Source organism: Hemibagrus wyckioides, linkage group LG20 (genome assembly GCF_019097595.1).
Source record: "Hemibagrus wyckioides isolate EC202008001 linkage group LG20, SWU_Hwy_1.0, whole genome shotgun sequence".
Lineage (NCBI taxonomy): Eukaryota > Metazoa > Chordata > Actinopteri > Siluriformes > Bagridae > Hemibagrus > Hemibagrus wyckioides.
This window is the reverse complement of record NC_080729.1, coordinates 15,981,581-16,102,022: the sequence shown is the minus strand read 5'-3', so window position 1 is coordinate 16,102,022 and position 120,442 is coordinate 15,981,581. Positions and strand designations below refer to the sequence as shown.

The window sequence follows — 120,442 nt, the reverse complement described above, 5'->3', positions numbered from 1 at the left end:
AAGTTAAGTGCAAAGTCACATCATGCCATCCTTTTGTGTCTATTGTGCAACCTGGCGATGCACAGGTAAGTGTTTGCACAATTACACCCAGAATACATAGTTCATGGATAACCAGAATAAAAAAAAAATGCATTTGAAAATATTCCCTGTCCCACATACATACAGCCGAGGACTTCACCTCTCCACATCCGGGATGTTTTATTGACACGGTGTTGTTGACAAGGATGCAGTTTTCTCTATAGACATGCAGACACTTCATGTCAAGACATGTGACTTCAGAACTTCAGAGACACGTTAAAGGTTGCCTATTTATTATTTACTTCGTTATTGATTGTTCACTGTAGCAACATTATTTATTACATTTTCATACACCTGCTATTTCACTACAATGTAATCCTAACACTTTTTTAATTATTTTATAACTCTGGAACTAGATTGCATTGGATTTCCGCAGGATTTGGCAACCCTGTACCCCGGCCCAGGCTGTTTTTTATGAGGTTAGTTTTTACTGCCGCCTTCAGGAGTAAAAGGAAACATCCGGACTGCATCACTTTCTGCAAACACTGCAGCAGCTGCTCTTTGTTCACTACAGTGCAGAGGGAAAGGCTCTCTGATCATGTTGTCTTTCTTTCTTTTTTAATGTAAATGTTTGTATACTGGGTAAAATCTAAGGACTCCCCATTAAACACAATGACTTTATCAGGACCTGATATCGTAGCATACGTTTCCGTGTATTGTCATGTATGTTGCATAGTGTTTATAACTGAATAAATATAATAGTGATGTATGCTTTTATATCATATAGCCATGTATGCAGGCTATTTTATGAATGAATGCATGAATGAATGAATGAATGAATGAACAGATAGTTAGATGAACGGATGGACGGATTACAGTATATGATATGAAGAGTGTAATAAAATAGTGCATTAAGTTTTGGGGGGGGGTGGGGGGGGTTTGCTATTAAATCTATTAAGTTCTCACAGTGAGATTTTCCACTTGAGTCTCCCATTGTGATTCAGCTCATGCGGGTTTCTGGGAGCCCCAGGCTGTGGGCGGGTGAGTGAGAGCGAACGCGAGAAACTCCGCTGCCTCCCCCCCCCCCGGTGCCCGTCGTCTCGCGCCGTGACGTCACATCGGCATGAGCTGTCCCCGCCGTGCTGGTGCTGAAAACAAGATGGCTGTGCGCGTGCGAGCGGAGGACTAACGACCGGAGCTTTCACGAGACGTCCCGAACAGAACAGAAACCCGCAAGGCTGAGAGGAGAAACTAAAGCGTGAAGCTTTGGAGTTGGAAATCCTTTGCTCTTCTTTTTTTTAATATATAAAAGGCGTCAGGGGAGGAGTGAGTGTGTGTGCATGTGCGTGTGTGTGTGCTGAACGCGGGGCGTGTGTAAACCGGACATCACCGAATCACGGCACGTCCAGGCTGTCCCGTTCTCGACCGGTAATCTGGTAGAGGACAGCGGAGGACAGCAAAAAAAAGCACACCGGCACTCTGAGAAGCGATGTCACTTCTGTGTGTTGGGGGTGAGTTAGAAAACATATCCAGCACAAATGTCTGCATGTGTGTGTGTGCGTGTGTGTATGGGTGTGAGTGTCATAAATTTCCCAGTGTCCTGCTAAAGTTTGTTAGTCCACTCTTTAAAACTGACTTATTCGAGTTTTCTGAGAACTCAAAATATCACTATTTTTTCTTTTACAGCAAGCAGCCTAGTTTTGTATGCCTATAAATTGCGCTCATAAATAATTAAGAGTGCGCTCTGAGCTAATTACAACTTGGTGCATGATCTGAATGCTTTGAAAAACTACTTTTTAGTTGTTGTTGTTGTTCTTGTTTTTTATCTGAATTACTTATATTTTATTGCTGTATGTTTTTTTCCTGTATTTTTTTTTTGTCCCAATCATTCAGAGGCTAATTCACTGACCGCACCAGATTACGCAATTAGCCTAATGACTCACACCTGTGAATCAGCTTCTTTTGCTCAAAAGGAGCGCGTGATAGTTTGCTGCAGCGTCTGTTTTTTTATTTTATTTTATTTTATTTTTTATCTTTTGGTCGTTTCATCAATTTTACTGTGGCTCTCAGAAAACTGAGTCAAAAAAGGTAGAAAAGAAAGAAAAAAGGCAGAAAAGGCTGCAGCACTAATGCAGGTGAAACCCGTCTCTCTCTCTCTCTCTCTCTCTCTCTCTCTCTCTCTCTCTCTCTCTCTCTCTCTCTCCTCCTCGGCCGCGAGGGAATCCCGTGGGCGGCTGGTCCGTGCGCGCTCGCGCCTCCAAACCGCCATTCACGAAAACCGTTCACGCGCTTCTTCTCTGCTCCATTCACGAAATCACACTGCTGCGATAAAGCACAGCGGTGTTCAAACGGAAGCGCATGGATATGGATCAAATTACATTGTTTCATTAAGTCCTAGTGCGTGTGTGTGTGTGTGTGTGTAGTGGGGATATGTGTGTATGAAGGTTTTCAGTCATTCAGGTCATTGTTAAGTGCACAATTTTGCCAGAAAGTCGGGAACTCCCTTGCATGCTGTGTCTGAAATCTGTAAAATCACCCCCTAAATAGTGCATTATGTAGTGAATAGGACTCTACTGCAGTAGATTGGTGTTTAAATGCAGCCTACAGGCTATGGAAAGCCCCATGATGTACTTTGCTGTGGAGCTAGTAAGTGAATAGAGCATCATTTCAGACACAGACTTTGAGTGGCTAGGAGTTAGGCTTGTCTCTATACCACTATTATGATTTCGGTTCTTATATGAAGTATAGCATCACAATACCTGTTGCCAGAACAATACCATATAAATAGCTTTTGTGCTTTACAAGGAGCATATATGTATAAAGTCCCTGTATAAGTCTATGGATCTCTATGCCTATACCAGGGGGATCCAACCTTATCCTTAAAGATCCCGTATGGATGCAGGTTTTCATTCTCATCCAGCAGGAGCCACATCTGATTCAATCAGGGCTTTAAATAGACACAGGATAAGATTGGACACCCCTGGAAGATACAATGTCAAATTAGCCTGTGCAGTCTGAATCGTTGGTGCGGAGCGTATCCTGGTTCCTGGAGTCCCTGGTTCAATTCTGAGCTCAGGTTACCGTCTGTATGGACATTTAAAGTGTTTCTCCAGCATCTCTCTGGGTTTTCTTCCCCCTCCTGAAAACATGACAGTAGGTGGATTGTCTTAGGCTAAGCTTAAGTGTGAATGAGTTGTTGAGATGTACTTATGGCGTCCCATCCAGGGTCCAGTTCCTTAGGTCTAGTGTTTTCAGAACCAACACAGTTAACCCTGTCCTGGATAAAGCACTTAGTAAAGTTGAAGATCATCTATAGGCATTATGCAGTACTAGTAGTTGTATACAGAAGAGAGATGAAACACTCTCTGACAACCTTATACCTTTCCAACTACTAGGGAAGTGGTAGCTCAGTGGTTAAGGCACTGGATGGTTGAAAGGTTGAGAGTTTGAATTCCAGGACCACCAAGCTGCCACTGCTGGGCCCTTGAGCAAAGCCCTTAACTCTCAGTTGCTCAGTTGTATAAATGAGTTAAAAGTAAGTCGCTGCCAAAGGTTGTCTGCCAAATGCTATAAATGTAAAAACCCCTTCACTGGCTTCCTGTAACTGCCTGCATTAAATTTACTCTGATACTTACAAATTTGGATCAGACATAATCCTTTTGGGTTCCTTAAGTTTAGCTGCATGTATAGCTTGGCTTCGTCTGCCACCCTCTTCAGTCCTGTCCTTCTGTTCCTTCTGTTCTGTTAACTCTGTCTCTTTAATACACACTAAAATGGACACTTACTAAAGAAAACCTAAACTTGTTCCATTATTAGTTGTCCACCAAATACAATAAAGCATTTTAAACCTTACTTAAAGAGAAAATCCACCAGGAATGACTCGCATATTCAATTTAATAATTAAAATCTGATCTTTGTTGTCATCCAAGATTTATTACAGCGATGGAATTGAATTGCATTGAGATCATTTTTAGTTTAATTCCTTTTCACTTCTGGTAACAGTGTCCTACATTCCCCACAATGCTGATAGTGGTGCCAGGGGGACCATCTATACCTACGCAAAGCGTAGTCTTTTAGCTCTCCTTTAGCTCTCTCTCACCTCAATCATGCTCATCATCTTGTACATCGCTAATTAGCCGAGCTGAGCATTTTGGAACGTTGAGTCCAGCAATCAATGTCTTCACAGCAGATGGTACAGTGAATTTTGTGTGTGTGTGTGTGTGTGTCAGGTGATAGGCTTGTTCTGCATCCTTACTGGGAAATCCTGACAGATCTGATCTGAGAAATCTGTTTCTGAGAAATCTACCAAACTAAGCAGAGAGAGAAGAGGACTTGCATGAGTAAGATCTGTGAATAGGTTCACGGCTTAAGTTTCTCTGCTTAGGGTGAATAATGAATAAATGAATAATGTGGAAGGCGGCAATTTGATTGATGCCATATCCTCCTCCTCCTCTTTTTGGTCCCATTTTTGACTCAGTCTGAGTCTCCAGTCTCTCTCTCTCTCTCTCTCTCTCTCTCTGCATTAAACATGCCCTGCATTTGTCTGGATGGATATTATCTAATAACGCTGTTATTTTGAGGAAGCAGGATATGAACTCATGGTATCAATGGAAAGAAAAATGTGTGTGTGTGTGTTTCAGTATTCTCTCCCACCCACCCTCATCTCTCGCTCTGGCCCACAGGGGGCTTTAATTATATAGTCACATTACATAAACTACAGATCTTACATGGGCTTTATGGTGATGTAATCCATTTGCATTGTCCTTTGTCTTGCAAATGCTCCAATATCCTAATCTTAAATTCCACATTTTTAGGAGTGTAGGTGGATTTATATAATACAGCGTGAGCTTTATAGGCAAGATATTTATCCTGCAGTCCACAGTGCCTTCGGGTTCAGTATCGATACCAACCCAGCAGCTTGATATTTAATAGCAGCCTGATCAGATCAAATCACATCCAGTGGTTTTCAGCATTTAGTAAAACAGCTCTAAAACAGCTGGTGTACAGTTGCTGACAGAAAAGGCTTTTAATGAGTGGATAAGACATCCTCAATTCCCTGAATCGAATCTATCTGATCATCTCACGGGCACTAGCATATGTTAAAGCAGCGTCATTGTTATAGTTTCGAGTGCTGATTTCCCTTTAAGTAATAAATAATACAAGACAATATTCACTTATTTGTATAATCAATACACCTATTATCAGTGCATTACATATAATCTGGATTAAGATTACATTTATATTAACAAATAAATATTTTATTTATAGAGCACTGAGTGTGCCCATAAACTGCATAGCAGCTGTCACTTTAACTGCGCAGTGTTCACTGTTATTTACATTTACATATGTCTTTTGTTTTTTATTTATTAAACAGCCATTGTTTTCTTTTTGTTTTTGTTTGTCCATCTGTTCTTCTGCCTGTTTGTTTGCTTTCTACATTTGTTTTATTTGTTTTCTTTTGTTGTTTTTGAAGCTGGCAATAATAATAAATAATAAATAATAATAGTCATAATAATAATAATAAAAAGCATATAGCTAGCTAAACATATACCATAGCTAGTCAACTTAGGTTATGTGAACAACACAAGATGTTTTTTATTGTTGTATATAAATTAATGTCTAGAATTTCACTAATGTATTTTTTTAAAAAAGCTTCATGTTGTCTCATTTTAAACAAATAAACGTATTTATTTATTTATTTATTTATTTATTTATTTATTTATTTATTTATTTATTTATTTATTTATTTATTTATATGTTTGTTTGATGTAATCTTTTAAATTTTTGTTTGATTTTTGCTGGTTCTAACATCCTTCTTCACAAGAAATATAAAGAACGGCCTGGTATGTTAACATAAATGTATTCATGGCGCAATATTACGGAAAAAGACTGACCGTTTTGGATCATGTGCCGTTTTTAATAAGGAATGAGCAAGAACATTGTTTAAGAAATCTTATCATGAGATCTGTAATCAGTGCATCGTGTCCTAATGAAGCACTGGTCAGACTCAGAAGGCGTATTTAGGCCGGCTTTGAGTGCTTGTCATCTCTGTGTTCGAGGTTAGTTCGTCATCCCCCTCCAGCCTCTTCTTTATAAACGCAATCTCAGGGTTCATTGATTACGACGTATTGTCTGTACGCGGCACTTCCTGACCCGAATTATTTATATTGGCAGTGATTTATGAGTCTGTGTTATTATAAAGAGCCACTTTCCCACTTTCTGCAGTCCCAATTTCTTTGTCATTGATTTCTGACACGTATTGATATATTACAGCTGCCTGTTTTTCAGCACTCTGGAAGAAACCTAAAGATCTCAGGTGCAACTGCACTGCAGCGTTCCTGCTCATCTGCGCATTTCTTATCGGGGCTTAGATTTCGGCAGATGAGAGGAGAGAGAGAAAGTTTTAAGTGGCTTGAAAATAGTTTTGGTCACTTAGCTCAGATCCAGATTGGCTGTTTCCACCTGGACGATGGCATTCAGTTCTTTGTGGGCTGTGAAGTTTTGAAGGAAACAGAATGGTCTATTTTTAAACCACTTTTGGGGACACGTTTAAGCAAACTTTCAAGCTGCTGCAGCTGCAGAAAAGAGGACATTAGTGGCACAGTCATATTTTGTTTTCCTGGAGCGCACTGTGATGCACTCGAAACTAATTAGCTGGAGTAGGCGGAATTAATAGGGCTCCAGCACATGAGGTCCCAAGGAATTTGTCACTGGCTTTGAAAAAACAATAGTGAATAGACTAAATTAGGTGTCACACTGTTCCAGCTGGTCGGGGTTTAGTATTTTCTCACTTTAAAGCTTCAATAAGGGTTTTACAGAACATTTACAGCGCCATGTTACCTTTTCTAAAGCTACAGAAAAACTGTGACATACAAAACATGCATTCAGTTTAAAAATGCAACTGATACTGACGCATCAAGACGCATTCGCATTCACACTGAAAATATGATGTGGCCATACGTGTCATGCATCACAAACGAATGTGGTCCGAGTGATCGGATCAGATGGACCGTGTTTCCACCTGTACTTTGAGCTGTCCTTTTACACGCATGGTGTGAATGGGGCCTGTGGTGTGTGACGTGACGTGTGCAGTGAACCCTACAGATAGTGTTATGTAATTAACAAGCTAACACTGTACATCTGTCTCATGATTGGCCAACAAACAGACCTGGCACAACATTATGACCACCTGCCTAATGTCGTGTTGGTCCCCCTTGACCTGTCATGCACTGTGTATTCTGACACCTTTCTATCAGAACCAGCATTAACGTCTTCAGCAATTTGAGCCACAGGTCTTTTGGATCGGACCACAGGGGTCAGCCTTTACTCCCCATGTCCATCAATGAGCCTTGGCTGTCCATGACCCCGTTGCCGGTTCACCACTTTTGATAGATACTGACCACTGCAGACCGGGAGCACTGCAGACCATCAACTCTGAGGACAAAATGTTGACTTGCTGCCTAATATATCCCACCCACTAACAGGTGCCATGATGAGGAGATCATCAGTGTTATTCACTTCACCTGTCAGCGGTCATAATGTTATGCCTGATCTGTGATTAAATAACCCAACAAATCAACACTAAAATCACAAAACACAGACATTTCACTATAAACATGAGAATTCATAAAACGTTATGTCATTGCACCTTGCTCATTCTGTCTCACACACACATAGATTTGAGGTAGAGAGATTGACGTTAGCAGAGAAAATAACTGCGCCGAGGGAGCCATTAGGAGATATAACTGCGTTAAACACCAACACGTACACAGCTAATCAGGTAGACTGGTGTTCCTCGGTGATGCCCGAGCTCCCTGGAGACAAGCACGCGTGACCTTAATTAGAACAGGTGCAACCTAAATGGCTCCAAATTAGCTCGGCGAAAGGCCAGGGCTTTGCTCTGTGTGGCGCTGGGTATGAACCCGATCAATTGGCTTAGTGCTAATAATACAGCTAATAGAGGAGGGTAGAGAAGAAGAAGAAGAAGAAGAAGAAGAAGAAGAAGAAGAAGAGATGAGAAAATTAGACTAAGCGAAATGAGGGATGGGATTTGTGCATACGTTTGTACACAAAGCTCATTTCAGATGGAGTTGGACTGTGGCACAGGGTTTTAACTTGATGAAAAAAGTAATGTTTCTATTGTCAGGCTACTCAGGAATGTTGCATTAAAAAAGAATGATGATGTTGCAGCACATGCTTTACACTGTGGCTAATGAAGCTAGCAAACACTTCAAGTCTATACCATGTGAATTAGCAGCTGCCTCAAATCACGTCCAGTTCCTGAAAGAAGATTCCACTCACGAAATGTGTTTATTGATGCTGGGGCTAATTAGTTGGTTGGTTCATTGGTTGGTGTCGTATTTTCTTTATTCCTTTGAGAAGGTAGTGGTTGTCTGGGGAATAGTTTTCCGAAGGTAGGTGATCTCGTACATAAGTGATAACGAGCAACAATCCCATCATATTAATGAGAAACAAATTTCAGCTTCAAGGATCCTGAATGCAGTGAAGCTATGAGACACAGTTTTTCATGTTGCAGCAATGGCAACGGTTCGACTCGACTAGTGACCGTTTTACGAGATGGTATTGACAGCGTTATTGGCTTGAAAGTCACAGTTTTAGGACGCTGATCTATTTCACTAGGTGATGAGACTGGGCAGACTAAATGACTGAAGTGCAGCTGCATAGATCTGTTTGGCTAAGGAAGAAGCAAAAGGCTAAATCCCACTGCCACCTCTACTACAAACTCTATTTATTTACATTTCCGGCAGAGCAATTTACATTTTATCTGAGCATGAAGGGCCTTGCTCAAGGGCCCAGCAGTGGCAGCTTGGTGGACACAGGACTCCGACTCACAAACTTCCAGTCAGTAATCCAACACCGTAGCCACCATCACTGTGAATAACTAAATAATAAGGCATGACGTTTACAGGCTATAATGTGCCTTCAGAATACAGAGACTCTAAACCTAAAACACAGCCTCACGTCTTACGGTTTGAAATCTCGCCCCAGGGGCCGTGTAGAAATGGAGTGTTTAACTTGTCCTTCGGATCTTTTTATCTCTGAATGCCCGTCGGTGTGATCAGTTGTAGTGACAGTAGCTGACAGGAGAAAAGCTCTGGGAATTCCTGACACTCTGCAGGTGTTTTAACTGAACGTCACTCTGTGTGTGTGTGTGTGTGTGTGTGAGGGGATGGAGAGAGAAACCATGTCCTGGATGTGCTTAAATCACCCTTTCTCTCTCTCTCTCTCTCTCTTTCTCTCTCTCTCTCTCTCTCTCGCTCTCTCTCTCTCTGCAGTACTTTGTAAGCTCTGTGTTATTATGTCAGTATGTATGCCTTATTAATGCCTGCTGCTGCTTGTGCCACGTCACACAGAGCTCGTTAATATTTATATCAAACACGTCTTTTTCTCATCTAATCCTTCTGTCCTAACGCCTCTCATCTCTATCCTCTCATCTCATCTTATTGCTTAATCATTTTCTCTCTGAGCCTCCCCTTCATCCTCTCCTCGCATCTCTTCTTCCCTGGAAGCAAAGATGTCGAAAAGCTCTGACTCAGCTGAAATCTACACACACACACACACACACACACACACACACACACCACACACACACCACACACACACACATACACACACAGGCTGTACATATTACATTTCCTTTTCAACGCTCCACTAACGAACACTTTCATTCATCTGTTTGTTTCAGTGTTTTTGTGACACTCACTGCAGTATCATCATCGTCACGCATCACGTTCTCTCGGACACGTTTCTGCCGCTTGGCTGCCAGCAAGCGTTTTCTTTTTTTTTTTCTCTCTTGTCTTTTCTTCCCTCCTTTTAAAAAAGGGACAGAGCTGAACTGTGCTGTAAGCAGTAAGCTGCAGGATTAATTTCACACGGTCTGAAGAAAGCCCAGGAGAGCAGCTGCAGAATTGGCACCGCGCAGAAAACAGGAAACAGATTGAAACGCCATCGAGGCATAGATCAGTGAAAGAGAAGAGAACGAAGGATGAATATACACTCATTGGTCACTTGTACATGTTGTGCAATTATTCATGTAATTATCCAATCAGGTGATCGTATGCATGAAATCATGCAGGGGCAGCTGGAAATGAGGAACCAGAATATGAGTTCAGTGGGTTGACTAGGAAGCTGCTGAGCTCCTGGGATTTTTCAGCTACAACAGAAACATCTTGCAAAAAGCTAAAAACATCTGAGTATGCTCAATCATCAATGAGAGAGGTCAGAGGAAAATAGCCAGGCTGGTTCAGGAAGGCAGGAAGGCAACGGTTACTCGGATATAGTAACTCTTTACGACCATGTTGAGCAGAAAAGCATCTCAGAACTCACCTCAGTGCCACAGTGCCTCAGCAACCATCTCAAATTCCCTGCTCTTTATTCAGTTAATCATATTATGCAGTAACTACACTATAATGCCAAAAGTTTTGGGACACCCCTCTAAATCATTGAATTCAGGTGGTGTTTTTCAGGGGGTTGGGCTCGGCCCCTTAGTTCCAGTGAAAGGAACTCTTAATGCTTCAGCTTCATACCAAGACATTTTGGACAATTTCATACTCCCAACTTTGTGGGAACAGTTTGGGGATGACCGCTTCCTGTTCCAACAAAGCGAGGTCCATAAAGACATGGATGAGTGTGTTTGGTGTGGAGGAACTTGACTGACCTGCCCAGAGTCCTGACCTCAGCCTGATAGAACACCTTTAGGGTGAATTAGAGTGGAGACTTCTCGTCCAACATCAGTGCCTGACCTCACAAATGTGCTTCTAGAGGAATGGTCAAAAATTCCCACTGCGAAACCTTGAGGAAAGCCTTCCCAGAAGAGTTGAAGCTGTTATAGCTGTAAAATATGGGGCAACTCCATATTACATTCATGTGCATGTAAAGGCAGACATCCCGAAACCTTTGGCAGTATAGTGTATGAATTCCCGCAGCGCTAAAGTGACACTAATAGCAAAGGTGTGTAGTTATGAGAATGTGAGAGTTTGTTATTCCAGCATGACGCTAATAACACTCAACCTCTCACTCTCACAAAGTGCTGACACGAGAGACTCCATCCTAAAGTGCGGAATAAAGATCAGCTCGATTAAGTGAATTATAGGTTACTATGGTAACGATAACGCGTTAGAGTGAGCGCATTAATGTGAACATTGGAGTTGGCACTGTTGTCAGTGTTGCTGTTATAGATAATGAGTCAACGTTGACCTTCTGACCAATCAGGATGAAGAATTCAGCAGCGCTGTGGTGTAATAAGGAATAAGAAAATCCCTCCTCTCTGATCTGACTGGCGGAGTTGCTTATCTACTAATCGAGCATCTGATACTTGATCTATCGCTTGGACTTGAATGTGGAATGATGTTTTTATGGTACGGTGGATCTTGGGATCTGGTTTAATCTGGTGATTCCAGGTTGCGTTTGTGTTAACTGAAACGAGTTGTTAGAAATTTGGCATGTAGTGAGTAGAAGGAATGATTGATTGTCTTTGGTTTTCTGTTCTGCAGTGAAGAAAGCCAAGCTCGATGGACCACAAGGTGAGTAGAATTGTGTGTTTGTTTGAGTGTGTGTGTGTGTGTGTTTGTGCATACATGTGGGTCTGTTTGTTTGTTTGTTTGTTTGTTTGTGCATGTGTGTGTTTGTTTGAAAGTGTGTAAGTATGTGTATGTGCATTTGTTTGAGTGTGTTTATGTATGTGTGCGTGCATGTGTGTTTGAATGTGTGTGTGTGTGCGCGCATGTGTGTGTTTGAGTGTATGTGTGTACATGTGTGTGCATGTGTTTGAGTGTGTTTATGTGTGTGTTTGTGTTGTGTTTGAGTGTGTTTATGTATGTGTGCGTGCATGTGTGTTTGAATGTGTGTGTGTTTGAGTATATGTGTGTACATGTGTGTGTGCATGTGTTTGAGTGTGTTTATGTGCGTGTGTGCGTGCATGTGTGTTTGAATTTGTGTGTGTGCATGTGTGTGTCTGAGTATGTGTGTACATGTGTGTTTGCATGTGTTTGAGTGTGTGTGCGTGCATGTGTGTGTTTGAGTATATGTGTGTACATGTGTGTGTGCATGTGTTTGAGTGTGTGTGCGTGTGTGTGTGTGTGTTTGAGTGTGTGTGCATGTGTGTGTATGAGTATATGTGTGTACATGTGTGTGTGCATGTGTTTGAGTGTGTGTGCATGTGTGTGTGAGTGCGTGCATGTGTGTGTGTGTGCATGTGTGTTTGAGTATATGTGTGTGCATGTGTGTTTGAGTATATGTGTGTGCATGTGTGTTTGAGTATATGTGTGTACATGTGTGTGTGCATGTGTTTGAGTGTGTGTGCGTGCATGTGTGTGCATGTGTGTGTTTGAGTATATGTGTGTGCATGTGTGTTTGAGTATATGTGTGTGCATGTGTGTTTGAGTATATGTGTGTACATGTGTGTGTGCATGTGTTTGAGTGTGTGTGCATGTGTGTGTGAGTGCGTGCATGTGTGTGTGTGTGCATGTGTGTTTGAGTATATGTGTGTGCATGTGTGTTTGAGTATATGTGTGTGCATGTGTGTTTGAGTATATGTGTGTACATGTGTGTGTGCATGTGTTTGAGTGTGTGTGCGTGCATGTGTGTGCATGTGTGTGTTTGAGTATATGTGTGTACATGTGTGTGTGCATGTGTGTGTTTGAGTATATGTGTGTACATGTGTGTGTACATGTGTGTGTGTGTGCATGTGTGTTTGAGTATATGTGTGTGCATGTGTGTTTGAGTATATGTGTGTACATGTGTGTGTGCATGTGTTTGAGTGTGTGTGCGTGCATGTGTGTGCATGTGTGTGTTTGAGTATATGTGTGTACATGTGTGTGTGCATGTGTGTGTTTGAGTATATGTGTGTACATGTGTGTGTACATGTGTGTGTGTGTGCATGTGTGTTTGAGTATATGTGTGTACATGTGTGTGTGCATGTGTTTGAGTGTGTTTATTTGTGTGTGTGCGTGCATGTGTGTTTGAATTTGTGTGTGCGCATGTGTGTGTCTGAGTATGTGTGTACATGTGTGTTTGCATGTGTTTGAGTGTGTGTGCGTGCATGTGTGTGTTTGAGTATATGTGTGTACATGTGTGTGTGCATGTGTTTGAGTGTGTGTGCGTGTGTGTGTGTGTTTGAGTGTGTGTGCATGTGTGTGTATGAGTATATGTGTGTACATGTGTGTGTGCATGTGTTTGAGTGTGTGTGCAAGTGTGTGTGCATGTGTGTGTGAGTGCGTGCATGTGTGTGTGTGTGCATGTGTGTTTGAGTATATGTGTGTGCATGTGTGTTTGAGTATATGTGTGTGCATGTGTGTTTGAGTATGTGTGTGCATGTGTGTTTGAGTATATGTGTGTACATGTGTGTGTGCATGTGTTTGAGTGTGTGTGCGTGCATGTGTGTGCATGTGTTTGAGTATATGTGTGTACATGTGTGTGTGCATGTGTGTGTTTGAGTATATGTGTGTACATGTGTGTGTACATGTGTGTGTGTGTGCATGTGTGTTTGAGTATATGTGTGTGCATGTGTGTTTGAGTATATGTGTGTACATGTGTGTGTGCGTGTGTTTGAGTGTGTGTGCGTGCATGTGTGTGCATGTGTGTGTTTGAGTATATGTGTGTACATGTGTGTGTGCATGTGTTTGAGTGTGTGCGCATGTGTGCGAGTGCGTGTGTGTGTTTGAGTGCGTGCATGTGTGTGTGTTTGAGTGCCTGCATACATGTGTGTGTGTGTGTGTTTGTTTGTGTTTGAGTGTGTGCATGTGTTTATTTATTGTTGCAAATGACCTCTTTGTGCTCTTCCCCTGTAGAGAAGTTTAACACATATGTGAGTCTGAAGGTTCAGAATGTTAAGAGCACGACAATCGCAGTGCGGGGCAACCAGCCGAGCTGGGAGCAGGACTTCATGTTGTGAGTCTCTCTCTCTCTCTCTCTCTTTAAAGACTGAGTTTAGTGACTGTGACATGGAAGTCATGCACCTGCTAGTGTTTATAGCTTAACTTTACTTCTGGTGATTGTATTTAGGCTTCAAATTTCATAAACATGATGAACTGAACGTGTAAAAATCAGAAAGATACACAGAAAAAATTCTTAGACTTTATTGTCTGCAATAATCCAAAAGCCAGAAGAAAACTCCTGTTGGCTTTTTGTCGAGGGATTCAGGATGATTCAGGGTCGATTTTGCAGTGAAGGAGCTCCAGTCATTTATTTGACTCACGCAGTCTTACACAGTTGTAGACATCTTTAGACATACAGACTCCATTTTCATACCAAGACACCAAGGTTCCAGAGTCACCTAAATATAAACTTTTTCCACTTAAACTCGAGGTGTCGAAAAATAAAATGGCCAAATCTTCAGTTTCTTGTCTTTTTCTACCCAGCTACATCTGACAGATTCATCCAGGTTTCATGCTTGGTTTGTAAAAATCTGGTGTTAATGAAACACCTGCAGAGTAAAAGACAACAGAATTGATCCACAGAAAAAAGAAGCTTTTATTTCTTTTCTTCTACATCCACAGCGTGACTCAACTCAGGCTTGTTCATGCTCACACTCATGCTGCCCTCGTTCACTCACTCTCACACTCGTTCACCTCCCCCTACCTCACTGCCCCCACCGTTTACTCACTCGCTCAATCAAGCATCGCTCTCCGCCTCGGTCTTTTGCACTCGTTTTAATTCACACTCCTTTTTTTTTTTTTCTTCCTGTCAGCCCAGTCTTTCCTGCATCCCTCATTCCACACTTTCATTTCCCCTCTTGCTTTTCTTTTCGCTCGTTCATTCTGTCAGTGATCCAGCCGAGTAGAATGTGGTAGGAGGTGTGTCGTGTGTGTGTGTGTGTGTGGGACTTCAGAGCACTGGGACTGGAGTGCTGTCATGATGAAGTGCTATGTGTTATGTAACAAGACTCTGTGGAGATTCACTGCTGTGTTGTGGGATCTGGGACATGTCCATAATGTTTATCATAATCTCTGACCCCACCAACACACACACACACACACACACATAGCCACATGGCCATAATTAGCACTAATTCGCATTAAAATCTTAGGAGTGATTAATCAATGGTTTGAGGCAATGCAAGCTCATTTATATCAAAAACATATTCTGATTACAATAAAATAAAAACAATTCAATAATGTGTTATAGGAAGGTCGGGGTTCAAGCCCCAGCACTGCCAAGCTGACATTGTTGGGCAATTGAGCAAGGCCCTTAACCCTCTCTGCTCCAGGGGTGCTGCATTATAACTGCCCCTGCGCTCTGACCCCAACTTCCTCAGCTGGGATATGCGAAGAAAAGAATTCCACTGTGCTGTAATGTATGTGTGGCGATAATAAAGGCTTCTTCTTATTCTATTAAATGTTCAGGTTTCCACATTCTTCCATTTTTTAAAGTTAAGAATCTTGACTCCAGGACCCTGGTGTTGTATATAAAGGCACAGAGCTACATAAGACAACACAGAACTAGGGCTGAAGAGAAAAAAGAAAAATGAACCTATTGACTTAAAGTGCATGTGTGCAACTTTGTGTGAACGGTGCAAGACAGACAATACAATCAACTGCAAGACAGATACGTGAAGATAACGCTAAGTAGTCTTTATTTCTCACGTCATTAGTGCACAGGGAAATCCTTTATTCACATATCCTAGCCTTGGATGGTTAGGGTCAGAGCACAGGGTCAGCCATGATGTAGCACCCCTGGAGCTGGTGAAGGGAGCTGGCCTTGCTCAAGGGCCCAACAGTGGCAGTTTATCATTGCTGAGGCTTGAACACCGATGTGCCAATCAACAACCCAGAGCGTTAACCACTTTACAGCCAACCTTTACTCCATCCGCTGCATCCGTAGAGTGTGTGTAGTTACAACGTGCAAGAACATATCATACAGTGGCAAATGTCTACTATGCGAACAGCCTTAACGTCCATTGTGTCTTAAACACGTCAGCTTTTCTTGTAAGGTTTTATCCAGGTTTGCATCATTGAAGCAACATGTAGTAAGCATTCAATGAAACAAGGCATCAGGCATAACATTATGACACACATGGATGGCCGGGTGCGTGTGCGTCACTTACCTGGAGAACACATGGCACCAGGATGCACGATGGGAAGAAGGCAAGCCGGCGGAGGCAGTGTCATGCTTTGGGCAATGTTCTGCTGGGAAACCTTGGGTCCTGCCATCCATGTGGATGTTACTTGGACATGTACCGCCTACCTAAGCATTGTTGCAGACCATGTCCACCCTTTCATAGAAACGGTATTCTCTGATGGCTGTGGCCTCTTTCAGCAGGATAATGCGCTGTGCCATGAAGCAAAAATGGTTCAGGAATGGTTTGTTGAGCACAACAACGAGTTTGAGGTGTTGACTTGGTCTCCAAATTCCCCAGATCTCAATCCTATCAAGCGTCTGTGGAATGTGCTGGACAAACAAGTCCGATCCATGGAGGCCCCATCTCAAAACTAACAGGACGTAAAGGATGTGCTGCTAACATCTTGGTCCCAGATACCACAGCACACCTTCTAGTGGAGTCCATGCCTTGATGGCTCAGGGCTGTTTTGGCAGCAATATTAGGCAGGTGGCCGTAATGTTATGCTTGATCGGTGTACTTTCTACAATTTACATGAACGTTTATTCATCGCCCAAACAGCTGCCCTTAAACTTCCATGTGCGTTTTTTTCTGACTCTCTCACCCTCTCACTCTTACTCGTTTTTCCTGCTGAAAGTGCCCCACCCCTTGACAGCTGCTGCCATAATGAATGTTATTCATTTCACCTGTCAGTGGTTGTAATCTTATGGCCCGATGAGTGTAAATGTTTTTGTTTTTCTTTCTCTCGCTACAGGGAAATGTGTTGAAATGTGTTTGTGGTAATCTGACATAGATAATAATTTGATTATAGATTAGGTTGAAAAGCACTGACGTATTCCTTTAATGACTTCTTTCATCCCCAGTATGTCTCCGTTTCTATTGATCCTCTAGTCTTTCAGGTTATACTATGGATCTGTACCACTCTGTGGGTATATAGTATAGTGGAGTGGAGTTTTACATGCAGCTTTCATCTGCCTCTGCATCTCTCTTTCACTTCCATCCTTTTCTCTCTCTCCCTTTTTTTCTTACTCCCCATCTTTCTCTCCTCTCTCTCTCTCTCGCTCTCTCTCTGTCTTTCTCACTCACTTGCTCGTGCTCCCTCCCCCCTCTCTCTTACTCTCACTCACTTGCTCTCTCTCCTCTCTTTCTCTTTCTCTTGCTCACATGCCCCCCACTCATTCTCTCTTACTTGCTCTCTCACTCTTTCTCGTTCTCTCTCTCTGTCTGTCTAACTCTCTCATTTGCTCTGTCTTCTCTCTCTCTTTCACTTGCTTTCTACCCTATCTCTCTCTTCTTTTTCTCTTTCTCTTTCTCTCACTCGCTTCTTTTTTTAGCCTCTCTCTCTCTCTCTCTCTCTCTCTCTCTCTCACGCCCCCCCGTCTCTCTCACACAAATTTTCTCTTTCTCCTTTCTTTCTCTTTCTCTCGCTCACTTGTTTTTTTAGCCTCTCTCTCTCTCTCTCTCTCTCTCTCTCTCTCTCACGCCCCCCCGTCTCTCTCACACACACTTTCTCTTTCTCCTTTCTTTCTCTTTCTCTCGCTCACTTGTTTTTTTAGCCTCTCCCTCTCTCTACCCCCTCTCACTCTTTCTCTTTCACTCTCTCTCTCACTTTCTCACTTGCTCTCTCTCTCTCTCTCACTCTCCCTCTCTTTTCCTCCATCTCCCTCTCTTACTTTAATAACGCATCCTGCTGTGTTGTAATTGAGCCGCATCGTGTTCCTCACAGCCCTCGCTCCCAGCTTTGTTTTCTACCATTTGCTATAATGCAAGTTAATGTAATTACTTAAAAGAGATGTACTTACAAAATAAACACAGCATGCTGCTGGCAATATCATCGACCCAGTTCCAATGCTAATCCCTTGTTAAATATAATATGAGGACAATATCTTCATTCCAGAGCTGTCACACACACTCTCTCTCTCTCTCTCTCTCTCTCTCTCTCTCTCTTTCATTTAGCAATGCTTTATTAATATGAATAAATGTTGTAATGTATAATTCCCCTCCAGTGCTTTGGCAGTAATGTACACAATTAAACATAATGTGAAGGAAGAGAATTAATGTGAATAACATGCATGTGGCAAAATTTGATCAAAAAATAATAATGACAGAAATATGAGTAAAAGTAAAACCTCTCTCTCTCTCTCTCTCTCTCTCTCACTATCTCTGTCTTTCTCACTCTCTCTGTCTATCTGTCTGTCTGTCTCTCACTCTCTCTGTCTTTCTCACTCCCTCTCTGTTTCTCTCTCTCATTGTCTCTGTCTGTCTCTCTCTCACACTTTCTGTCTGTCTGTCTGTCTCTCTGGTTTTACAGTGAGATAAACCGGTTGGATCTGGGTTTGACGGTGGAGGTGTGGAATAAAGGTCTGATCTGGGACACCATGGTGGGCACCGTCTGGATCCCGCTGGAGAGCATCCGCCAATCAAATGAAGTAAGAGGCACCACCAACTGCATTCTATAACCGTCTCACACTGTTATGTTCATAACACATTCATAAGCACTGCATATATCCTTTATGAAGCAATGGCGAAGGACGTTGGAAATTGGCGAGGTGCTCGGATGTTGCGTTGCAAGTCTTATTCTTGATAAAATGTTTCACACACACTCAGAGCGCTGAATTCAAATTCTGATTTAATTCAAGTAGAAAAGTTTATTTGCTTTTTCAAATCAAAGCATAAAAATTCAAATCCGTAGCAATGAAAGTCCCAGTGTAATGTTGAGCTGAGCTCAGCAGATAGTGTACCCATCTCTCTCTCTCTCTCCCTCACTCTCTCTGACTATCTCTCCCTCTCTCCCTCTCTCTCTCCCTCTCTACGACTATCTCTCCCTCTTTCTCTCCCTCTCTCTCTCACTCTCTCCCTTGCTTTCTCTATCTCTCCATCTCTCTCTCTGTCTCTCTGACTGTCTCTACCTTTCTTCCTCTCTCTCTCTCTCTCTCTCTCTCTCTCTCTCTCACTCTCCATTTCTCTCTCCCTCTCTCCGACTATCTCCCCCTCTCTCTATCTCCTCTCCCTCTCCGTTTCTCTCTCCCTCTCTTCCTCTCTCTGACTATCTCTCCCTCTCTCACTCCCTTGCTTTCTCTATCTCTCCCTTTCTCCCCCCTCCCCCCTCTCTCCCTCTTTTTCTTTCTCCCCCCTCCCTCTCTCCCTCGCTCTCTCTATCTCTCACTCTCCATTTCTCTCTCTCTCTCTCTCTCTCTCTCTCTCTCCCTTTCTCCCTCTCTTTCTTTCTCCCCCACCTCCCTCTCTCTCTATCTTTCACTCTCCGTTTCTCTCTCTCTCTCTCTCTCTCCCTCTCTCCTTTGCCTTCTTTATTTCTCCCTTTCTCCCTCTCCCCCCTCTGTCTATCCCTCTCTCCCTCTCTCCCCCCCCTCACCCTCTCCCCCACTCTTCCCCTGTCTGTCCTTCTTTCTCACCCTCTCTCTCTCTCTCTCTCTCTCTGTCTCTCTCTCTCTCTCTCTCTCTCTCTCACACACACACTCACTCAAACGCACACACACCAGCTGCTGAGAGACAGTTACATAAGCACACACTATCCTCCTCTAAAGCGAAGCAAACCTTTCTCCCATTTGCAGCTTTTATGTTCTGCTTTATAAATGAGTTGTTGTTTTTTTTTTCACTTTGCTTTTATAACTCTGTATGAATAATACATCCCCGTCCTCGACTGTGAACCGTTGTTTCGCCAGGCCTGTTTCCAGACTTCAGTAAACATGTTCATGTGTCTCTCTGATCTGTAACTGAGGCGACACGGGTGAAGTAACACTGCCGATGTAGGATGTGATTACAGCAGCGATGACAGCCGAGGAGGACGATATTTGGACGTTGGCCAATTTTTCATTTGGTTCTACTCCAGATTCCAGCTGGAGTGATAATAATAGTTTGGATATTGGCTAGCGTGGATGCATTTATTTACTTATATTTCATATGAATCGTCATATTAATCATATTAATCATGCCGCTGTTCTGGGGAGGATGTCAGGAAAAAAAGAAGACTCTTAGAAATATAGAGCTGCAAAGTAACATTTACTAAAGGAGTAAGTGTAGTAGGTTTTACACGCTTTCCACGTTTCTGCCCCCAATTCTTCTTCAAAATATGATGTGTTGCTAAATACTTAATAAACATTGCTGTAATATAAAAGCTTTAAAAATGAGGTACTGTGTGGTGTGAGTGTGTAGCTGATATTATCTCAAAGTTGATTATTTTCCTGTAACCGTTTTTTTTTTTTATTCCTCTTATACCACAAAAGGTACCATTGTGCTGCATATTTACTGACGTCGGTACATTTAATCATTAGCTCTATGCTCTACATCTGCTTGTAAAAAAAAATCCCTGACCGCCGGCATTAACATGCAAACTGATTAATATTCAGGATACCATCAGGCTCAAATATGCCAATTACTTGTGAAAGGATTAGAGATACTTGTCTGTTTTATGCTATGTTTTATTCTGCAATATTAACAGTTATATTCATAATAAAAACATTTTGTCTTTGTGTGAATTTGCCACATAAATATACTGTAAACACTGACCATAACATTATGACCACCTGCCTAATATTGTGTTGGTCTCCCTTTTGCTGCCAAAACAGTTCTGACCCGTCATGCACTGTGAATTCTGACACCTTTCTATCAGATCACACGGGCCAGCCTTCACTCCCCACGTGCATCAATGAGCCTTGGCCGCCCATGACCCTGTCTCCGGTTCACCACTGTTCCTTCCTTGGACCACTTTTGATAGATACTGACCACTGCAGACCGGGAACACCCCACAAGAGCTGCAGTTTTGGAGATGCTCTGATCCAGTCTTATAGCCATCACAATTTGGCCCTTCGTCAAACTCACTCAAATCCTTACACTTGCCCATTTTTCCTGCTTCTAACACATCAACTTTGAGGACAAAATGTTCACTTGCTGCCTAATATATCCCACCCACTAACAGGTGCCATGATGAGGAGATCATCAGTGTTATTCGCCTCACCTCTCAGTGGTCATAATGTTATGCCTGATCAGTGTATTTCCTGAGATTTCCCTCAGTTTGGTCCCTACATTTTTATCTAATTCTTTTTAATGCAATTGAGGGTTAAGGGCCTTGCTCAGGGGCCCAACTTGGTGGATGTGGGAGTCAGACTCACAACCTTCTGCTCAGTAGTCCAGCACCTTAACCACTAAGCTACCACATAATCATGATTTCAATACCTAACCAGTTAATTGTGAATATAACAGTTTAATCTCATTTCATGCATCCCTGCAGGATTGTGCTCCTCTGCGTCTGTTCTCAGACCAGAGAAACATTACACATCATTGTACATGTGTTTCTCACAGGAGGGTCCAGGAGAGTGGCTGACTCTGGACTCCCAGGTCATCATGGCCGATAACGAGATCTGCGGCACCAAAGACCCGACGTTCCACCGGGTTCTTCTCGACACACGCTTCGAACTGCCACTGGGTAGGACCGTTAATCATCAGTCCTACTGAAATCGTAATAACGTCACTGATTCATCCCTGAAACGGCCCCTTTATATGTTCTTAGAAATTCTGAGTAGTAGTATTATGGATCACTGATACAATCTGTAAATGCTACCGGCAGCGCCGCTAAAGTGTTTTGGAAAACCTTAGAAAGAGACATTTTTATTCATTATTAAAGCAGTAAGTTTCTGCTGAAACATTTCTCTCTCTCTCTCTCTCTCTCACACACACACACACACACACACACACAGCATCACATCTATGTTTACTTGAAGCTCTTGTTTTTTGTTCTTGGCTCAAACCCTGTGTTGGCATAAGGTCACAGCAGGTTCTTCAGAAGCAAACAAAGTAACGCAGTGTGTATGTGGGAGTTGAAGTGTGTATGTTTGCATGTGCTTCAGTTCTTATGGGAGAGCACTTGAAGACGTGCACAGGAAATCCCATTCTCGCCCACTCCCGAAGGAATTCTGACTAATCCCACGTACTTATATAAATAAATTCATTTTAAATCCATGTTAAACTGTCCAGGATAAAACGCTAACTGCGTCATTCAGCAATGTGTGATGTGTCATGTGTCCTGCACCTTAATATCTGACTCCCCGTCCACACAAGAAAGTAAAAACCGCCCACTCCCATGACCTGCTGCTTCCTGATGTCTGTTTTTTTTGATAGTTTTGATTTTTTGATCTTATTTTTAAGCTGAAAATGTGTCTATTCTGTTACTGAGGCATTAATTAGATTAGCACTAATAATCTCAATGAAAGATCCTCACCAAGATAATAAGACAAAGGTGCGTGTGGATGTGTTTGCGCTTCAGATATCCCTGAAGAGGAAGCTCGCTACTGGGCTAAGAAACTGGAACAGCTCAATGCCATGAGAGACCAGGATGTAAGTTCCTTCCGTTCTTAAAGAATGTTTCATATACCATCCTGGAAATGTCTCAAGTGTGCTTTTTGTCATAGTATTCGTACCAGGAGCAGCAGGAGAGGCCACTTCCTGTTCCCGGGAGCCAATGCTGTGAGTTTACACACTTGCTTATAAAAAAAAATAAAAAATCAATACCAAAGTGTCACACTCAGACTTCAGAGGAAGAGTGAAAGGTCGAGTTACCTTACAGCTTCCTGCCTGTAGAAGCCCCTACAACCTCAAATGAATCTCTATTCACCACAAAGCTTTTAGACTTAGTCTGGATTATGTAATCTTACACTCACCGGATATCAGTTATCTATGTGTTATGGAAGCTTTTGATGTGGAAATTTTTTTGCCTGACCTGATCTGCAAGGTGCCAAATATTCTCAGTCATTTTGTGCTTCGCCTTCACGAGTAATGTCGTGTAAATAGTCCGATGATTAAACGCGAATTACCTCGTCAGATTTATCGTCCGTTTTTTGCTCGAAGATGGTTCGACTCCAAACCATCAAAATGTAAATACAGAGCTTTTGACAGAGGCTCATCAGAATCTCATGCCTTCACAGATTACGCCATTTCAAGGAGCAAGGATCGAGGAATGTTTATTGTCATTCCAGAAGATGTGATACTTGAAAGAGAACGAAAACAAGTACCAAGGTCCCAGTGATAAACTATAAATATAATACTATAAGTGTAAAAATATAACTTAGACGGAGTAATAGTTAAGAGCAGTGCAATGCAAACAGTAAATAAGTACAATGAGTCTAGGTTCCTATTTTATTGTACATGAGGGGTCTGAAGCGTGGCAGTTGTTGAGTTATTGCACGTGAGAAACCACAGTATAATGGTATTATTGCACATGAGATCACAGTGGAGGGTATTATTGTCCATGAAAGGATTTTTTTTTTAAGCCTCACTGCTTCTGGTTTTTGAGTTGATTGTTTTGGCCCTAATGCTGCACCGCTTTCTTCCTGAGGGGAGGACTTCATGATGTCCTTCCTGATACTTTCGTTAATAGCGTCCAGGTTATAGATATGAGGAAGAAGAACACAACCTAATTATGAATAAGCCACAGCTAAATTGGCAGAATGTCTGATTTGGAGCAAAGCTAGCTAATGACATCACTGTATAAGCGTCATAGCGAGTTCCTAATACTGAAAGGGCTTTGGTCAAAACATATTAAAGTCCGTGTAATAGTAGCAGAGATTTCAGGGATGTGATTCGAGGGCAGAATTAAGGTGGTCTGGCTCACTGCCACCATCTCACCACCCTCCTGTTCACCAAAAGAAAACAGCTTTGCTGCAGCCAAACTGAACTAGTGTTTAATCAGCAACACCAAGTCGCTGGAAAACACAAAATTCTTAATTTATTGTCATTAATAAAGGAAATGCAAAGGCATTAGAGCAAAAATACTGAAGCACATTCTAAAATTTGTATAGGTTTTTACCATAGTAACAATAACAATATAATACACTAATGCACATTTTACTTCACTACAGTTTAAATGTAATAAAAGAAATTAATTAATATTAATATTATTGGATATTAAGACCTGGCAACCCTTATAATAATAATAATAATAATAATAATAATAATAATAATAATAATAATAATAATAATAATAATAATTAGAACAACAATAATGATATTATTATTATTATTATTATTATTGCAGCTCTGAGTTTTCTCCATGCCAGTTCATACTGCTTGAAACTACGTTGTTGGTGTCTGTGTGAAAAAGAAATGTGAACGACATTTTATCCACCAGCTAGATCACAGTCAGACTGTGACTGGAGTAAGCTTTCCTCATGATTGCCTTACACAGAGCTGACACAGGTCCCAGCGGCCTGGGCCACACTCAGGTGGCTTGTCATTGGCCGTGGCAGACAGCCGGAGATTGTCATTGGCTACCCGCCAGACCCACGCTGTGTTAATCACAGACCAGCGAGGCATCACAGCCATCTATAATAAAGGCTGTGTGATCTCCTCCACTCCATTAGCGGGGAGGAAAGGGAGAGATCGCTGGGGTGAGTCCAGTAAGGAATAAAACATGACAGGGTGTGTTGTTATATTATGAGTCATTATGAATTACTGCTACTTCCCCAAAGTTGATTATTTTCCAATGAAATCATGTATCGGAGTCTGAGAATTTATTGCAGTTATACCACAACAAACTGCCAAGGGTTACAGTTTTATAATTAAAGAATAACATGCCATAATTCTTATTCAGTTATAGTTACATTTAACTAGTGATGGCTCAGAATGCGTTTTAAATTCCATTGAGATACTAATAACCTCATTTAAGGTACCAACTCTTTGTTACAGTGTATGGTAAAAGGTTTGTGGACCATCTGACCATTACCTGTTTCCAGCATGACACTGCCCCTGTGCACAAACCGAGCTCCATGAAGACACGGTTTGCCAAAATTAGAGTAGACGAACTCGAGAGCCCTGACCTCAACCCCAATGAACACCTTTAGGATAAACTTGGACTTCACCCCAGGCATCCTCACCCAACATCAGTGTCTGAGCTCATTAATGCTGAATAAGCACAAAGTCCCCACAGCCCACGCTCCAAAATCTAGCAGAAAGCCATCCCAGAAGAGTGGAGCTTATTATAACGGTTCACCCTGCACATGCGGGTGTGATGATCAAGTGTCCACAAATTGACCACATAGTGTATATAAATCAATCTTCCATTGATTTGCTCACCTTTCTGGATAGCACGTTCATGGGGCAGTGTGGCTTTTCTCAGCCCATTTAGTACACAGTGTTCAAAAATGGGGGCAGGAATCACGCCACCCCTGCTCGCTCTATGAGACTTCTTTTAGTGGAGGAGGAGCAGAGGACCACAAGGCCAAACTGGGGAAGTTTAAAATACCCTGCAGCCACCAAGATCTAGTTTTATAGCAAGTAATCAAAAATCAAGATTAAATACATTTTCAGAAAAACAGGACAAGGGCAGACAGTGTGTCTGTGATGCGCAGAACTATTTCCGTTGCAAAGATTGACACAGGGGGATCATGGAGCGGGTAATTTCCTTAAATCATAAATGCATGCACACCACGGTGACCTTGCGGGAGAAAAACGTGTCTCCCTTTTCCATTGTGTTGGAGAGAAGTATACACATTTCACATTTTATTAACATATATGTCTAGATGAAGTTCCTCTTCTAGTGTGCTGGATTTAGATTCGTGAAGATATGTTTATTTATACGGGTATTTACAGCTGGTTACTTAATTCCACAAATCAGTGCTTTAGACTCAAATAACCACAAACATCTGAGTGTCGTTTCTGTGTCTGCTCTCTTACAGGTAACTGGAATTTGTGGGGAGATCAGCAGAGTGAGTCGCTGTTTGCTGTCATTAAGCTGCATGCTATGAATAAAATGTTATATTTGGATTGCTAAGTGTTTTAAATGAGACAGAATATTAATGCACGTGGAGTTTTTTCCCCTCAGAACATACACGTGTGTTTGGGGAAAGGACATGTGGTTTTAAAAAATGACAAAGTACCTAGATTAAATACCAAAATAAAAAATAAAAAATCTAACTTGTGGCTAAGGAATATGTTACAGTATAATAATAATTTAAATAATTGAAATAATAATAATAATAATAATAATAATAATAATAATAATAATAATAATAATAATAATAATAATAATAATAATCTTTTGGATTTCCAAATGTAACCCAGCTGTTTATTTTTCTCAAGTTAATTTTTTAAAAATATTTTAACATATATTTTTTATATTTTTGTATATACTTTATTCTCTTTTCCACTTGTCTAGTTAATTATATAAATGTTAATTTTATTGTAATGTTCTATTCTTAGATCTATTCTTAAAATCTATTCTTAGTGTCATTTTATTGGTTATATTATTTGATTCTTTATTTTATTCTCTTTATTATTTTGACTCTATTTTTATGACACAGACAGTCAAAAAAACATTTTATTACATGTTGTCCAGTCTATGCAATAAAAAAATTTTTTATTTAAATGTCCAGTAATATCGGAAACACCTCCCATTTCCTCCAGTTCCACGAAATCGTCATGATGATAACTCTCAAAAGACATAATACATAATCTTCATGAGCCTTCTTTCCAACAACATCACCGAAAGATTGTTAGTGGATCATTCACTCACTGAATCTCACACACACACACACACCTTTGCTGATGCGTGGATTAGCAGATTGGCTCCCTGGCCAGGGTCCAGTTGGCCCGTCGGCCCATTTGTCACGCCACGCCTCATCCCATCTTGGCTCTCGGTCTACAAAGTATAATACTAATAAGAGCTTTGAATCATACCAGAGTCTTCCTGAAAACAGCGCCACACTCCATTCCTGTATGAGTCACAGCCATCCTCCTCTTCCTCCCTCAGGGCCAGATTTAGCTCTTGTGCTAATCTCATTTCGAGTGATAGAGCCTATTGTTTTAAAACATTCATCTCATTCTAGAGGCTCATATAAAACAGGATTTTCTTTGGTTTTGGGTTTGGCATTGTATTTGACATGTAAGTGTTGTGAATTGAATAGCAAGCATGTGTGTGTGTGTGAAATTAAATCCTTTGCTAACACTCACTTCCCACTCGTAGACGAAGACCCAGATAGTGCGGTGGATGATCGGGACAGTGATTACCGCAGTGAGACGAGTAACAGCATCCCACCACCGTTCTATAGCACATCCCAGCCCAATGCCTCAGTCCATCAGTATCCCATGGGTCAGCAGCATCGCTCCAACCGAACCACCTACACCCACTCTATCCACAGCTGTGACATCATCGACTATGACCACCAGAGAGCAATCAGGTGAGAGATAAAGAAAGAGAGACTCCATGCTCTAAACCACCATCTCTGCTCTCATATGCTATGACTTTTAAGTTGAATTGTAATATCATTTCCGTATCGATCCTGGCTTCACCAAAGGGCACGTTAATGGGTGTGCCGAAGACCCTCACAAGCACCTTACCTGAGTCCTCAATATAACTCCTGGGACTTGCTAAATGAAGGAAAATCTCATTCTTGAATGGAATGATCCAATTAACTGGCACCCACTGAACAATTGATGAATTGACTCGCGAATTGATTCAAGGACTCAAAGGACTCGCCGGCTGATCCATTTTTTATGCGCTGTGTTCCTGTTTCATTTTCACGCATGAATAAAACATTCAAATTACGCTCTCACACTTTATCTTTAACCTATTTAACATCATAAAGAACAAGGTTATTGTTGCACAGCCTGTACAGAAGAGTTTATATAGTTAATGATACTCGAGCCTTGTGACTCTTTGACTCCTAACTCCTAATTTTTGGCTGAACTTTTAAGCTGCTAGAATTAAATCTAAAGTATAAAATATCTACATTCGTGGCACTGATAAAAAAAATCTCTTTAGCGGTGTTCAGATCCGATCATATAATGTCTTAAAGTTTTCTACTGTACGATCCTGAAGAAATAAAAGGCTGTTGTATGTAGGACCTTTCAAGCCAAAGGGTAAAGTTAAAGGTTAAGTCAATGCATGTTTTGCTAAACGGCTCTAGCTGGAGGGAAAACATTCATTTTCATTGTTTAAGCAGTTTTCATAAGCTCATTTAATGCTGGTGTCTGTAGCGTAGCTTAAACAGAGCAGGTGATGACAGCATCACCTGGCCTGCTTCAGGATATGTGTGTGGGTGTGTGTATTGCCCTGTGGTATGCTTTCTGCATAAAAACACTTTTTTATCCTGCGCTGCTTTATGCATTATTCAATAAACGCCACTGGTCAATAGTACACGAGGAGGAGTACACGTGTTAGCAAATACACGCATGCAAGTGCATGCTAACTCGGGTACGTCTAAGTGCATGTGGTTCAGATTGTGTGTGTGTGTGTGAGAGAGAGAGAGGAGGGGGTGTGGGTGTGTGTAGGAGTGTGTTTTTTCCTTCTTTCCTTCTCCCTGTGTTTAATAGGCTCATTCATCATATTTGATTCATGTGTCTTTCTTTAGAAACGCTTCTTTTTTCCTCATTTTCTCTCGCCTTTCTCAAGCATTATGCTCTAATTTCTCAAGTTTTGCACCGTCTACATTTTTCCCTGAAATTAGGTTAGATTTTAAAAACATAAAAAAAAAGCCATCTGGGTTGTTTTTTTTTTCTCCTCTATAGCTTCTTTTTGGGTTTTTTTTTTTTTTGCAGATAAAAGACCATAAAGAGGCTGTTTGTTATTTTTCAGCCTATTATTCAAAAACCATTACCCAAATATATGTGTATGCATGTGTGTACATCTTAATTAGCATTGCAGGAATATTAGTAAAGATTTATTTCATGATTGTGTAATCCATAGCTAAAAATTTAGGACCCTGTTACTTGCTGCTTTAAAACAACGTCCGCCTACAGAACTTCACTCGCCGCATGCTCTCAGTGTGGCCATGGAAGAAAGTGCTTGTGCTGCCAAAACAGAGGAATATCCTAACAGTTGGTTGAGTCCCACTCAGCATGATGTAACAGGCTTGGCACTCTGGGAATAGCTGGTGCTTTTCCGAACCGAAAGCCTCCCAAGGTCTCTTCCGCATTGTGTTGATGCATAAATAGCTGGTGGCAGAATGAAGGCATAGAGAGAGAGAGAGATTGAGGTGTGTGTGTGTGTGTGTTTTATGAGTCAGCTTTGTTGTTCTTGACATTTTCCCACTTTAGTCCCACGTCTGCCAAAGTAACTCCATCTTTTAGATTGATGGTTTGCTTTCTCATCTGAGTTTGGTTTCTGTTCTGCAGTATCAAACGAAACATCGGCTCCTCCTTCTATCTCTGCCCCCCACCGCCTTCCCATTCTCTCTCTTCTACTTCACATGTCTTGTATTCTGTTATATAATATCCTTATTTCTTGATGAATCTTTTGACTGAAGCAATCAGTCTTTGTTTTGACCCATAGTCTTATTAATGCTGCTACTTTGAATATTGATATTTTAATATAAGCATTTATTGATATATCAAGATCGAGTACATAGAAATCCGTAGAAGCACAGGACATAAGACACGTTTTAAAAACATCTGAACTTGTAATTAAATGTCCAAAACAAGGCCTTTCTCTGTAAAACCATTTCATAAAGTCAAAAACCAATAAGCAGACTCTGATGAACCCCTCTCCAAGCATATTCTAATTTTTCTCTCTCTCTCTGTCTCTCTCTCTCTCTCTGTCTCTCTCTCTCATTTTCACTCTCTTAGTCCGGCAGGAAGCTATGCATCATCAGCAGAGTTGAGCCACTGCAGCTCACAGCTAAGTGAGGAGGAGTACGGTGAGCGTGAACTGTATGATGAGAATGACTCTTACCACTCATGCCACTCATCCGTGTCCTACAGCAAAGGCTCTCCCGACTGGGAACCAGACGAGACCACAGGTGCCTACAGTGATGAAGGTGCCTACAACAAAGATGGCGGTGAGGAAGGTGCCCTTTATGAAGAAGATGGTGACCCGTATGCTGAAGATGCAGACTTGTACGAGGGCGAAGAGGAGGACTTCAACTACAATGATGAAGATCTGTACCCTGTGGATGAGGTTCTCAGCGAAGATCAGGAGCCTCCATACACCCCAACCCCTACCAGCACTGCACCTAAACTGGGTGTGCCATCAGCCTCCAGGCCACCCCTGGAAAAACAGCCATCCCTGCATCAGCAACCACCAACCCAGCAGGCACCACCGGGCCAGAATGCAAACCAGATGGCCAGTCCAGCCCCTACACAACCAACAAACCAAGCTCCTACCCAACCACCACCAACCAATCAAGCTGCAAACAAACCAAACCAAGCCCAGCAGCAGGCCAGGCCACCTCTCCAACAACAGCATTCAACAGGTCCCATTCCATCTGTCCAGTCCTTCTTTGCTATGGCTAAACCTCTAACTGCTGTTTTTGGGCTGGGTGGATCTATGTCAATGTCCTCACAGCCTCCCGCACCCACACCCCAACCACAAAGACCACAACCACAACCTGCAGTGCCTCAGCCCCAAGCTGCACCAGTCCAACCTCCTGCTTCTGGAGTTCAGCAAGCAGCTCCAACCCCAGCCAAATCCATTGAATCCCCAACCCAGCCTCTTACAACCACTGCTCAACCCTTATCCCCCGTAGCCAAGCCTACCACACCAACAGAGGAAACACGGATCACTGAGGAACCGCCAGTGCAAGAGCAGCCACCTCCAATGGATGAGGAGGTTCCTGTAGAAGGGTCTCCTCTTGAGGAAAAAGAGAGAGAGATCACCTCTCCAACACCACCACCAGAGGAGAAGGAACTAGAGCCTGAACAGGCAGACAGGTATTGTTGTTATTCCCATACATTTCAGCAAAAATATGGGTCAGAACTACAATAGTTGGCTTTTTTCTCAACATCCTATGATTTTTAGACCGGGAAATGGATGGTAAACACTGAGTAGTGCGGTTCTTTGTCTCCTCGGGAGCTGAAGTCCCTAGTTCTAAACAATAGTTAGCAACTTCTGCATTAAAATCTATCTGCAGCCTTAATTCAGTTCTAACTCAAAACCTCCAGCTTTCATTTAGTTTTGCAGCAGACTGAACCCCGTAGGAAGTGCCAGCTACAGGGGGATGGTTGGTCCAAAGTTTCGGATCTAAATCAAGCAGCAAAAACAGCCCACACCACAAATACCAAATGTGACCCAATCATCTTTTTATGCCTGCATTCCCTTTTGTCTGTGTGTAGAGAGCCAGAAGTTGAGGAGGTGAAGGAGCCTGTAGACCCAGCAGTACGAGCTAAAGAGAACTGGCTACGGCTCTTCAACAAGGTCCGACAGCAGCTGCAGGAGGTAGGACTTTAACAATACTCTCACTTTTATGGGTGAAGCTCAGTGGTGGTCATCAGTCCTGAATCTGGATGCTAAATCATAAGGGGAATTAAGTGTATGCTAAAGTGATGCATGATCTATGAACTATTGATTTTTGAATGGCTGTCTTGGATGGAAACCTGAAACTCACTTGGGATGGGATTCAAGGCAACAGTCATTACAACAGTCAATTCACATCATTGCTTGGTCTTCTTTACAAACTTTATTTTACTATAATATTTTGGCTTGATGCACTCAGTTTTACTTATGAGTTTCGTTTTAAATACATGCATTTGCTAAGTTATATTAATGCTAAAAAAAAAGGCTTTGTCTTGCTGATAACTAATAACTGCTGCCATGCAATTTTGTCACACTGCTTCTTCTTTTGTTTCGTCTGTTATTTTTGGCTGTCTTCTTGTTTTGTCTGTATCCCACCATTTTGTTTTCTCTCCAGTCTCCTTTCATTGCTTTAGCGATTTGCATGTTCACTCAGATGGGCCATGCTTGGACGAGAGTCAGGTGGGTCTGCTCTGGTGGTATAACAGTGGTGTGGTGTTTTTTGTGTGACCGTCTGCCTGCACCTTGAGCATCTGTGTGCGTACTAGAGCTTACGAAAGCATGAATTAGTCTTTAGGGTGACAGCAACTACAGGATCATTCATTTACACTCCTGAGTGTGTTTCTCATCTTCCGCTGCAGTGTCTTAATTCGTTTATAGATGGATTGTAAGATGAAATAAAAAGAAGCAAATCTCCGTTACTCTTTGCCAGACGATTTCAAAGTGAGGGACAGGATAATTTACTACCCATCATTTAATGAAATGGTGTCACGGTGAAAATTATAATCAAACCTGATTCGGAATTTCTAATTGCTGTTATCTTGATTACCTAAATGATTTCTCTGTGTAAAGGTCAGAGAATACAGTCTTTCCTGGAAATCTAGTATTCAGGCTGTAATTTTACAAACTTTGTAATGACACCAGATGATATACCTGTCATTTCTGCCATGCTGGTGAAATCAGGTGCTTCTCAGGATGATTGAAGGTCAGGTAAATTGCAGCTCTTTGACTCAGAGTGTGTGTTTCCTGGTTGTGGTTTGGCCAGAATGTGACTGTGTGCCTCACTACAATAAGAGACTTCCATGAATGCTGTAAATATGTTGATTTTGGTTTGTAGGTCAAGCCTAATCAGGGTAGTGAAGTGCTCTCCAGAGACATGTGAGAACGAATGGTCTTGTCATTTTTCTCTGTCTCTCTCTTTCTCTCTCTCTCTGTCTCTCTCTCAGGAACGGGGAGAAACAGATTCTCAGTCGCTTTGGTTTGGAAAGGGCGGGTAAGTCACACGATCAGAGTCCAGCAAGATTCAGAATTAAACACGTTTTTAAACATGGCTTAAATGAAACTCGAACAAAGATTAAAAACTTCCACATGAAGCCAGCCAATCACATCTTTGTGATCTGCTGCTCCTGCTGCATCACAGGGCAGTGTAACACACTCAGAGGAAAGCACTCAGCCCTCTTTCGCATATATGAGCTCTCACACACTCATGGTTGGCTAGTGATTGACAGGGATGCGAGAGTATGACATCACTCCTACCCAGAAAGCACAGCCTCGACTCCTGGCCATGGATGGCTGTGTCACTGTCGGGATTTGAACTCATAATAGGGCAAAATGTTCTGTCGCACTAATCAGAAGCTCATATGTTCTGTATTTTAAATAGATTTGAGTATTATGGTAAGTCCGAGGCTCTAGTGTTCATTATAATTTATTGGTTGAAAATTACAGTACACGCTGTTAGAGTTTATACACACACACACTCAGCGTAGACATAGTTTATGGTTTTAATCTAAATGCAGATAATCTAAGGAAGATATTCTCTGTTGCAACAGGGAGATATTTCTCCAAATCCTAAATCCTCTCCATTCAGCTCTTAAAGCTTTATTGTTCTGCTATTAGGCATGAAGGTAGAAAAAGGTGTAAGCCTGTTGAGACTCACTCAGATCTGACTCAGCAAACTGTATGTGTTTAGAGTTTAGGTATTATTAGTCAAGAGATCTATCAATCACTTAGGGGCGGGGCCACCGTCGTGAACATAGCCGTCCAGCGTAGCTACTCGTCTACCTCATGCGCAGAATCGCACTGCAGAACAAGTGGTGGAGAAAATCGTATTCTTGAGCAAATATCAGCTCAAGGTTGTCTGCTTTCCTGTGTTCGTGCAGAATGGGAGGAGCCCTGTACAGCATAGACAGCATGCCTGACCTACGCAAGAGGAAAGCTATTCCATTAGTACGGGACTTGGTGAGTGACACGCCTACCAGAATCTTTACATTTGTTTCCAATAAATCACACAATTTTGTGTATGTATTTTAATATATCGTTATTTCCTATATTTTGCTGCCTCTTCCTTCACACAGGCTATGGTAAGTCTTAGTCAACTTAAATATATAATACACTTACAGGGCAGAAGTGTGGAAGCAAACAGAAGGTACAGTTAAAGTTGCCATTTGTAATTAGGTCTGTGATCACATCATGTAAAAGATATCTCAGAAAGCATGTGATTTGTAATAGGACCTTGAGACAAATCTTGACTTGCCTGTTAGTGTTGTTCCCAGAACTTTTGGCCTGGAGTGAATGTATAGATCAGGCTTAACATTATGACCATTGAGAGTTGAAGTGAATAAGACTGATTATCTCCTCATCATGGCACCTGTTAGTGGGTGGGATATATTAGGCAGCAAGTGAACATTTTGTCCTCAAAGTTGATGTGTTAGAAGCAGGAAAAATGGGCAAGTGTAAGGATTTGAGCGAGTTTGACGAAGGCCCAAATTGTGATGGCTAGACCACTGGATCAAAGCATCTCCAAAACTGCAGCTCTTGTGGGGTGTTCCCGGTCTGCAGTGGTCAGTATCTATCAAAAGTGGACCAAGGAAGAATCAGTAATGAACCAGCGACAGGGCCAGTGATGCATACGGGGAACGAAGGCTGGCCTGTGTGATCCGATCCAATAGACGAGCTACTGTTGCTCAAATTGCTGAAGAACTTAATGCTGGTTCTGATAGAAAGCTGTCAGAATACACAGTGCATGATGGGTCAGGGCTGTTTTGTCAGCCAAAGGGGGACCAACACAATATTAGGCGGGTGGTCATAATGTTATGCCTGATCAGTGTACAGTGTTTAACATTTGTCAGAAAAGAAAAAGAAATCATTCAGATCTTCTTCCCATGTGCTGTCTGAATGCAGTCTTTGGTTCAGAACTCTCGTAAAGCCGGAATCACATCTGCTATGGCATGTAGCACACTCAACAATGAGGAACTGGTGAGTTCTCTTTGTTTGTGGCCCTATCTCTAAAAAAAAATAATAATAAGAGAGCGATTACATTATCTGCACCCAGTAAAGGATCACAATCTGTTTTCCCCTACTGCAGAAGAGTCATGTGTATAAGAAGACCCTACAGGCTTTAATCTACCCCATCTCCTGCACCACCCCCCACAACTTCGAGGTGTGGACAGCAACTACACCCACCTACTGTTACGAGTGTGAGGGGCTGCTGTGGGGTATCGCCCGGCAGGGCATGCGCTGCACAGAGTGTGGGGTCAAATGCCACGAAAAGTGTCAGGACCTGCTCAATGCAGACTGCCTACAGAGTGAGTGAGCATGAAGTGCATGAGCATGAGCACGAATGCTTTAAATGACCTTAATAGCCACATTGTGTAATACCTACAGTGTGGAAAAATAGTTTTTTCTACCTTGTTTTTTAAAGATGAATTAAAAATGTGCGACAGACAAATGTTATTGCATCATAAAATAAAATAGCCTGCTATGTTTCAGTATGCAACTTCAGCTCATGCAACACTTGGAAGGAGCAGAGCATATGTATGTGTTTGAATTTTCACAGCAGGTTTCCTGTTGAGGGAAAAGTGTAGACAAGTGTAGTCAATCAATTTATGGGTCATACAGTCTGATTAATTTCATGTTCAATCTTTTATACAATCCCAAGCATTTAACTGTTGGATAATCTGATGATACAAATGCCAACAGACCACAAATGTGTGTGTGTGTGTGTGTGTGTGTGAGAGAGAGAGAGAGAGAGTTGGAGTAGATTATAAAACCATCTGACTAGATTATGAATTAAATGACTTTATAAGTAAACGAAGGCTAAATTTGAGTCATCAATCATCTCAACAGGTAAACTCATACAAACTCATGACTATTGACACTAACTGTTCTTTGCATAGCTCATTTTCTCACCACTAGCATACTTGTTCAAAGGCTATCGTCCAGATTGGAGCTGCTCTGTTTGACCCTTTGCTCTGTGTTTCAGGAGCTGCTGAGAAGAGCTCTAAACACGGTGCAGAGGACCGCACTCAGAACATCATCATGGTCCTGAAGGACCGCATGAAGATCCGCGAACGCAACAAACCAGAGATCTTCGAGCTCATCCAGGAGGTGTTTGCCGTGGTCAAGACAACCCATGCGACCCATATGAAGCAGATCAAGCAGAGCGTTCTGGATGGGACGTCCAAATGGTCAGCCAAGATCAGCATCACGGGTCAGAGCTCGATTCCTGTCTGAATGTTATCTGAGAAAAGAATCAATGTTTTTAGAAATACAGTACAGTACAGTAAGGTTGCATGTGTTTCTCTCTCAGTGGTCTGTGCTCAAGGATTGCAGGCTAAGGATAAGACAGGCTCCAGTGATCCCTACGTCACCGTCCAGGTGGGCAAGACCAAGAAAAGGACCAAAACCATCTATGGCAACCTCAATCCTGTCTGGGACGAGAGTTTCCACTTGTAAGCCCTTGCTCCTCTTTATGTACCTCTAGTTTTGTACCTCTTAGCTCTGTCTGTCACTAAGGCCAGCTATTTAGACTCACAATTTAGTGAACACTGGATATGGTGGAATCTTATATGAATAAAAAGGGATAAAACACATTGGGGCATGCATTGAAAGGAAAATAATTAAAATTGGGGTTGCATCCTGACTGACGGGTTGATTACATTTCAATAACAGCATGTCCTGAAGTGTTTTATATATATATATATACACTGACCAGGCATAACATTATGAACACCTGCTTAATATTGTGTTGGTCCCCCTTTTTCAAAACAGCCCTGACCCGTCATGCACTGTGTATTCTGACACCTTTCTATCAGAACCAGCATTAACTTCATCAGCAATTTGAGCAACAGTAGCTCATCTGTTAGATCGGACCAGCCTTCGCTCCCCACATGTATCAATGAGCCTTGGCCGCCCATGACCCTGCGCCGGTTCACCACTGTTCCTTCCTTGGACCACTTTTGATAGATACTGACCACTGCAGACCGGGAACACCCCACAAGAGCTGCAGTTTTGGAGATGCTCTGATCCAGTGATCTATCCATCACAATTTGGCCCTTCGTCAAACTCGCTCAAATCCTTACACTTGTCCATTTTTCCTGCTTCTAACATCAACTTTGAGGACAAAATGTTGACTTGCTGCCTGATATATCCCACCCACTAACAGGTGCCATGATGAGGAGATCATCAGTCTTATTCACTTCACCCGTCAGTGGTCATAAAGTTATGCCTGATTTGATGTATTTTTTATTTATTAAAAATTGACACACCCTGATTTTTGTACATTTATACTGGTCTATCCATCTTATGTCACTATCAAGTTATCACTGTCAACAGCCATTCCGTCTTAAGAAGAAAAAATCCAGCTTGTCATCGTACTGAGAAGGATAAAGTATTAGAAATTGCACAAATGTATTGAATATAACCCTGGGGTTTGCCTTGCAGCCGGACTGTCTGAGCTGCTGTAAAGATTAATCAGCATTCTCTGACCAATCAGATTCAAGAATTCAACAGTGTTGTGATATAAATATAGTGATCATATACAAACACAGAGTTTGTGTTCATGTTGCTAGCGAGTGCCACAACTCATCGGATCGCATAAAGGTGCGAGTGTGGGACGAAGACGATGACATCAAATCCCGTGTGAAACAGAGGTTCAAAAGGGAGTCTGATGACTTCTTGGGCCAGACCATCATCGAGGTCCGGACTCTCAGTGGAGAAATGGACGTCTGGTACAACTTGGGTAAGCTGTGTGTGTGTCTGTGTGTGTGTGTGAGACAGTTTAATCATAATGATGAAAACTAATGAAAGCGGAAATAAGAAGGATCTAAGAATAGATGGAGGTTGAGTTAATTTACGACCTGTCTCTCTCTCTCTCTCTCTCTCTTTCTTCTCTTCCTTCTCCTCCTCACACAGACAAACGCACAGATAAATCGGCCGTGTCTGGAGCCATCCGCATGCACATCAGTGTAGAAATTAAAGGAGAGGAAACAGTGGCTCCATACCACGTCCAGTATACCTGCCTACATGAGGTCAGCTCCAGATACACTGTACTATACATCATACTGACCAGGATCAACTTACCCAAGATGAATGAATGGATTATAATGCGATTTTTTCCCAGCGGATTATAGAGATAGCTCAATACGTCTGTGAGAGTAACTGGAAGTTAGTGGGCTCCAATGTCAAGGCCACCATATTGCTTTTTTTTTTTTGCACCAGTCTGCACTTGTGTTGGAGAGTAATCTGGAATCCTTTCCCGTACATTATTAAAGAGAAATGTCTTGGATAAAGACCAACTCCAGAGATTAACTGGAACAAACGAACACTGGTGTCAGAGCAAGAAGCATGGGCACACACATAAAAGCAATCAGAACTGTCAGAAATAACACCGGTTTCCTTAGATCTGCTGGTAAATTACTGACACTGGATTGTACACGACAAAATGAACACATAGGATCTAGCTCACTGGGGTCTGCCATTTCAAGAAGCTTTATTGTGTTACAGCTTTACAGAGTCTGAGCTATCAGGTAGCAGGAAATACAGTAAGCTTTATGGTATAATAATTAGTTGAAAAGGAAACAGAAACTGAGGAAACCGTGATATCGATTCTTTCGGGATCTTTAGAAACCTTTGGGGATCTTTAGAGATCTTTGGGGGTTTGAAGCCTAAATAACTGAGGAATCCATTATATTGTTTTTTAGGGGGGATCTTTAGCGATCTTTAGGGACCTTTAGAGATCTTTAGGGGTTTGGGGGATCTTCAAAGATTTTTGGGGACCTTAGAGATCTTTGGGGATCTTTTGAGATCTTTGGGGGTTTGGGGGGATCTTTAGAGATTTTTAGTGATCTTTAGAGATCTTTGGGGCTCTTTAGAGATCTTTGGGGATCTTGAGAGATCTTTAGAGATTTTTGGGGATCTTTTGAGAGCTTTGGGGGGGATCTTTCCTAGATTTTAGCAATTTTTAGAGATCTTTGGGGATCTTGAGAGATCTTCGGGGATCCTTGAGATCTTTGGTGGTCTTTAGAGATCTTTGGCGATCTTTGGGAAACGTTTGAGGTCTTTGGGGATCTTTGTGGATCTTTAGAGATCTTTTGGGGGTTTGGGGGATCTTTAGAGATGTTTGGGAATTATGGGCGCAGACTGTTTTTGCCAAAATGATAGCTACTTAATTTTTTTACATGGCCACAGTGTAAAATTTGTGGTCAGTGTGGAATCTAAAGACAATAATTGAAAAAAATAATCAGTACAAATAATTCTCAGGAAAGAAACAATGTCTTTAATGGCAATTGCGTTGATGCCAATACAAAACTGTATATTTGTTCTGGTATTTTAGTTTTAACCAAACATGTAATCCTGTGTGCTGAATCTTCACACGACCTTAATTCAGCACGAGTCGCTCAAACACTCTGGTCTGATGTGTAAAGCATTTAAAGGATTTCACCCACTGAGAGGAGTACAGCAAAGACTACAAAAAGCTGTGTATTAAACGGTCACTTTCAACCATTTCTATCCATTTTTCTGTGCGGTTGAATCTAAACCAGTGGGTTCCTTTCACTAAAAGTCACTGTATTGATCCAGGCTTTTCTCCAGTGTCTTACTGACAGCGTTTGTGTCTGCAGCACCTATTCCACTACACCACTGAAGAGCAGAACGCCGGCGTGGTGAAGATCCCTGATGCTAAAGGAGACGACGCCTGGAAAGTCTATTTCGAGGAGACGGCGCAGGAGATCGTGGACGAGTTCGCCATGAGATACGGAGTGGAGTCCATCTACCAAGCCATGACGTAAGCTGACTAAATTTAAAGTGTATATCCTGAATTTATATACTTCTGTAAAGCTGCTTTGCGACAATGTCACATTGTTAAAGGAGCAATACAAATTAAATTCAGCACTGTGCATTGTGTGTGTGTGTGTGTGTGTGTGTGTGTGCTGGTTCCAGGCACTTTGCATGTTTGTCATCCAAGTACATGTGTCCTGGTGTGCCAGCTGTGATGAGCACCCTGCTGGCCAACATCAACGCTTACTACGCCCACACCACACAGTCCTCCAACAACGTCTCTGCCTCAGACCGTTTCGCTGCCTCTAACTTCGGGGTTCGTATATCTTAGACTACTCCCCCCCCCCACACACACACTTTTTCTCCCCAGTATGGTCATCTGCTTAGTGCAACCCACCAGCCAGCTCTCTCTAACATACCTCCGATCTCACCCGGGGAGGATGAGGACTGACTTCCTTCCTTCATGACACATGAATCCAGCCAGCTGCATCTTTCCAGAGTGCCTCTCATACATCATACATCACATTTGGAGGAAAGTGCTGTCTTATACACAAGCTCTCAGATGACCATGATTGTGTAGTATCGAGAAACTCTTTATGTGATCACTCAGATATTTTCAGGTAGGGATGTCTGCTAGCTATGTGTGCACATTTGTGTAAACTAGTTTGTGTGTGTGTGTGTGTCTGTTGCAGAAAGAGAGGTTTGTGAAGCTCCTGGACCAACTCCATAACTCTCTGAGAATCGACCTCTCTATGTACAGGGTACCGACACACAATAGACACTCATTTACGCCCTCAGTTCCACTCTGAAACCAGGCTTGTGATACACACTCCATTATGTCTTGCAGAATAATTTCCCTGCTAGCAGTCCTGAGCGACTGCAGGATCTAAAATCAACTGTAGATCTACTCACTAGCATCACCTTCTTCAGGATGAAGGTTTGTGTTGCACGCTCACACATGATGGAAAACTAAAAAACCCTCAATAAGACAGAACCAGCTAAAGGTCCAAGCAGTCAGTAATTTATCTGTGAAGGAAAAGCCTGTGTTAGATTAGTTATCTAGCTATAATAGACTCCTAAGAAGGATTTACATAGTAGAAATAATATCAAGATGATCTCACAAGATTTTATAAGCTTCCTTCTCCTGCACAAAAGCTTGCTTTTCTGTTCACAGAGCCTTGTTGTAGTGTTTGATTTCCCTTTTCTACTCCACATTAAACACTCCACTGCATTACTGATGAAACGTCTGCATTTTTCAGCAGAGGCACACATGCTTCACTCGGAGCGTAAGGCGCCGGTCTGATGTGGAGAAATGTCTTCATACCACATTGCTGATGAATATCGGTTTATATTCTTTCGCTCTTTCTATTGCAGTATTGTTTCTATAGCAACCGCTCACTCCATAGGGACCCGTTGTTATTGAAAAGACATAAAACCACTAATATGTTTGTGTAGCTTTTTTGTGGAAGGAGTCTCCAAGGACTTTGTGCTTTACGGTTTCTCAGGAATAAGCTGCATTATTTTATTTTATTTTATTTTTTGTGAGAGTGAGTATTTATAGCTGCTATAATGTAAGTGATAACAGGAGCTAACCTATTTCGCAGATGTTTCGCAACATTAATTGTAATTGGAAATGGATTAAACGTAAGGTGTCGTTTTTTTAAATATACAATTTAGTGTATTTATTTGTATGAGACAAATAAAATGCCACACTGTCTTTGATTATTTCCCTATGACAGCACATATAGGTTATGCTGCTTATGATTGCATATTGACATTGTATAGAAAAAAATCAGGCATAACATTATGACCACTGAGAGGTGCCGTGAATAACACTGATTATCTCCCCATCGTGGCACCTGTTAGTGGGTGGGATACATTATGCAGCAAGTCAACATTCTGATGTTTTAGAAGCAGGAAAAATGGACAAGCGTAAGGATTTGAGCGAGTTTGACGAAGGGCCAAATTGTGATGGCTAGACGATTGGATCAGAGATCATCTCCAAAACTGCAGCTCTTGTGGGGTGTTCCCGGTCTGCAGTGGTCAGTATCTATCAAAAGTGGTCCAAAGAAGGAACAGTGGTGAACCGGTGACAGGGTCATGGGCGGCCAAGGCTCATTCATGCGTGTGGGGATAGAAGACTGGCCCATGTGATCCGATCCAACAGACAAGCTACTGTTGCTGAAATTGGTGAAGTTAATGCATGATGGATTAGGGCTGTTTTGGCAGCAAAAGGAGGGACCAACACAATATTAGGCAGGTGGTCATAATGTTATGCCTGGTCAGTGTAGATTAGTTTAACACTAGTGTAGCAGGTGATAATATAAGAGTTAACTCTTTGCATAACCTTTCAAACTGAACCATATTTTGGCAATGATGAGCGTAATGTAGTACAATAATAGCCCAAGTGTAAGCTGAAACATTTCAGACGTTCCTTTAAAGTCTGAAATCCAGGCCAGTTATTGCTCAAATGCAACACAAAGCGTGCGTGACATTTCACTTTCCGCCTGAATGTCGCCTAAGCGATTAGTTCTGGTCCGTATCGCAACACAGCCTCATCTAGGTTGAGTTGTGGCTCTGTGTTCTGTCAGAGATTCGGATGAGTTCATCAGCACCTGTACGTGGACCAGATGAAGGTGTCAAACCCGCGTCATCGCTCATTTGCTATCTGGGTTGAGGCCGTGTTGGGGCAACGCTCGCCCTGATGACTAACTGCACTGTCCTGTTAAACCTCCTGCTGTTTGATTGCAACCCTGCATTTTACAGCTCTGTTGAAACAGTTACACTCCTGCTGACACACCAAATGGGATTCTAGTTCTTGCTGCCAAGGAGATTCATTGATGCAATTGTTTGTGTGGATGGACGTGTGTAGGTCCAGGAGCTGCAAAGTCCTCCTCGAGCCAGTCAGGTGGTCAAGGACTGCGTGAAGGCCTGTCTGAACTCTACGTATGAGTACATCTTCAACAACTGCCATGAGCTCTACAGTCGGGAATATCAGACAGATCCGGTTAGTAGATTTATATTAGTGTGTGTGTGTGTGTGTGTGTGAATAATTGGTGAATTTCTACTTCCTGCATTAAATTAGCCTCATTTCTGTCTCATATTCTTGAGCAAGGTTTAAGAGATTTACTTTCCTCCTAGTTTTTGCTAATCGCCTTGAACAACTTCAGTCCCAAAAATGAAAATACTCAAGCGCAGCTTAAGCACCGCATGACGTTAATTATCGCATGCATCAGCACTGTATGGTTTTATATGTTGAATCGAGAGCGCAGGTGTGTAATAAAGCGCCTCGCTCCTCGCTTGGTTTCTGTTTCTCACCTCCTCCCCGGAGCACCAAGTCATTTTTCACCAGCTTCACGCTGGAGATGTCAGGGTGATTCTGCCCCAGGCGTCTTTCTTGTTATTCAGGAGCAGGAGGCAGTGAACAGTGATCACCTCTCTAATGGACGCTCCTTTTTAAGATGAAATATTGATCATGGCGGAGGTGGCGTGGCTGTTAAAGAACAGAGAGCTGCAGTGAGCCACATTGCTCTTTCCTCTACTCTGAGAGCTTTTTCTCTCATCTCCTCCAACCTCCACAGGAAGTTTTTTTACATTACGTAAGTCAAGCTGTCATAAATAGTGAGTCTGTGTGTGTGTGTGTGTTTTCTATTTGTCCTCAGTCTAAGAGTGTTCCTCCAGAGGAGCAGGGCCCCAGCATCAAGAACCTGGACTTCTGGTCCAAACTCATCACCCTTATTGTTTCCATTATAGAAGAGGACAAGAACTCCTACACACCCTGCCTTAACCAGTACGTGTGTGTGTATGTGTGTGTGTGTGTGTGTGTGTGTGTATGCATTTGAGTTTGTATATGTGTGTGATTGTTGTGTATGTATGTGTTTGAGAGTGTGTTTATTAGTGTGTGTGTGTGTGATTCTCTCACTTCTCTTATAGCATATCAAAGCACTTATAATGCTTCATATGGTATTAGTTTTGTAATGAAATCTATTGTGTGTTATTTATGTTTATTAACTAACCCTATGTAGTGTAATGCGAGGAACTACAATTGTTATAATGCAGTACAGAAACAAGTCCAGAGCCATTTACAGTGTATTACATCATATACTTTTATAAAGTGTTATAAACAATATTTTATTAATGTCAGGCATAAGCCTGTATGTTTATAGGTAGTTGTACTTACATGCATAATATGTATATAAAACCTGATCACATGACTTCATAATGTCAACCTGCGCTGATCATAGGGGCATGTAATAATGCAGAGTTTTGCTACGATGCATTACAGCCTTAGTTCTTACCTGAGCATCATACCTCAGAGGCTTATGCCAGGCATTATAAGACATTATGGATAGTATATAATATATTTACACGGGTTTATATTGTATTAGCAATAGAGTGGCACACAATACTTCTGAGAATTTACTCCAGCCATTTTAAGTCATTATTACGACCTCACTGTTGAATTCTTATTTCTGATTGGTCAGAACACATCGATTGATTTATAACAGCAGTATGTGCTCGTTGTTTATAAGCATGATTGCATAATCCACCTGTGCAGGTTTCCTCAGGAGCTGAACGTTGGGAAGATCAGCGCTGAGGTCATGTGGAACATGTTCGCTCAGGATATGAAGTATGCCATGGAAGGTGAGGATCTCTGCATCTCCGAAAGAAGTGAAATGTAATGGCTGTGAACAGATCTGGCAGGGAAACCCGTAGAGAGCATTTCAGCACTTTTACACGGTAGCTTTTAACTCATGCTGATGAAGTAGACCAGCGCCGCCTCTCCACCTGTGCCCTCTTTATCGTGGTACTCTTCCTGAGCATGTCCTTGCTTTAAGTGCAATCTGTCACACAGCTCCTGCTAGACTGATGCCGTCTGTGTCTTTAGAGCATGAGAAGCACCGGCTGTGTAAGAGCGCAGATTACATGAACCTTCACTTCAAAGTCAAGTGGCTCTACAACGAGTACTGCAAAGAGCTGCCGTGCTCCAAAGGCTGCGTGCCCGAGTACCCTACGTAAGTACCTTTAAAAACCTATTTATGTGCTGGGAATTAAATAGATGAAATAGTCCCTGATAGAATAGAGAGAAGTTAAGCAGTGCTGAGAGTCCTGTCCTGGCCAATCGACCACTGGCTACCTTCAATGGCAGTGCGTCACTAGGGGGAAAACTTTTTAACAAATGGTAGTCTAAATAAAGCTCTCATTCACAACTCTGTACACAGATCAGGCATAACATTATGACCAGTGAGAGGTGACGTGAATAAGACTGATGATCTCCTCATCATGGCGCCTGATATATTTGGCAGCAAGTGAACATTTTGTCCTCAAAGTTGATGTGTTAGAAGCATGGGCAAGCATAAGGATGTGAGGATCTCCAAAGGATCTCCAAAACTGCAGCTCTTGTGAGGTATTCCCAGTCTGCAGTGGTCAGTATCTATCAAAAGTGGTCCAACAGTGGTGAACCAGGGACAGGGTCATGGGCGGCCAAGACTCATTGATTCACGTGGGCTGGCCCGTGTGATCCGATCCAACAGACGATCTACTGTTGCTCAAATTGCTGAAGAAGTTAATGCTGGTTCTTCAAAAGGGGGACCAACACGATATTAGGCAGGTGGTCATAATGTTATGCCTGGTTGGTTTATATTTAAATTCTGTTGAAATATTGAGTAAATTTATTTGTAGAAATTTCACTGATTTGATTGCCTTTATATGTGGGATGATTACAGCCCCGTTTTCTATACGTTTATAGAGTTATTATTGCATCTAGTGGTCAAAAATTAACCGTAAACTGCAACCAGCAACAACAGAGGCCCAATGAGACTGGAATTTTCAGTAGAATAAGAGCACACTTTCAGGATATTTGTGTGTTTTGGGATGTAGCTGAACATTTTGCTGAAACATGGCGAGCCTAGTTAATGATATTAACTCAACAATGGCAGCAAGGAGACAATCCCGCTCTACCATTCCCGACTCACAAGGATTTTTTTCTTCATTTTTGTGGGCTTAACATCGCTACACTTTGCCTGATAGCTACCACAATAACTAATGAAATAAGATCTCGTAAAAGAAATGTAATCTTTGTATTGTAATGTATTGTTTCTGTGTGGGTTGCCTACATTCTTTAAGACCTGATTATCATTCAGTTTAGTTTATTAATATTAGTTTATTACTAATCAAAGCCTATGTGGTTTCCTGGATATCTATTGTCTTTAAAAGGTGGTTCGAACCATTCGTGATCCTTTGGTTGGATGAGAACGAGGAAGTGTCCAAGGACTTCCTGAACGGTGCCCTGGCGAGGGACGCGAAGGACGGGGTAAATATCTCATTTCTTTATGCTTATAGTCACTATGCTTTATATTATGTTTGATATTTTTATACCCCCACCCTGCTGAATTCCTGAATCAGATTTTTTACACAATTACACAATAGGAATTATTATTATTATTATTATTATTATTATTAGTGATTTTTAGACATTGCTTATTATTTCGTAGATCAAAGCAGATTTATGATTACCTCCCTCTCAGTTTATTTCTCTCTCTCACACACACACACACACACACACAGTTCCAGCAGACGTCAGAGCATGCCCTGTTCTCCTGCTCGGTGGTTGACGTTTTCTCTCAGCTGAATCAGAGCTTTGAGATTATCCGGAAGTTGGAGTGTCCTGACCCTCAGATCGTTGGCAACTATATGAAGAGATTTGCCAAGGTATTTCTTGTATTTCTAAGAAAATCATTATGATTTATTGAACTGTGTCTGAATTGTTGATGTATTGCTGTTCGCTTGCAATCAATTAATCTCCAGCTCTGTCGCTTTTTTTTTTTTTTGTTTACAGACTATTGGGACTGTACTTCTGTCTTACGCTGAAATCATTGCCAAGGATTTTCCCAACCATTGCAATAAGGAGAAAGTGGTATGTGTTTCTTACTTTGTGTATGTGTGTGTGTGTGTGTTGTGCAATTTCAGGGAAATGTAGTGTAACTGTGCTCAACCCTGGAATAGGTATCCATATGTTTAATCGAATGGGGATGAAGTAATTAGCTGAATGCAGTCTGCTGGGACTGAGACAAATTGGTCCCACTAGAGACAAACACTCTCTCTCTCTCTCTCTCTCTCTCTCACTCACACACACACACACACTCACACACACACATTTGAGTTTGCACAGCTAAATGAAACTTTGATTGACTCAAACTCTTGTGTTTAAGCCCTTGGAGTTATTTCAGTACAGCACTAGTGATTTTCTGTGTGTGTGTGTGTGTGTATTAATCTGCGTTTTAATCGTTAACATCTCCCATTTCTTTTTATCAGCCTTGCATCATCATTAATAACATCCAGCAGCTCCGGGTGCAGTTGGAGAAGATGTTTGAGGCCATGGGAGGGAAAGATGTGAGTCCAAATCCACCACTGAACGTCACGAGTCTTTAAAGTTCTCATATAACATTCCTATCCTTCATAACGTTATACAGCATTCATGTAGTTGTCATAGAATATCATCTACTTTTGATATACTATGTGAAAACTCAGGATCTAAATACCCTTCATACATACTTCTCAATCCTCATGTCATTCTCTTAACCCACCTATGATCCCAGTACGATGTACACCACCTAGTCTCAATCAGATCTTTCTAAGAAAATATATATATATAAGATTTATCAGTCCAGACAACCTTTTTCTCATCTTCAGCTGTCTATTTTGGTCTGAACACATCTCAGATTCCTGTTCTTGGCTGACAGGAGTGGAACGTAATATGGTTTTCTACTCTAAGATTGATGTATTGTGCATTCTGGGATGCTTTTCTGCTCACCATGGATGTACAGAGTGGTTATTTGTATCACCAAATGCCATCCTGTGAGCTCTGTGAGCATTTTCTTCTCACCTCAAATCGTCATGTTCATCATTTCCGCCTGCAGAGCTGCTTTCACTGGATGTTTTTTTTTTTACTTTTGCACGGTTCAGTGTAATCTCTAGAGACTGTTGTACATCAAAACTTCGAAAGATCAGCAGTTTTCTTAAATAGTCAAAGCAGCCCATCTGGCACCTACAGCCATGTTCACTGAGTTGCTTACTTTTTCTTTCATACGAACACGACTGAACTCCTTGACCTGTATCTGCGTGCGTCATGATAAAATTCATCATCCTTCCTTTCTCAAATCCCACCATACAGCACTGAGATCAGCCTCTGTTGACATTAAAGCTCTATTTCCTGACGACCGTTCAGTTACATAATGTCCCTGATATGCCAGATTGCCCCCGTGATTTATTCTGCGTAATTAAAATGCTCTTAGTGAAGCAAAGGGCCTTAACTGTCCATGTACTTGTTCACTGTGTTTTTTGTATAAGAAGTTCCAAGACTCCTAGCTCAGCTGGCTCTCAGAGGTCGGGCCCCATCTGTTCGGCTAGCTTCAGATTTATCTCTCGTTTCACCATCACTCCAATTTCCTGGCCGTCATTTTAATCTTTCTGTCGTTTACCAAGCCTGTGGCCTCTTTCCTGAGTCACCCTACGGTAAAAAACACCCACTCATGCTGTCTCTTTGAGAAGCTCTTAGTCATCCCCTCCTCTGCAGCGAGGCCTCTCGTCCACCTGTTACCCTGTGACACTCGGTGCATAGTAATTACTGCGTGACAAACCGCCCCAGTCCTCTTCACCAGCATCATGCAAAATCTGTTAACGGAGTATTACACAATCTCTGACTGATATCAGAAACTTTTTCCCCGACATTTTATTATATCATATTAAAAGGAACTCCACTTGAAGCACTATCCTCAGTTACTTAATGAATACCCAAATAATCAACAGTCAAGTGATGTGAAATTCTGAAACTGATTATCTTCCATCTCCTGAACAGGTTTATTTCATTTATACCACAGCAATTTGCCAGAAAACACAAATTTTACTTATCAAGTCCATTCCATTATAGTTACTACACACACAGGATTAGGAAATACACCGATCAGGCATAACATTATGAGCAGTGAGAGGTGAAGTGAATAAGACTGATGATCTCCTCATCATGGCACCTGTTAGTGGGTGGGATATATTAGGCAGCAAGTGAACAATTTGTCCTCAAAGTTGATGTGTTAGAAGCAGGAAAAATGGACAAGTGTAAGGATTTGAGCGGGTTTGACAAGGGACAAATTGTGATGGCTATAAGACTGGATCAGAGCATCTCCAAAACTGCAGCTCTTGTAGGGTGTTCCTGGTCTGCAGTGGTCAGTATCTATCAAAAGTGGTCCAAGGAAGGAACAGTGGTGAACCAGCGACAGGGTCATGGGCGGTCAAGGCTCATTGATGCACGTGGGGAAAGAAGGCTGGCCCGTGTGATCCGATCCAACAGACGAGCTACTGTTACTCAAATTACTGAAGAAGTTAATGCTGGTTCTAATAGAAAGGTGTCAGTGCAGGACGGGTCAGAACTGTTTTGGCAGCAAAAGGGGGACCAACATAATATTAGACAGGTGGTCATAATGTTATGGTCAGTGTATACAGTATATTTATATGGCAAATTCACACAAAGAAAAAATGTTTTTATTATGAATATAACTATTAATATCGCAGAATAAAACATAGCATAAAACAGACAAGCATCTCTAATCCTTTCACAAGTAATTAACAATTTTTGGCATATTTGAGCCTGATGGTATCCTGAATATTAATCAGTCAGTTTGCATGTTAATGGCGGCGGTCAGGGATTCATCCGTGTGTGATTTGCTCTGCAGCTGAACGTGGAGGCCAGTGACTTCCTGAAGGAGCTGCAGGTCAAACTGAACAACGTGATGGACGACCTGAGCAGGATCTTCGCCGTCAGGTGGGTTAGCCAAAAGACGCTGTTCGGCTTCTTCCTCAAAATTGTCTGATGTGTTGACGAATATTTTGAATAGAATTTATAAAAGCATCTGTACATATCTAGCATCTGTGAAACCTAACACATTAAACGTTTGCTAGAAACATAATTTATATGGGTGTACAAACTTTTGCACTTTGTACGGTAGCAGCTCATATTTTTCTTGTATCATTTTGAAGCACTGTATCGTAGAAATTACTGCATTTTTTGTTTAAAAGTGAAATTAAAATTTCCCAATTTTGCTGTGTGTAAGTCAGCGTGACGTTTTCTGTGTGTGTTTTAGTTTCCAGCCTCACATCGAGCAGAGTGTGAAACAGATGGGCGACATCCTGAGCCAGGTAAAGGGTGCTAACGTTCCCACAAACGGAAACGGCAGCCTCACACAGGACGCTGACAACGTGCTTCAGCCCATCATGGACTTCCTGGACAGCAAGTGAGACACACACTTCATTCCCAGAGACTTTGTTGTGCATCAGCATGAAGCTCGTAGTTTATTAGCTAGTCGTGAGGCTATAAAGCACAATAAATTACGCAGTGTGGTGGGAAAAGTGGCTCCTGAAACATGACCTTCATAAAGTCTGGTCCCAACTCATCCTCCAGTTCAAGATCCCGCTCCATCAATCCATATGATGGTGTAGCTAGTGGTTTTGTATCATGGAGGAAACCTCACACAGCTCATCTTAGTGGTTTGTTATTAAATAGATATATTTACATTTAGCATTTGGTAGACGCCCTTATAATTAATCTCATTTTATACAATTGAGCAATTGAGGGTTAAGGGCCTTGCTCAGGAGTCCAGCAGTGGCAGCATGGTGGACCTGGGATTCGAACTCACAACCTTCCAATAAGTAGTCACCGCCTTAACCACATATATAGATATGGTAAGTTATATAGGCATTATTTGTCACATATTCATTACTGCTCAGTGAAATTCTTTCTTTGCATATCCCCACCTTGGAGGGTTGGGGTCAGAGAGCAGGGTCAGTCATGATGCTGTCGGGGGACTTGGTGGCAGCTTGGCAGTGCTGGGGTTTAAACCCAGATCTTCCAATCAACCACCCAGCCACCGCCGTCCCATTTTCCCATATCCCAGCTTGTTAGGAAGCCAGGGGTCAGGGTACAGCTCCATGATACACTGCCCCTGGAGCAGGGAGGGTTAAGGGCCTTGTCCAACAGTGGTAGCTCGAAGCTTCTGATCAGTGGCCCATCTTAAGCTTAAGTCACCACTTCTCTTCGAAGAGACAGCAAATTTGCAAAAAATTCTTGTATTTTTATTGTATTGATTGTTCTATAAGCGCTGTGTATTGTAGGGAATGCTTCTGATTAAATTTCGAGAGAAATGCACTGGTACTGGAATACTGGAATTTTCTGGTACTGGAATACTGGAAATGCACTGGTACTGGAATTTTCTTCTCTATGTGTTTTTACTAAGAAATGCAGCCGGATTGAACTCTCTTTTGTTTCTCTTCTTCTCCCTCTTTAGTTTGACATTATTTGCGAAGATCTGTGAGAAGACGGTGCTGAAGCGAGTCCTCAAGGAGCTGTGGAAGCTGGTCATGAACACCATGGAGAAAACCATCGTACTTCCTCCACTCACTGACCAAACCGTGAGTGTCTCCTAAGCTAAGAGCACATTTCCAGCCGACAGTGGAAGCAATACGGTTATAAATATACAGTAATAATTGTTGGCAAGTGTTAAGTGTTAAGTTAATAATCTCTTGGCAAGTGACTCATACCGTATCGAAGGATTTCGTCTCGCTTTTGATGCCGTTTACCAGGAGTGGAGATGAAGTAGTGCAAGCTATCAACCGTTAAACACTATTATCACAGAATTATCGCTTGAGGCTTCACTTACACAATTTTAACATCTTTATTTGTACCTATTTCGATTTGTAGGTATTTCTTTAACAATTAACAATAGTTTTTGAATCACTAGTGACCTCGTAACCTCCAGAAAACAGAAAATTAGTGTCATGTGACAGGAAATGGATACAGGTTTTTGGATTAACAACCTGTACAGAGAACTACTACCTTCCTGCTAGTATCGAGCTCCGTCCTGCTGAGCACAAACTGTTACAGAGATAATGTTGCACTGTTCCTAGACGAGGAACACAAATATGAATCAACGGGAAATAAGAAGCCGGAAAACAGTTTGTGCTGCCTCCTGGATTTAATCACTAAAAGAGGAGATGGATTTCTAATCTAATGAAATTTAGAATTAATGATTGAGATTAGGATGAATGAGAGTGTCAGGTGTGTGTGTGTGTGTGTGTGTGAGAGAGAGAGAGAGAGAGAGAGGGTTGGGATGTGTTGGTTAGTGATGTGATAACCTAGTCATCTTTGTTTCAGGGCACACAGCTCATCTTCAACGCTGCTAAAGAGCTGGGTCAGCTGTCCAAGCTAAAGGTAGACACACAGAAACAGTGCAAATAATTAACAATCGTGTGATAGAAAACCTTTATTCTGAAACACCTGGATTCAGGAAGCAGCTGTTGATCAGGTCGTTAACGATTTGGTTTTTAGGAGCACATGGTGCGAGAGGAAGCCAAAGCACTCAGTCCAAAACAGTGTGCAGTTATTGAGCTGGCACTGGATACTATAAAGGTAAGAAAACACACACACACACACACACAGCAACTCTACACCTACACTCAGATCACGCACTTACACAGAGGTAATGTAATGAAGATTGTGTGTGTGTGTGTGTGTGTGTGTGTGTGTAACAGCAATACTTCCATGCTGGTGGCGTGGGCCTGAAGAAGACATTTTTGGAGAAAAGCCCGGACCTGCAGTCTCTGCGCTACGCTCTATCACTCTACACACAAGCCACGGACAAACTCATCCGCAAATTCGTCCAGTCACAGCACAATCAGGGTACAGCACTGTACACACACACACACACACACTTGTTCAATATCCCACCCTTATGAGGATAACAGGGATGTTTCCTGTTCAGGTGGATTTAGAGACACAACACTGGACAAACACACACACACACACACATACATACACACACACACACACTTGTTCAATATCCCACCCTTATGAGGATAACAGGGATGTTTCCTGTTCAGGTGGATTTAGAGACACAACACTGGACAAACACACACACACACACACACACACACATACATACATACACACACACACTTGTTCAATATCCCACCCTTATGAGGATAACAGGGATGTTTCCTGTTCAGGTGGATTTAGAGACACAACACTGGACAAACACACACACACACACACACACACACACATACATACATACACACACACACACTTGTTCAATATCCCACCCTTATGAGGATAACAGGGATGTTTCCTGTTCAGGTGGATTTAGAGACACAACACTGGACACACACACACACATACACACACACATACACACACACTTGTTCAATATCCCACCCTTATGAGGATAACAGGGATGTTTCCTGTTCAGGTGGATTTAGAGACACAACACTGGACACACACACACACACACACACACACACACACATACATACATACACACACACTTGTTCAATATCCCACCCTTATGAGGATAACAGGGATGTTTCCTGTTCAGGTGGATTTAGAGACACAACACTGGACATACACACACACACAACACAAAAAATCCCTAGCACTGAATCCCTTTTCTTTTTTCGTTCCATTTCCAATTTCTTAATATTTCCTACTTTTTCATTCCATTTAAAATGACATCATCACTGAGCATCTGAGCATCTACTAGATGAAATTAATTCACTCACGCTGTAAATTCTTTTAGAAACGCTTTCCGTCATAAAGCTCATATAAACACTCCCCTTTTTTTTGGTTCCACTCTATTCCTGGTTATAGTCTGCCATATAACCAGACTCCCTTTCTCATTCTCTTTGTGCCTTTATCTTTTATCCGTCTCTCCGTCTCTCTCTGTATTTGTGTAATCTGCTCACTTTGTCTTTCACTGTATGTTCATTGCAAACTGTCTGGCTTTTGTATCGCTGTCAACATCTTTTCTGTTCAAATGTCAACATGTTATTCAGATGTTAATGTGTTTCCATTAGTGTTTGTTCTCAATGTCTCTCTCTCTCCCTCTCTCTCTCTTTCCCTCTCTTACTCTCTCTCTCTCTCTCTCTCTCTCTCTTTGTCTGCCTCTACCTCTCACATTATCTCTCTCTCCCTCTCTCTCTCTTTCCCTCTCTTACTCTCTCTCTCTCTCTCTCTCTCTCTTTGTCTGCCTCTACCTCTCACATTATCTCTCTCTCCCTCTCCCTGGCCCTCTCCCTCTCAATCTCTCAATCTCTCTCTCTCCCTCTCTCTTTCTTTGTCTGCCTCTACCTCTCACATTATCTCTCTCTCTCTCTCTCTCTCTCTCTCTCTCTTTGTCTGCCTTTACCTCTTACATTATTTCTCTCTCACTTTCTCTCTCTCTCTCTGTCTCCCTGTCTCTCTCTCTCCATCTCTCTCTCTTTGTCTGCCTTTACCTCTCACATTATCTCTCTTTCACATTATCTCTCTCTCTCTCTCTCTCTCTCTCTCGCTCTCTTACCCTCTCTCTTTTTATCTTTCTTTCTCTGTCTTTGTCTGCCTCTACCTCTCACATAATCTCTCTTTCTCTCTCTTTGACTGCCTCTACCCCTGAAATTCTCTCTCTCTCCCTCTTTCTGTCTCCCTGTCTCTCCCTTTCTCTCCCTCCCTCCCTCTCTCCCTCTCTCTCTCTCCCTCCCTCCCTCCCTCTCTCTGCTCTGCTAGTTCATGGAGGTAAAGGGGTGAGGTGCACTCCGACTGAGGATGTGTACCCAGAGAAGGGTACGTGTGTCCGGGTCTCTGAGCACAGAGAGCTGCTCCCTGCATGGGCATGATTTTATAAATAAATATTCGTATTCCTATATGCAAACAGTGTATGACCAGTTTGCATATTTACAGCCGCATGTGAGGTTATGATGAGTAACTGGGAATCGGTGGGTGTGGAGGATGAGTAAACCTGCTCGCTATTAACACACCTACTACAGAGGAGATACTAGAGGTCTTCATTTCTTTCACATGTTTTGTCTCTCTGTTGAACCCTGCTGTGGGATCTTATCTTGTCTTATCTTATCTTGTCTTGTCTTGTGTTATCTTATCTTAACCCTACAATCAAGGGTTTCTTTATTAGAGAACTATTTAACCATCTTTTCTGCCCCAAGAGTATAATCTGGAACTGGTAAGGTCATAATGTTATGCCTGATCAGTGTATCTTTTAAACAATGTGATCTTCACAGGTCTAGTGGTAGTTTTAAGCATTACAGGAAAAGTGGCCCTTTTCTCATAAAGCTGTACCGCTGTCCCTGAACAGCACTGCAAATGTCTTAGAGGAAAATGTAGACGTGCCTCATGTATTCGGTGTGAATGAGCTCTAATAAAGAGCAGGTGTTGAGATTAGAATAAAGCCTGGCATACGTGGACTCCTCACTTTCCATTTCCATTAACGCAGGAGAAGAATTGTGCTGATCTCGAGCGGTAACTGCTAACGCCGAAGCTTCACGTCACTGTTTTATGGCTGCGGATTTTCTTTAGCGGGATTACAGCACTTTAATCAGCAGGTGGAAGTGAAGTGTCAGCTTTGCCGTCCAATACAATTCATCAAGATGACCAGAGAAAGTCCCTAAAAATTAGTAGTGGTTGTGACGAGTATCTCGAGTGTGAGCGAGTGCATCTGCTGGCATCACATTCAGGCTCTGAGACGCGGCACGAGGTCACGAGTAAAGGGCTACAGCACCATCTGGTGGATTCAAACCCAGAACAGATTCATTTTATTATCAGTTCATGTTTTATATTTAGATTCTAGAGAGAACTTAGAAAGCTGAAGGCTGAGAGAGGAAGATATGCAGCTGTGTTGTGATTACATTCATAAAACAAACACAACATACAAGTTCTGGATTTTACCCTGGCCTGACTGCAACAATTTCTTGCATAATTTTGTCATAATGTTGCAGATTTGGTTGGAATTTCTTTTCAGGATGTTCTACTATGCACAATTTATGGCAGCATGCTCAAATTTGTCTTCAGGACCATGCATGTCACTTCGTTTCTTTATTAATAAAGTGTTTAATATGGCACTTCCACATACCAAAACAAAACAGCAAAGAAGGAGCTCTTAAAATTTTCAACAAACCCAACTCCAACATCAGCTCCTGCTAAACCAGTGTATCTGCATTTGCATACCAGCACATGATTGGCGCTTGTATTTTATGATGTAATAAAAACAATACCTGTCACTTTCAGCATTTTGGATTTTCCAGTGAGGTTTCCAGCTCCTGGGCTTCTAGCTTTGCACAGTTTCCTTTCTCCTGGTTCATTCTGAGGTTCCCCACATTTTCCTGAATATATGTTTGAGGAATAATTATCCGAATAAAGTGATTAATTATCTGTGACATTTCTGTAGCACAGTTTTTCATGAAATTATGGCAAGCACAAGCACATTTTTATTGTATAACTCCAGATTCTGCATGAGTTGTCACATGCAGCCAGCATGAAGCTCAAGAAACAGAAAGAAAGTGTTTTACTTTCTGTATTCTCATTGAGTAAATAAGGGCTTGATGGATGACATTAGCATGTGCATGGGCTGTCTGGCAGGAAAGTAGGTGGCACAAGCTACATTTATTTCTCTGACCATTGACCTTTCAGCCTCGGGTGTGGAGGACGCTGTAGGAGAGGTGTGCATGACCGTGGAGCTCCTCAGCGACCCTAACAATGGCGGACACAAAATCAACGTTAAAGGTTGAAACTGTCCCCACGTTTATTATCTGTGAACGATGCTTTTTTTTTACTCCCACACTCGCTGACGTTGTGTGTTTAATTGTCAGTGGTGGCAGCCAACGACCTGCGCTGGCAGACTCAGGGCATATTCCGGCCCTTCGTGGAGGTCTACATCATTGGACCTCACCTCAGCGACAAGAAGAGGAAGTTCGCCACCAAGTCCAAGAACAACAGCTGGTCCCCGAAGTTTGCAGAGTCCTTCCAATTGTATGTGTGTGTGTGTGTGTGTGTGTGTTAAAATAGAGATTGATGCAGTTCATATGAATATTATTATTTTCTAAATCCTATTGTAGATAAAAATGATGGAAAGCCACATTAAAGTTGGCATAGTCTTATTTGCAAAGTGATGGCATACGTTTCCTTTTGGATTGCATATAGTCAGCTTTTGGTCTTTTAATTCATTCATTCATTCATCTCAAGCACTTTATCCTGTCAGGGTCACAGTGAATCTGGAGCTTTATACCAGGAACACTGAGCCCGAGGCAGGAATACACCCTGTATACATTCACATTCAGTTATTATTGGGTAATTTAGACACATGGTGAACATGAACATATCTTAAACAGAACATATCTTAAACCCTTTCTTTGTCCGTCTTTCCGTAGCGTCCTGGGTAGCGAGCTGGGTCCCGAGAACTACGAGCTGCAGGTGTGTGTGAAGGACTACTGCTTTGCACGAGAGGACCGCACAGTCGGCATGGCCGTGCTGCAGCTAAAAGACCTGGTGCTGCGAGGCGGCGGAGCCTTCTGGTTACCGCTGGGCAAACGTGTGCACATGGACGAGACAGGTCTCACCGTGCTGCGAATCCTCTCACAGCGCAACAACGATGATGTGGCCAAAGAGTTCGTCAAGCTCAAATCGGACCAGCGCTCGGCCGAGGAGGGCCGCGGGAGTTAGGAGCGTGAAGATCCGTGTCCACGCCGGACACATGCACAGGAATGAAAAAGATGCACACATACACACACATCAACATGCACCAAGTGAACAGGAGAGTTGTTGAGTAAACACTGACTTGTATAAAGACTAATGTGAGATAGAGAAACGCTGTTGTGCCTCACCAGTGGCGTAACATAAATCTCTGCTTAAGCACTAAAGCAATCAAACCTGATTCAAGCAAATAATGATGTCAGAGGCGTCGCTCTTTCATCTTTGCCTTTTTTTTGTAAAGGGAACTCCGCTGTGACATCCGAAAAACGCAACAGTATAGACACATACACGGCCATTTCAAGCCCAGTCTGATTTTTGCATTCTAGCTCTACAGTAGACTTAAGCATGCCTCAAAGCTTATATAAACAAACAATGATGTGATTAACGGTACACGTGTCACATAAACAGATTTTCCTACGTGCTTTTCGACCCTCTGTCATAAAAAAAAACGTCACTGTAAGAAGCATTAGCCATCACTCAGTCGTGCAGCGAGCAAAAGGCAGCACTATAACCATATGTTAGCGATCCACGCATGGCTTCGAGTCGGCACATCGATCCTCCGTACTCTACTCTTACAGGTGTAGACCAGCATGCTGCTCCTCCCTGCCTACCCACAATGCACTGCTGCTTACAGGAGCTACATGTGCTCTCTCTCATCCACTCACGTTTTATAACCAGACAAGTGTAAAAAAAAAAAAAATCCAAAACATGATGGGGCTCAATATTTTCGTGTTGTTTTGGAAACTTGACTTTGCACTTAAGCCTCTGTTGCATGTTTTTAAGTCCAGTCTCAGTCGCGTGTTTCTATTCTATCTGTCCGTCCGGTCCGGTCAGAACGTGCCGTTTCTGCTGTCCTCTTGTTACGTTGTGCATGATGAAGCCAAGCCACTTTATCACTGTGACTCTCTCCTCATGTCCGCCTCGGCCGCTGTGCGTTATAGAGCTTTAGGTTGTTTGATTTTGTGAGTCCGATGGTTCTGGGAAATCTACAACCAAAACTGATAGTTGGAGTCGTGAAGACTGAGTACGCTGTTATACACCTCATGTTCAGAGTAATGAAGAAGGGATTGATGTGGCAAAAATATCAGAATATCGCGATACAGTTTAAGACATTTCACAATATATCGGCTTGCGAAACAAAGTGCTATCTGAAGAGTAAGGGCATGACAACTCGCTGATCAATGAAAACAAAAAACTTTTGGAAAAATTGATTTTTACCCATCAGTAACCTCCTTCATATCAGTGATACGCACAATACTCTCAGAAATGCATACGTAGTTTATCAAAACATCTCGGTGCTCTCTGGTGTCATATCACTCAGCCTTTTAATAACAGAATATTCAGATTTCTTGTTATCATACACCAAAACGTGAACGGAGACAATAGAGGGAGACATCAGCCTAAAAAAAAAAAAAAAACGCTGGGTACATCTTTGTATGCTAGCAGTGAGGATTATGACGATAACCAAATATGGCTTAAAAATCCTGTCAGAAATTGTTAGGTTAGCTCGTGGCTAGCTGTTAGTGTTAGCAATTAGGATTATAAACTTTTATAAATATGACAAAAAGTCTCTCAGAAATGATCAGCTTGATTTATTTTACCAAGCTGATTCATTAAAATCATTAACAATATCTTAGAAATCTTAAAAAATCCTGTCAGCTTAGCTTGGCGAGCTAGCACTCATAACACTGAGTATTATGAATATTTATGAATATCATCTCAAAACCTTTCGGAAATCCTGTCTAATGTTAGTTGACTAACTATATATGAATATGAAGATTCTGAATATGTCTTTAAAAATGTGCCAGGTTAGCTAATGTTGGCTAGCTGGCTAGCATTAGCAGTACAGATAATGAACATTTATGAATGACTTAAAAAGTCTCTCAGAAATCCTGTCAAGTTAACTTATTTTTGCTCTCTAGCAGATTAATAACATTATGAATACAACTTTAAAAACCTGTCAGAAATTCTGTCAGGTTAGCTCACACTGGCTAACTGGCTCACATATGAAGATTATCAACATTATGAATATGACTTTAAAAAAATCCTCTCAGAAAACCTGTCAGGTTAGTTGTTATTTTCTAGCTAGCAGGTTTAGCAATGAATATTATTTTTTAACATTTATGAAAATGCCTCAGATATCCTGCCAAGTTATTTCACCCAGCTAGCTAAAAGTTCCTTTTAAGACTTCCTAAAAATTCCTGACTTAGAAGCTCTGTCAGTTAGCTAACTGGCTAGCTAAAAATCTGTCTTAAAATTTAGTTCATTTTGGCTAGCTGGCTGTCACATGGATGCTTAATATTTTCTCTGGCAATACATTTTAAGCTGGAAATTATTTCTTCCGCTTGGAATTCTTGTCAGGTTAGTTCTCATTGAACAGCTAGAAATATGAACTAAAATCCTGTCAGGTTAGCTCACGTTGGCTAGCTAAAGACTATTAACATTATGAATTTGACTTCCTCTCAGAAAACCTGTAAGGTTAGCTTATTCTTGCTAGTTAGCATGGTTAACATTTTCTCAAATTGCTTCAAAACTCCTGCCATACTGACAGCTAGCTAAAACTTTAAAACATCATTGGAAATCCTGTCAGGTTAGCTAAAAATATGACTTCAAAATCCTGTCAGATTAGCTCATGTACTCTAGCTGGTCATATTATTAACAATTCCTAGTCTTCGCTTAAATCTTAGGTTAGCTTGCGCTACATAGCCAGCTTTAATGATCATTTTATATTCTATTTTTATTTTGTTATATGAAGATTCTTCAGACTTTCTGTGAATGAAACAGTTTTTTTTGTAATGAATGAGTGAGTGCCTCTTCCTTCTGCCTCTCTCAGTCATTAATACGAGTCCGGAGGCCGGATCGTCGACAGTGTGACATCCGACCCCAGAGGTTCGCACTGCAGCTTATCTAATATCTAAAAGTGTTACTCAGTAGTGTTCAATGTGGCTGGATCTTTAGTCCAGGATTCTGCCAAAAAAGCACCGTCTATGGTCAGATACTGGTCAGATCACGGATGAACCAGACTGCATGTCCGTGGCATGTGGACTCGGCTGCGCTTTGCTCATGTTTTAATGTAATCTAGTGTAAACTCGTCTGTCTTAATTCTACAGCAATACTGAAGGCCGAGACTAAAACTAAGAGCCGTGTGGAGAGGAAACCTGAAACACACACACACACACACACACACATGCCAAATAGACATCCATTCAGGAGGATGCGCAGGCCTGTACACCATGTTAGTTTTCACAACACTAGTTGAGTATTTAGGAACAGTGTGAAGCACAGGACACACACGTCATTTCAGGTATGTAAGAGTTTATTAGCAGTAAACCGAAGGGCATCGCTCGCACCTTTCCTGCACTTTTCACTTAACGATCAATTCCAGAAGTGTTCTTGTCTCTTTGAGGGCTGTGTATGTGTTCATACGACGGAAGACAGCCAGTCATGGATCGATAGCCATCCAAGTTTGCTGTTAAACCATAGTGCAATTAAACGCAGTCACAGTGGTCAGCTTCGGACTAGAATATTAAATGTTTACAAGGCAGAGTGTTTCAGCACAAATCGCTTGCACATTTTTTTGTCGTTGTTGTTGTTGTTGTTGTCAGGAAGCAGATAACAAAATGGGTCGAGTTCGAAGAGTTCAGTAGAAGTAGGTCTCTTATAACATTACAGTGGGCTTGAACGTCCAAACCAAACAAAACACAGCTCTCACACCGGCACCGTGTCCACGGGAACGGATACAGTCACACACGCTTGAAAGAATTAGTTTAAAATGACTCCAAATTTGCGTCAATCAGCCAGCATTTATCCGGCGTCTGGAGTTTGCTTTAGTTTTGCACTGAAGCTGAGGTTCCTGAACATTAAAGGAAGCTACTGAGGCTACTCAGATGGATGATCTCATGTGGGTGTGAATTTGTAGCAGCTGTAACTTCTCGCTCTCTCATCAGCCTCGATTTTTCTTTTAAAATGAATAAGACATTATGGTTTGCCATTCTACCAAGTAACCATACAGTGTAACATGTCTCTGTTCTGAAGACTTCCACATGGAGGAAAGCTTACTGAGCGTTACAAAGCTCCTCCCATTAATGGGAAATAAACATCTCCTTACAGAAAGCTTCACTGTATCCACAGTAACATGCTTTATTTTTTTATTAAATAACACAATTTTTAAACATCCGATCTAGTCTTGGATACTGTGCATCATATTTTAATTGTATGAGCAAGTTGTTACTATAGCAACGATAGCATTGTCAGAAAATTGTTTTGTAGACATTAGCATGTTGAATATGAGCTAAGAATCCAACAGAACTGATATATACACGATTATGCTTTCTGTTTCACGTTCGTTTACATACAACATACACCGATCAGGCATAACATTATGACCACTGACAGGTGAAGTGAATAACACTGATGATCTCCTCATCATGGCTCCTGTTAGTGGGTGGGATATATTAGGCAGCAGGTGAACATTTTGTCCTCAAAGTCGATGTGCTAGAAGCAGGAAAAATGAGGATTTGAGCGAGTTTGACGAAGGGACAAATTGTGATGGCTAGACCACTGGATCAGAGCATCTCCAAAACTGCAGCTCTTGTGGGGTGTTCCCGGTCTGCAGTGGTCAGTATCTATCAAAAGTGGCCCAAGGAAGGAACAGTGATGAACCGGCGACAGGGTCATGGGCGGCCAAGGCTCATTGATGCACGTGAGGAGCGAAGGCTGGACCGTGTGATCCGATCCAACAGAAGTTAATGCTGGCTCTGATAGAAAGGTGTCAGAATACACAAGTGCATGACGGGTCAGGGCTGTTTCAATATTAGGCAGGTGGTCATAATGTTATGCCTGGTCAATGTAATCTGCTGAGAGATTGTTAGTTACAGGATCCTTCAGTGCAAAACTTATCAAGCTTCAGGCACTTGATATATCCTGGATGATAGACTACATTTGAGGTATTGTGGCATTTGATAAAACTAGTCGCATCTCCATGAGGGCTCGCACCAAACACACACACACACACACACACACCCCTGGAGAAACTCGCACTCACAGACCCGCCCAAGCACAAACAGGCATGAAGATTACCCCATGTGCATGCGTGCATGCCTGCTGCCGTGCCGTCCACGTGCTGCCCACGTCGTGAATAGAAACTAAGTGCATGAAGGGGAATCGAATGTTTATTGTGCCAGCACGTGTCTTTCTTTCTTTCTTCTTGTTTTTGTTTTGTTTTCTTTTTCTTTTCTTTTTTTTGGTGTTTATCCTGCCAACTGTCGAAGGATTTATCTTTATATTTTCATTTCGGTGTTCATATTTTCAAATGTATTTATTTTTATCAAAACAAAACAAAAAAAAAAAATAAGCCTGTGAATAAACGTGTCCAAAAATAAAAAAATTAAAAATGAATGTAGCGTGTACAAGCATGAGAGGATGTTTTTATACCGGGGATGTTTCTAATTTTTATTTTTGATCATTATGATAGTTTCTTAATCAGAACAGTGGTGGATTATTGCAGCATTGCTTCCTATTAAAATATGATCACTCAATCAGACCATGTGGAATTATTTACTTGTAGGAAGATGACTGTGCGCATGCGCTCTCTCTCTCTCTCTCTCTCTCAAGCCTTAACAATGTTTTAAAGATGCAGTTTGTAAACTTTTTTTTGTAGAAAACTGTTCTGTGTACTGTTTACTTTTCTGGCCCTGAAATTAGCTCCGCCCACAACCGGGACCTAAATTGTTAATGTTTTCATTGGAGTGAGGATTCACCAACTGCTTCTTTAAATTTACATTTGATATAAATTCTCTTCACATTATAACTAGCTTTCCTTAAAATCATATTTTCTTTACACCCAAAAGTTCCATAAACCCTCTGATTTGTGTCTTTATGCCAAACTATGACAAATATTTCATAATTACTGGATTGGCACACAATAGTTTTACATTAATTCTAGTTGAATTATCACACAATACGTTTATCCCCACACAATGACTCACTAAATCTACCTTCTGTTACTGTGTGTAAAAAATACTGGCTGTTCTTCTAGTGAAGGAATGGGAACTTTCTTGGACTGTAGATCCCAAGGTGGGGTCTGTGATGGGGGGGCAAATCACATCTATTACATATTCTGTATAATCTGATTAAACAAGTAGGCATATAAATAATGTTAACTTGAACCTAACGTGTTCTCTAAGTGACTGGTTCAAGAATACAAATTCCCTGTGACTCCAATGGAGAGTCGTATTACTACTGTGCACATTTACATGATTATTGAATTATGTTTCTAAATCATTTTCCAGTTAAAAGATCCCCGTTTCTAGGAGCTGGAATGGGATTGCAAACACTTCAGCTTTTATTGAATCAGCTGATAGATAAAATCAGCGATTTATAGATTTACAAAGCAACAGGGTTCAAATGTTAAACGCCAAGTATCAATGTTTTTAAAGCAACATAGTAAGAAACAGCATCAGATAAATCCAGGAAATGTAAAAAATAATAATAATAAAAGCTTACAAAGAACACTTTCAAAAATCAGGAGGAAAGAAAACACTGAAATTTATTTCTGCTTCTTGCAAAAAAAAAAGAAAGAAATTCAACTGAACCCAATTTCCAACATGTGGAAGAAAAGAAAGGTGGTCCAGGGACTTTCTCTTCCATGAGTTTCTGATTGAAACAGACAAAAGACAAAAGAAAGTCTGTATTTGACGCTGATTAATTAAATATGGTGGATATCATGGATCTTGTCTCACATCCCAATAGCTAGAGCCTCATCACAGACCGAGCAAAAGCCATATGAGCACTTATTACTGCATTCGTATCGTCTTAAAGCGCCTCTGAGGCGTCCTGTCTTTTATATATCATCATCAAGAAATGCATTCACTAATTAAGTGCAAGGTCACCATGTTCTCTTGTACACACACACAATGTTTTTTGGATTATAGTGAATGATAATAAAAGGCATATTAAACCACATGGCAGGCACAAGTGTACAGTAAGATGTAGAATAGATAGTGCTTGTGTTTTATTGGGTTTCAGTGCCTCCTAGCGGCCACATGAAAAACTGCAGTTCAGACTTCTACAGGAAACAAAAAAAAAGTTGTAGGCTGTACAACTCCAAATGATAAAACTTATACCGGCTCCATTTCCCACGTGGCACTTTAACACAACGGGGTTTTTTATTAAAGTTGTGTTCTGTGGGTTTTCATAAGACTCAAAAGCAATCTGGCTTTCAGAGAGCAGCCCATAAACGCGGCCTCCTCGGCCCGAGCGCCGCTCCCTCATCCAGTCTGTACTGGATGCCTGTGTGTCGTCCTACAGTAACCTAAAATGAAAAGCACCAAGACACTGAGGTTTATTGTTTTACAGTAAAAAACGAAACAAAAAACAAGATTTTATTAAAGAAGCATAAAAAATAAAACTCTTGATACATTTCTGATAACCGTCAAGTCAGTTCAAATTATAGCGTGTATACAATTGTTCCGACTCGCGGCTAAAAGGTCCATAAACTTTCAAATAAAATATATTTCAATTTTAAATTTTCTTCAATAATTTTTCTCATTTTGTTATAAATTGCCTATATGTTTTACACAGGAAAAAACAGAAATATGGAAAATAAAGATAAAATTTGCAGTAATAAAAGGGTCACATTATAATCTGGGATATTTAGGTTTAAAGTAAGCAAATAAATTGTAAAAATAAAATGTGTAAAAACTTTTTTGTCCTTTTTTTTTTTTTTTTTTTTTCTTCCCACCTTTAGAAAAAATTATTAGCTAATGCCTGATGGCTTCAAGACATGCAGATAGTTAACTTACAAATAATGATAATGTTTTAAAAACTATTAAACTTATCGGTTTTGTACGGCTGGAAAAAAGAAAAAAGAAAAGAAAAGAAAAATCCCAATGATTGTTTTTCAGGGTATTTACAGTCAGGACTAAAACCTTGTTACTGAAACGACTTTTGGTTCTGCATATATATATATATATAAAAAAAAAATTAAAGCAACAAAAAGAAAAGAAAAGAAAAAAAAAAAAACACTAGAAAGGAGAGCAGAGTTTCAGGGTTAAGTGATCTTAGGGAGCATGGCGGCTTGGCGCCAGTCCGATGCCCGAGATCAGATCTCCCTTCCGAGCTTTCCTCAGTAAACCCTGTTTAGAAACCTTAGGGAGATGGGTGATGGGGGTAAGAAGGGGGTTACACACTAACTAAATCTCCGCCTCGAGTCTGTGCCGGCTGAGTCCAGGTTCGGAGTGATGGATGGACTGAGGTGTCTGGTCCTCGCTAGGCTGAGAAACACCTGGAGCTTCAGCCGGCCCGCGCTCTGAGGGAGGGACGTTTACAGCACGCTACTGCCATGGAGCAAACTCTGTACCTTTAAACCAGTTCTGCTACTGTACATCTCCAGAAAAATAAAAAACACCCTTTTGAGTATGGTTTCCAAAATTATCTTAAAACTAACCCCTACTAAGATCTAACCTCGGGTCTGACGAGATTCCTCGGAAAAAGTCACCGGAGCAGGTTCATACACCGGACAAATACTTAAAAAAAAACAAAAAAAAACGTGTCTCTCATTTCTGTAACATTCTGCAATCAACAGCAAGGGAACAAAATGACTTAAAACGGCTGAATAAGACCACAAGAGCAGGTGGATCCCTGTTACCAACACAATCATCATCATCATCATCATCTCTAGAAACAAAGGGCAGGCGCTTCAGAAACAGACTGAACATCAGTAGTGATCTGCACCACCAAGGCACCAAAACTCTGAACTGAAAGTTTCCCGGCACTACTGCGTCGTCCAACACTCTGCATCCGTGTACCCATAGATGAGGCAAAGGAAACTCTTCAAAAGGAGGGACACGAGTGAAATTCTGGACCGTTTTTGAGGCTTGGGTTGACTACTGAAACTGAATACAACATAGAGATAAACCAGAACTAGAAAAGATCTCACTTCTGACCTTGACCTCAGCTCCAGAGGTTTCCGATTGAAAGCCACTGCGGATCGAAGCGTCGGGTTCTAAGCTCTGGACCGCGACCCTACGCCTATACCTCGTCTGCGGCTCTCGGACATGTAGCACAGAGTGAATGGAAGCCCTGGGTGAACATAGCTGCCAGGTTCTGATTGGTTCTCAATCCTGGTTATTGTAACTGAAGGAGACCTGAATTATCACAGGAAGCCCTTTTAGACTGTACGGTGTCGTCATGGCTTGTCGCGATTAAAAACAAAACAAAAACAATAACCTGTTCACTGGGCTACTGGCGCAGGTTTCATCCAACCAAAGCACAGGAAAAAAAAAAAAAAAAAAAAAAAAACAAACAGAAAGAGGCAAACCGTGGAAATGGGTCTGGGCGCTAGTGTGGATTTACAGCAAAGAGCCTTCACGCTCAAAACAAGAGCAAGGCCTTATGGGAAGGGCGGAAGACCGACGTTTCTCCAGGCTGGCCAGAGACCGAAAGAACATTGCAATGTGTCGCAGTGCACAAAGTGGGATGGATTTACAACAGTCCACTAAATTTTCAAAAATAATAAGAAACAAAATTTCCCACTCTTCACCTTTTTCTCCTCCGTCTCTCTCTGACTCACACACACAGTAAGAAGAAACATTCTTGCAAAGTTACAACGTCCTACCTATGCTAGAATTCAGTTATTCAGAATAACGTGGTGTCGGAGAGGACACTTCTGTCCTGTTCCCACAAGACAGCTAAATTTTAAAAGCATCTCTAAAAGAACAATAAAAGTGTAACAGATAAAGTCGTCCGTGGAGTGAAAGGCGACTCCGCCGTAGCTGGGGTGCAGTAGTGGACCCCGCCGGGACGGGGAACGAAGCTGGAATGAACAAAAACCCGAACTTAGTTGATCAAAAACAGTAAATACAAAAAAAGTGTGTGTCTGATAATGAAGTGTATACGCCATGTCCACCCTGGGTCAAGTCCTCAGGAACAGTGCGTGTTCTGGTTCGAGGGTCTAATAGCGCCCTCGTCTGGACCGGAGTATGAGTGTTTTAGGATTGTGAGACAAAGACAGGCGGAACACCGACCTCTTAGCATTGTAATGATATTTCTTATGCAACGTTAACTATTCTATCTACCTACATAATATTGAACATTAACCATTATGCTGGATATCAACTCTTAACTTGAATAAATATTAAGTGTTTTATTCTTCATTGATAATAATAATAATAAAATAAAAAAAAACGTCAACAAATAATTCTGTACTATTTTGGTCTGACGAGTGTGCAGGCTCCGCAGTCTTGGGTTTTTTTTTGTCTTTTTGTCTTTTTATTCTTGTGAAAACGCAAGAACGTGCGGGATTAAAAACAGACTGCGTTCCCGTCCCTCTCAAAAGTTCTCAAAATGAACCCTTAGAAAAAAGTGCAGACCTATGCAGCTTAAATTGAAAAATATCTGCAAGTAGAAAAAAGTCTCAAGCAAAAAAATAACCTGCTCAGAAGCAAGAATGAAGGGGAGGGAGGGAGGGAGGGGGGGGAATGTATAATACATGGACAGACTCATTGGCGGTAGATCAAATTAATGCCTAAAGATAGATAAGACACTGGTTTTCTATCCTCCTCGTCCATCTCAAAGGAAAAATAAAGTACACTGCTGACCTGCTGATTCCACAGCCTGGGATAAGTACACGAGTCAGTTATAATATTGACATTATCATCATAGTTATTATTAATAATAATAAATCAACATCAGGATAGTGTCATATTTAATATAGTAATTATTATCAATCCTATGTAGGCAGGTACACATCTCTCCTTATAGTTTACTGTAGACTTTCTAAATAGTGGGGATGTTCTTCAGGGCTTGGGATAACAGCAGCACCCCGGCGACTGTGTGCCATTAAGAGAAAATGCGAATGCACTGCGTGGCTGGGGTGTGGCACACGGGGCACTCGGGCTCCTGTGACTGACAGATTTGACCGGCGCAGTCCATGCAGAACAGATTGTGGCCGCAGGGAATGAGAGCGGCCGTGACCTCGCTCTCGAAACAAACGAAGCAGTCCCTGTTGCCGCCTCCTGGAACCATGCTGCCCAGGGTGCTGGCCTTCAAGCGGCTTAGCATGCCGGATCCGGTGCCCACGCTGCCGCCGCCCTCGGAGTCGGTAGGTGAGCCGCCGGTCAGCGAGGAGGCAGAACAGGACGAGTAGCCCGTGGTGCTGCCACCGCTGCTGCTGCTGCTTCCTCCTGAGAAAGATGAGCCTGTGTGAAGCCAGGAGAGCGCACTGAGCGGGTCGCTCTGCGCCCGCCGCGCCAGTGGGTGCTCCAGCACCGAGCTGTCGCCAGGCAGTGTGGGTGAGAGGCGTGGTGTGACCGTGCCCCCGCTGAGGCCGCTGCTGTTGCGCCGAAGAGGCTGCGCCTGCTTGTTGCCGTTGGCTAGCGGTGCCCAGATGTTGCTGCTGCCGAATTCGAAGCCGAGCTCTTCGGCGGTGGGTGCCATGGCGGGCGCAGGGTCGTTGCTGAAGGTGAAGGTGCCTCCACCGCTGCCCGTGCTAAACGGACTGGTAGGACTGGCGCTGTCTGTGGGCCGGCGGCTGCTCGGGTACGGCTCAGAACCCAGACCACCGTTGTGATAAGACGCCGTGGAGAGCTTGCGGCCTGAATGGTGGATGGAGAGAGGGAGAGGAGGAGGTGGTGGTGGAGGAGGCGGGGGTGCTGAATGGTGACCAGAGCTGTTTCCTCGTCCCCATAGCGCGCTCCCGAGCCCCAGAGAGCCGAGGCCTTCGAGGCTGACATCGGTGCCATTGGTGTGAAAGTCGTTGTGGCCCTGCAGGTCAATAAAGGCGCCAGTGCGCAGTGTGATGTGCGTCTCGATCTCCTCACGCGCCCGGTCGACATTCTCCGGCATGCCCGTCACCTCAAACACAGGATCCTTCTCTCTGCTCGGCGTCACGATATACGTGTGAGTCTGCTGCTGGATGCGTTTAATCGTGGCCCCTTTTGGCCCGACTACCAGGCCCACCACGCGGTAGGGCACACGCACCTGAATGGTAGTCTGACCTGGAAGGTGTGGCGGTCCGGGCAGGGAACCACCACTCCCCCCGGCCTTGCAGCGAGACGCACGGATCATGGAGAAGTGATCGGCTGCAGAGATGATCTCGCGCTTGGCCATTTCCACGTCCTCTCGGCGGCCCGTTACTATAAACACAGGCTCCTCGCCTCTCACCGGCGTCTTGATGTAAGTGTTGGTTTTCGCTCGCAAAGCTTTGATCTTACAGCCTATAATCAAAAACACATGGCACCAGTTCAGTTTCAGGAAATCAGGGCAGAAATTTCCGAACACCATTATGCTTTCAATTAGTGTTAGCCTTTAAGTTGTTCATGTTTATTCCACTAGCAGTACATTCTACTGAACAATATTAGAACAATGGTAGTTCTGTGCAACGCAAATACTGACTACACAACACTCAGACACACAAAGTATTAAAAAAACAAACAAAAAAACAGATGCAAAAGCTATTAAGCAAACACAAACAGTGTTAGAGAAGTGTGTGTTTGTTTAGATTAGACTTTATATCAAAAGTAACCAATGAACATTTGGAAATAAACAATTTATCTTCTGTTCATCTTCAATAAAAAAAAAAAAGCACCACAGATGGTGTATGCACAGAGAGTGTAAATTACATACAGAGTAGATAACTGCTATTAAAATGTTTTTTTGTAATAATTCCTCATACTAATTAGTGCCGGTTCTTAATATACTCATTCATTAGTGCCAGAGTCTATTATTTACAAATAAATCGAAACAAACATTTGACACCAAAACCTCTCTCTCTCTCCAGAAATGTGTTGATTTCTCATTCCACTGCTTGAAAACTTGGACATAAATGCACGTGGAATTCTAGGAGTGATGTTTATCTGGTGCTTCTGATACACATTGTGAGGAAACATAGAAAATTCTGGACAAAAGATGGATATTGAATTGGTTTATTAAATACACGTGTCCTAAAATAATGAATCATTATCAAAAAAAGAAAAAAGTTTGTGATCTAGTAATCTGATGCTCAGATGTTCATCAGCAGATCTTCTGAAATACTCGGTGTACTGTTTCTTTAAATATGGCCGCGTTCCCTCGCGCAGCCAATCGCGTGCGCGCGCTGTGATGTCATCGGCCGAGGCAGAAAGCATGGCACTTTCAAACAAAGAGAACAAAGCGACAAAGCGCCGCGAGCACGCACGTGCCTCAAACAAACTGTCGGTTCCGCGCCGATATTGCGAATAACGTAAATATGATTATAATAAATATTAAATATAAACACGTTTTGTGTTCTAGTGTAAAATCACGGTGCGGGAATCGGGCTCGTTGCAGCGCGTGGAGACACAAACTACCGCCCTGACCGACTGGCCCTGTTTTAGCATCACAGCAGCTGTTATTGAGAGATAACATCATAAACATCAAACTTCACAAGGTCACCGGTGATAAAAATCGGTTGTCGGGGAGGTGTAGCACGTGGCCTTGACCGAGGGTGCAGTAAAATAGAGTCGGTCAATGTGTTTCCTTTGTTTAGGTTGGAGGGACAGACTGCTTAGACATGTGCAGACTGTGCCGCTTTGTCTGACCCCCGAGTCTCCCCTCCCCTCCCCCCAGACCCTCCATCTGCCCCAAGAAAACAGGAGTACAATCAATCACTTCAGCAATACGCGTCTAAAAGTAAATAAATAAATTAACAAACAATAACACAGAAGCACCGCCATGACTGGGAAATCCATGATAAACAACTTCTCCAGAACAGACAAAGAGAGATGCCTGTACATGATCAGTGTACTCAAAAAGGATGGAGATGATACTGAACCCACCTTGCCTCCCAACAATCTCAGCGACATGCTCCGAGCTGGGCACAGGCACACACTCGGTCATGTTGACGCTCCTCTTTCGGTTGCACAGCGCGGCGCTCTGGTCTCCCAGTACGGCGTGTGTGTGGGGGGCCATGTGGAAGCCCCCCGTGCCGTAGTACTCCGGAGACGGCGAGCAGGAGGAAGGAGATCCGCGGGAGCCGCCCGGGTGGTCGAGCAGCGGCAGGTCCACGTAGCCTCCTCCAACTCCTCCTCCGTTGCAGTTCTCGGACACGGTTACCGTCGTGGTCCCGTCCAGGGAGTCCACTTTGTCCAGCGCCATGAGCGAGAACTGATCGATGGCGAAGCGCAGCGCTTCCTGGTGCTCCTCGTCGCGGGACTCCGGTTCCGGTTCACCGGGGAGCGCGACTCCGGTTTGCTGCGCGCTCACTACCGCGTCGTGGTCCATGATCTCTGGGTGGAACAGAGGGCTAGGCATGCTGCCCGCGGATGAGCATTAGACGGGATGGGAAACTGCTTTCTGCGCGAAAAAAAAAACAACAAAAACAAACAACTCTATAAATAAATATATTTTTTGAAACTCTAATAACAAAAACACACCGACTCGATTCACCACAGTGTTCAAAAAACGTCCTAAATCAGTGTCTACTTTACGCAGCGAGACGGGAAAAGTCCCTCCTGCTTTGTCCTTATTGTTTCTTTCTCTTCGTCCACCACTGGTTAGCAAAGTAGCTTAGCATCAAGGCTACATCACCGCTGCTTCGTTAGCTAGCATGAGTTGGTAACTTGCGTGTAAGAACAAATCTGAAAATTATTACCGGTCTTAAATCCTAAACAGCGCCCATGACACTCACAGACACGGGCAGGTTTCTCCTCTGGGCGCGGAGTGACAAACGCGCCGGAATAAAACACCACAGAAAGGACGCTGCATTTTGTTGTTAGCGAACTAGCTTTAGCCGGCTAGCACAGAGGAGGTAAGTCACGTTGTCGCCGCCTTTGTTTGTGGGTAACAGGCAGAGCAGCAGGCATGCACCGCGCCGAGCAAAGTCCAACCATCAAATCATTTAAAAACAGAAATGCGAGTCAGGAAGACGGGTTTAATTTACCTGTTCGGCTTCCGCTCCTTTATCCCGATTCCGGACAAGCAGCACTTAAGTCCTGGCTACAAGGGTTAGCCGAGTTTGCTAATTTGGGGGGCGTTTGGAGAAAATATTTGTTTTAAAAAAAACAGCACGCGCGCGAGAGTGAACGATCAGGGGAAGAAAAAAACGCAAAAATCTTTACTTTCCCATGACTCGAGCTATGCGTTGGCGCGATTCTTTACATTCCCATGAGCGTGTAAATCCCGAAAAACACACACAGAGAGAGAGAGAGAAGAGGAGCAGCGTCTCGTCTCTCCCGCTGCCTGGAGTCCGCCGCCTTTGTCTAGCCAGGCGCACGCGACGCCGTTCTCTGCCTGCCAGTCTCTCGCGCACAAGGCGCTGACGTCACCCGCGACACAACAATGGAGTTCAAAGGCCACGCAGTAGGCGCCCACATCAGCGAGGCGAGTGCGCATGCGCGTCCCGGCTACACCCGGTCATGTTCAAACCGCGAGCGTTATCATCATTACAACGTTAACCCGTTTATCAGATCCGTTTTCTTGATCAGCTCATAAGCAACACGAAGAGATGTACCCGGGGCTGTGATGAAACTCTTAGATGATTATCAAATGGTAAACTAAACGTTGACTCGATTTCAAGTTCATGCAGATATGAACCGGGCGATATGACGATATAATACCGATATCGTGATAATCTGACACAATAAACCTTTCTGAGATAAACCGTACAAGGATTATTGGATTGCAATTATTTTTTAAAGTGACTGGGAGTTGATGTAATGCAAAAAAAAATGTGCTTAACATTCACCTTTTTATTTGCATATATATATATATATATATATTCTTGCAGACATTGAATATCATCAAACTGTTTTTAAATGTAATGTAATTGCTGTCTGTAGTTTGGGGTTTCGACCCTGTACACTACACTATATTGGGACACCCCTCCAAATTATTCAATTCAGGGGTTGGGCTTGGCCCCTTAACCAGTGCACAAAGCAAGGTCCATAAAGACATGGATGAGCGAGTTTGGTGTGGAGGAACAGAGTCCTGACCTCATCCTGATAGAACACCTTTTGGATGAATTAGAGCGGAGACTGCGAGCCTTGCTTTGTGCACTGGTGTGCAGTCATGTTGGAAGAAGAAGCGGCCATCCCTAAACTGTTCCCACAAAGTTGGAGGCATGAAATTGTCCAAAATGTCTTGGTATCCTGAAGCATTAAGAGTTCCTTTCACTGGAACTAAGGGGCCAAGCCCAACCCCCCTGAATTCAATGATTTGGAGGGGTGTCCCAAAACTTTTGGCAACATAGTGTATATAGCCTATCTGTATGCATTTTCCAAAGTGCTGCCACAAAGTAGGAAGCAAATGATGGTATAAGATGTCTTTGTGTGCTGTAGCATTATGCTTTACAATATCACACAAGCAAGACTGCTGTTTTAGTGAATATCATCAGCAACCACTGTGATTCAGCAACATGCAATCGAATGTCTCACATTGCTGACACAACACTGAGTAACTGCCATTTCACTCACAATATAACGTAACTGACCCTGCAGACAATATCGAGTAACAGACATTTTAGACATAACACTGAGTAACAGTTTAGCAAATTTAAGTAGCTGCCATTTCACTCACAATATTAAGTAACCGACACTGCAGACACCTCGAATAACTGACATTGTGGACACAACATCAAATAACTGACACCGATATTTCAGATAAAATATAGCCAAATACCTTAGGGTAAATACAAAGATTGTATTCTGATCTCATCGGATTCTGATACGAATACAGTTCGGTAACATGCTAATGAAATACACCTTTCTATTTGAATATGTTAATACAATATATAATATAATATAGGGAATAAACAAAAATACTGAAAAAATGACAGCTGAGGCACTTCTATTCATCTTTTATATTTCTAGACGATTTCAATATTAACATTAAGTTAATTACTGAACAGTGAAATTCTTTCTTCCCATCCTTGGAGGGTTGGGGTCAGAACACAGGGTCAGCCATGATACAGCACCCCTGGAGCCAGAGGGGTTGGAGGGGGCATTGGCAGTGCTGGGGCTTGAACCCTGATCTTCCGGTCAACAACCCAGAGCCTTCACCACTTGTGCCACCCCCCATAACATAGATCAATCACAAACCAATGTTAATTTGATCAAAGATTCATTTTTATTACTCAAATGTACAAAATTAAGCCCATTTCAAACAAATCAAGCACCCAAGATTGCATAAAGTTCATTTACTAAATGTGAAACCTCAAAATCAGACAAAAATAACTAGCTTTAATAAAGTACAAAATCTAATTTAATTTAGGTCTCAACATCAAACAGCTTATATGTAAAACGACTGTATTCCAAACGAAATCTTAAAAAAAACAAAAAAAAAACACACACAATGTATAGATATCAAAATGTGAAGATGGGTCACTGATTAAAAGTAAACAAAACAAAACAAAACAAAACAAAAAACAAACAAACAAAAAAAAAGCAGCGACAGTGACGAGGGGAACTGATCATCATTTATATCTTCATAGATTTGGTCGTCATTTCGTCTCTCTGGCCCTTTGTGGCTGAGCAGCATTTCTGTTAAGAATAGTAATATTTAATTTTCTGCTTGGTTAAACTTTTCGAAATCGACTCGTCACAGTTGCCCTTTTTGTACAAACATAAGAGGGACGGTTTCTCATTTTGTGGTTTACCATAACGTATGATCCCCGAGAAAAAGCACTGTATTTGTGTAAAACGTGACCTATAGAAGGAGCAGCACCAAAGGAGTTTTTCCTCAACAGTCAAACGTCCAGCAGCGACTGGTTCGACATTTAGGCCCCAATTTTAGAAAAGAAAAATCCGAATTATTGAAAAGCAACGTTAGATGGACATTGAAACTGTGTTCAGAATCATTTTTTGGTCATAATTATAAAAGCACATCAGAAATGAAACATCTTCCTGCTAGTAATTGTAAGTGCAGTATGTACAAGAACTTCCGTATTAACAGCCTTAATGAGTCACCGGGAGTCCTTTTGTCCACGATTAATTTTAGAGTTTTAATACGTCGCTGTCTGGCTGCTGGGTTACTAAGAGCTCGGCTTTTTAAGTGGAATACGTTCTCCGAACACTTTGTGTTCAAGAAAATCTAGAACCACCATTTCTTATATTGCTGTAGTTTTTCTATTTTCACTGTATAACTGTAAGCCCTTAAAAAAAAAAAATGGATGAGGAGCAGAACACCACATGAAGCGGTCAGGATCTGCACAACGGAAAAGAAAAGCACCAATAATGAAAAGATTAGTTCTAGGCATGTCACCCTATTTCAGAGCAGGGAGTGATTACATGTGAACGCCCATATTTTGTGTAACATCCTAACATCGTTACTGTGTTTAAAACTCCTTTAATGAGTATAATCGTATTGCTGGGTTGACAAAACACTAGATCAGAACTCAAGAGTTGCATAAACTACTTAACTAGCATAGTCTAACAAAAAGCCCTCATCATGATGTGATGTGCTGGAGATGGCATTCTCTCTGTCTGTGTGCGCGCTTGTGTGTAAGCACATCTGGAGTATGGCAAGGCATCACATCTGACTCAAATTTAAAAACAAACCAAAATGTTTTTAAAAAACATTACAAAAAGGTGAAAAAAGGTCCTAGAAACTGCCTGTGTAAAACACAAAGTTTCACAGTTCAATTGGAGGGTCACTGAAAAGAGTAGCAAGTGTGTAACTTTTCCATTAAGAGACAGCATGAGCTTTCATGTCCTGCAGGTCAGCACGATAGAGGGATACTGCAATCTAGGGATGAATAGAGAGAGAAATTATATTAGAATCAGAAATCCAAAAAGTCAGTTGGAGTGTGAGCCCAACATCAGAGGAACAAATAATTACGACAGAATAAACATCTGACAGTGCACACCTGACATATTCCAATCTCTTCCCATCTGACAGCCTCTTTTTATTGTTTGGAGAACTTTGTGCTCCACCTTATGCCGAGTTCACACTGCATGATTTTAGCCATCGCCGACAGATGCCCAGAATCGCACAAAAATACAACAGCGCTGACCTACAGCCAATGAGAGAGCAAGATAATGGACAGCGGGAAGTTCGGGGAGGAGTTATAGACCATAATATCAGCAAGCATGGCTTCGGTTCCAAGAAAGGCTCCTGCGCGGTCTATTTGGACCCAAGAGATCACTTCCCGCTTATGTTCGGGTGTAAAACGCAGTTTGTGGACCAGACAACGGTGGTCCGACATCTTTGTGCAGTGTGAACTCGGTATTTCTGGCACTGGACAACAATGTGTTTATATTTAAAACTCCTTTTTGGTTAAACCTCCAAACTTTCTGACCATTTCTGGCGTAATCAAAACATACTCCAGTCACCATGGAGTGATGGGGATGGGGAAGATGGGGAAGGGGGGGCGGGGCTTCCAGTGGGTGAACAAATGGCTAATGCCGGCTTTTAGCTGCACAAAGTTCATAATTTACATCCTGTATGATACATGTAGCTAGCCACTTAGTTTGTTGTGGAGAACCCAAGCACCTATTTACAGTTGTAATGCTGTAATGTTTCTAAAACTGAAAGAACCTGTTTTTACTATTAATGTTGATTTGAAAAATTAGAGACTTAAGTAAATGTGGGATAATTCACTTCCTGTATGTCTTATAATTCATGATACATCAGTTCCGGTTGCATCGTCACAGTCTGTCTCAAACTTTTGAAAGTAAATAACTTCCGAAATATCACACAGATACAGAATATGTAGACAGGTCAATGCTCCTCCTGCCTGTGTGACTGCACTGGACATACTGTCTCAGAAGCAGTAACCTGGCTGCTTTGTATGTTTGTATGCTCTTCAGCAGATGCGCCACCTACTGAAATGAAACAATGGGCACAATAATGGTCACTTACATGGCTATACAGTCTCCATTTCACTGCTGCCGTTGGTCTCCTCCTTCACTGATTTTGTATCACTGGTGGTCTCTTCTACTTGAGCCAGCATGTCAGCCATCAGTGCATCCTCCAGCCTCTTCCTCACGTTGTACACCAGGTCCTCCTGCTTCCTGGAACAGAGACGAGGTGTTAAAACGGCTCAGACCACCACAGATAGCAGAAAATACTAATCACAATATACTTGTAGTATCAAACCCACTAACTAAGCGCAAGTGTACCTGATATCCTCGTCAGTCACCATGAACGCCTTACAGAGGGGCTGCGTGCTGTTGAGCCAGACTCCGGGGTTTTTCTCCACAGCAGCAGATAGCTGGCCTGTGATGGGGGCGCTGCTGGTGTGCAGTGCGCTGGCGATGGCAGACAGGAGCGTTTTATCCGAGTAGCCTGGGCCGACCCCTGCAGTGGAGGACACTTTCAGACATTACACAATTTAAAATCCAAACACGCCACTTGTTTGCAGTCATTAAAAGCCATTACGTTAAATTACATTACACAGATGCTGTTTACCATCTGCTATGCTTTTATTCAAATGAAGCAAGTGTGTGGGCACGAAACACGGGGATAAAGATAGCATAATGTTGTGTCTTGCAGAAGGTATACTATACAGGTGAGCGGGCGAGAGATGGGCCGTAGCTAAAGTGACTTTGAGCGTGCACAAACGCAATCTGCGTTAGGAATAGTTAACTGGGATGGCTCTATAACTGAAGTGATTAGCAGTGAAATCTGTTAATGCAATTAAAAAACAAACTGCTCGAGCCTGTGAGCTTTTAGGTATGTGTTTGGCACACAAATCAGCAAGATTAAATAAACTTAGTGATGCGATAGTTAAACCTGCTAATTCAACACAAACTTTATCTGGTTTAAATCGTCCCTATGAATGATGTTATCGAATTGAACATCTGGTCAAACAAATCCTTAAATGTTCCTCACCTTGAAGGCCTTTGGGAAGGTCCATGGTCTTCATCAACTCTTCAGCTATGTCATACACATTCAGTCCACTTAGTTTCTTCTCCCAGAAAAGCTGTAAAGAGGCAGAAAGAGGTCTAAATATTATATAACACAAAATCTGACACACTAATGTGAAGTTATACAGACTAACTGCATAACAAACATCATTCTTTCATTTTTAACATGACAATTTGTGATGTACTGGGGAAAGAAAAAGGACCAAGAACTGTATAGTAACCTGTCTTGGCTGATCAACAGCTTTTTGTGGGTCTGTCTTGACTTTGTTGTTGGGATGGTTTGTGACTTTTGTAACAGGCTGCTTGAAGATAGACGCTGTCTGTCGCACCGGGAGAGAGGTGTTTAAATCAGGCTTACCCTTAGGGGGAAAAAAAAAAAAAAAGATGAAAGATTGAGATGATGTTTTGTAATTTTTTTAGTAAAAGTAGAAGCAAATAAAAACAGATTGAGCTTTTTTCTCAGATTCCGTACATAATCTAACTGCCATTCACCATCAGTAAATATACACCGATCAGCCATAACATTATGAGCACTGAGAGATGAGGAGATAGTCAGTCTTATTCACTTCATCATGGCACCTGTTAGTGGGTGGGATATATCAGGCAGCAAGTGAACATTTTGTCCTCAAAGTTGATGTGTTAGAAGCAGGAAAAATGGACAAGCGTAAGGATTTGAGCGAGTTTGACGAAGAGCCAAATTGTGATGGCTAGACCACTGGATCAGAGCATCTCCAAAACTGCAGCTCTTGTGGGGTGTTCCTGGTCTGCAGTGGTCAGTATCTATCAAAAGTGTTCCAAGGAAGGAACAGTGGTGAACCAGCAACAGCGTCATGGGCGGTCAAGGCTCACTGATGCACGTGGGGAGAGAAGGCTGGACCGTGTGAGTCCGATCCAACAGACGAGCTACTGTTGCTCAAATTACTGAAGAAGTTAATGCTGGTTCTGATAGAAAGGTGTCAGAATACACAGTGCATGATGGGTCAGGGCTGTTTTGGCAGCAAAACAGGGACCAACACAATATTAGGCAGGTGGTCATAATGTTATGCCTGATCGGTGTAGAAGCAGGTTTAGTATGGACTGCAAGCTTTCACTGACAGCATTATATAACTCCGGGGTGGACATAAAAAGTAGCTTAAACACCTGGGACGAGAAGATTGTTATTCATAGTTGTAGCAGGCTCAGACAGCTAGGGTGTTTTCGTTCAACAACCATAAAAATCAAAAACCATTCTAGCTACTGCCTTCTCCACTGGGCCACTTACACAGCCTGCCCATGATAACTGATGATGTGAAGACCTAGCACTTCAGAAAATGCAATAAAACTAAATGCATCAAATCTATGCTCCTTTAGAAGCCATATTACAGGAAAAGAGAGACGTAATAGAGGATAAGATCAATGTTCAAATAGCGTTGTATTAAGTATCACCTGCTTAATAGAAAGCTGAAATTTGCATGCTGAGTTTCATAAAATGGCCGTTTTACAAAACGCGAGCATCAAACTGTCACACCGACACTTTGTGTATTATGATCCTTTTTAATGTTTGTACTTCTTAACTACATTTCTTTTACAGGTTTAAGCATCTTTTCGTATCGTATGTTCGTATCGTGTAACGGAGCAATGAATGGACTCCCTATCTCGTAGAATGACGTGACCTACCCTGTTCTGACCGCTGTGCTCATAGCGTAGGCGCTGTCTGTTTTTGTTCAGTTTGCTCATGATCATTTTGCCAGTACGAAAGTCGAAGGAGCTCAGGTCCATGGAGCTGCCGAGATAACGGGCCAGTTGGGGCTTACTCCGAAATTTCTTTCCTGTGGGACTGTGGGGAGAGAAAAAGACAGTGCGGTCAAAGAGGGGGCTCATAATGTAGAGACCATACAGCTGGAAGAGTGTACAAAAGGTTCACAAGTAATGTGATGACATTTGAGAGAAAGATAAGAGGATGTAAATTGGCTTAAGTGAAATTGAGGGAATCGTTTAAACCAAACAAACATGAGGAAGGAAAGGTCCTTTTCATTCTGTCGCAGTCGGTTTGACAAAACAGCACCTAACGCCATGGTTCACAACAACCACACTATATTTGCCAAAAGTTTTGGGACACCCCTCCAAAATCATTGAATTCGGGTGTCGTTTTGGCAATACAGTGTACTTTATAACCGAGTTTATTAATACAGAAGTGAATCAATTCCACAAACTCTGCTTTTTGGAGCTCTTTGTGCATCTTCTCGTGTTGTTGACACTCTGGTGTTGCTACTAATTAGGTTATTTATACCAGCTAAACCGATAGCACATGTTCAAAGCTAATCAAGTAAGCCGCTAAATTAAACCAGTAAAGTGTAATAGTTACTCGAAATTTATTTTGAAGCGACTAACAAAGTTCGGTTTTCGGAGCGCTAAACGTTAGCTAGCGTTACCAATACTGCTAACAACACTGGGTAGCGTGCCAGGTAGCTAACGTTAGCTAAACCCTCGTGCGCAGTAATAATACCATCAGATGAAGACGCAAACATTACGTAGCGTTTTTTTTTTTTTTTTTACTCTTTAAAATTTTCCGTATAAACATGTCGGTTAGGTATCGTTTAATTGTATCGCAATGTTGCTAATGCTCCCCTCCCAACAGCTAGCAACGTTGTCCAGCTAAGCTAACTAGCTTTTATCTCCACTGGCTAATCCAGCAACAGTACCTAAAATAATAGACATCGCTTTTCCCCGCGGACAAGCCCGACTTTCTGGTCACTTCTTCCCTTTTCCAACCATTTGGGAGAGCCGAGCACTCCCACCTTTTCCTCTCCATGCTTCCCAGCGGAGGTTTGGCTTGTACAACTGGACGAAAAATAAATTTGGGTTGCGATGTTGCTTGAATTGTTCTTCTTCTTTATATCACACGCCGCTCTTCTCACCTTATGACCCCCCTACCCGCTCCACACTGTGAGCCGAACAACCAGAGTCGACTCCCAGTTCACTCATTTGACACCATAAAATAAAACGGAATTCGTGTTCAGAAGTGAGTCACTTCATGTGAATCGATACTGTGAACATTGGTTCCTTATTTTGGAACAATACAATAGAATAGTTGTATCTTTTAACGCTATTCGAGGGCCGTGAAAACATGAAAATAAAGGTGATCAAGCAAGTCCCTGTTAATAATCTGTTAATTACTCGTTCATTTTTAGTCCCTGGGAGCTTATCCCAGGAATACACTATATTGCCAAAAGTTTTGGGACACCCCTCCAAATCATTTGATTCAGGTGTTGTTTTTCAGGGGTTAAGATGGTTTGGACATGTTCAGAGGAGGGAGAGTGAGTATAATGGTAGGAGAATGTTGGACATGAAGCTGCCAGGCAGGAGGCCAAAAGAGGAAGGCCAAAGAGGAGGTATATGGATGTAATAAATGAGGATATGTAGCTAGTGGGTGCAAGGATTGAGGATGTAGAAGATAGGGATAGGTGGAGAGAGATGATTCGCTGTGGCCACCCCTGAAGGGAAAAGCCGAAAGACGAAGAAGAAAGCGGCTTGGCCCCTTAGTTTCAGTGAAATGAACTCTTAATGCTTCAGCATACCAATGGACAACTTCATGCTCCCAACATTGTGGGAACAGTTTGGTGATGACCCCTTCCTGTTCCAACATGACTGCCCACCAGTGCACAAAGTCCTGACCTTGTTTTCATAAGAGCATGGATTATTCCTGAGCAGCTACAAACAAAAAATGGGTTAATTACAAATTTCTGTCTTCATTTATATAGCAAAGCATAAAGGACTGTGATAATGACAAGTTGTATAAGATAGGAAAGCTAGAGATAAAGATTAAGATGTAAATAAATCTGAATGAAAGACAACCCTGTCACATTTATTTTCTAACAATTCAATCCATAAAACATGGCTGGTTTGAAGCATGCGTTAGAATTTAAGCATCTGTTAGCAAAAAATTTGGCATCACAACAAGACAATATGTAAAAGAGTGTTAAATTTAGAGAATTTCTCCAACAGTGATACTCTTTTTATAAAAGAACAAAGTAGAGCTGTGATTTTTAAAATCCCACACCTGACACACATTATATTGCCAAAAGTTTTGGGACACCCCTACAAATCATTGAATTCGGGTGTTGGGCTCAGCCCCTTAGTTCCAGTGAAAGGAACTCTTAATGCTTCAGCATACCAAGACATTTTGTGGGAACAGTTTGGGGATGACCCCTTCCTGTTCCAACATGACTGCACACTAGTACACAAAGTAAAGACATGGATGAGTGAGTTTGGTGTGGAGGAACTTGACTGGAGTCCTGACCTCACCCCGATAGAACACCTTTGGGATGAATTAGAGCAGAGACGGTGAGCCAGACCTTCTCATCCAACATTGGTTCCTGACCTCACAAATGCGCTTTCTAGAGGAATGGTCAAAAATTCCCATAAACACACTCCTAATCCTTGTGGAAAACCGCTCCCCAGAAGATTTGAAGCTGTTATAGGTGAAAAGAGTGGGCCAACTCCATATAACATTCATGTGCATGTACTGGCAGACATCCCAAAACTTTTGCCAATATAGTGTATGTATATACATGTTCAATTCTTTTTAAGATTACTAAAAACATCTATGGAAATAGATTCATGATACTTAAAGGCTGTTTTTATAGTCGTGTCAGTAGAACCTTTGACCTTTAAATGTTATATTTTATCCACTAAGCGAACACCAGCAGATCAGCATCCTAAACTTTCTAGATCTTAATTATTGTAGGTGTCATGTATTAATAGGTAGTAACACTATTTTAAATGTCCAGGGGAGGTTTATGTGTAAGGAATTGAGACAGATGCATAGAGAAACTGTTCTATAATTGTAAGTAATCACAATGGATTGTTTATTCAGGGAAATGAGTCTGTAAGAAGAAACAAATCTACAAATGTAGCAAGATGTTCAGTGTTGTAAATCGTCATACCAGAATTCATATTTGTATCACAAGAATTGCTTTATTTTACATTTACAACAAGAACAGAAACAGGAAGATGGACTGTCCCAAAAAAGAAAATCAGATATCCATTAGCACTTGTTAAAAGAAAGATGTTGATGAACCCAGTGCATGCAGCAGAGCTGTGGCCATGAATCTTCAGTTATCTCTGGGTCGATCTTTCTCCCAGCAGCAGAACGTTGGACCTGCAGACAAATCCGCACGAATGACTCAGTTTCCATTGGGAACGTCTTTATTACAGTGAAGTGAGGCTCGTTACGGATCACACTGCCGCACACCATTATTTCAGCTCTTCTTGTGCCGTTATTCTTGCCTCTTGAACCGACAAAGCATACGTCAAGAACATGCATTTCATTCTAAGTGCTGTATGACTGTGCCCTTTTGCCATACACTCAAACAAAACCCACAAACCTAGGCGCATCTTCTCAGTGGGTTTGAGGGTCTTACAAGGAAGTTGTGTGGTGGTAAAGAAGAAAACCCCATGTTTCAAATGACCTTTACCTTATTACACCACAGCGCTGCTGAATTCGTCAGACTGATTAGTCAGAAGGTGTTAAGGAATTTTCTATAACATCAGCTGTGAAAGTAGCTCAATACAAAAGAGCAGGATTACAATAATGCACTTCTTCTAATATGATTTAATTGTTTAATTGCTGACTCACTGGCACTCCCATGGCAGGCGCTCCACATAAGCAAAGACTAATAACAAACTTTGTTATCTAAGAAAAACAAACTCTGCTATGAAGCCTGCTCAGTCCAACACCACTGGGAAAAAAAAAAACTTCAGGCTGATGCATAACGTGTTACTATAAATGGCTAAAAAATGGTGAGGAATAAAATGCTCTGAGGCATGTCGTTGATTAATTTCCTACAACAACAATGCCACATCATTTATTTCTCTTCCTTACTTACTTAAAGCACATTTTTTGAAGCATGAAAGAAATAGTCGAACCCTTGCTGCTTTAGCCACCAGATCAGTAGATCATCAATAGCTTTTTCAGCACCCAGGAGATTATTATCAGCTTTCCTGAACACCAGGTGGCAGTAATGTGCACAATGTTGAAAAGCTTTGACCTGTAAACCCTTTGTCCTTACACTACATGCATCAGTATCGATGTTATAAATATAAAAAGATCACTTTGTGCAGAGAAGCATTGTTGTGCTGAAACATCACTGAGCCTCTCAGTTCAAGTGAAATAGTAAGGCTACAGTTACACAGAGACATCCTATACAGTCATGTGCTCTAACTTTGTGGCCACACTTTGGGGAAGACCCACATATGGGTGTAAAGGTCAGGCGTCCACAAACCTTCGGCCACATAATGCACACATTATGTCACATATCACAGTTTGTGAAATCTGTCGAAGTTCTGAGTGTAAACATCCTACTAGTTCATCTCAACTGTATGCGATCTTTAACAGATATATTATCTATATAGAGGTAAAGTAAATCATCATGATAAGCAGTATGGTTTAGATATTACCATAAATAAGCTTAGCACAAAGTGATCTACTGGAAAACCTCGCCGCAGAATTTAAACCAATCCCCTGTGTTCTGATCACTTACACAATTCTTAGAATTTTCCATATTGACAAAGTTAGGAGCTGTTAATGTCAGTGTTTAGCGTTTATGTCTTTTGCAAGAACTGACTTCGAGTAAATGAATTTGCTTCTCACGTCCCAAACCGACGCAGAACACTTACATGGAAATCCGCACACATTTAGTCCTTCTTGAACTTGCCATTGATGTACGGCACATAGTCCAGGATCAGTCGCCAGTCTGTAAAGTGGATGACTCCAATGCCTGCAACGCCTCCCCATACAGCCAGCGTGGGAACCCTGCGACACAACAGAGTACATAAACACAAAGATGAGTCGACTGAAAACGAGCAAGCCAGTCTAACCAACAGGACTTAACGTACAACGCAGAAAAGATCCATAAATTACCTCCTAATTAATACACACAATAACATTGTAGATATGCTGTATCTCAATCACAACTCCAACTGACTGTAGAAGACATTCATCACACACTCTGGTGTTTATTATATATATAATAATGTATAATAACACTCTCCGGTGTCAGCCAGATGAGGATGAGGTTCCCTTTTCAGTCTGGTTCCTCTCAATGTTTCTTCCTCCTACCATCTAAAGGAGTTTTTCCTTTCCAGTCACCTCAGACTTGCTCACTAGGGATGATTTTGTCAAACATTAATCTTAGACTGTTGTACTATGTGTCTTATGTTCTGTAAAGCTGCTTTGAGACAATGTCCATTGTTAAAAGCGCTATATAAATAAAACTGAATTGAACTGAATAAATGATCATCTCTGGAGTACCTCAGGGCTTCACCTTGGGCTCACCTTTGTTTTCATCGAGATAACATCCTCTTGCTTCTTTTTGCTAGTATTCTGGATATGTTTCAAATGCGATCATGTCTTTTGTTTTGATCCATGGAAAATGTATAACAGACAGTTGATTAACCAATTTAAAGCCTTATTTAATTCATTTAAAAGCTGTCTGTAGCATCATCATGTGAACCCCTGAATCATTTACAAAGCCAATTTGCATCCATCCATTTTCTATACCTGCTTTATTTCTAATTAGGGTCACGGGGATCTGCTGGAGCCTATCCCAGCACACATTCGGCGAAAGGCAGGGGTAACACCATGGACAGGTGGCCAGTCCATCACAGGGAGACACAGACAGACAATCACACACACTCGTGGGCAATTTAGGATTACCAATCAACCTACATGTATTTGGACTGTTGGGGGAAACCGAAGTAAACCCACACATGCCTGTTCAAACCCGGGACCTTCTTGCTGTGCTAACCACTAAGCCACCATGCTGCCCAGCCCAACTAGTCTAACTTTAAGCATAAAACCCCATGGATATGTGAGCTGTTAGAGTGTCTGACATTAGTAATAAGACACTGGACTTTCTCACAGTAATCTGCCAAGTTATGTGAATCATCAGAGACAAGTTGTGTCCTTAGTTTATGAGTATGATCTGTGGCATGAAAGGAATCTGTGGGTCAGATCAAAACTCTTATATCTGATGCAGATATATCATCCATTTCAGAAGGAAAACCCACTGGATGACAATCATGCTGTAGTGTTATGGTCAGACATTCTGCATATTAGTCCAGGAAACCGATACTGTCGATCAAAATACGTAATATCATTACTTATAACCCAGGAGGAGAAACTGTAGAGTAGATGAACACACCAGGACCTCGCTGTCCTCGACCGAAACACGCCAGTTAGCAACATGCTAGGTCAACAAGGACACAACCGTCTCACTGACTGAAAAAGGCTTAACCTCAGTATAACACACAATACAGTCAGCAACACAACCTGAAACAACTTACCACGCCTTTCCAATGGAGACATATTTCTGTCCTATTAATTTCGAGAGCATTTTTTTTTAGGAGAGTCTTTCTGTTCACAACCTGACAGTTGAAAATTAAGCTCAGGCAGAACCAATATGGCGCCTAACGGTGACGACTAAATACATGCGACCGACCGCAACCGGAAGTTAACAGAAATAAAAACAATAAAAAAGAAAAGTTTTTTTTAATCTATCTATCTATCTATCTATCTATCGAGATAGAAATATAACCCAGGAATACACTATATTGCCAAAAGTTTTGGGACATCCCTCCAAATCACTGAATTCAGAGGTTGTTTTTCAGGGGTTGATCTCGGCCCCTTAGTTCTAAAGAAAGGAACTCTTAATGCTTCAGCTTCATACCAAGACATTTTGGATAATTTTTTGGCTCCCTACTTTGTGGGAACAGTTTGGGGATGACCCCTTCCTGTTCCAACATGACTGCACACCAGTGCACAAAGCAAGGTCCATAAAGACATGGATGAGTGACCTCAACCTTTGGGATGAATTAGAGCGGAGACTGTGAGCCAGGCCTTCGCATTCAACATCAGTGCCTGACCTCACAAATGTGAGGAATGGTCAAAAATTCCCATAAACACACTCCTAAACCTTGTGGAAAGCCTTCCCAGATGAGTGGAAGCTGTTATAGCTGCAAAGAGTGGGCCAGCATATAAGGGCAGATGTCCCAAAACTTTTGGCAATATAGTGTGTGCGCATCAGATGCTCATCCCGTTATTAGATACTTACAGTGTCAATAATCGAATCCTTTCAATGATGACACCAGGAGGCGGAAAAATCATCACCCAAATTGATTAAATTGAATATTTTTGCCCTCTGCAGTTATCCAAATCCAGTACACTCACTTTAACCAATGGAGTTTTGGTCTTTTTTCCACATTTACCCTTGGATTTATGTGCAGACATTCTGAGCTTCAAAAGCATTCAGGTAGTTTCTTATGCCACACAAAAGATTACAGGGAATAAGGTTTTGATATCCAAATTAAAATGTTTGACATGTTTTTGAATCAATGCTTTAGGACACACACACTTTCATTAAACTTAGAGTGCAATGAGAACGGTGATTGCCTGTTTTTCATCTTGTTCATGTTTGTGGTTTTATATTTGTTTATACTTGATAATAGATCCAACAGGGTATAACATGATGAACTGATACAAATAATATCCACAGGGTTAAAACTTCCTGTAGATATGGGAAGGGGTTGCTCAAAATCTATTTAGAAGCACATATCTAGTCTATGCCATCCCAGTAAGTCTGGTCAACTTCTGGCCAGTGTTTTCTTTCTTTCAATCAATTTTGTATCTACGTTGTTAATTTGTAGTGAATTTTGGTTTATTTTAAAATCTGAGACACACAGTCTGTAGGTTTCCCTTGGAGCGTCCAGACGAAATGTATGACAGCTTGGTCTAATGATCAGGGTTCAGACAGATGGTACCATCCACTGGTGCAGTGTAACAGCCGGACCATGAATCTTTTCCATTTCGGTGAACAGAACAGACAATGTTCTATCCAATCCATGCAAAAAATTTCATCTCATCAGATATGTTTAGGGCTGAATGATGTCTTGAGCTCAAAAATACATTAAATAAATAAATAAATAAATAAATAAATAAATAAATAAATACCAGGGTTATGGTCAAGGTCATAAGCAACAAGCTACAGTTATGGAATACTTTTAAAGTAAAAAATCTTTTAAAAAATACTTTGTTAACCGTTGTGTGTCTATAATATCAGTTTCTAGGTTCTCTCAGCCCCTGTAGAAAAAAATATATATAGATTAAAATTTAGTGATGAATAAACCCTCTCTTACAGTGTGTTCTTTATTTGGGTATATAATTAATACAAAATAAAACAAACAAACAAAAAAAAGGAAAGAAAAAAGAAAAGAGACATGAAAAATGTATACCTTCTGTTATTAAAAATGGCACATTTATTGCTACTTTATATACATAACAGTTCTGAATAGCTACTTTATATAAAAAATAGGAAAGTGGAGGCACTTTGGGGACTTAATAAAATAAAAAACCTCCCCAATGGTGTGGGTCAACAGATACTGCAGATGAAAATGCCAAGAGATGTCTCAGTCGAAAACAATAAAGTGAGCACTTAATAGCGAAAGAAGAAGGAACTCCCCGTTACGAGCCGGGTTCATCTTAAAAACCGAGGCTCTGCCCATCAGAAAATGTGATGCTTTGCACTCGAAGATGCTTGAACAGTCAAAATTCAATCAGGATCTGAGTAAAAGCACGGGGCCGATGGAAGTTAAAAAGATTTGCTTCGGTTAAAGCCCCCCCAAAAAAATTAAAATAAAAAAAAAATAACTGCCTCAATTTGAGGCAGAAAGTCAATTTATGATAAAGGAGCAATAAATTTACTCTACATACCAAAATGTGGTTTTTCAAGGTGGGCTGAAAAAAAAGTAAAGAACCACAAGTGAAATTGCCGTTTCGGTACTCTGGAAATGATTCATCTTCTAACGAACAGCCAAGTTCAGTGTCTGATCCACACCCTTATATCAAAAAAGAAACACCACCATGGTCAATGTTTCTAACGTATCTGAACAAAGATACCAAGATAAATACATAGAACTGAGCAAAAAACAAACAAACAACATAAAAACAAACAAAAATTATTAAAAAATACAAAACGCAATCAGGACAGAGGTCACTGAGCACATAAAAACTAAACAGGGATCACATTTACAAAGAAAGTACTTTATTTGCTCGGCAGAGCAAAAGTTCATTCAAGATCCACTAAAAAGCCCCGCCCCCCCACCCCCTGTCTTCATGTTCAATTTCTTTTTTTTTATAAAATATTCCATTAGAACCAGCAAAACATGTGGACATTGCAATTAAAAGCTGATTTCAGGATTGAACTGAAAACAGTGTGCAGGCACTGGTACGGTAATCACTCCCCCGGGGACGCCACCCGCTGGACGCGCGGGGTCAGCGCAGAGGATGAAGAAGGCCACCCTGATCACTCTTTACACGTTTTCCTCTGACAAAACCCTCAGAGCATCGCAATATCCAAACCAATTCGTTTTCTGGATTTCAGAGATGATTTTCTACTGACCGAAGGAAAACACTGAGAAATTCAGCTGTTGAAATGACCCTTGGTGTCAGCTTTGATGAAAATTTTTTATATATATATATATATATATATATATATATAAACAAACAAGAGAGGTGGTTCAACCATAATACTATGATCACCGATCATATTGCAGTGATTTAAATGTTCGAAACAAATGGAGCAATGGGGATACATTTTGTGTTTATATATATATATATATATATATATATATATATATATATATATATATATATAATAAAATAAACAGGCATTCTAACCTTCTTATATAAAGAAAGAATGCTGGTTAAGATTCCACACTCCTCTTAAACACTCCTCCTATTAAAAATACAAAAATTGCAAAAGAAATACGAAACAATTACATTTGTTCCTGGCATCCTTGAACACAACGTTCTGTCAAAAAAAAAAAAAAAAATTATTTATATTTATATTTGTGTGTGTGTGTATATGTATATATATATATATATATATATATATATATATATATATATATATATATATATATATATATATATATATATATATATATATATATATATATAAAACAAAAACAAAAAAAGAGAAATGCGTCAACATGATCTCACAAGATCCCAAGTAATTTGTTGAAATTCTCCATTTTCTTCCATTTTTGCAAGAAACGATATCCAGGTTTGGCAGCAGATGCAGTTGACACTGATCAGTCAGCAAACAAAAAAAAATAAAATGCACAAATACCCCTGACAATTTTTAGCACTGAATCACTGGCCAAAAGAAAATAAATTTGAGCAGATTTCACCAATCCTTGACATGATTTTACTGTTCTTTTACATCTACCCTTCAGATCAAACCAGGACAATTGGTAAAAATCGCACATGGTGTCCATGTCCAAAGTTCTCTTACACTTGTTTTGTTTTAAAAAAGAATAGCAGGAAGAAGGGTCCAGGATCAATAGACGTGACTGCACAGTACTGAAATGCTAAAAATGAGGAGAGTCAAGGGGACACGTCGTTCCTCTTAAAACAAAATAAACCGGAAAGCAAACTGCTAGTCCAGTACGCGATAATGAAGTGTTGAGTCCATGGCTGTGGTGACTGCTGTTAGAGGTGAACGGGTTCCAGTTAGACAGGTACACGAGCTCAGACGCTCAACGTTAATGCACAAAAAAAACAAAAAAACAAGCTGAATTTGAGCGCTGAGGTGTTTGTCACTGTGGTTGTTCTTCGTTTTCGTTTCTGCTTTCACCCTCGTGTGGCGTGGTGCAAATGAAAGTCCAAAGGGTAAAATTTCTGTTCCCTAATTTGAGCCCTTGACTACCCACAAAGTGTTTTTTTTTTTTTTGTGCACATGTGCTATGTTCTAGCACAACATCAAATTATCAGACTTCTAAACGTCGTAGCAGTTATATTCTGTTTGACTTGATAAGCATGTGTGTCTCTTTCCTTATCTACACGGACAAGACCGTACTTCGAAGTCTTGGGAATGGTTTTTTTTTGTTTTGTTTTTTTTCCTAGATTTCAACAGGGAATTACATCCTGGTGAGAAACACACCTCCGTAATCTCGTTGCTCCCGTAATATAAACCAGAAAAAAACGAAAAGGAGCGCAGAGATTCTTGTTCGTTGTGCTCAGAGTTCCTCCGTCTCTCAGCAGTGTTCTTTAAGATGCTCCAGTGGTCCATAACATCTGTGTGTACATTTATGCGTGTGTGTGAGCTTTCAGTAAAAAGTGTGTGTGAGTGTGTGTGTGTCTGCACAGGTATGTGTCCGTTAGATTAAAAAATTCTGATGCACAGTCATGGTGAGCGTTTTCACACACTGAGACGGTAGATAGGAGAATAAGGCCACATCTGAAAGTACTCTTTACGATAGAATCTGAGGGAAGAAGAGAGAATATTTAGTCATTTGTGAAAGGATGTGGTTATAAAAGTAAAATTCATGTTTGTGCTTACAATCTTCTCATTCTCTTTCAATGTTACATGCATTAACACCATGACCTTCCCTCTCAACAGCCCTGTAATTTGCACTCATTCACTACTTCCCTAATCTGACTGTCTTAGATATTTAATCCATTTTCTCATTTAATCAGATCTGTCCAAAACCCAGTCTCCGCTATGAGAAACTCATCATAAACGCAGTACTCACATAAATATTACATATGAGTGTGCCCATCACTGCCCAGGCCAGGATGGCCTCCTCCCAGCATCTGAGGATCTCCCCCAATGCCGGACACCTTTTCCTCCTCTCTCCTCTTCAGACATGCCGCCTTTGGGTTGAGGTTACGCTCTGTAGCAGGTTAGAACATAAGGACAACTCAGCAAATGACAGCCATGGCATTACAATTCACAATTCAATTTCATAAACCTCAGCAGCAGACAAGCTGTGGAGATAAGCAGAGGTACAAAGTTGGAGGAAGTTACACAGCAAACACAGTTAATGCAGGATGTGGCTGGTCAAGAACAGAGGAACAGAAGCTATAAGATTAAAATAAAACAAAAAAAAAGGAGAGAGAAGGATGAGAAATGGCTCGGCATGGCAGTGAGGCAGAGAGACAGAGAAGAGGTCAAGGGCAGGGTTAAGCTGAGCAAACAAGCTTCCAATGGCAGCAATGACTTTAGAGCATCTTTGTAAGGAAGGCATTTCTTCCCAACCCTCATTCTCCACGAGGCACAGGAGCGAGGGTTTAGCGTGGAGGTGGAGCCCTACCTCGCACCTGCCTCTCGAGGCTTAGGATGACCTGCACGGCCTGCTGAAGGATGATCAGTTTGGTCTGCGCCTTGTCACTCTTCAGGTGCAGCTGGCACATGCGCCCGAGCTCCCGGAAGGCCTCGTTGATGTCCCGTACTCGAACTCTCTCGCGAGCGTTGTTGGCCAGGCGGCGCTCCCGGTCGCGCTGCTCCTTCTCCTCCAGTGTCAAGCACTCCTCTGACACGCTGCTGCCGAGGGCAACCGGGCTCTTGTTAATCACCTTGTTAAGCAATCAACTTCCTAATGAATTGATTAGAGCTTAACAAACTCACAAGAAACTGCAATGTTTAGGTACGTTATACCCTACCACCTACTAAATGAAAAGGTGTCCTTAGTCATCCCGGACTGTACATATATTCGAGCGAAAATCTGACTGCACCGATATGAAGTTTGAGTCCCGAGGTTGGAGATCGATCGATGGCGGAGCAGAGAGAAAGAGCAGCTTGGACGAACAAAGAGGTGGCTTCAGCTCAGACGTCTCCTTCTTCTCATCATGAAGATCTGACTATGAACTTATACATACTCTATAGGTGAACTTCACATAATGAATATACGAAATATCTGCCCAACACCTGCCATGTTTCTGAAGTGGATCTGATTCAGTGCAAAAAAATTGCCAGTGGAGAATGAGGACCTATTGTGGGGCTGCCATGGAGCAAAGGGTGATGGTGAGTAAGAAAGAAAGAAAAAAAAAAAAAAAAAGAGAGAGAGAGAGAGAGAGAGCACGATGCACCTTCTGCCAAATACTGGATAAACAAAACACACGCAGCCGCTGTGAAAGCTACGGACAAAAAAAAAAGGGGGGGGGGGGGGGAGTATCTGCTTCAAGTCTCATCTTAAACCCATCCCTCTGCACAGAGATGTGTTTATTCGTGATGAGATCGAACTCCCTGCTGCGATCTGTAAGAACTGTGAGATGAGGAGAGAAGCATGAAGAGAGATGATGGAGAAAAGGACAACCTGGCAAAAAGGGGGTGGGGGTGGGGGGGTTAGACGTGGCAGGTTAGAACATGCAAAAAATAAATAATAAATAAAATAAATAAAAGCTGCAAACAGAAAAAGTTACAGGAGAATGTTAATACAACTGCAAGTGGAAGCGAGACAAAAAATAAAAAAACAGCTGTTAATAAATGAGCATCTGAGCTCAGTCCGCCTGAACTACCCATGAGTACACAATGGAGGAGAAGGAAACCATAAAATGGATGTTTTACTGAAAGAGCCTAGTAGGAGTGAGGGGTTTAGACACCAAGATGTCATCACAGGGTTATTCAAAGTGCAAAACGTTAGTGTGGAAACCCCAAATGTTCTGATGTAACGATGCACGATCTTAGTCAGCGATATATATGGGTGCAACACTGACGACCCGAAACCAGAATAAACAAGTCAACCATCATTTCACTATTAACACGTTCTGAAATCCCGACACACATGCACACAAAATATCTGCACCACTTCCATAAAGACAGGAACCACAGTATGATAATGATGACCACATCACCACTCAAAGCCGAATGAGCTGTAAAATAAAATAAAACTGTAGCGAGATCCAAGGGCAAAACTATCGTTTTGTCTGTGTGCAGATTATCTTACGATCTAATTTTCATGGTCTAGGTCGACTTTACGGGTATGCAGACACGAAAGTTATGTCATGATGAAATCCAAACCATTTCACTTGACAACGTTTCCAAACAGATCGACCTCACTGATCTTATATTTTAGGATTCGGTGGTTAAATGTCAAACCTCTAAATTAATATTTAGCGTAAACATCAGGCCATTAGTGTTCTCAGTGTTAAATGCGAAGCATGACACTTGGCTTTTGGGTGACTTGCTAATTAAAAACAAAACGAATGAATCATGCAAAATAACCATCCCATACAGTGATTCATATCCATTTAGAGCATCGTTAAATATTCGGCATGCAGCATTTTCCTGCTGCTCATGCAAGTGTCAACGTTAACATTAATGTAACATGTATAATAATAAGTACAGATTTTTAGTTTAGATACGCAACCAGCACTGCTACGTCTGAGAATCTGCAGAACACAATAACAAATGTGCTAAACCTGTAATAAAAAAAAGGAGAATATGCTGACTAAACACAAATACAGACAGCAGGCGAGTGGGAAAGTGATAAGACTAGCTTTGAAATGAAATGTGAGTGAGTGGAGGGCAAAATGAACACAGGATTGAACTGAACAGGCGCAAAAAAAAGAGAGAGAGAGAGAGAGAGAGAGAGAGAGACAGGGACAGGGCCATGCACAGGTACAAACATATAAACATGTTCTACAGAGAGCACTAGGCCACTCATAAGCTACCAGTCCCACTAAGAGAAAGGTAAAGCAGGCTTGTGTTTTTCTGTACATCAACATACCAATGCATTTGTTAATGATGGGCACAAGCAGTCAAATAATCAAATAATTCAAAGCTACAAATATTGGGAACCTAGATCTTGGTTGAGATAAAAAGTTAAGTGCAATTTTCTGTCTATAGGTCATTGCTAAAATATAAGGAAAAGATTATTAATCAGTCATTTTGACTAAAATGAAATATTTTCACAGATTCAAGTTGATGACTAAAAACAGTAATCAGATTCGTGAAGCATTTTATAAAACACTTCCAAATTTTTGACTATATAACTACTTGACATGCGCATCATTAATCAGCTGTCTTCCCCGTGAACCATAAAACAAGCCACTTTATCTCTCTTTAAGCAGGACTGCTAGCCCACCCCACAGCCACATCTCCACTGTGTGTGATCAGGTCTCATTTTTTTGAGGGAGGCGAGGCCCACTGACCTCGTACTTGCTGCTCCAGGCTGAGAATAACATTAACGGCCTGGTGCAGGATCAGCAGTTTGGTCTGCGGTTTCTCATTGTTCAGATGGAGCTGGCACATGCGTCCGAGCTCCTTGAAGGCCTCGTTGATGTCGCGCACACGTAAACGCTCGCGCGCATTATTGGCCACGCGCCGTTCTTTCTCCCGCTCCGCCTTTATCTCCGCTGGCAAGTCCTCGTCGTCCTCGTCATTGTCATTGTCAAGACTTTTCGGATTGATGGCAGCAGAGAAGTGGGGACAGAGGGGGGTGGGGGGGTTAAAGGCATAACAAATAGTAATCTAGTTACAGAATTAGCAGCACCTAGGCTGACGCCGATGGGGGGGGTCTGTGAGTGTGAATATGGTTGTCTCTCATTTATCTGGTCTGGTTGAATGACTGCAAGCACAGTATGCGTGTTTCCTGTATGGAATAAAGTGCTCTCTCTCTCCCTCTCTCTATTTATGTGCGGACTACACATTCTCTAATTTTTCTTATCCACTCTCTCACAGATGGAATATTTCTCTAGTGTTTATTTACAGCAGACTTTCTTTTTTATACGCACTCATTTATGCTGAGCTTGGCATCTAGTCTAAGGCAGGTGTGTTCTACATGGACTTCTCAAAAGGTTCACTAGAAGCTCGTTCCTGCTTGTTAATTTAACAGTTTTGTGTCATGTTTTGTTTTTTCAAAAACTAAGAACTAACCTCAGCTGCATCCTTAACAAAACCCACTTTATGCTAATGCTGTTATGTCCTGTGTTGCGTGTTATGGGGTCAGGTACCTTGTTCTTGTGCGGTTCATCTTGCCGTCTTTCTTCTCGTCATCAGACTTATCTATAACGGAGCAGTTCTCGTCATCCTCCTTCTCCTCCCTCTTTATATCCGTGCTGGAGACACGAGACAGACTTCCAGGCAAACCTTAAATCACCACAGGAAGCAAAATGGAGGACGAGATTACGCATGAATGAAAATGTCTGCTAAAATCTGAATTCTCTTCTAAAGAACGTTTGATATGATGCCAATTCTGAACATGCCGATTCAACCAGAAGTAGTTTGTGCTCACACATATTTTACACTTAAGAGTTATGGCATAAATACCATGTTTTTACTGTTCTGCCTATTAATAGATCTAATGGGATGTCATTAATTTCAACTAAAATGTTTCATGTATGTGTGTGGGCTGTAGTCTGTGAAGAACTTCGGATTTTTTACACTTCCCAAGCCACTACATAAAAACCCCTGAATATGTATTTTTTTGTGCTACATGAGCATTTGACTCACTGGAGAAGCCCTCTGGCTGTGAGTTGGTGGAGGCTTGTGTGGCTGTAGGCTGCCCATGTAACAGGGAACCGGTGGGCGTCAGTCCGGCCGACTCCTCGTGGTGGTTCGGCACCATGCTGGGCACTCTGTTGTGCAGGGAAAAGCTCTGACTGAGGGAGCTCAGACCTGCAGCTCCTCCAGCGGCGCTCAGCAGGGTGTGCATTTCTGCACTGAGTCCCGAACCGACCGCGTGGTTCCGCAACACATGCAAGGCTTCACCCAGGCAGTCCTCCATCTTGTTCTGCTGTGAAATTGTAACAGAGTGGACAGACCACAGAAGCACATGTTACTATAAAGGAAAAGGGAAAAAAAATTATGCAACCTAAGATAGATGTAAACTATGCTGGGCAAACTCATGCATTATTATTCAAAGAGTACCAGTGCTTGCAGTCCTCCCTCAAAGTTGGGTGACTGTGCAGACTGAGTTGATCCTCTGGGCCACTGGGATGCAGAGACTGCAGAAAGAAAAGGTCTGGTTTTGTAGAGACATGTTTATACACCGCAAAGGCAACATGCTTCTATTGTTTTTCCTTAGATGACCATGACCCCATATTTAAGATCCAATTTTGGGCATCTCTGTAATAACTGTAACACATTGACAACATCTGTATTTGCTTTAGTAAAACTGAATTAAATTACAACACTTAACCAACAGATGGCGCCACAGGATCTGGACCAGGGTGCTACATCTATTCAGACACAAATAAAGCCTATGAAGTACACAAACCTGCCATGTTCTGAGGAGAGCCCACCGGGGTAGGTGGAGTGGAGGAGAAGTTGCTCCCGTTGTTGTCCGAAGGGTAAATCTAATCAACACAAAAGAAAGTGGAACATTTAAAGATCAACAGTAAAGTATTTATTCTACTGTAATCAATGAGAGCTCAACTGTGATTAGGTAAACAGCATTTTTTGGGGCATTTTTGGATCAAATCTCAGACAAACAGTAACTAAAAGACCAGATGCAAACTAGTGTAACTCACTGAAGCAAGGGCTTTTCCAATTTCATCTCCTGAGCTTCCTGGTGCACTGCCTCTATTGCCTGTAAGAAGAGGGAGGAAAATGGAGCTTAAGCATGCACAAACTAATGATATTGAGCTTTCCTGAACTGGAATGTGGAAGCCAGTGGGCAGACGTGTGCAACTGGAGGAGGACAGGGCTTCTTACCCATGATCCCGTCTGATCCATTGATGGGAGGGGTGTATGCGGACTGGAAGCCACCGTTCACCTCGCTGCCGTGGTGAGGATAAGATGGAGGGGATAGGGGCAAAGGCTGCCTCTTCTGCGGAGGAGAGAGAAAAAGCACAAATGAGCCACTGACTTTCTGAGGCACATTGCGTATAACGAGCAACACAGTAAGCCGAGTCAGGCGTTTAACGTGCATTTAGATTTCTCATAACCAATATTTACGACAGTTAAAATAATAGTGGCAGGGCCTGGTGTTTACAATAATTAAGTGTGCACCCTGCAATGAAAGAAACAAATGTGAAAAGCTTACCAGGCGATCCTGAGGGTTGATGGCAGCAAATGGAGCGGACTGGGGTAGATGGGGTATGGAGGAATAACCCGACTGAGCCCAGGGGTCCTGCAGACCCTCTGTTAACACAGAATAATAGTCTTTTGTCATTTATTTCAAATAACAACTATTTCTAAGAAAGCTTCGAAAGAGGAGAAATTACACTGGGCACCTTAAAATGGAGCTGGAATAGTTAGAAGTAGTCTAGCTTTTGAGATGCTAAAATTATTTTGATATCAAATACCCACTTCACTTAAACAAAAAGCAATAAATAGAAAGACCAGAAGATTGACCAATCATTTATTACAGCCATAGCTAGAATGCAACTGTTTTAAAACATGCCTGGACTTGGGGCCTGACATTAAAAGCCTTGTAAGAAAAATTCCAACAAGATGTTTACAACCCATATAAATAGCCAGTGGCCTACATACCATATTGTGTACCGTGTTTGTAAAACAAGCAGAATAAACAACAAGCTTAAAAATGTGAACAACTAAGAGAGTAGTCCTGCCTTTTGTATACGGTGAGCAAATAATCTAATCTAATCTAACGTAGTCGAGGAATATAAACAGTCAATCATGGGTCAAAAATGGTTCCCTCCACTGGAATAAAACCCTTGCTTATGAAAAGTTTGTTTCAGATTTTTTTTTATGGCTCTTTTGCAAAACAAGAAAAATAATTTTAGATAACAGGACATTTAGGTAAAAAAAAAAAAAAAAATCTAACATTACATTTCCTGTTTTTCCTTAAAATATTCCCAAAGATTTCTGCTCTCTAGTGAGCACTCAACACACCTTCCATGTAGTATGTGCCAGGGTAGACGCTGCCGGTTTTTGAAGCTGGGAAACTTGTGTTTTCCTGGGAGAAATCGTCACTGGGAGCTGTTGGATAAACCTGTAAGCACGAAACCAAATCGGCAAACGATGAGATCTTTATTACAGACATGGGGGCATTTTAGAACAGAACTAAAATCCATGCGGGTCTGGATATCTGCACACTTATGTAACACCTGCCACAAACATTGTGTCATGGTGCGGATCTGTCAGGACAGTGATCTGGAGATCTGTATGCGAATCAGGAAATATTCACCACAAAATACGGAACACATGCTGTCCCAAGAGAAACATCCCAAATAGCTGCGTGGGCTACCACAGACACTCCTTCAGAGAGAAACAAGCTTGCTCACACACCCCTCAAAGAGATCCAAGTGGGATGAAGAGTATGCAGAAAGCGGCGTATAGTGTTAAATCACATCTGGCAAACACAAGAACGCCATCGCATGCAGATGTGCTAAGCTCGGCAATGAAACAGAAGGTTACAATTGCAAGACGCACCATAAAGCCGTTTATACTTGGCACAGGTAGGGATCCTGTCTGATTTAATTGGTTCCATGGATTCCAGGGTTTTGGCGTAAATGAAGAACTCAAGATCCAGGGCTTTGAGGGGTTACTTGTGTAATTTGATTAAACAGTATGATGTGTGGGGAGATGGGAAATAGAAAGAGCAGGAGAAGGTGTGGGGGAGAAAACAGAGTGTGTGTGTGTGCGCTTGAGTTAGAGAGAGAGAGAGAGAGCGCGCGAGAGAGAGAGAGCAAGAGAGAGAGAGCTGAATTCCCAATTACAGAGCCATCTGCCCATTCCTGGAGGCCAGCCAACACCACAGGCAGCTGGGAGAGAGGGAGGGAGGGAGGGAGAGGAACGAGTGCAGAGAGAAAGAGAGCAAGAAGGCAAAAGTGAATGTGGGGAGAAAGAGGGGGTGGGGGTGGAGGGGGCAGGGAAATGGGCAAAAAAAAAGCACTGGAGAAAGATGGGGACGAGAGGAGGAGTAAGAAAATGTTTAAAAAAAAAAAAAGAGGGAGGGAGCAGAACAGAGGTTAAAAATAAAAAATGGGACGGAGTGAGAGAAGAGGACATCACAAAGGAACCCATGCTTTGCGGGTTAAAAGGGTTGTGACTAAATGCGGTGTTGACTGTACTTCGGTACATTTCTGACATCTGTTCGTAATTGTTAAAAAGCCAGAATCGAACAGAGTCAGTGTTCAGTTAAGCGGTGGATTAGCTCCACAGGAAGCCCTGCCATCCTGGTTCTACAGAGCAGAACTAAAAGTGCAGGTATTAGAACATGACCATCAGTAGATGATTAGATATAGAAGGTGGGCAAGTGCTGACTTAAAGCTATGAGAATGTTACTGTTTACATGATCAAAAATGTTTAGAGATCTATAAACCTTTTAATGAAACACAATGGAAAAAGTCTGAATAAGTCTGCAGTATCCAGCAAGCCTGTATTTGGCTTTGTACTATCTAAAGATTTTTTCTTTTAGTAGTCTCAACACCACATTTAAAAGAGTGTTATCGTGTGTGTTTTGGAGAGGTGGGGTGAGCTTATTATTTGTGACAAAAAGACACATGCATGAATGCTTAAAAGCAAATTGCATGAGTAAGCATGACCCTAAAAATAGGAAGAGCCACTAGCTGAACACTTTGTGCTTACATTCCCATGAAGATTTATTTATGCGAGGTAAAAACTTGTGCATGAATGTGTCTTTGTATGATGTGTCTAAGTGTGTTGTCTGATGCATCATTGTTAATCCAGACCCAGACTCGGGCTCTGTACTCCAGAGCTATGGTTTACTAATGAGGTCACAAACATGTCAAAACTTTAGACGCCCACAGACCACAGACGACTGCACTTACCGAGGTTGGGAGACCAGCTGGTACTTTCCTGATCTTCTTCGGCGGGGTATCTGAATGAGGAAAAGAAAAAGAAAACAAATCTACGGTCACGCATGTTTATGAGATGAAGCGAAGCCTGCTGAACGGTGTTGGTATTCTGCAGTGTTTTGTCTTAGCAGGGGGCGTCCAGATTACCCCATGCTTACTAGCTATCTCACCCAGCACTCCATCCAGTGGCCTCCTACGATTGGCTGGGTAGGCTCCGTAGAATGGCGATGTGGCTTTTACGCCGGAGGGGGACAAGCCATCAGGACTGGACATGGACATTTCTCCTGGCAGGAACTGGAGTTGATAAAATGTAAATAAATAAATAAAACCTCACCATTGCAGACTTCACACAAACCTAAACAACAAGAGTTTCATTAGATGATACCTGTGTGCCAAAGGAATAAGGTCCTCTGTCCGATTTACCTGCAATACAGAGCACATGGTGTTATAGTAAAGACAAATGTGAAGCCTGTAACATTTATCATCATTTGTGTTATCATAATTCTTCATAACACAAATGATAAATCAAATCAGAGTAACCTCCATTCATATATTCAGCTTACTCTTAAATAAGGTCAAGGTGAAAATCTGTTCAATATCCACCAAACAGAATAAATACAAGGATATCTCCAAGATCTAACACATTCTGATCACTGTTTCAAAACAGAACAGGCATGGCATGAGCAACCATGACATGGAAGGAAGTGGTGAACGAATTCTTTTGCGTTCTGTTCATCACATTTAGAAACATACTGGAAGCTTCTTGTTGTTTTGGTAAATGCTGCTTTTCTTAAAAGCATACATGTGGTTTGGTAATGGACATGTAAATGGACAAAATACTGCATTTACGGTGCGTGTACAAACAGCCAGGCAAGCACATGCCTTATTTATTTCTGCCTGAAATAAAGACACTGTATAAATAAAAGCCTGTAGATATTAAACCCAATCAAACAGATCCTCTGAATACATTAAATATCAAAGCAAGAGCACACTACAGTAGTGTGTTATGAATAGTGAGACGGTGCTGGATGAAGGGCCACTCTCTCCGTGTTTGGCTGGCCTCCATCTGGCTCAGGCTGGGCTGCCAGAGAGTATGAGGTGCACTGTTTACGGCCTCAGCCTGTGCTCCAAACAACAAACTGGCCCATTATAAATGCTTCGGCGCTAATCACACAGCACCCCCCCTCGCTACCACTGTTCGTGAGAGTCAGCCGTCTCCCCCTGTTTAAGTCCCAGTGGAGAGGGCTGCGCTCCAGTGGACTTAACCCCACTCCTGACACTCATCCCCACACCCCCAAACACCACCAAAGCGGGCTTTAACTGGGGGAATTCCAGCGAGAACACTTCCGGGGTGAGGATTCCATTAAGAACTGAGGGTTGTGTGTGTGTGTGTTTGTGTGTGGAAACCACAGGAAGGGGTCTAATCATGTAAGTGTGCTTTAATAACACAGATGACACAGTGCTGCTGAATTCTCAAAGCTGATTGGTCAGAAATTGTAATCAAAATCCCAGGATTATATCAATGCATGTTATTTTTGTAGCAACCGTTCACAGACTTGTATGGTGGACATAAGCCAAGTCTAATAAATACTGTTTGATTTAACGAAGAAAAATATATAATCACTTTCTGTAAGGAGTCTCCAGTGCCACGGTCAGTTTTAGAACAGAAGATATACAATGTTTATTCAACACAGACTCAAAAATACCCTGAAGATTATTGCATGTATGAATAACATTAGTACAATTTTGCGCAAGACATGGTAAGAATAGATGAACGGTGATGAACAGACATACCTCCAATTCCTGAGCTGTACATGGATGAAGGAGACATGCTTTCATGCTCACTGTAGTGGCCCACATTGTCAAACGCCTACATAAACACAAAAGAATTAGCATAACACCACAACCACAAGTAAGAGCAAACAATCACACTACATGCTGCAAAGGACACCACCAAGGACACACCACTGTTACCCTGTGCTCTATACAAGAGCATTTTTTTGCTTAACAAAGCTGCACCTTAATAAGGAAGCCACGTTATTAATGTCTGTATCTATAGAGAAATTACTCGTTCTTTATACAATAATATTGGTCTGATAAGGATATAAACTAATCAGTAGTCGACCGTGTCCTGGACCGTGTCCTGATGTAGACTGTCTACTGTGTCTAAGCGATCACTTAGTCTTATCTGTCTCTTATCAGATCAGCGTCACTATGCTTCTGACGCTCACTGGCTGACCAACTGACCTACTAACACCTCACCTCCATGTAAAATGTGCCTGAGAATCAAGAAACGTGACTCAACCATTATGTTAGCAGCTGTCCTATGTGCGTATTTATGGAGCGGCTAAAGAGATTTTTTTTTTCACAGCGTGTCTGATCCCACGTCTGATCCTTAATTTAATCAGTGGCCGTGTCTTGAGCTCCTGTCTGGTGACCTGAGGATGCAGAACTCAAAGCCTCAGCTGTGCTTATGTGTGGGAGTTGCTATTTATATTAGGTTGTAAACGGTTAATTAAACAAAAAAGATTTAAATGAAAATTCACTTAAATTACACCTTGTGTAACGCTTTAGTGCACTCTATAAAAAAAGCGCTGTTTGCCGTCTTTGTTTTGCTTACAAAGCTCTAAATCTATGAAGACACTAGGCACAGTCACAACATCGAGAGCAAACACCTGAAACATCCAGCTCCGTTTGTCCGTTTCTCACACCTAATGAGCTGTAACGTTGACAGACACTGTTTAGCTTGTAAAAGCAGCCCTGTTTCAACACGCTACGTGTTTTAAGTACTCACGGCCATGGGGCTCTGTTAGTTCTTACCCGTGAAGGGAAGGATGGACTGTTCTGCTCGGCTGAGCCCCAGGAGCCTGATCCGCTCCGATCTTCCAAACCTGCAACACAAAGGCACGTCCCTGCTTACATCTTAAAACCTGTTAGAGCTCATCTAAAGTGATTCTAATTAACATTATCAGGGTTTATAAACAGTAGAACCGTCTGCTTCCTGGCCTGTTTCAGCGCCGACGCAGACGTGGTAACGGCTTAGCGAGTCGTTCCAGAAGATTCTGTCAGCTATTAATAAAAGCCGTAAAATCGGAACAAAATAAAAATACCCACGGCTTATACGGCATAAAAAGCTGAGCGCGATCGTACAGTTATTTCTGTGCTGCCCACACCAGCCTACCATTAAGAATGGATTTTGGGTAATCCATCCATTTGAAGCGGATTAATTTAATTTTGGTGCTTTGCCATGCTGAATAAAGTAGAAGTAGGAAATAATGAAACGGTGATATGCGGTACACTGAACGTTACACCTCGAGCTGTTACCTCATTAGTGTTAGTTTGTACACCGTTATTTGTCTGTACATGTGCATGCTCCTTATGGAAGCATGCCCAGGCCAGAAACAGATTAATCATTATGCTGTAGGTACTACAGGGCTTTAGGATGCTCAGATATGTTTGTTGTAAACACACAAGTGACATGTTGGTTTTGCTGGTCTGTGAGAATAAAGGCACAATATCCTGTAGCACCTGCTGTTCTGACTCTATAATCTTTTGCGTGGTCATTAACTTCAAATCTAGTTTAAGGGATATTTAAGTGATTTATTTTTTACTGAACACCAGTAGTGGAATCAGGAGAATTTTAGATTTACAGAACAGAAATTTCCAGAATCCCCCACCTCTCACACACACACACACACACACACACACACACACACGACTCCCTCGCTTTAACGCTGGCGACGATCTCTGGGGAGAAAAGCCTTAATTGTAAGCTCATCTGCATAAGTGTGCATATTAATGAACACCAGACTTATAAATATTCATATTTTTTGTTGTCTAATTAAAAGCGAAGGGAGGGAGAGAGAGGAGGGAATCATGACGGTGTCGGCAGCGGAGCAGAACCGGAGCAAAACGCGAGGCCGGTGCTATTGCCGTGACAACCGTAATCTGCCGCCGGCGTTCTGTGGTGATTTGGAGTGGAGAGATGTGGGCTGGTGTCAAAAAATTCAATCAACACACAAATTCGCACACCCCTCGCCTTAAATTGGTGCACTCTGAAACGTGGTGCCATCCGACTCCCCTGTCAGCGTGCACACATCATCAGCGGAGCAGAACCGAAAAAACAGGAAAGAACAATTCGAGTGTGTTAAACGGCGATCTGTTTCTCTACGCCACACTACCTGCCTTTAAACAATGCCCCTGGAAATCTCATTAAGGGCCGTTTATTTCAACAATACAGAGACTTCCTGTGAACGCGGAACAGTTCGCCAGCGCTGCTTAAAAAAGAGGGTTTAAGGATGCCGGGGTGCAGGGAGCAAGCTATTTACAGCTATTCATGAAGTGAGAGCTAGCGAGAGAACGAACAAGACAGCTAATACTGTGGAATGTGAGAGGCAACAGGAGGGCGACGATATGTGGGGGTGTACGAGAGAAACTCTCCAAAATAGCTTTAATCCATATTCATAAGCACGCTGAACGTTCACTCTTATTAACACGGGGGATGATTAATAAGCGACGAGCAGGAAAAATGTGCAAGAACTGCCCCGCTCTGGTGCACAGTCCACACCAGAAAAATTCAGTCTTTGGGCGAAAAGGCTGCGCCCAGAAGTTACGAGCCTTTCCCCCAGCACCTGAATAAACAAAACTTTGCTCTGAAGGCTCAATAAAAAAAACCCCAACGTGCACTTTTCCACTGCTGGTTAGAACCTAATGGCTGCAGCTGAGCCTGTCGGCATGAGCGCGGGGTCACATGAGAGACCTGCACGGTGAAATCATGACTTTATATCCTCCTAAACATTCTCAGTTCCTTGTGGACGTGTACACGTGTGTGTACTTGCGCCTGTTCATCTATCATCCCTTTTCTTTCTTTCTTTTTTTTTTCTTTCTTCTTTTATGAGCCGCTGAGTCATTAGCGTCTGGCCGGCCGATGTGCTATTCATTGGCTTGAAGTGCTCTCGCACGCTACCTGTTTGTGCAGACACAGTGATTACAGAGGACAATAGAGACGCAAGCTGCCAGTCGTGAAACCTTAGTTCTACACCACTCTCTGCCCTGAAGGCACGATTGAGACACTCACTGTGTGTGTGTGTGTGTGTGTGTGTGTGTGTGTGTGTGCGCGCATGGTACAGCTCAGAGGGTGAGTCAAGACCGACACATCTACACAGCTCATTAGGGAGAAGAAGGCACACAGTAAGCCCGCTAAAATGAGCGAGCTATAATTACGAGGAAAAATGTTGGAATGGGTCTAGTCACCCCTGAGTCATAGGCTATGAGTGTAACTTATGACATACACACTCGAATACAAGGCGAACACAAAGGACTGAAACCACAAAGCCACAGGACATACACGTTTATGAATAATACCAAAACAGATGATGTTTTATCAGATCAGACACACATTCAAAAAAAAAAAAAAACCCCCTACACAGCAAATACTTTCGATCTATGGATGTTTTTTGCTTTAGAAGTCCTACCACTCTAGATTTCCTGGTTAAGAGATATATCTCACTGACTCTCATTCTGTGCTAAAGACACAACAACAAATCAGTACCTCGTTCCCATGTGGAGCAGATTACGTCTCGGTGTATTTTCCTCCCTTTACGTGTAGTTACCTTGCCTCCAAATAGGTTCAGAAGGCTGCTGATATACTGATTACCTGCTTGTCTTTTCCTCCCTTGACAAATAGCTTAAAAAAAAAAAAAAATCCTTTCTGACTTCCTGAAGTCTGTCTGATACGTACGCTTAAACAAAACACACATCATGGTGGTCTGATGCTGTTTGATGCTGTAACTAGAGCGTGTTTCCAAATACCGCAGCACTACATGGCCACACGGTTCAGTTTACCAGACAGATTATTTCACTTGAACAAATGTTTCAGAACCAGACGAGGACAAAGCAGCACAAAAAAAAAATCCATACAAAGCAATGGGCTTGAAGAAACACTGGAAAACTTTAGCTGAAGACTTGCTGCCTTTTTGTCGAAGGTGCAAGCATCAGAAACATAATGAGAACAGAACAGGAGAACAGTCATGGCTATGCAGAGTGAACCCTTTTTCTGTATTTCGAAGCCTTTAGTCTGAATTCACGCATTAACATGTAGTAACTAGCCGGTCAAACTGGAACGATGTTAGCTACTACTTTTAAAATAGTTTTTTTAAGCTTTTGGGTAAAACCTAGTAGGGTAATATCTACCTCTGCACTCAGCTAATCCCTGTGTATTGAGCATATATAGTATAGAAAAGCTGGTATTTATCCTGAAGGAACACCAAGTGCCAAGAAACAATCACAAGTAAACAAATTAAAAAAGTGTTAAAGAAGCTTTACACTCACGTTTTTCCATCTTCTGTGGCATTTCAGGTTTATTACCATGTAAATACAACATATTTACCAGCAGTTAAAATCTGAGCGCTGATACACAATAGTATTATAATAAAACAGACAAAACAAAACTACATCTTCACGCTTCCTTTCTCACTCAGGGGCCCATAGCTGCCTTCAGGAATGGAAAGTTCTGCTTCATGCAAACCTCAGTGTTCCTCTGTGTCTTTCAGCGGAGTTTTGCAGTTATATATATATCCCGGTGGTTCTCACTTTCACATACCCAGTAAATGAAACTCTCTGGCCGGCAACACCTCAGGGAATCAACTCTTCCTCATGCTAGCTGATCTCATCACATGACCGCAGCCGACAGCGCTCACGACTGGTAGCGTCTAACCTCAGGAAGATGGGAGATGAATTTAAACCGTGATTCTGCATTTCTAAATGACTGTGTGAAAACGGTGCTGATGATTCAGCTTCTGCTCGGTGAAGGACGTAGAACAGCGAAATCGGTGAAAGACGACAGAGCATGGCAGACGATGAAAGGCTGTGAAGGCATTCAGGAAAACAACTAACCCGAATGAAAAGAATTCACTGCTTTCCTTCAAGGACTCCATGTCAAAATGATGCTCAGGAGATCCAAAAACAACAACATCGCTCACTACTTCGCACAATGACACTACAGTTTTATGTGATTTGTGCGTCTTCTCCGGGCTGCGCGTGGAGGATAAAGTCGGTGTGGATGTCTTTAGGCAGCGCTGGTGTTCTGGTGGGTGTTAAAGCTTGTGAAAGACTGTGACTTTCACATGTGTTGAAAATGTGTAAAGCGGGCCATCTCATCTGAAATTTCAGTTGCGCGTGACCGGCTAGCACATTCTTCTACGGCAGCGTTTATGTGTGTATAAAGGTGCGTGTTGTGTGTAGACGTGCACATAACAGTGTGTGCAAATGGTGCAGTCTGAGAGCTGTTCAGAGATGCATGTGGGTGTGTTTAGAAATGTACACTGCATTTTAGTACATGCAGAGGTACATATATGTGTATAGGTAGGTAGAGGTGTGTAGATTTATATGTAGAGGTCTGTGTGTGTGTGCATGGGTTTAAGTGTGCACGTGTGTAAGACTTCAGCTCTGTGTGTGTGTAGTACATGTCTTTGGCCCTGTGTGAATGTATATATACAGATGTCTAAGGACGTGTGTGTGTACCTTCCACTCTCTAATGGACCAATACTGACACAGGAGAGCCTTCGCCAATTGATTTTGTCTTTGTCCAGATCGGCACGTCCACCCTGCTCACAGACGCACGCGTGTTTGAGTGTAAAGAAATCTGTCGAAGCGCCGGCGGCGTACAAGCATATGCTGCTTGTACCGAAAGTGTAGGAAGTACATGCGCTCCTGACTACAGTTCCAGAAGACTGCTTTTGTCCTGCGACCTGTAAGCGCTGCGTCTCACAATACAGAAACCAAACGCTTGGACAATGCGAGTAACCGTCACCTTTTACAGTGCGACGTTTTCAACAGGAGCGTCTCTTCGGCCCGATCTTATTTCAAACAGGGACCTGTAAGTAGATATGGGTCTTTGTAGAGGAAAGGGAGTTCGTCTCCAGTGAACCACTCCGTTATATTGCACACTACAGGTGATTAGTTACCAAAGGGGAAAGCTCCTCTTGCCTGAATACCACAGAGTAATTAACAGACGCATTAAAGATTCACCCTGGAGAGAAAGCGTGTTAAAGGAGGGCGTAGAGCGTGCCGAGAAAGAGAGAGAGAGAGAGAGAGAGAGAGAGAGAGAGAGAGAGAGAGAGAGAGAGAGAGAGAGAGAGAGAGAGAGAGAGAGAGAGAGAGAGAGAGCGCACACTGGGGTGATGAGTGATGAGAAAGGTTTGGCTTGTATATTTGTTTGAACTGTTTTTGTTGTTGCTGTCTGTGGGAGAGGATGTTCTGTCGGTTCTTGTAATAACCCCATGTTGTTTCAAATAATAGCAGAAAATGAGTGGGAAGAGATGGACAGAAGAACTACAACAGGATCAAAAAAGTCTGTGCTTTGAAATTATACGCAATCGTAAACAGTGCTAACTGCTTACAAGAGCACAAACACTCGTTTATTAAGGCCGTGCAAATATTTTCAGCAATATTCAGCTCTTTAACAGCAGATGACCACATTTTAGATCCTTGCACTTCCATTTCTGTTATCTTTTTTAAAGCTACATCTACGTACACTGTGTTAAGAGTACACATGCCAGCATTCTGAGCAAAAACATTTGATACCGAAAACCATTTTTAGCATCAGTTGAGTGAAATAATGTGGCCTACCTGTGCTTGCAAACTGACCGCTGGATTGAGCGTTGGGTCTGTTTTTCCCGTGCGCCCCTGGAAGAGGAAACATCTACAGGAGAGAGCGGAGAGAAACACGTTTATGCCAGGAGAAAAACAAAGCGTATAAAGCATGCGATGGTGACTAGTCCTGACAAAGCGAGTGGCGGAAATCTCCACTTACAGCGCTGAAGTCCAGGAGGTCGCTGAGCTCCTTGTCCGTTCCTGCAGTACTCATTCTGATTCCGGTATCGCTCATTCTTTCTCAGCACACACACATAGACTCTGCGACTTTACAAAACCCTGCGGGAGGGAAGTTGGAACAATGAGCATCCGAAAAAACAGGTCCTAATCACTGCTCAGTGGCCAACTGTGTGTTAAACTTTTGGGCTTTAAGACACACTGATCCAAGAGCAACACTCTTCACGTTTCTAGAAGGTGGCCAAGGGGTGGACAAATCAAGCAACCCAGCAGACCAAAGAGAAGAGCAGTACCACAATTCGTTTGCTCAGAAATTGACCAACTTTGGCTGAAAAGTTGTAGATAATGCAATGAAAATGCAATTTATCCACAATCTACTAAAACTACTTCAACACTGAGCAACCTGGAAAAATTCAATAAAAAAAGAGAAAAGCCAACTGACTGCTCATAACCTGCACATGCAAACGATGTGACCTCTAATCTGGCCTACGCCCAAACGACTATATCATCCTTACACTTCATTTCCTTCATTCTGCAACCAGGTTAAATATTATATAACCGCTCAGAGCTGTCAGGGTTTCCCCACTTCCCACTTCTTAAGTTTAACGAATACAAACACGCTATCAAAAGCAATCAGTTCATGTGACGTGGGGAATTGGTCCAAAAGCTGCTACCCAGTCATTTCACAAACATGCTGGGATGCTTTCAGAAGGTTCCCCCCCCCCCTAAACATAATTAACACCTAAACACCCCGTCACCGATTTGGTGGTTAGGGAACAGAGAAGAAGAGAAGCAGCTTGGCATTTTGGTCATGAGGAATCGTGAAAGACATTTCACTGCTTGGCAGTTTGTGTGATTGATTTCCCATTAACAAACTACACATAGGTTGTTTGAAGCAGGCCTTAAAAATGAGGACAAGCGTGAAAATATTTAACCCGTCTCAAAACTCAAGTTTCGAGCCACGGCGAAACGTCATCCGAGGGTAAACCCACCAAATTTCAGAAGAGATAAAAAGCACCAGGTAGGAAAGTTCCCTATTTCGTAAAGTAGAACATAAAAATAAAAAAATAAATAAAGTACACGTTAAGTAAGCCTGTTGGACAAAGAGGAAGACTAAAGACTTCAAATTTATAGGATAAAATACCAGTTCATTTCCTGAGCAGAACAGAAACCAGACGTAAATAGACAACCTGCTCAAACGTACCATCAATAAAAAACGCGCAACATGATGAATCATCAACTCTAATAAAAACTAGGGTTTACACAAAACCGAACATTGCGTCGGAAGAAAAATCCAGACATTCCGAGCGAGGCAGAGAAGCCTACAGGTCTGAAGATCATCATATGTGATCGGAGTTGAGGAAAAGCACGCTGGGCAGATGCGAAGTGGTCAAGGGTGATTTAACAGGGATGCTTTAACACAGTACAGCAGTGAGGTGATCGCTTCTCTTCTCTTCCACATCACAGAAAAGCTTCAAACTGGGCATTTCCCCCCCCACAATGCACCACATCACAGCGTGCAGCTCATGGTTAACCGGACAGAGGCACCAGTCTCCGGTCCAAAAGCTTAGAACAACCGACCACACCTGAGCGAGACACATACTTAACTGGAATATGAGACCTGTGATTAAACACGGAGCTGTGATATTCAGTGCTACAACTGAAACAGTCTGATGCAAAATGAAATCCTACAGCGAATTACAACCGCTCTCTTTTTCTCGAACAGAATTTTGGGTCAATATGCAGTCTACAGGAAACTGCTGTAAATGTTTCAAATGTCTCATGACACATTAACAGCATGACATTTTAATGCTGTATGTGTAACACGTCCATGCTGCAAAGTCTAATGCGTGGCCGCAGATTTGTACAAAGCAACAAAACTATAAACTTGAGCCTGCACCACAACACTGTCTCCTGTTCCAATACAGCAGCTGTTAAAGCGTTAAGGCTGCAAAATAGAGGCCACCAGAGACTTTAATCTGCTCTCTGACTAACTCACAGAGACGCTTCAGTCATCATCCCTCGCTAAACACGGATTAAAAACACGGCCGAATCTCACCGGATGTACATCTTATGTGCCGTCATCGCTCTGGAAAAAAAATATAAAGGGACAGGAAGCGGTGACCAAGTCTCTTTTCCTTGGATGAATGCGTACGAGCAAACAAACCGGGTCTCCTTCTCGCCTCCTGTTCCATCAAAACGATTCACACTTGATGGAGGAGAGAAGCTGCTTCCACCACAAAACCAATAGGAGCATGATGAACGTAGCACAAAAAGGGTCACTGATCATCACAGAATTGTTGAATAAGATTTTTTATCCTCCATCAGAGCACTGTTAGATAGGTCAGAGTAGTTAAACTAGACCAAGTATTAATATTAGGATAATGGTATCAGAGAATGTTTTTCCTGTCCAGAACATTTCATGAAAACAAAAGTGTTCTTCTGAGGAGTTCAGACTGTGGATATTATTCATAAAACAACATTAATATTCAATCGATTCTGTGATTGAGGGGGAAACAAAAAGGACGTGAAACTCATTCCTGATGCAGGTATATGAGGCAAATGCTTCTTCATAAGGCGCAAAGTACCGAGGAAAATGACTTGATGGAGGACGGAAGACGCTCCATCACATACAGCATTATAAATACAGACCTCGCCGACTAAACAGACGCCGATCATCAAGGCAAGATGACTGAATAGACTGAATGACTATTCTTCCTCGGTATTTACTCAGCCCGTGACTGACCTGTTCATATAACGAGTTGTTAAAGCACGTATTCACGAGTCTAACAAAATGACAGCACGTAACTTTCAACCAGAGCTCCATCACATTATGACGCCGCGACACTGATACTGCTGTGCATTACATCACAAAATGCTTCGCTAAGATCACCACATATTGTCAGTGCTTTTTTAACACCGACTGACTCAGATGGTGCTCAAAGGCTGATAGTCAGCCTTCTTTTTTCTTTCTGTTACACAGATTTCAGCTGTAGTTCAGATTCAAAAGCCTTGCGCAATGGTTTAGTCGTGGCTATCTGAAATCACTCACCAGTAACCAAGACTCTTTAACCGCTGAGATACTGTTAAAGCGTGACCTCATGATGCCGACTGTTACTGAATACGGGAAACGTTGTCAGCACATTTCTATTACTTATACAGTGGGAATTAGGTCTACGCAGGTCAGAACGCTCGGTCTCGGTCCTGTCCACAGCACCTTAGTGAGGCGCTACATCTGTTATCTATATACGTTTCTGTGTCCCCGTGCCATATTTCTGAACAGTGAAAGAAAGTTTCGTGAGTACATTTCCAGTTCTCACAGTCACCGTTATTCTTTTTTGCATTTAACTACGTGCAGTGAAACCAAAGCCATCAATTTCACAAAGGATGATCGCTCCCACAGAAACAGGGCCCTGATAAGACCAGCATTATTCACACCATATAGGACATCCCAAAAACACACACACTTTCATTGTTACTCTGAATAGTTTCCTTTTCTTCGATCATTTGCTCAGAAGAAAACCAAAATGTATTCACATGTAATTTGTGTTTTCATCACTTGTGCTGCATTCAATTTAAAGCGCGAGACTTGCCAACTTTTACAGCCACGTGCAGGGATGAGCCTGTCAATCAAACCAAAGAGTCGCGAGACACACACATTAATATTTCCACACGATTCGGTGAAGCCTACGTCTCCTGCTGACGGAAACCCAGAAGAAAATAAAGCTTTCTACAATCCCATAATGGATATGAACACAATAAGCAAGGAGAGAAAGAGGGCTAGAGACGGAAAAAGAAAAGAAAAGAGGGATTGTGTTTCTTCATCCTCTCAGAAAGTGACCCCAAAGTCGCCATGAAGAGTCTACGCTTCACACCCATTACCCCCCCCCAACCCCCACTCACTATTTCTCTTCTTCTTTTCTAGCGGTCTATGGACACAAATAAATCCTTATCGACCTGAGGTGGAGACTCGTTATCTGTTCGCCCCCATCGCCGTGAAATCGATTCAGTGGGACGATAAGATATCGCGGATTTTAACGGAAACGGTTCGCGGTGGAATCGGGGGGGGGACGGGCCTCAAACTCCGCACGACACAAAGGAAGGAGGAGAAAAAGTTTCCAAAGCGGTTTAAAAACATTTTTTTCTTCGAATTGTGCTCCGGCCTTTAATAAATAAAACAACTGGAAGAGGGTGCTTACGCTCTTTAAAAGCCCTGAACACTGAGTGGAAAGTTATTTCCAATTTAAAAAAAAAAAAACTGGAATAAACAAAGTGGGCTATTGAACGCTGCATTTAACTGCTAAAATACTGTTATGCCGCGAGCGCGTGCGCGACCCCGCACGCTTTCCAATACAGTGCGCGTTCAATAGCCTCGAAAACGAAAAAAAATGCTTACTATTAATTATATATATATTCATATATATATATTCATAATCCATTGCACTCATTAAAAGTTGGTCTAGAATTTTTGGTGCGCGTAAAAAAAAAACTACGACACGTCCTTAAAACCAGGCACGCTTCGAAACAACAGATTTGTAAATATCTTGAAATTATATATATATATATATATATATATATAAAACTTTTACACTTGACGTTGGGGGAACAAAGAAGTTGTTTCCTACGGACATGCACACGCACGCGCGCGCGCGCGCACACACACGAGTAAAGCTCATAAGTGAAGCACAGACAAAAAAAAAAAAAAAAACTTGGGACCCCGCTTTATCATAAAAAAAAAGTTGCTATGCTAGTTAGCTACAAAGCGAAATTGCTTGCATAACACTTCTAAATAAAGTTCAAGCTTACCCAAACAAAGCAATAAGCGGTTAGGCAACCTACAGAGGGAATGTTCGTAAATATTTACCTTTTGTCGTCTCAAGTGTTCGGCATCCAAATGGAGAGCTTTCGGGAGAGAGAGAGAGCGAGTGAGAGAGAAAACAAAGTTGGGGGACAAAATCCCCCTTCCCGTGTTTCAGGCCCTGCAAATCGCCGAATAATTGAGTTTTATACTCCCAGGTATTATATCCGAGCTAACCTGAATTCGAGCGTATAACCTACTCAAGCGATAACTCTACCCAAGTTGTAGACTACGGTTTTCTTATAGTCGCTGCAATGCTAACCGTCTCATCTTCCTAGTAGACATTTTAGCCTCCTCCACATTGTCATCCCCAACACTGTATCACTCCGCGGAAAACGAGGACGTTACAGCGGTGTCCGATTTCAAACGCCCCAAATATATATATATATACGAGCAACACCGGTTATCACCACGCCACCTCGAAAGAATTCGTAGCGACGCTAATTATCGAGGTGTAACCACACCAAGTAATCGTATATCTCACAACTTTAGAGGGGGACGAATCGCAAGATTCTCTGCTACAACTACTCCTGCACTATGCCGACGCGCGGAGTGAGACGACAGAAAATGAAGAGTGGAGTGGGACACTGGGAGATAGAGCGATAAACCAAAGAGCGTTGACCAATAGGAGTCGTCGGTGCTTTTGATTGACGCGTCTGTAGACGAATAGAAATCCCCGCCAGCTAATTAGCCCAACCCCTTTTCCTTGCACACCCTACCCCGGGTTTGAAAGAATGGCAACAGGAAGCCAAGGAAAAACTGCTTTAATATTTTGTTTAACATACCACGACAGCGTAAAAAAAAAAATTAGATGTTTTATAGCTCACCAAAGTAAAAATCCACCAAACATTTCTTTTCACAATTATAATAAAAAAAGGGTTAACATTGTTTATCAATAATATCAATAAAGAACTTGACATTTTCTGTAAACACACATTGTAAATTTAGTTCTGTTGGGATATTTGTGAATGGACCAGTACAGGGTCAGGAAAAACCGTCTGGTCCAAAGACAGAAAATACCTGAAGTGTCGTAGAAACCTGTGCACTAATGCGTCTTTGTCATTGCTACAATTCAGTCAAAACAGCCATAGATGTTCAGTATATAAGACTTTAAAGCATAAAAGAAATTTTAGAATTCATTCTAATAAGAGTTTTTAAAATGTCATTGCAAACCTAACTTTACTGGACCTGTGTTAAAACTTTGCATTAAGTAGTTAGCCACAGAGTTCCCACTTCATCGTCATAAACACTTCTCTTGGTGTTAAACAATCTTGGCAAATCCTCCACCCATCACAGATAGCAAAACACCCAACACCTTTCCTAACTGGAGAAGCTCGACCAAGCTGCTACCTAACTAGGAGGAGAACGGGGCAAATGGCCTGCACCGGGAGGTGTAAATACTTTCTGTGAACTGAAAAACAAGGAGGAAGCACAAACATTTGGCGTATGACAGTACAAACACGAGTCGTGTGAGCCTGCATGCAAGAGCTCTGTAATTGGTGTTTTATGAGGTTATTGTGGTTTTAAGGGTGCAGGGCCAAATACTGGTATTTGCCCCGATGACTAAAGTCTGTAATACCATCTAGCTTCACATACTAGGCTTGGATCTGTTTATCAAGGTGAACAATTCCTATAAATGTGAGAAAGTGAGAGAGAAAAACAACCCTGACATATTTAAGATACACCCACGGTGAGATTTTCTTTTTTCCTTTTACAACACAGAACCAATTTTCATGGTATCACACACCTGCAAGCTGGTAAATAACAAACACGTAAAGGCTGTAAGGGTTTTAAACTCAGATTTGACGAGAAACTTGAAACCAAATATTTCTAGGCTGGATTGTGACTCACATAAGATATGGGAGGTTAGGAATGAGTAGAAGTCTAGATGACAACATGGTTGTAGATTGCAGGGAAGGGGAGAAGTCACCCACAACAACATGCCAACATAGTAGTAAGCCAATAGCAACCCAAAAGAAAGAGGGGGGAAAAAAGGAGGAAGTCAATCAAGAAAACCCAAAATGAACAGGACTGAGTGGTTTCCGAGAGTTTTACTGGTGTAACCAAGACTAATTACAATGCTGGTAATTTGGGGGATCATGGAGCAAATTAGTAGGTCACTTTCCTCAAACAAGCCCAGTTTTGCTTCTTTCGTCACAGTAACTTAACATAAAAGCAACAACAAACCAAATGGCTTTTAGTGATGCAGTTGTTTGTCCTGATCGTAGGACTAGCATTTAGTTTATGACTCATCAAACCTTATAAGCTACAAATGGAAGCCTAGTGCTAGGCACTTGATGTGTGTTTGTACACATAATAAAAAATAATAGCCACCTAATATTTGGCAATTTACTCACGTGCAAATTCATTGTGATTGGAAATCCAATCTGGAGACGTATTTTCGACATCCACTGTTCATCATTCATTTATTTATTGTAGTCAACAGGATCCAGAGTTAGTTACAGAAGGCAGTAATATAGCCCGGATTGGATCGCTGGACACTGTGGGCACACACAATTACACACTCATTCACATCTAAAGCCAATTAAACAAAGCCATTTAACCTACCTACCAGCGATGGGGCAGTGGTGTCTCAATGGATAAGGCTTAAGCTGCTTAAGTTCTCCAGAGGTTCTGTTTCATGGCTTCATGGCTAACACTTTAACCCTAACTTCTTTTTTTTTAATCAAATAAATTTTACTGTACTGTTGCTCTTCTTTTTTTTCTACTGGCATGTTGCTGGGAGATGGGAGGAAAATCACAGTAAAGGCACATGGATGCAGGGAAACATGCAAAGAAACTACACATACAAAAGGAATCTGAGGTCTAGACTGAATCAGGGATCTTGGAGCTACACTATATTGTCAAATGTTTTGGGAAATCATTTAATTCAGGTGTTGTTTTTCAGGGGTTGGGCTTGGCTGCTTAGTTCTAGTAAAAGGAACTCTTAATGCTTTAGCGTAACTAGACATCTTGGACAATTTCATGCTCCCAACTTTGTGGGAACAGTTTGGGAATGACCCCTTCCTGTTCCAACATGACTGCACACGAGTGCACAAAGCAAGGTCCATAAAGACATGGATGAGTGAGTTTGGTGTGGAAGAACTTCACATCAACCTGATAGAACACCTTTGGGATGAATTAGAGCGGACACTGTGAGCCAGGCCCTTCTCGTCCAACATCAGTGTCTGACCACACAAATGTGCTTCTAGAGGAATGGTCAAAAATTCCCATAAACACACTCCTAAACATTGTGGAAAGCCTTCCCAGATGAGTTGAAGCTGTTATAGGTGCAAAGGGTGGGCCAACTCCATATTACATTCATGTGCATGTAAAGGCAGATGTCCCAGTTTTGGAATGGCTCAGTCTCTGCTCAAATTCATCCCAAAGGTTGAGGTTCTATCAGGTTGAAGTCAGGACTCATTCATGTCTTTATGAATCTTGCTTTGTGCACTGGTGTGCAGTCATGATAAAACAGAAAGGGGCCATCTCCAAACTGTTCCCAAAAAAGTTGGTAGCATAAAATTGTCCAAAATGAGTTTCTTTCACTGGAACTAAGGCGCCAAGCCCAACCCCTGAAAAACTACACCTGAATTCAATGACATGGAGGGGTGTTCCAATACTTTTGGCAACATAGCATATGAGAGGCTACACCACTACTCTGCTCTGTTCATGCTTCATGATCAATGTTATAGCTTTTTAGGACTGTCACTGAAAAATATTACAATAAACACCTCCATCTGTGGATAGATAAACAAGAAATGAACAGCAGTGCTAGTTCGGGATTGGTAACTGATTTTGCTGACAGTATTGGACAGAGCCTAGCCTAGTTCAGACACTAAAGCTACCAAGCCTCTGGTCACTGGTTGAGTGGTGTACCATGAGTGTAGCTTAATGCCTCACCAATGCCGGAAAGTTAAAAGTAGAAGCATCTGTGGCTGACATGAAGTGCTTTCAGTGCAGGGGTTGGAGAGCTTCAGGCTGGATTAGCTAACTGAAAGCATCCGCCAGGGCTCCTGCAACCATGGTAACCACTAGCCCGCATGGCTGGCACACACGCTAGATGAGGAACATTACAATAGATGAGTGCAAATAACAAACAAGGCATAAAGAACGAGGCTTCACAGGGCAACTTAAGGTTAATACACTTGCCGTGTCCGTGCTGTTTTGAATGGCTTTAGCTGTAGCACAACTTTCCAGAGCCAAGATACTGTTTAATCACAGTAGCATGACTTAATGAAATTGCATGTAATCAGGTTCTCTTGACTTCTAGTACATTCTGGAACAAACAAACAAAGAAGCCATAAATAGGCAAACATCAGGCTTTGAAGGGATGTGTTTCAAAAGTGAATCCTTTTGACATGTTAGCGTTAACCAGTTAGCGGACAACAAAGTATTTCCGTAATGAAGGAATGAATGACGATGAATGAATGAATGAATGAATGAATGCTCTTGCAACAGTTTAGCATGCTCTTCGATTCTGACCAGTGCTTTCATCACAGGCGTGACGACGTATAAAGAAGGAAGTTGTTAGTGGGATTCGGATTCGGACTATTTTGTCAAACCAGGGTGGATTGAGTCAGTCATGCTTCACTGTCATTCCTGTAACGTAGGAATGAAATATAGTTCCTTTAAATATTCCAGTGATATATTTAAGAAGAAGCAGATATTAAAAGTGTCAGAGATGGTGCAAAGTCAAGTAAGAATTACTACCAGATTGGGTTTCTGGGAAAATAATCTACAATAGGATGATGTGAACCTTGCATAGTTGATTATTTCCCAATCCCAGGCCATCCCAATGGTAGCTCAAGTGGTTAAGGCTCTTGGTTGTTGGCTGGAAGATTGGGGTTCAAGCCCCAATAAGGCCAAGCTAGGATGAGCTATGCGAAGAAGGAATTTTGCTGTTCAGTAATGTGTATGTGACAAATAAAGACAACTTGATGGATGGCATGCCTTAGCTCTTATTCACTTAATGTTTCTGTTACCACTTAACAGCTATAAGCAGTCTTCCCTCAACGGTCTCTTTTTTTCTCTCTCTCTTGAAGTTAATAAGACAGAACATAACGTTTGTCATGGTCTAAAGAAACAGCAAAGCCCTCTGTCTTGTAAACGTTCCCAAGGTAACTCTCCGTTAACTCAGCTTTAATCTCTCCTTCCAAATGCCAAATAAACATTTCCTCACAAAGAACTTCAGCACATCACATGTTTTTGGGAGGCAAAGAGCCTCCACCTACAGGTCCCTGTGTCATTTGTCACTACAGAACTGTGTCTGACAATTAAACACCTTCTGATCAATCAGAATCAGTGCCTTGGTAAAAAACAGACAAAAAAGTCATTATTATTAGCACTGTATATCAGTAGCAGCAGTGTGGGCATACAAAATGCCCCATGTTTGTGTGGAAGTCTTTCTTGTAAAGGAACGGAGAGCAGTGGAGATTCTGCAGTGAAATTAAAGGGTCATCAGGCAGACCTGTTTATGAGTCTGATAGTACTGTGGGAAGTATGTGTTTATGATTCTGGTACACTTGGCGCAGATGCTCTGTTGTCTTTATCCAGATGGGAGGAGTGTGAAGAGTCCACAAGAGGTGTGAAAGGGATCCTTCCCTCAACAGGCATTTTGCTGCTTTCAGAGATACCGTCATTGTTTATTGTTGATCACTTAGCTTACTCAATACTATAAAATACATGACATATCTATTATGATTGCTAAGTCAGATGCAGATGATGCTCAGATCTACCTGATATTCTGTCCAGAACTTTTTCAAAAATGTTGAGATTATTATCCCCGGTCAAGGTTGGTGACAAGAAACACTTCATGGCAATCTCCCTGTCTTGCAGGAAGACCAGAGTATACCTTTTGGAATATATGCCACAGCATTTTGTCCCACAGCATATTTGTCATCTCTGCTGATTGGCCTTCCAACAACCAAAGATTATCCAAAGAAGTATGACTGTGGGTCTGGTCTTCAACCAATGAAAATGTACACTTCCACAAGTCCACTGGCAAGTTGGAGTTCTTTATGCTTGCCTATAGAGTAACCCAGTGGTCCCTAAGCCTAGTCCTAGAATCCCCCCTGATTTATCACATCTGATCTACTAATCAGCTAATTACCATGCCCTTCCCGGCCACTGGAGTAACCAGTAGAACATTGCCTATTTACATGGAATTACTTGTCAAGAGAAATCCAGCCTGATTGCTAGGGTTTGTAAATGGCAATAAGGCAAGAGATTATTGGGTTCCTTAGAAAAATTTACAGTGACATGTTTGAAACCCAGTATCTAACCCTTGAGGACTTCCCCTCTCTGTAGGTGAAAGGCACCAGGTGTTCACACCTCTGCCTTGTCATTAAGTCATTCATTTCAAGTAACTGCTTTATCCTGATCAGGGTGGTGGGGGATCTGGAGCCAATCCCATGAACAGCGGGCTTCGAGGCAGGAATATGTTCT

General features: G+C 41.9%; 5 protein-coding genes across 16 annotated transcripts; 1 reads left to right on the top strand and 4 right to left on the bottom strand.

Annotated features, from left to right (window-relative positions):
* The first annotated feature begins 1,167 nt into the window (after positions 1-1,167).
* LOC131371131 (protein unc-13 homolog A) lies at positions 1,168-62,459 on the top strand. Of its 3 annotated transcripts, XM_058418913.1 has the most exons (41): positions 1,168-1,529; positions 11,532-11,561; positions 13,827-13,926; positions 18,405-18,522; positions 21,413-21,536; positions 22,374-22,444; positions 22,519-22,573; positions 25,780-25,809; positions 27,066-27,279; positions 29,666-30,748; positions 31,151-31,253; positions 32,555-32,601; positions 33,488-33,566; positions 34,509-34,583; positions 34,693-34,912; positions 35,590-35,817; positions 35,917-36,058; positions 37,178-37,347; positions 37,521-37,636; positions 39,227-39,390; positions 39,546-39,699; positions 40,076-40,144; positions 40,231-40,320; positions 42,256-42,390; positions 43,046-43,173; positions 43,942-44,027; positions 44,272-44,398; positions 45,600-45,696; positions 45,951-46,094; positions 46,222-46,299; positions 46,698-46,775; positions 49,112-49,200; positions 49,520-49,669; positions 50,720-50,843; positions 51,586-51,642; positions 51,760-51,840; positions 51,963-52,110; positions 53,971-54,027; positions 55,885-55,977; positions 56,064-56,223; positions 56,622-62,459. In XM_058418913.1, the coding sequence occupies exons 1-41, from the start codon at positions 1,508-1,510 to the stop codon at positions 56,911-56,913; spliced, it is 5,628 nt and encodes a 1,875-aa protein (XP_058274896.1). In that variant the 5' UTR covers positions 1,168-1,507; the 3' UTR covers positions 56,914-62,459. The 3 variants fall into 3 exon arrangements, with proteins under 3 accessions (XP_058274896.1, XP_058274897.1, XP_058274898.1); XM_058418914.1 differs by lacking the exon at positions 53,971-54,027; XM_058418915.1 differs by lacking the exons at positions 11,532-11,561; positions 13,827-13,926.
* A 1,334-nt stretch (positions 62,460-63,793) lies between these two features.
* On the bottom strand, positions 63,794-72,249 carry LOC131371164 (RNA-binding protein MEX3B). 2 transcript variants are annotated; one of them, XM_058418989.1, is made up of 3 exons: positions 71,840-72,249; positions 70,737-71,253; positions 63,794-69,158 (listed from the first exon to the last, which is right to left on the bottom strand). In XM_058418989.1, the coding sequence occupies exons 2-3, from the start codon at positions 71,209-71,211 to the stop codon at positions 67,783-67,785; spliced, it is 1,851 nt and encodes a 616-aa protein (XP_058274972.1). In that variant the 5' UTR covers positions 71,212-71,253; positions 71,840-72,249; the 3' UTR covers positions 63,794-67,782. The 2 variants fall into 2 exon arrangements, with proteins under 2 accessions (XP_058274972.1, XP_058274973.1); XM_058418990.1 differs by lacking the exon at positions 71,840-72,249 and adding an exon at positions 71,588-71,733.
* Positions 72,250-75,010: 2,761 nt separating this feature from the next.
* On the bottom strand, positions 75,011-80,706 carry mbd3a (methyl-CpG binding domain protein 3a). 4 transcript variants are annotated; one of them, XM_058418665.1, is made up of 7 exons: positions 80,444-80,706; positions 79,419-79,578; positions 77,984-78,121; positions 77,728-77,818; positions 77,016-77,208; positions 76,756-76,907; positions 75,011-75,639 (listed from the first exon to the last, which is right to left on the bottom strand). In XM_058418665.1, exons 1-6 carry the CDS (start codon positions 80,551-80,553, stop codon positions 76,760-76,762), a joined length of 840 nt encoding a protein of 279 aa, XP_058274648.1. In that variant the 5' UTR covers positions 80,554-80,706; the 3' UTR covers positions 75,011-75,639; positions 76,756-76,759. The 4 variants fall into 4 exon arrangements, with proteins under 4 accessions (XP_058274648.1, XP_058274649.1, XP_058274650.1 ...); XM_058418666.1 differs by having other exon boundaries at positions 77,016-77,193; positions 80,444-80,705; XM_058418667.1 differs by having other exon boundaries at positions 80,540-80,703.
* A 1,879-nt stretch (positions 80,707-82,585) lies between these two features.
* Positions 82,586-86,246, bottom strand: LOC131370987 (cytochrome b-c1 complex subunit 10). The gene is made up of 3 exons (XM_058418669.1): positions 86,088-86,246; positions 84,420-84,555; positions 82,586-82,902 (listed from the first exon to the last, which is right to left on the bottom strand). The coding sequence occupies exons 1-2, from the start codon at positions 86,135-86,137 to the stop codon at positions 84,438-84,440; spliced, it is 168 nt and encodes a 55-aa protein (XP_058274652.1). The 5' UTR covers positions 86,138-86,246; the 3' UTR covers positions 82,586-82,902; positions 84,420-84,437.
* Positions 86,247-88,032: 1,786 nt separating this feature from the next.
* tcf3a (transcription factor 3a) lies at positions 88,033-114,555 on the bottom strand. Of its 6 annotated transcripts, none has more exons than XR_009207482.1 (19): positions 114,002-114,555; positions 109,121-109,239; positions 108,937-109,009; positions 103,129-103,199; positions 102,103-102,178; positions 100,694-100,731; positions 100,467-100,602; positions 100,282-100,331; positions 98,381-98,480; positions 97,569-97,666; positions 97,238-97,352; positions 97,054-97,112; positions 96,801-96,879; positions 96,452-96,528; positions 96,035-96,317; positions 95,536-95,671; positions 91,903-92,125; positions 91,335-91,475; positions 88,033-91,064 (listed from the first exon to the last, which is right to left on the bottom strand). XR_009207482.1 is itself a non-coding variant. In XM_058418623.1 (19 exons), the coding sequence occupies exons 2-18, from the start codon at positions 109,193-109,195 to the stop codon at positions 91,342-91,344; spliced, it is 1,830 nt and encodes a 609-aa protein (XP_058274606.1). In that variant the 5' UTR covers positions 109,196-109,239; positions 114,002-114,554; the 3' UTR covers positions 88,033-91,064; positions 91,335-91,341. The 6 variants fall into 6 exon arrangements, 5 of the variants coding, with proteins under 5 accessions (XP_058274606.1, XP_058274604.1, XP_058274603.1 ...); XM_058418623.1 differs by having other exon boundaries at positions 91,896-92,125; positions 114,002-114,554; XM_058418621.1 differs by lacking the exon at positions 91,903-92,125 and adding an exon at positions 94,735-94,979 and having other exon boundaries at positions 96,035-96,314; positions 114,002-114,553.
* Between the last annotated feature and the right edge of the window lie 5,887 nt (positions 114,556-120,442).

Coding starts and splice junctions, on each gene's coding strand:
- LOC131371131 (XM_058418913.1), top strand. CDS start 1,508: ATGTCACTTCTGTGTGTTGGGG. Junction 11,562..13,826: donor CAAGCTCGATGGACCACAAG/GTGAGTAGAATT, acceptor CTTCCCCTGTAG/AGAAGTTTAACACATATGTG. Junction 34,913..35,589: donor CAATGCAGACTGCCTACAGA/GTGAGTGAGCAT, acceptor TCTGTGTTTCAG/GAGCTGCTGAGAAGAGCTCT.
- LOC131371164 (XM_058418989.1), bottom strand. CDS start 71,211: ATGCCTAGCCCTCTGTTCCACCCAGAGATCATGGACCACGACGCGGTA. Junction 69,159..70,736: donor TGAGATTGTTGGGAGGCAAG/GTGGGTTCAGTA, acceptor TTTTGATTATAG/GCTGTAAGATCAAAGCTTTG.
- mbd3a (XM_058418665.1), bottom strand. CDS start 80,553: ATGGAGAGGAAAAGGTGGGAGTGCTCGGCTCTCCCAAATGGTTGGAAA. Junction 79,579..80,443: donor AGCGATGTCTATTATTTTAG/GTACTGTTGCTG, acceptor CTCTCCCCACAG/TCCCACAGGAAAGAAATTTC. Junction 78,122..79,418: donor AGCACAGCGGTCAGAACAGG/GTAGGTCACGTC, acceptor TTTCCCCCTAAG/GGTAAGCCTGATTTAAACAC.
- LOC131370987 (XM_058418669.1), bottom strand. CDS start 86,137: ATGCTCTCGAAATTAATAGGACAGAAATATGTCTCCATTGGAAAGGCG. Junction 84,556..86,087: donor GTCTCCATTGGAAAGGCGTG/GTAAGTTGTTTC, acceptor GTTGTGTCGCAG/GGTTCCCACGCTGGCTGTAT.
- tcf3a (XM_058418620.1), bottom strand. CDS start 109,195: ATGAGCGATACCGGAATCAGAATGAGTACTGCAGGAACGGACAAGGAG. Junction 100,732..102,102: donor GTACAGCTCAGGAATTGGAG/GTATGTCTGTTC, acceptor TCTGTATTGCAG/GTAAATCGGACAGAGGACCT. Junction 95,672..96,034: donor ACAGCCAGAGGGCTTCTCCA/GTGAGTCAAATG, acceptor TGGTGATTTAAG/GTTTGCCTGGAAGTCTGTCT.